We start from the raw sequence: 121,896 nt of genomic DNA, 5'->3' as shown, positions 1-121,896 counted from the left end.
ATCCTTTAAAGAAATATAAGGGAACTAAGTATTTCCCGAAGAGGTTTTCTCAAGACTCAAGTTTCAAGCTAAGTAAAGAGTAAAGAGTTAAGTTAAAGTACTTTTCTTCGAAAGTATAGGGGGACTAAGTATCCCAAAGAGATTTAAAAATGTTTTCATATTTAAACAAGTAAGGAAACTAAGTTTTCTAAAGAGCCTTCAGACTAATTTTCATAAAAGAGTTATAGTTTTATAAAATGAAGCAAGAAGGGAAACTAAAATTTCCAAGATAGTCTTTGAGCTAAGTTTTTGAGCACTAATCTCAAATCACAAGAAAAAATATTTTAAAAATATACAAGATAAATATATTTTTGAGAGTAGTATTGAGCACCGATATGAAAATGCGAGTTTAAGACACATAGCAGATGTGACATTCTCTTGAATAATCTTTGCGAAAATTTCAATAGGTACTTACGTATTCTTGTATTTATATAAAGTGTCACTCACACATATTAATCCTCTCATTATGTCTTTGTATTTTAATTCGTAGATACATTCTTAATGCAAGAGACAAAGCTATTATAACTCTATTGGAAATGATAAATAATAAGCTTATGAAGAGGTTGTATAAGAAGAAGGAATCGACTAGCAAGTATCAAGGTCTTATCTGTCCAAAAATTGAAAAAAAATTGAACGATATAAGACTTGAGGCTGCTGTGTTTAGACCAAATTTTTCCGGTGGACCTAAGGTGTCAATTGAGGGTCCAGGAAGGTCATTTATTATGGATATGCAAAAAGGAAGTTGTACATGTAGAAAATGGGATTTAACAGGTTTGCCTTGTCCTCATGCTTTGGTTAGTATTCATGAAAATGGTGATAGAGTTGAAGATAACGTGAGCGTATACTACAAAGTTGAAACTTTCAAAAATGTGTACTCACATTTCATTAATTCAACCAATCATGAGGATCGTTGGCCAGATGTTATGAATGGTGGTGAGGTTCTTCCTCCTAATATAGTAAGAAAGAAGAGAGGGAGGAAGCATAAATTAAGAGGAAAGAAAGCTGAAAAAAATACAAAAACAGAAACAATCTGAAGCTCAAAGACAATCGGAAAGTAGGTCAGAGAAATTGAGTGTAGAACTGGCTAAAAAAAAGGCACTATTCATATAAGATGTTCTATATGCAACAACAACAACAACAACAACAATAATAATATATGGACACAATGCAAGAGGACACTATAAGTATGTCAATATTGTTGCGCCAGAAACAAGACAATCTTTTGAAACTCAAGATTTGGTGTCTGATTACGTCTCGTGGGGATGCTCTAACCAATTTAATCATAAAATGTTGTACAATTCTCAACTGGAGGTCAATTTAGCAAATCAATCTATAATAACTCAGATTGTGATCTACACTTCTAATATTGTATTTCAGAAACTGTATATCATATTGCAAATTTCAAAGTTGTAATTTTTTTGTTAGGAATCAAGACAAGAATCAACTGGTGTTGAATGCATACAAGATGGAGTTGTTGTTCAAGTCACTGATGTGGTAAATGTGAGTGATAAAGGTGATGATTGTGTGCAAGGAGCTTGGTGTGCTCAAGATGAAATTGTATTGTGTGCGAGAAACTAGTCGGTGTACTCAAGAAGAAAGTGTTGACTGTGTGCGAGGAACTCAATGTGCTCAAGATGAAACTGTTGATTGTGTGCGAGGAGATAGGTGTACTCAAGATGAAAGTGTTGATTGTGTGCGAGGAGCTCGGTGTGCTCAAGATAAAAGTGATAATTATGTGGGAGGAGATCAATGTGCTCAAGATGAAAGTGCACATGTAGGCTTATCAAAAAGAGGCAAATTTACAAGAAAAATATCATGAAGGATTATGTTTGTGAAGCTTCGATGAAAAGGTCCAGGAAGTGTTAATATGACACTGTATATAAGTGTCTTATTTTGTTAGAACTTGTGGTCATGTGATCTTAACTCGTTCATTAGAAAGTGCTAATATGACACTGTATATAAAGTGTCTTTTTTTGTCAAAACTTGTGATCATATGACCTTAACTCATTCGTAAGAAAGTGTTATTATGAATTGTATATGAAATATTTTATTTTGTTAAAATTTGTTATCATATAATTATCGTATCGCACTTGTGGTCGGACGCTTCTTCAAACTCTATGTGTAGCGAAAGCTTTAGTTTATTGGGCGACTCTTTTTTTTGTCTTCATGTGACCTTAACTCATTTGTTATATGTATTATTTTATAAGTAGTATTTTTTTGTTTAAGGATGTTGCTTATTTAGTAACAATTGACAGTTAAATGGTGACTTATAGATAAATATTTTGTAAAGTGACGAATGAAGATGCAATACAACAGTTAATACTAAGCACACTAAAAGAATTCGCTTCTTGGAATTCAAGCTTTCTGTGATTGCAACAGTAGTAGCAATCTCATTTGCACACTAAAAGGCGATTAACTTATAGATAAATCAACTTTTGGAGTACATATCTGCTCAACTTTTCTATAGACCAATTTATAAACAAATGCATCAACAGTTTTTATATTTCTTTGAACTTGGCTTATGTTTCGATATTAAGGACTCTTTTAATCTTTCATAAGATATCAACATATCTCCAAAGTGTCATTGCATTTGCATCATCAAATGCAGTAATGATGTTTTTGCCTTGCTCATTTGAACCGCTCATGCTATCTAGATCAACTCTAAAGGCAACCCTGTATACGGAATTTATAGGCTGCATTTTTTCTAAAAATCACACTGCTAAAATTTCTTAAGACCCTTGTGGAGAACTCGTGACTCGACAACTTCTTCAACTCCTCAACCTATCACCATTAATTGTGAAAATTACATCCCCTAACAGGTCCTTTAGGAAGCTGTAACTATGCCATCCCTGCAGATTATTCAAAAAACTCGAGTTGGCAACCCGAAAATCTATTGGGAGTATCTTGTAGCCGTCTGCAACTAATTTGAGAGTTAAGGCATGGTAATTTATTGACAGACTTATAGGTTTTGCAATTTATTCAGATGCTGCAAAATAAGATAGTTGCACAAGTCCTCAGTTCAGGAGTATATTCCATCTTCAATGGTGAAATTTTGGAGATTTTGAAATCGAGAAATTAAACAAAGGTAGAAGAGGAACACTAACGAGAAAGGACAAAGAGAATGATATGGGAGAGCCAATCATAAAATAAAAATTAAATATCATATTTTTAGCAGGTCGGGTTAAATGGGTTTGGTCATTAAATGATTTAAATGGATATGTATTTGGTTTTTAAATTTTTGACTTACAAAAAGAATTCTATGTCAGCAAATTTTAGTGAAAAAAATAATAAAATAGGGTGAGTGACTTTCTATGCAAAAAAGTCATAGTTAAGTGACTTTTGAGTTGAAAATGAAAAGTTGAGTAGCTTTCTGTGAAAAGAATTGATAGTTGAGTGACCTCCAATGTTATTAACTCAATTGTTGATTCTAGAGCTAATTCTCTGGTAAGTACAATTTGAGGCCCATTGATGAAGGTCACGATTCTACAGACTGTCTGAACTACTTATTGCCATATAACTAAAATAATCATTCATTTTTAGTCTTACACCTGATTTTACAAAAAGTTCGTGCAAAAAAGTTAATCTTAGATTGCTATCTTTTTGCATATGCGCTACCTTTTCTAAAATCTACCAAAAAGACACTCGGAGTTAAAATAAGTTACATCAATCAGCCATACTAGCTATATTCTTACTAAATTATGCCTCCGCAACCTAAACACTTCTCTCTGCACTGCAGATATTAACTACAGAGGCATCAACATTTTTAACTATTCTTTACAAAGATGTAAATATGGATAAAAGTGTGAACAGACATAGGCAATGTAATAAGGAATTTAATACATAAACAATGTATGCTTTTATATATATGTTTATTGCCAATCTGTTATGATAATTACGGTTGTGTTGGGCCCGTGCGTGCACGGGCTTTGTCATCTAGTTATATAAGAAGAGACAATTGAGCTGTTGAGGTGCTTTACCTCTCCGGTCCATCGTCATGTTTCCTTATCATTACGAAGGCAATTTTAGAGCTAAAACAGGCCGCAACAAATTAATTGCTTTGATATTTTAAGGGTAGTTTTGTAATTTTCGTGGTTTATTGAAATTTGTTTGTCTTATTTTCTTTAAGAAAATTGTATATAATGACAAACTAATAAATTAAATTAACTTCTATAACCGTCCTTTGATTTAATTGTGCCCCGTAGCAAACTGTTTGTCAGTCACCTCTCTCCCTCAAACTCTCGCTCGCCACTCTCCTCTCTCTCTCGCTTCCTCTCACTTTTATACAAACACAAGTGTATAAAATTTGTCTCTATTTGTATAAAGCGAGAGGAAATTGTATTAATACATATATTCTGTTCCTCTCTTTCCCCTCTCCCAGATCTCGCTCGCCACTCTCCCTAATCTTGTTCGCCACCTCGCCTCTCTTGCTAATACAAACAGATTCGAAATGTAATAAATTGTGTTTCTGTTTGTATAAAGAGAGAGAGAATTGTATATACATATGCAAATACATATATTTTTGTCCTATACACTTATAATTATACAATAAAAATACTCCCCTCCCTAACTTCTTTTACCTTTCTCTCTTTCTCGTTTTATACAAATTCAAATTGTATATAATTTCTTTATCATTTTATACAATTTTTATACAATTCGATTCAATTGTATATTCACTGCTCAAGTCTCTTTTGTCTTTCTCTCTTTCTCATTTTATAAAAATTTAAATTGTATATAATCGTTCTATATACTTATGATTATACAATTCATTTTATATAATTCTCTAACCAAGTCTCTTTTTCTTTCTCGTTTGATACAATTCGCTTCAATTATATATATATATATATGTGTGTGTGTGTGTGTTTACTATGGAGTGCAATGATACAAACTTTCTTATAACGTACAAATATGAATTTTATGTTTGTTATATGTGAAAGTTGCTCTATTTTTTTTAGTTAAATACATATTTAAAAATTACATAAATATATTTAGATAATAACAATTACTGTGTAGCAACTTTGAATATCTAAAAGCCATTATAAATTGATTGACTTTTCAAGTCACATAAATTGAACCGATGTCAGCACAAACTTTTGAATCTAGTGCATATATATAAGCGGCCTGATTTGTTGGTCATATATCTATCTTTTTGTGAATTCGATTCGATTTTTCGATTTGAATGTATATATTTTTGTTTTGAACACCCTTAATTGCCAAAAATGTAAAATAGAATAAATAAAAAGGACCAATCTTATAAATTATGGAAGTTTAGTGAACCAGTAGAAATTCAGCTTTAGATCCGAAATCAGTAGCCACAACTTTAGATACGCTTATTAACACGTGTTAAAATCTGCGTCCATACAAATTAACCCACTCTCTGCAAGTGGACTTGGGTCCCACGCGCACTCTTATTCATCAAACACAACCACAAAATCACTCTCGTCTTGTACCCGAAAAAGCCTAAATTTACTATGTGAATCTCCGGCGAAGCTTCTCTTTGAATCTCCGGCGGAAGTTTCTCTGTGAATCTCCGGCGAAGTTCTCCGTGAGTATTGATTTTCAGTGGCGAGTGTTTTTGTTTTTAGGTTGAAATGTATGACCTGATCCAGTGAAGAAAAAATCTGCCATGTTTGGGCTAAATTTGAAGTTATTCGGAGTACTTAGACTTTGTCAGTTGTACAGATATGTTTAATTGGAACGACGAAGAGGTGCGTTATGTTTCCTTCCCTGAAATTTAACTTTAATTTGGTTTTAGGAGAAGAAAATACTGAATGTAGTGCTCATTGCTCTCCTGTTCCTTTGAAGTATTTCTCTTTAGCTCTAAACTGCTACCAGTAGGCTTGCATTGGATCCTTATTCAACTACTCCGTTCCATTTATGTGACACCATTTGACTTGGCACTGTCTTTTAAGAAAATTGAATTGAAACTTATGATATAAAATTATTGTTAGATATAAGTGTGGTTCTAAATCATTTTACTAATGTTAAAAGAGAAATTTTTAAAGTCAAATTACCAGGCTTGCATTGGATCTTATTCAACTACTACCTCGATCCATTTTAGGTGACACCGTTTGACTTGGTATGATCTTTAAGAAAAAAGAATCGAAACTTATTGTCTAACATAATTGTCAGATATTGGTGTGGTTGTAAATCTCTTTTTTTCTTTTATAACCGAGAAATCCGTATGTGACCCGCCCTTTGGACCAATCACAACCTTCTAAACTCGGTGGATAATGGGACCGCCCCTCTACCCTTCACTTAAATACCGGGCTTTTCTTTGCATGGTGTGGGGCTTGTACCTGCGACCTAAGCCACAGATTCTCCACCTTTTGCCACTTTTGCTAGGCCTTGGGAGTAAAAGAGAAATTTTTAAGTTAAATTGTTTCTAAATATTGTAAAGCAACTTTTTTTTTTGTGATAAACTAAAAAGAAAATGATGCCGCATGAAATGGACAGAGGAAGTATTTATTTTATCACAACCAAGTTTTTTTTTTGGATAACAATGTCCTGGATTTTCGATCTTTCCTACTTCTGTATTTCTGTATAATAAATTGCCATATTTGCTAGCATTCCACTCCATTAATTTAGCTTTCAAAAATCTTAGATTTGTTGCTAAAATAAAGTCTGGATGACCCTGAAATGACCCACCATGTTTTAATTATCTACCACCAACCCCCAATTAGCAAAATTGAAGTATGATTTCCTTTGTTCCCAATCACCACAAATAATCTGAATAAGACAGCAGTCTGATGTGATTCTGGTCACCAGAGATTGTTTGATCTTCCTGAAATATTCATCCCAATCAGTGGAGAAAAAGAACCTGTCAATTCTGGAGGCAATGCCTTGGTTGTTACCCTTGTTCCATTGAAAGAGCCCCCAGACAGTGGGGGATCAAAGGGCAGAAACAGAAAATTCACTGTGGGTGCACAGGAATACTTAAAGCCTATTTGGATTGGCCTTTTTTTTTTCTGGGCTCATTTTTCTCATTTTAGCTTTAAACCAAATACTTATAAGCACTTTTTTAATATACCCAAACACTCCAAAAGCTTAAAAGCTATTTTCTATCACCTTTCTTTTCATCCTTGTCATGGAGGAGCTCAGCAAGTTGATATACAGTGCAGCTCAGGAAACATTGGTCCACTTCCCACAAAGTACTTGGACTTATCACTGGAGGAGAAATACAAATCATTATCAATCTGGAACGAGGTTCTTGAAAAGATGGAGAAAAAGTTGACGAATGGGAAGCTACAATACCTCTCTCTTGGTGGTAGAATCACTATGATCAATGGTGTTCTTAGTGCATTGCCTACCTTAGCCTGTCGCTTTTCCTGGCACCGTCCTCTATCTTGAAGCGTATGGACAAATTATGGAGACTTTCTCTGGAATGGTGACAAACAAGGTCACTCCTCCGCACTTGTAAAATGGAATATAGTTACTAAATACAAAAGAATAGGGGGTCTGGGAATCAAGAACTTGAGCCGTCACTATGAAAGTTTATTATTGAAATGGCATTGGAGATTCAATAAGGTAGGTAAAGCACTATGGAGGAGAACCTTAGTTGAAAACTTCGCTGTGGAGAACCAATGGTGCACTCCTGTGTTACATAGCCACAACACCTCATGACACGGGAGTCTGGAGGCATATTAGAGGTTGCTGGAATAACTTTGAGGCACATATGGGCTGCATTCTTGGTAATGGAAGAAAAATATAGTTTTGGGAAGATGCATGGTTGGGCCACACTCCTGTTAAAGAACAATTCTTGGATATTTTTAGAATATCAGCTCTGCACAATGCAGTAATTGCAGAATTTTATTCAACACAATGGTGGAATCACTTTTTTAGAAGGAATGTAAATGTTTGGGATGTAGAATGAGTATATCTTTTGCTTCAGATGCTAGCAACAGAACTTTGCACTGTAACAAAGCTGATTCTACTAGATGGAAGGGGCAGCCCAAAGGTCTCTTACTGTCAAAAGCTGCAAAAGGAAGCTGGAATCAAGTAACAACAAGGTTTCTTGGCCTTGGGAAAAATTTGACTTAGCAAGGTACCTTTAAAAGTCTCATGCTTCTCTTGTATTGTGTCTAGAAAGGCTTGTCTCACTCATTCCAACCTTCAAAGGGGAAAATTCAGCTTCGTAGTAGGTGCCCCATGTGTGAAGAGCACTCTGAAGATGTTGGCCACCTCTTTTTGCATTGTAGAGTTACTACTCAGCTGTCAAGCATAGTTTTTGTTAACCTTACGCATGTCCTAGTCTATGTCAATATCCACTAGGGAGCTATATGTTGGAGCTAAGATGGGATACACAAGAAATCACAAAAGACTTAGAATACCATACCTCAAGCCATTCGGTGGACTATTTGGCTTGAAAGAAACGACAGAATTTTTTAAGGCCGTCGGAGAAATTTAAGTAGTCCAAAACAACAATGTCTTACTTTGCGAGCTCTTTGGTGCAATCTGGTTATTGTACATGATGTTGATGCAATTTCAGATAAATTAGGGATCTGCATAAACCCCTCACCTCTAGCTTGGGTCTCCAAATTGCTGCCTCTCTATATAACAGTTAACAAGAACCGGATAACTGCTCCTGTTATCTCCTGCTTACGAGAGCATGACTCTATCTAAACACTTGCATTATTTCATCAAAATCAATTACAACACACTGGACTGTGCGCTTTCTATTGCCGCTTTCCTGTTCCACCATTAGTTGGGCTATAATATATGACTTCCAATTATCTTTGGATGTTATGCAATACAAATGCTTCTTTCATCAAACAGTTTCATAATTTGATAATTGTTGCAAAGATGCGTTATATGCTTCATCTCTGCTTTGTAGTTCTACTCTATGATGTGTGAAAGACTGCATTCTTTTTGCTATTCTTCTCCCAGATTTGTAAATTCATTTGTCAAATTGCCCTTTACCATTAGCAGCCTGTCTAGATCAGGTTGATTCCTCAGCATCTATCCAAAATTGTACTTGAACTTAATTTAAAGTAATTTAGCTCAAATCCAAAGTTAGTGAAAGGCTTGTGCATGCACTACTTAGTTACTTATAGGAAAAAAGATCCTAGCAATCCCTTTTTCTGTCTCATGTTTCCCAGTGTGGTCTTGTTTAATAGAGACTCTATATTGAATTCAGTAGAATTATTCATTAACTTCAGAATGTTAATGTATTATCAGTTCCAAAGAACCCATGCAAGGTGGAACTAATCTTCGTGCGAATGGATTTAGAATGTAAATTATAGCTTTATCCTAGCAACAGCATTTTTTTTGTATGGTAACATATTTGTATTGAAATTAATAGGGCCTGTGAAGACCAAGTTACAATGAATCTGATCGAAGTAAAAGCTACGCACAAAATTGCTAGATAACTCTAGAGACTCTAGGAACTGTATGAGAGTCTCTGTGTCACTTATATATTCTTGTTTACACCAAAATGCAAAAGAAGAATACAATTAAGCCTTATCTTCTGGAGTAGGGTTGCTTTTGTTCTCAAAATATCTTGAATTCCTTTCCTTCCGGATACTCCTCCATATGCAGCCTGGATTATACTCCAACTGGTTTTTTGAGCGTTTGTTCCTCCTTTCCTACTCCAGCGAGATATCATATCTAGTGTATTCATTGGCATTGTCCAGCTCAAACTGATCATTGCTAGAAATATGTCCCAGAGTTGAGAAGTCACCTTACAATGCAAAAAAAAAAGATAGCTATTTGTTTCTGCATTTCTTCCACATAGATGGCAGATAGAGCAAAGGTGTATTCTCCTCTCTGCAGTCTGTGCTGTGTCACGCAAGCCCTCTTAACTACCAATCAAACAAAACATGCCACTTTGGATGGTATCTTGGCCTTTCATAATTGCTTCCAGGGTCACTACATATTAAGATTGTTCTTATGGTTCATCGTATGATATGCTGTCTTGGCTGAAAATGCTCTTGAACTGTCTCTCAAACACCGTAATCTATCTTGTTCTAGTGAGACTCCATTGAAGAGATTGAGAGTTGAGGAATCCTATGATTCTGTCCATTTTCCAATCATTTAAAAGCATTCTGAAACTGAGGTCCCAACCCTGATTATTCCATACTTCATCAATATGGGGATAGAAGCTACCAAGATGTAGCCCAGATCCTAACCAGTTGTCTTCCCAAACAGAAATTTTGTGACCATTCCCAACTTTTAAGCTAATATTGATACTGAATATCTGCAATAGATTTCTATAGTCTTCCAAACACTGACCCATATACAATGTTAACTGTTTTGGTTTTCCTTGCATCTTCTTCTCCATGCTTCTTTTTAATCAGCTTCTTCCAGAGTGATTAGTTTTCATTTGATGAAAAAAAATTAGTATTCATTTGAATAACTCTATAGCCGCTTCATGAGCAAACTTTGATTCTGCTTCCTTAGATTCTTTATACCAAGTCCCCTTGCTGTTTGTTGAACGTCAGGGTTTCCCATTTGACAAGATGGGCACCTCTTTTTTACTTGTTTCCTTGCCACTAAAATTTGCTTCTCAACATATCCATTCCCTTTTCAACTTAAGGGGGGATAGGGGAAAGAGATATCATGTAGGTAGGTAGAACATCTTGGACATTTTTTATGAAAATTAGCCTGCCACCTAAAGACATAATACTGGCTCTTTCATCTGGTAAGTTTCTTCTCACATTTATCTAAAATCCCATTCCAAATGTCATGGATTATCTATTTGCTCCAAGTACCATGCCAAGATAAGTTGTATGCAAAAATCCCACTTCTCCTCCTAATATTGAGGGTTATGAACCGTAAATATAGAATTCTTCATCCAGTTAACATGTCATGTAATCCTGCAACCCCTTCAAAGATTGTCACAATAATTCTGAAGATCTTCATAAGTTCCACTTCTACATTGGATAATTGCATCAGCAGCAGCATAAAATAGATGTGTAATTTCCATGCAATCACCTTGCCTGCTGTTGACTTGAATCCTTTGAGTCTACTATTCCTCTGAGCCGTAATTTACATGTTATTCAGGGTCTCCATGGTTAGCAGAAAGAGGAAAGGAGAGAGGATCTCCCTACAACTTATTGCTACATGCATTATAGAACTGATCTCAGCTTTGAAATGTGTCCTATACTCTCGATTACTCATCTTTATATAAGCTTTGAATTTACTTTAAATTATGAGGGTGAATAGCTGTGGGATTGCAGTACTAGTTTCCTTGTTCTTTCATATTCATCTATGGGAACAGAAGTCATCTGCAGCTCTTTGTGAACATATTCATCATTTTTCTGTTTCCCTGAATTGTCAGACCACCCCTTGTAGAGACAGAGACGAATCCAATAGACCGCACTGTAGCTCATCTGCTCTTCTACAATCCATCAGAGTTGCCGTCAAAACTTGCTGAATTTCCCAAGTCATCAATGTTTTCAATGCTCAATTGTGAAAGAGAAGCAATTGGTTCACCAAGCTTCCCAAGCAGATTTTCACAACAGAATTCTGAAACTAATTCAACCACAGCTCTCCAGGGACCAAAAGCTTCTACCTCTCATAATGAAGTGGATATAATGAGAAGTAGCCCCTGCACTGAGACTTCTGAGAATGCATCAAACAATGAAGGAGCAGATGGTAGTGTTATTGGGGTTGAAGCCACATCGTGAAACAAGATATATGTAAGGGTAACTTCTTCTTCCATTTATCTTATATGTTTATCACACTTAATTCATGACTAAACAAATTCACTGCTAATGAGGCTCCTCTCTTTCATTGTCAGTCAACTGGACACTGAGCAACAATGAGCTACAAGATTTGAAGTTTTAGGAGTCTCTGTTGTACCCTGGAAGAAGAAACCAAGATCTTTTATGCTGGTGTGGTATGTTTTTCACTTACCTTCTGTAAGAAAATTAACTACAACAAACTTCTGTAGGTAAATGATGTCAGCACATGTATGCTATGCTATTGTTTTTTGTTGTACTGAAGGTTCTAAGATAATGAACGTACATACTTCAACAATTCAACGAGAAGTTGCAATATTGTAATTTGATCATGCTCCATGTGTTCCCTATGTCTGTTCTTTGAGATTTTCAATTCAGAATTCCCACTTGTACTGTTTTATATGATTATAGATACACATTGGTAAGGTTGTTGGGGAAATGTGGATGCGCTTGATGAATTTATGTCTTTTTGAAGGGTGTCCCATCACTCTTTGAGTTCGAGTACTTTAGGCTTCACTAACATGCAGATGCAAAATTCACTTCAAAGGTAGAGCAGAACAATATAAATCTCATGCAACTTAACACTTAACAGACCAATTTTTTTCCTGAGAATTGTTTATGTTGAAATTGTGCGCTATTTATAGAACTAGAGTCATTGAGTGTTCGGTTTGGATACAAATGTGCATAAGATACAACATGGACGGTGGAACATCTCAGGATTAAGTTTGAGGTTAAATTTGTATTATATTTTTGGGTTGTGACTCCTCTTCTAGTCACAACAAAAGGGTCGTAGACCCTAATTATTCTATGGATCTGAATTAATTAGTCGAGTCTGTGGGTTTTGAATATAGAATAGTTAAACCAAACGGAAAAGATCATTATTACAGTGACAGTCCAAGATAGTATAACAAGAACATATAGATTAAAATGGAGCTTGTGAACCAAAATCATTACTAATAGAGTAAAGAAACATGCAAGCACTCTCAATCATCTCTCATTCAAGGGTAAATTTCAATAAGAGACCTTAAACCTAGAGCGGGAAATATTTTGTACTCAGTGAAACCAGCTTCACTGAAGAGCTTCTCCCACTCTTTCTCAGTTCTCTCTTTGGCAGCAAAAAGAACCATCATCAACATACCCATATTATGTTGTGCTCGAACAAACTCATTGCTCTGCTTCGGATCCTCCAGAACAGTATCTATGATTATTACTTTCCCTCCTTTTTCCCGGCTTGGAATTGACTCTTTGCATTTCTTCAGTACCTTCACACAATCTTCGTCATTCCAGTCGTGTAGAACACACTTTTCCATATCAATGATGAAATAAGTAAAGGATTGAAAGATCCAAGAAAATTTTTTTTGTAGCTAAAATTGTACGTACCTTGAGTAAGATGGCATTAGTATGAGGAATCATATCGAACATGTCTCCTCCAACGAAGTCCAAATTCCCACTTCCTTTTAGGTCACCTACAACCTGAGGGAGATCAAGTACTGTGCACTTTATGTTAGGAAAGGCTTTGGCTATGGCTATAGACACAGTACCAGTGCCACCCCCAACGTCTACCAACGATGTTAACCCCTCAAACACATGTTTACACTCTGCAATAAGCACATTAGTATTCAACCTGGAGTCACTAGCCAATGCATCGTTGAAAATATCACCTAGTACACTAGGTTGTTCTTCCCCAATAAAATCCCATAAAGATTTTCCATGAGCGGTATGAAAAGGAGTTGGAGAATCATTTTGGAACCAATCACTTAACTCAGGCCATGCTTTTGAAAAGGCTTGACCATGATTGAGAAGCAAGAGTGACCTAACATTGAAAGGATCATCTTTCGCAAGAAGGCAACTAGCTGGGGTAAGAGAATAGTGATCTTCATGTTGATTTAGGAAACCAGATTGCACAAGAAACTGCATTAAAATTGGTAAGAAGGAAACCTTTGAAGAATTGACCACAGACAGTTCAGCAGAAATATCAGATAGACACATGGGCTTATCATGTTTGTACAGAACATCAGGGATTCCTAGTTGAAATGCACATCTTACTGCTGAAGAACTTATGAAGTTGAAAATATAATTCCAAATTTGAGCTTGAGCATGAAGAAGCTCACTCGAAGTACTCTCACTCGATGACATTTTTATGGAACTTTTTTTTTCTTAGAATTGTCAACTAATTAGCTACCAAGGGCATGTATATTTATAGAAAGAACTATAAAATGAGATTATACAGTAGTAAATAGAAAGACTTTATCTCTCTATTTAAGTTTTTTATTTTAAAAATGACACACATATTAAGATAACAATAGCTAGCATAGTGAAGTTACAACTTTACTCATATTAATTATGTATCAAAAATGATGAATTAAAACTCAGAAAATTTTCAATAAGTTTAAGTGAGAGTATAATAGGAAATACTTTTTGTTTTTACTTGATTTGTCAAAATAAACAAAAAAAAATAGAAACAGCTAAAAGAGGAAATATGGACAAGTAAATTGGCGTGGCAGTAAGTAATTTTCAAAATATATTTAAGGAAGTTTCTGAAAAGATTTCTGTACATTATCACATTTCCAAAATATGTGTTCTTTTATTGTGAATCTCGAGTGTTAGTGGGGAAGTTCCAATATCAACTATAATGTGAAGGTTAAATGCAGTAATTTACATGGTTCTTTTTTTAAAAAAAAATTATATTATATTAAAATATTGTCATAACATAATTTTTTTTAAATATTATACGCTCTCCATAGTAAAAGGAATGATTTGTTTTTTTTTTTAGTTTGTTTTTTAAAAAAATAATCTCTTTCAAAATAATATTTTAATTTCATCATTTTAGGTGATATGTTTGATGCCACACTTAAAAAACATTATAGTAGATTGAATTGACTTTAATTTAGATCATAAGGTCGAAAAAAAAAGAAATTTCTTAAAATTTCACTCTAAATCAAATAAGACATTTTTTTTCTTATCGAAGATTGTAATGATTTAAAAAAATTATAACATGATCGAAAGAAATTTATAAAAAGTAAACTTCTACCATAACTTAATGAGTATAAATAAATGATATAAAATCTATAATGAGATGCAAATCAATTTTAATATCTACACTTTCGGATAATAAAAGAATTATTTTTAAAAAAATATATTAGTATCATAGCACTTTATTTCTCTAAAATTAATAAACTTCATTAATATTATAATAAAGAAAATAACTTTATCATGAGTAAAATAAAATTACTTTCAAATATGAAATAATAAAATATATTGATTTTGAGTCATATGATAAAAATACAAGGACGAATGATGATTCATGAGCACCTTTACAATATTCTTAAATAGTAAATATGTAATATTTAGTTCTCAATCTTCTTATTTTTATAGATTGACTTTTTAAAAAAAAATCAAGTATATCATTTATTTTAGACATACGAGAATCAATTATATTAGCTAATCAAATGTGGAGAGCACGATCAAAAAAAATAAAATAAAGCATGTGCTACGTAATTGTATATTAATTATATATAGATAGTCAATGTCATAATTTAATCTTATTAAATGAGTATCTCATCATACTAATTGATGTAAAATATATAAAAAAAGAATTCGGCTCCTCTTCATTTTCTTCAAGTTCCTATTTGGATTAATGACACGTGTCATAAGTTAAAATAAATGATTATGATTTAATTTTTTAAAGTTAACCTCTATCCATGATTTAGTTAATAAAAACATTATATATCAAATATTAAAATTATTATAATCTCATAACTTAGCAACATATAATCTTGTCCATAAATATAGAAAAGAAAAGTTTTCTTCCTTTTTTTTTCATAGGATCTTTTTTTTTTCATTTATATAATAGTTTTATTGTAATCTTTTGTTAAAAGCATATTGATCCGTGATTAATAAATTACCTAGAGATAATCAAATCATTTTAACAAACTAATTTCAATTTCATAATAAGATTATGAATACGGCGATACCAGTACATACAATAGTTAATTATAGTTTCTATACTTCTGTTCAGTTAATTAGATAAAAAGATTATTTGAAAGAAAATTTAAAAAAATCTTACGTATAAAAGAAATTTAGGAAGAGAATTTTTTTCTCTATATTTTAGGACAAGATAATATGTTGCTAAGATAGTTATATTATAATAATTTTTAATACTTAAATATATAATGTATTTATTAATTAAATCATGGTCAGGATTTATTTTAGAAATTAAATTTTAACCATTTATTTTAACCTATGTCATGTGTCACTAATCCAAATAGAAACTTGGAGAAAATAGAGAGAACAAAAATGGAGAGGAGCCGATTTTAAATACGTGTCAATATTTAAATTCATTCTTCATTCTAGACAATATAAAATTTCTTCTGTAAATAGAAAAAAGAAATATGTTAATTAAGGGGCATAATAAATAATAATTAGGATAAGATCCAATTTTAAATTATTATGATTCCAGTTGATCCCGTCAATGATTGATACTTGTAAATTGAAAATTGCCTAAATCTGAAAACGATTAATACGTGAGATAAGAAATGAATTATAATTTATAAGCAACTCAATATTTTATATGATGATAAATTAACTCATGATTAAGGATATTATTTTGTATGTCAATTTCACATAGTAATATAACTCTAGTATCATAAATTTAATCATATTGGATTGTTTTTCTTTATTTTAAGTTAATTTATTTATGAATACGGAAGGTTCATGTGATTATAACGATTTTTTTAATTTTAATTTTTGTTTAAAAATACTTTAACCATAATATTTAAGATTTATAACCTTATTCTTTTTCTATTCAAATTGTATATGATCAAGTTCACTTATTCCCTCCTCTAGTTTGTTTCATCGATCCCTTTTTACTCTTTCTTCTATCTTTTACTCTAATATTGTATCAATTATTCTATAATATATACACTATGAAATATATGGATTAGTCTTTCTTTTCACTAGGATTAGTTGAAACTTTTGCATGAAAATTTTTGGATCATGGTATGTATGGTTTAATGTAGATTCATTTTGTTGGTACATTAACTTATGTGCTTGTGTTAAACTTAGGGTCCAATCCTAACGAAAGTCTAACATTGAAAGTCCAATGCAATTTGGTGAAATATGTTCAGGTAAAACTTATCCACACATGATATTTTTATTAAATCATAATTTTTCTACTTAGTTAAATTCTCAAAGGTATTAACCAAGATCCGAAACAAAAGTAGCAATTTTTTTTCAATTTGTAATGTCAACATTACTAATACACTCTACTTCACACTATTCTTATGCACCATAGCAAACGATCCATAATTAAGTGATTATTTGATAGAGTGTATTTGAAATGATTCCTGTATTAATCTTGTGTATTACTAATATCTAGTCAGTACTCTTTACCAACTTATGTTACACACTTCATTGTGTATCGTTAATATCATAGGTTTCTAGATAGTAACAATGCAATGGTTTAATGCATGCATTGATTCAATTATAGACCCATACATTTTTTTATATCTTTTCCTATGGTGAAGGGTATCTTTGTAAATATATTTATTAATGCAATGTATTCTATTTTTAATGCATCAAATCAAAAAATGCATAAAAATAATATAAGGTATAATTAATGCAAGCATAATTAATACATGCATTACTAATGCAAACATTACTAAGACACTCTATTTAGGATTATTTTTATACACTCTACCAAGCATCTCGTTAGTCTACTAAGCATAGTCATTGGCTCCCCCACATTTTCATATAGATAAAAGTAGGGCTTTAACTAACGAGGACATTAGCAGCGACTTGAACAATATGAATGTCAAACCTTTTTATCATCAAAGTAACAAACTATTCTCCCTACAGAAAATTTACTATTTTTGGCCACTTTTTTCTACTTCACATGTCTATACACAACAGGCCTTATTGCAAAAACTCCAAATCAAGAAATTTGGTTCAGAACTCTGTTATACAGTTTGGGTTTGCTTACTGAAATTTGGGCTAACACAATGTGGCTTAGCAAGTTCGCATCACCGGGCGGAAAGCCAATGTCCTCCACATTCTATCTGGCATCCTCGTCATTGTCTGAATTATGGTTCTCATCATAATAATCATCATCGTCATCATCATTGAAACTGTTCATGGCGCGTGTCTGTAAATTTTGAAATTGGTTGATTGCATCTCTTGCTTCAGATATTAGAGCATTTTTCGCAGCTTTAATAACATCCGGCTTTATGACATTCTCATTCTTGTTTTGGTTGCCCTTTGCTGTCTTTGAAGTGGCTGCCTTTCTCTTTGCTTCCCTGCAATGTAGCTGATCAACATACTTGTCATGTAAGGCCTTATTCTTAATTGGCTTTAGAACTGGTGGGCTGGTAAGAGTTGCTCCAGATGAATCACTTAATCGAGAACGGTGCTTTTTCTGGGTTGAAGACGATCTCTCCAGGCACTTTCTAAGCAAACTTTCTTTGTTGCGCTCTGGGGTGACAAAAATTGCGTCCTGGCAAAACGCCCCATCAGTTGGATTTGTTGATGATTCAAGAGCATTGAAGAAGTCTCCTCGTTTATCTCTATCTGCATCACTTTGCTTTTCCAGTAGTTGTCTCACAGCCTTGCGTGAAAGATGGTTCTTTGGCTTGCTATGCCTCCGCTTGTTTGTGTTTTTCTCAGTGGACTGAAGCAATTTCGTTGCACACGGAGAAAGAGATAATGTATTCATCTTTTTAACCCTTGAACGTGGTTGAGGCTGAGGTGGGGTTACAAAATCCGAATGTATCTTGTCAAAACAATCCTTTGCTGATTTCCCAGGCACCTGCAATACAAGTCCAAAGTTTACTCAGATGATCATGTAGATCACAAGCAGAGGTTCAAAATTTTTACTATAAACTAAATTTATCATGTCAATATTGACAAGGACAACTACGAATAGCCCGAAGTGATATCTACCATAACTTTCTTCGATTTATATATTTGATTTACAGATATCAGAAAATCATAGCTTACAAACACCACTTGCTAACATATTGGTATTAATAAAGGATCTAGATTCATTTCTAGGTGGAGAACAATTCTGATAATTCCTAATTGAAAGCTGACGAGAAGTATATACTCCCAAGATTATTTGCTTAGCAGATAGTGTCCTAATGAGCTGTAGGTATGCAAAAATATTTTGATAAAAAATAAAAAACAGCACCATAAGCAATTTTAGATAATCCACTACCATGTTATTCTTAATTCATCTATGTATATTAATACTACGCAACAGTTCAGCATTTGGAACCTCTTTCCATCTTCCAGTCACAGCTGGGTAATGCTCAGGATCAACCACCCAAAACCCAGGAATAAACGAATGATCAAATGATCCTGCCAAACTTTCTATAAGTCTGACAGCCTCACTTTTGGCCTACATTCTTTCCATAAGTAAAATATAAAAAGAGACATCATCAGAAAGCAGCGACAAAGCAGGTCAAGGCAGATGGTATTAACCTATCAATGCTATGCTGAGCCTCAGGGACAAACTGAAGTCCTACATCCTAACTTATAAGCGAGAAATACTGCGGTGATTAATTTTTTCATCACCTGAAGTATTGTAATTCACCCTGTGGATTTGGAAACATCAACAAGCCTATACCGGACAAGCCCTTCGACCTCTTCCTAAAGCACAGGCTCTATGCAGAATCAACTTGCTACCTTGCTTTCATTTTGGACACGACCTCATTTTATTTTATTTCATTTTGATCAATAGACGCGCCGTCATACAAGCGTCAAGCAATAGATAAAACCAGTATGGCATTTGGCTGCCTGAAGATCAAATAGTGCTCCTCAGCACCATAATCATGCTGCTCACAGGTTTAAATGTTGTTAAAAGTTACTTTCACCAGATGAAGTAAGTCCACTAGTCAGTCTTCCCATGCAATCTGTAGCAATTCTCAATTAATTATGACCTAAGTTCCTTGGACTCGGGTGAGGCTGAGGGTGTCTGATACGGTGTGGATCTACAGGTCGGATCCTTCATGATCTAAATTTTAAGAATAGGGGGTATGAATCTAGGTACGTGTGCGAGGATTCGGTTAAAAATAATTCAAACATCAAAAAATAGAGTTATAAAAGACATGCCTAAATTATGATGGACTATTTGGAAGGAAAGGAATGCATAAATTTTGGGGGCAAGCTAGAATCTGCAATTATTATAGAGTACAAATGCATCTCTTTACTGTTAACTATTAAGTTGTATCCAGAATCAATGTATCTGTCAAAAATCTCTCTTTTGATTTTGGTAAAGTACCCAAAATTGTGACCATATCCGGTATGGATCCCACACCCACGTCGTGTCGACACAGGTGCGGCCCCCAAAGTGAAGAGTCCGCCAACTTAGATTCTGACAACTGAGGCTTTAACGGCATTGATGTTATTCTTTAGAGATCAATCTTGTTGTCCTTCAATCTCTGTGAACCACAAGTTATATCTAACTAGTGGAGGAGTTATTCTGGCAACATCACAAATTTTCGAAGTATAAGAGATCAACCTTGTGGTTTCTTCCTTTTTCCTCAATAATGCTTGTTGTCTCTTTTGGTTTCTCACTCCTGCAAGAATTTATCTTGCTATTTCGATATTTCATGGCATAAGAAGGAAAATAAAATCATCACACAAATAATTACAGTATCATTTTCCTTACTCCATTTATCTGAATAAAGATTATCTTAACTCCATTCATGCCACTCTAGCATGCCGTCTACTTCACTAAGAAACTTCTCCTTTCAGCATTAATGGAATTTCAGTTTTTGAATACCCTATTACAAGTAAATAGGACTCATTTTTACTTGGACAAAATCTCAAATTAGAAGAACTGTGTTTCTTCCACTAGGTGCAGGGGCGGACCCACAGGTAAGCCGGGGGTTCACCCGAATCCCCTCAGTAAAAAATTACACCATATATATAAGGTAAAATTTCTGTATTATGTGAATATATATATTTTGAACCCCCTCAATGACAGGAAAAATGAGATAGCCCAGTGGTAAGCTCCTCTAAAACTATGCATGACGTTCAGGGTTCGAATCCTCTCCATCTGTCTTTTTCTCTCCCTCTTCCAACGGCAAATAAATCCAATTTCCTCTTTAGCATTTCCATTAAGAATTGTTGAAGAATGAAAAAGTCTCACATCGGTGGTTAATGAGATGAGTGATCTCTTTATAAGGTTTGGACAATCTTTCTCATATCAGTGATTAATGAGATGAGTGATCTCTTGTAAGGCTAGCCCTATCCTTCCCTTTGAACTAACTATTGGGGCAGGTGAGATGGATCCTAACCTAACTCACACCCCAATAGTTAGCTCACAGAGAGGATAGAGCAAGCCTTAGAAAGAAATCACACATCTCATTAACCACGAAATCACACATCTCATTAACCACGATGTGGGATTTTTTCTTTCTTCAACAAGAACCAACCAAATAGCGGAGGGTTGAAAATTATGGAGCAATTTGGAAGGTGACAGAAGTTCATAGTGGACAAGATGACATTGACTGTCCAAGCAAAATGAAGCATAGCAAGAAGGCAAAAGAATGAAGTTGTAGACATGGTAGGGGAAGGAAGCCACTGAGAGAGCTGGAGAATTAGGTCTTATCAGTGTTGTGAAAGGCGATCGCCTCTTTGCCAATGGCGAGAGGTGAGGCGACCCTTCATCACCTTTTAGCTTTGTGGCGAGGGGTTCATCAAAATGTGACGCCGTGGCGACAAAGGCGAGAGGCAAGATGCGAGAAAGGTGTTGCCTTTTGTATTTTCTTTAAAAAAGGCGAACAATTTAGGGTTTTAAAAGTTAAAAGGTAATTTTAGGATTTTCGACTAGACTACTCAGACGACTAGCTAAACTTTTTCGGCAACTCCAAAGTCACCAATACGTATTTCTTCTTCCTCTATTTCTTTTTCCTTCTTTAGAGTGACTTCTACCTGTGTTTTTTCCTCACTGTTTTGACTTTTGTTCTGTTTTTTTCTCATTCAAGTTCTAAGTATGTACTATCTATTTTCAATTTTTGAATTGAAATATTTGTTTATATGCTATTGCTATTGAGATTTTGATTATTTATATATGCAATTAAATGTTGTAATTTTTTGGTATCGCACTTCAAAAAGGGGAGCGCCTCGCTGCTCGCCTTGCTTTGTGACAAGGCAAACCTTTGTCGCCTTTTATCGCCTTTCGCGGTCCAAAATATTGGGTCTTATTAACAAATGAAAAGGGCACGGAGGATAATAGAGAAGGGAATGAGACACGAGAAAATATAGTTGTAGACTTGTAGTTGATCTAAGATTGATATTGTGTATCTTTTACATAAGGATATCTTCTTCTTATGGGTGATTTTAGTAATGTTAAATATGGAAAGAGATTGTCTCTACCCATCAACTGTTTCTCTTCTGTAAAGAAATAAAATTCCCAGTTCACATTTGTAAAGAGCCAAGAGTTGGACAATTTGTCTGGTACTAAAGTTATACAGCAAATCTTTTGCAGCAAGAAGGCTATCAGGTTCATTTTGCTTGCCAAGAGGAGGGGAGGGAGGGGAAGCCGAACCCTTGAAAGAGGAGGAAAAAGTAAAAGCAGCTATTTGAAATTGGTTAAATTTTGAGCGATCTTGCATCTTAAGACCATACAAGACTATCTGAAACTCTCGTGTCATTCTTAGCTTCTCCTGAGCTAAATCCAACTTAACTAAGAGAGCTCACAATTCAGACTAAAATTGATTAGACCATTCCCAACCTATCAGCTTCTACATTTGCAAAAGTAGTTTCCTTCTTACATTGATACTGATGATGCTTAAACATATCCAACAATCTAAGAGACAAAGATCACAGTAGGTCGAATATAAGAACCAAAAGCATCCAACCAAACAATTTGTATCATACCTGAAATCCTAGATTATACCTGGTTTTGATACTTAGGACTCGTTTAGTTGGGAACAAGTTATCACGTGCATTTTATCCAAACGAAACACGTGATAAACTCATCCTAAAATGAACCCCGGAATTAGTTATTCCTTATCACTCCTACCAAAAAAGGCCTAATAGACATAAATGTAAAGGCAATTTTCCCTATATATCAAGTAACTAAATGCTCAATGCTCAGCTTGATTAGTTTGCCATGATAATAGAATTATAGAAAGGCGAAATAAAACACAATCCAATTTTAAAATCACAGGAAATAACTAGTAGCAAAAATTACCATCTTAGCAACTTTCTTCCAGAAGTTAGGTGTTGCCTTCGCCGCAAAATACGCACTTTGCAACGCCAACTCTTGTTCATTGGTCCACCCATTAACAACAACATTATTCTCCTCCATTCCTTGGGTTCTCTTCCTCTTCAAGCCTGCCTCTTTCTTTCCCAAGCCGCCATTGCCATCGTCCTCCCCACATCCCGCTACTTCAGACAATGGGACAGGACTCTCTATGATACCACCCAACACACATCTAGAAACACGAGCTTTTCCACTTCTAGTAACAACCCCATTTCTTTCCTCAACTGAATCGTCAATGGCGACACAAACCCAAGCAGAATCACGACTTACCCTTCTCTCTGAATTCTTAACCTCACCATTGTTCTGCGGAGTTCCAATACTCAATCTTGAAGATCTTCGCAACCTGGTAGTCGATTTTGTGGGGCTTTTTGAAACTTCAATCTGTTTCTTGATGACTTCTGCAGCAGCAGCAGCGGCATTAAGCCGCGGAGATCTTCTGAGAGTAGGTGTTGGCATTTCTTGATCTTTGGAGCTTCTTTGAGGCATTTTCACAAACAGATGGTACTAGGTTTTTCGTGATTGTTGCGGCACATTGAGTTTGAGAGGGAAAATTTGAGGATATGATCTTTCGAAATGTTGACAAAAGGGAAGAGACATAAAAGTAAATATTCCTAAAATTATTTTATACAATGACATTTTTAAATTATTATTACCTAAAATACAATTTTGCTAGTTGAATATGGAACATCGTAACAATGAATAGAAATGAAATAATTATATTTTCTACGTAAGTTATTAGATTAGACTAGTATATCAAAGGAGAATACTGCAAATGTTTGAAGTAGATGACCAAACTTAAAAGTAAGCAGATAATAGATAAGGTTTTTTTTTCGTAATTCGTTCAGAAATTATGATAATTTTTTAGTACGTTTGTCTTTCACAATTTTAATTTTAAGTACATATGTGTATGTATATTTTATATTAAATGTTTGGTTTTTGTTATTTGATATTTTCGTGGCTCTGTATAAGGTATTAATTTCTTCTTCTCTATTATTTCCGATTTGAATGCTGTGATTTTGTTATTTTACTTGGGAAATTCCTTTTTTTCTTTGATTTAATCTGAGTCTATATTTTTTTTACAAGATAAAAATTAATTTTATGATACGATTGTTGAAAAAAGTAGAGAAAAAAGATTGGAAAGAAAAAGATTGTAGGAGGAGATCTGGACAACATTTTCTCTCTTTTTTCAAGTGAGGGTGATTAAGGGAGGGGCGGAGGGGTCTAAAAAGAAAAATATTGTGAGAGGCGGAGAAAAGCGGGCAAAAATTTACTATAAAAATAGAAAAATGTTATTTTATTTTAAAATTTATTGAAAGTATCGCGGAATTGTAAAGATAGAATAGTTATGTTTGCTAAAATATGTAAGTTTTTTAAAAAAATTAATTAGCTTTTTAAAATATATCATTAATTGTTACAAAGGGTGACAAATTTAATATATATCGTACATTATATATATGAAATCTTATACATACGAAGTTTCAATCAAGTTCACTAGATGTCGTGACACCCCCTTTCTTACACATAGCTCCGTCCCCTGTCTTAACTTTTATATATATATATATATATATATAAATAAATAAATAAAAGTTGACCTATCCAAAATTTGGAATTTGGCTTTGGCAAGGCCACAATTTAGACAATGGTGCTCGAAATTTGCTAAATTTCAAACATAAAATTTTTTATACTTCGGTTTCTTATTTTTGAAGGAAATATCATTTTAATATTCCTAAGAAACAAATAACTCTTCAAAGGAGATAATAATAAAACAACAATTAATTAAAATATCATGATCTACAAAGTATTATCATTTTCATTAGTAACAAATAAAATAAAAAAATTGTTATCAAAAAGTTAAAATAAAGATGATAATCGTTATATTGCAAATATGAGGGAGGTAAGTGAAACAAATTAAAACGACAGAAAAAGTTTTAAACAATCAACTTTAGCTTAAACAACAATCCTATATTCGAGTGTTTATGCCCTACAACAATCCTATATTCGAGTGTTTATGCCCTTTCAACCATTTCGGGGAGGGGGATCATTTACACAGTTCTTCATATTTTGAGCCGATCTCTAATTTTTCTCTTTCAAATACCTACGATAAAAATTAAAAAAATTTCACGAAATAAAGAGAATTCGCGCAAAAATTTAATTAGGGAAACTTATATGAGTATACTATAATAAAAAAAATATTTACTATTTATAGCAATAATTTTTTTTTCACTTGATCACTTTTAATTCATTTAAAATACAAATTTAATACATATTACAAATAAAAATTTATTATTCACATATAATACAAACTTTAATGATGAATAATACATCTATCACAAATTTTAATACATTTATAGTATAATGTGACAATTTTTTACCAAACAAACCTGATATATTTCAAAAACAATTATAATTCATATATATTGCATACATAGTTCACTTTTAATACATATTACAGATTTAACAAAGCAATGCTATAAATGGTGATAAACAAAAATTATCGCTAAAATCAGTAATTATTTTTAAAAATGTATTAATTTATATAATTTTTCCTAATTTAATTTGTAAAAATTAGGCAAATGACATACTGTAAATGATAAATTACATTCTATCCCTATAAAATTAATATTTACCAAAAATCCCTTTTTTAAAAAATTCTAGATACTTTATAAAACAGAAATGATACTAAAATATAAATGACCGAATATTTTTTTTTATTTTTCTATAACTGTTATAGCTAAAATCAAGGGTAACTGATTTCCCTTCACTTGATTTATGTTAATCTTGTAACTAATTTACTGTGAAAATTGCTTCAGAAATTACTGCATTAAATCATCATTTAATTTAATGATTTTCCTTCCATTTATTTATGTCAATTTTGAAACCATTTTACCGTGAAAACTGTTTCCAAAGTACTACTTTAAATCATGTTGTATATTGGACCAAACTTTAATGCATTAGTTGGAATATGTTTAATGACGTAATTCATATTCTGCAATAAAACAAATAAAATTTTATTAAATTGTAAAATATATAAAAAGTTTATAAAGTATTGAGCGCATATAATAATATTAATGTTTTAAGTTGTACTAAAAATTGCCTAATGCTGATTCTAAATATAAATAAACAGGTTAACATGACACTTACAAATATTATTTGAAACTATATATAAACGAAATATTAAATTTAAATATATTTCTTTGATACATTAAATTTCATGTCCAACACATAAAAATATACTCAAAAATTCACAATTTAAATTAGATACTTAAATTTTTATATACTTATCAATAACTCATATAAATATGATACTTGAATAACAGATGTATGACAGTATGATACACATATACTATTATTTGATACCTTAATATATACGAAATATAAGTAAAAATAACACAAAGAATCATTCTATCATGAGCATCAAAAAAATGATACTTAATAAAATTAATTGAACATACTAACAAATTTATTCAAAAATCATGATAAGATTAAAAAGATACTTAATACAATTCATCTTATACTAAAATATAAATAAACAGTTTAACATGATACTTACAAAATACTAATTGAAACTATATATATAAACGAAATATTAAATTTAAAATCTATTTCTTTGATACATTAAATTTCATGTCCAACACATGAAAAGATACTCAAATTCACAATTTAAATTAGATACTTAAATTTTTATACACATATTCTATTATTTGATACCTTAATATATTCGAAATATAAGTAAAAATAAAACAAACAATCATTCTATCACGTGATACTTACAAAATACTATTTGAATCTATATATAAACGAAAAATTAAATTTAAATATGTTTCTTTGATACATTAAATTTCATGTCCAACAAATAAAAAGATACTCAAATTCACAATTTAAATTTGATACTTAAATTTTAGTTAAATTAAATTTAAATATGTTTATATTAAGGTTTTATTACCTTCCGTTTGTACTCTTTGTGTCAATTACAGGTCATTCACAAAATTTAGCTTAATGTTAAGTAATGGGTTGGGGGTTGCAAGATTATAATTGTGGCGATGATATGTTTTTGGCAGATTGAATGAGCACACTGTGTTGAAATTACTGAAGGGGAGGAGAGAAGCATTATGTGGACAATTAAGTGAAATACTCTTGGCCAAGATTTTCCTTGAGAAAATTTCTTTCTTGTTATGCACCTTAAGGTAAACTAACTTTTTAATATTTTAATGTATAAAATTTAATTAGTATCATTTGGAATTAAAAGGAATTTTTGTAATTTAATATATCAATAGGAAATTAATGAAATTAAATAAAATAAAGTAGTGTATTTTAGTAAATTTTCCATTTAAGTTCATGTTGTCTTTTTGGAGTTGGGCCAATAAAGTATTTCGTGGAAGCCCAAATTAAAAGGGCTTTCACAAGCCCAGATTTATTTTACTTCATAAACCCTAATCGCACTCTTCAGCCTCTCACTCTCCCGTTTTCGCTCTGAGAATCAGCAAAAATGCAGAAGCAAGAAGCAGCCGCAGCTACGGTGGAATCCGTCCAATGCTTCGGGAGGAAGAAGACGGCAGTGGCGGTGACTCACTGCAAGCGTGGGCGTGGTTTGATCAAGATTAACGGTGTCCCAATCGAGCTTGTTCAGCCGGAGATCCTCCGGTACAAGGCCTTTGAACCAATCCTTCTCTTAGGACGTCATCGTTTCGCCGGAGTTGACATGCGTATCCGTGTGAAGGGAGGTGGTCACACTTCTCAGATCTACGCTATCCGTCAGTCAATTGCAAAGGCACTTGTTGCGTTTTACCAGAAGTTTGTGGATGAGCAGCAGAAGAAGGAGATTAAGGATATTCTCATTCGCTATGATAGGACTCTCCTTGTTGCTGATCCTAGGCGTTGTGAGCCTAAGAAGTTTGGTGGTCGTGGTGCTCGTTCTAGGTTCCAGAAATCTTACCGTTGATTTCAATCTTCAATACTATGGATTACCATTTACGGTAATTGAATTAATGTTTTTGTTAGTGTCCTTTCGGTGTTTTGCTTAAAGACCATATTTGGTTTTGGGAGGTTTCTAGTTAATTTTTGCCATCTCTGTTTTTATTTTGCTAAAACTTTTACAGTGTTATGATATTGTTAGTTTCAAATTCCCAATTTGCTTTCTTGTTTGCAAGATTTACTTGCTTGCTGCTGATATTGTGCTCAATTTACAATTGCTTCATTGATATTGTTCTTGTGATAGTTAGTTGGTGATCACTGTAAATGTAGTAGACCAACCCTAATTTTTTGTTGGCTTAAACTAGAAATGGGTTTTCTAGTTTCCAACCTCCCTGCCATTGGGCTAGAAGATTGTCAATTAAGTTTTGTTCCAATTGCACACAGAGTATCCTAACTTCAGACACTGAGTTTGAAGTTAAGTTTGGCTTGCCACTTTCAGACCTTTGGTCTTGGAAGATTAACTTTGTTGAATGTATGAAGTTTGAACTGCACAAAAAGTGCCAAATTCAGACATTTGGGTTCATTGTATGAGGCTTGGCTTGTCTTTAACTTCATAACTTAGGGGTGGAAGATTGCAATGCCTGAAAATTAGACTCGATTGTTTGATCGGTACACACATTTGCTAACTTAAGATTATCGGTGTGTGAAGTTAGATTCAGTGATTCCTCAACTTCAAGCATGTCTGTTAGGTATGTATATTTGATATTTGGAACTATGAAATCATTATTTCACTCAAGTTTTGTAAATCTAAGTTGACTTCTATTCAATCAAACCTTGTAAGAATGTTGTGTTTTGGTTAGTTCTTGAATAAGTGTCCTAAATGTGTCTTTTTTCTAATTAGGGTTTTCAAATAAATTAGATTTCCCATGTTTATAATTATGATTCAGTTTGTTCAAAATATGCATGAAAGAATACACGGTTGATCATATCTCGTGTGTAAACTATATCGGACATATTCACATGATTTAGTAGTAGGCATTGCATTGTATCAACACAAATGACAATCAATGTATAGAGTTTGGAGAATATAATATGATACAATACATTGTCAAGAACACATAAAGATTAAGATGCCAAGGAAAAGCAAAAAAATAAAATGTGGTAGTGATCTATTGGGTACATAGGTAAATATAATGTGGTTGGAAGCTGCGAGATTAGTATTTAGTTGGATGGAGGAGGTGAATTTGTAGGAATAATATTTGGAATTGTGGGAATGTTTGGAAGGGATGGCGTGTTGGGTAGAGGAATGCTGGCAGGCATTGGTGGCAGAGTCATCTTAGGCACAGAGGGCAATGTTGGCAAAGAAGGTAAAGGTGTATTAGCTGTTGGAAGTGTTGGCAACGATGCAACACTTGGCAATGTGACTGCTGTTGGCAAGTTTGGTATAGTGGGCAATTTTTGCACTGTCGGCTGAGGCAATGAAGGGATTATAGGCAAGTTAGGAAGTTGCAGTAGGCTACGAGCAGCATGACTTGTAGTGATGCTTGATATGGCCAATAATGCCATCATCGATAAGAGGATTAATTTGTTAGATTGTTTTGATTAAAAGGAAGTTAAAGTGTGTTTTGATATGATTTGATGAGATTGTCTTCAGTGAAGGATATATATATATATATATGTATATATTTATATAGGGAAAGTTCTTGAGAGGGGTACTAGGATTTGGTGAGAAAGCTTAGACTTATAATTCTAATTACTGTGTTGTTAGTTGACCTTCCCAAATGTTGTTTTTAGGAATATTCATTTGATCTTTATTGATAGAGATGTTTTCTGAAAGTAGTTATGCACAGATGAAGTTTGGATCAACCATATTTGGTACTCACTCAAATTGATTAAATCATTTCTTTTTGGAAAAAACTAATACCATTCTCTGTCAGTGACATCATTTCCAGCGGAGACAAAAATATTAGGAGATTCTTTCCATCTGTTCTAGCATTGATGGACTGTGTTACTTGATATTTGTTGTTGGTTGGTAGATACGTGAAAACTGGTTCAGACATTATGATATAGAAAAACATCTAGGAAGTTGATCTGACAATTAAGTATCTATAGTCTATCAATAACTCTCTCTCTATATAGCCTTTTACTAAATGATCAATCTCCACTCAAATTAAAACACAACTTCAATTTCTTCATTTCCTTGAAGCAAAGTAATATTTGTCAAATTGACACAATGGCTGCTTTCAACAATGGATCAGTCCTCTTATTGATCATAGCATTGTTGTTCATATCAAGCATGACGACAAGTCATGCTGCTCGTAGCCTACTTCAACTTCCCAACTTGCCTACAATCCCCTCGTTGCCTCAGCCTACAGTGCCACAATTCCCTGCTATTCCAAACATGCCCACAGCAGTCACATTGCCACCATTGCCAAGTGTTGCATCGTTGCCTACGTTTCCCTCTGTTCCGAAAATGACTCTGCCTCCATTGCCTGCCAATATTCCTCTGCCCAACATGCCATCATTTCCAAACACTCCTAACGCTTTCACCTCCTCCATCCAACTGATCTCGCGGCTTCCAGAATTTTACTTGCCTTGCGCATATGGTCTTTACTGTTTGTGTTTTGCTCTTTCGTTGTCATCGATCAATGTATCCTATTGTTTGTACCTTCTTGAGTGTGCCGTATTGATTAAGGTAATGCAATATTCTAGATTTGATTTACCCATGTTCATTCGGCCAATTTAATTTCCAGATAACCAAACAAAAAGAATACTAATATTACTTTCAAAATTTTGACTGCGAGTTGCCTTGGTCCTCAAAGGAAGTGATAATGATAGATGAAGAATGGTTCAAATGAATGCAGAGAAACCTACTAGGTAAAAAAAGCAAGTCGCATATCAATAATATTGTTATAATGTCATGTGTTTGGATAGACATAAAAATTAAAAACACATCCATCACTAATTAACGTATAATTTTTACTCGTAAATTGTATTGATTTGGTATAAAATCTCAGAATGTTCACATATAAATAGATTAAATGTGTAACGTCTAACAGTTAATTATAATCTCCGAGCGTTCATATAAAAATAAATTAAATAGTTCAACCATCGTAAATTAAGTTGGTTTAATATAAACTCAATATATATATATATATATATATATATATATATATATATATATAATACTGAATTAAATAGGAATACATGACATGACCCTAGTATTTTTTTGGGTTCTCTTTCAATTTTTTGGATTCAATATTTTTTTCTTCATTGCATCATTTCACTTAATGAAACGTATGATTACATTTGAATAAGTTGTTAAAATCTCTGTCGTTCTATACGTCCTGTTAGACTTACATTTTAGTTCTCTTTTTTAATTCAAAATGATGACACAAAATTATGACATACGATATATGTTAAAAGGATGCAAGCTGAAGAATATTGGCATTATTATGAATTTGTTCACTGGTATATCATAAAGCTATTTAAAAAGGCTTAATACATAATCGATCTTTGAACTTATTAGAATATTTTATTTAGACATCCGAATTAAGTTTTTCATCGATTGAACTCCTTAAATTCTAATTAGAGTGCCTGTTAGGTTACTAAGCTGACCACCTAATTAAAGTGCCTGTTAGGTTACTAAGCTGACCACCTAAGATGTGTAATCTCTTTTAATTGTAAACATATAAACCATAAAATGTCACACGCTTACTATTTGAGTTCAATACATATAATTAAAAGAAACGACATATTTTATACTATTAACTTACTACTTGTGTAACTCTTGAGAATGCACATAAATACTTCTACAAAATTTGAACCAAAACTAGGACACTTTATTAGTTGTTGAGTGTTTGTTATATTGAAACATAAACTTAGGGTGTTTTAAGTAAACTATCCTGACAAATTTAAAAAATAAACTTGGATTGAAGTAAAGCTATGATTGATATAAACGTTCATGTGAACTAAAAAATGTGTTGAAAAACACCTACTATGATACGTATTGGAAAAACGATAAAAGAGAGAAAAACGAATCCGTTGTCCATCTGATTAAAAATAATCAAACAGAAAATTCTAAAATGGCCGCTTTAACGAGGATGACCGTTGTAGTGTAATTTATGTCTCTACTTTCAAGTCGTGTAATTTGACAAGTAGAAGTTGAGACAAACACTCCTAACAAAATATCAGAGTACGAGCAAACCTGGGAGGAAAAGAGAAAAGGAAGAAAGATGACGTGTTCTATGTTGGAGATAGAAATGGCTTCGTAGAACTCGTTCCTTCCATTCCGAGGTCCAAAGGCCGCAGACATGGAGGAGAATAAGCATCAAGAGCCTTCCGGACATTCTCCTCCTCCAATCTATCCTTCTTGTCAAGATCATCATTATTTTTGGCATCCTGATGACAAATACCATAACATCAGCTCATAACTTCCCACAAGCTCCAGCGAGAAATAGATGGAATAGGATACGCAGTGGTGTTCTTTATGTGAATTTCAGCGGCTTCCCTTGAGTTCTCCTTTGAGAGGGGGGGGGGGGGGTGTGTGTGTGTGTTTCTGGAAGGTATCAATGAAAAAGAGTAGTTACCTGAACTGAAACTTGGTTGAAAGTAGGAAGAAATCGAATCTTGCAATATTCGTTAAAGAGAATAGTGATGACCATGAGAGGGATAACGGAGAACGAAGCTGAAGGCTTGGCTTTCAATCCAAAAAGACCGATCATTGTGACTTGCATAAGTATGATTGCAACTATAATGTAGTGATGAATGTATGGCCAATACAGACCACATGTCTCGTATGTAGTTATATACACATCTTCAATCTGCACCACAAAGAACATTTCATTATACTTTTACCTCCATAATTATTCTAAAATATCTGAGCTAAACTGCAATACAGAAGCACCAGATAAAGTCCATAAAATATATACGTTATATCAGCAGGATACTTAAACCCTGGTGATAACAATGTAATTTAAGAGGTGTAAAGAGACGAATGTAATAACAGCTAATAAGAAAACTTAACTTGAAGCAATCCCCTTAAACAGAAGAAAACTAGTTACTGACAATAAGAACTACCACCGTTCCGCGAAATGAAAAAAAATGAAAAATGCAGACAGTGAAAATTTAGGGCTTGTAATAGTTTTGAAAAGGAAGTCCTATAAAACACAAAAAGTTGATCTGCTTCATGTATGTATGTATCAGTGGAGCAGGTATACTTTAGCAGGTAAAGCACAGAAATCTGCTACAAATCTGAAGAATTAGTACACATGAACACCTTAATTAATCTAAAATGTTATTTACATATTACAGTAGGTTTGCATCATGCGTAAATTCACCAACAGGTGTAGCACAACATATTATCGAAGACGACCTCGGACACAGGAAGATGTTACATAAGTTGTTCACAGTTTAATCCAAGCTTTTGACCAGTAAAAGAGATCTACCTCAGAGCAAAGAAAGTACAACTACACATACACATATGGACAAAGTCATATGGGTCAGGCTTATAAACAGATTGTCCTTTAACGCACAAATATTTCATGTAGAGAAACTTCACCTGGTTGATGAACACCGCATATCCAAGTAGGAAGTAGCCTACTAGAAATGGAAGAATCAAAGGTGAGACCACCGCATAAACAATCCCAATCAGCATGCAGAGAGCAACAAAAGGGACAATTCTATAATAAGGTAGTGAATAAACATAAGGACATTTCTTCTTTCCACGGTCCCATGTGTAAGATTTTAGAGTATCCCATAGGAGTAATCCTGGCTGAAGTATCTCCAATGAGAATCCTGACAGCCCATTTGTCAGGATGTACGTCACGAAGAAATCTGCCTGAAAGGACAGAAAGAAAAGTAAATGCAAAGATTAATCATCTACATGTAAAGTAAAATATAGAGACTATGATAGGCCCTATAGGTTCTTTATTAGGCTACAGTCAGGTAAAAATTAAAGCATCAACTGAAAACGTGTTCCCATCCCTCTTTTCCGATCAGATATTCAATATTCTGACACATGATAAAAAAAGATATTAGATGAAAAGAGAGAGAACATGTTTTGCACCTGAGCAGAGACGGCACTAGCAAGGCGGTTGGGAATATCCTTGGGATGGGAGAAAGATTCGCCAATTTGATCTAGTAAAGATCCTGACAACAAGCTTAAGAAAAATACATTCCCTACCAGGAAGTAGAACACCATGTTGCATGCATTTAAATCCTTCTTACTCCGTGAGATATAACCAGCTAATCTTGCCAGCCCAATCATGGCAAATGGAACAATGTATATGAAACCATTAAGAATGGCACTAGGAAGATATCCTGTGACGATGGATCTTAACCCCGGTCTGCCACAATATTTAAAAAGGATTGAAGATCAGCAACGTGCTACACAAGTTTTCAACTAAAAAACAACTGTACCTAGGAGGATTCAGTTACTAACCCGTACTCCACCTCAACTCTCCCTCCCCACAAAGAGAGAAAATAAAAACCAAAAGGCGGAAAGAAAAAACGATCTATCTGATTTGGAAAGAAAAAAGAATAAGATAAACAACAACGAATGAGCCACCAAAGAACAAAGACAATTTTTTCCAGAACTCCATTGCGTCTTCTGATCTGAGTCGATGCAAGGAAGAACTTTGATGTGACACAAGCTACTCCCCCCATCCCAAATGTACAGTGTTTTATCATCTATTTTTTTTAAAAAAATGTTGTTCCATAACTGTTCAGGGAATCAAACAACAACATTTGAAATATTCTTGATAACAGAAGTTATGAAAGTACTTTTTATGTAGTTCCCAATTAAGTGATTTTGGGACCTGATGCCAAATTCACAGAGAAAATTTAACAGCGCTGACCCTCATATTCTCTTCCCCACCACATTCTTTTCACGACAAGTTAAGACTTCAAATACTAATTGTGCTTGGAGTGTATGAGATATAACAACATGAAACATTTTATGTTCGAGAAATCAGAAGGCTGAAATGATTAAGAGAAGAAGTATGTACATCAAGTCCACAGCCATCGCTGGAGGAAACCATTTCTTCAGGCGTTCATATTTGGCAATTCCCTGAACAGCTGTGACTGGTAACACAAAGAAGATGGTAAGTAGTGATGCTGCAACAAGTATCACTATCCTGTACAGTGGCAAATGACGATATTGAATTGCCAAATTTTGCCAGATCACATCTCTCGGTTCTGGAGCCATTTCAGTGATCCAGAGGAGTGGATTTGTGTGCTGTTGAGATTGCGCAGCTAGAACTGCGCCCCATCGTGAACTGAATGTCACAAAAGCCACAGGCAATTCCTAAGCAATAAAAATATGGTCAAATTAAACCAATTGTTCAACTGTTAAAATAACATTAGGGAATCATTCCATGACATAAGATCACAAGCAATCCTCATGCACTACATTAGACCTCCATAATGATCTCAATAATTGCCGTCAATAGATAATATTTTCCTCATTCCTACTAAGAAGGCAAATACACCAAATGACATGGACATATACCTCAAAATGTTGGCACATCATGGTGGCTAATTCATATGAGATCAAAATTGTAACAGAAAAACTGGTGCATTCCTAATGTTTTCAGGCCCGTCTTCACAAGTGGCAAGCGATAATAATTTCCTGAACAAGCAAATCCCTTTTTATATTAACCAATCAATCTAACTATGCCTCGCCTCAAACTAGTTGGATGGGACATGAGCAAATCGTTATCCATTCCTTTCTATCCAAAACCATTTCATTGAGTAATTTGTCCTGTATGGCGATATAAGACTTCTCTAAAACCAGAAGTTCTCCAACTCTCACAGTTATGCCTTCAATCATATAACAAAGACTCCTCACAGCATTGGTGGAGCCAAGACTTTTATTAAGAGGTATCAAAGAGTGAAGTAGTAAATCAACAGAGAAGCCATACAGAGTCAATATATAATATATACATAAGATTTTTTTTTTACCTAGTTATACCATGTAATTTTCTGATGAAGGGGTGTCAATTGACGCCCCTTCAATACACGTGGCTCCGCCATGCCTCGGTGTACATCAGACCTAAATGTAAACATAATCACAACTAACCCTTAACCAAAAAGTTAGTATCACTATTTAGATCCTATATTGTGTTTTATATTAGCTTAGTTCGTATTGTTCATCTGATCTTGAGTGAAATTGAGATAGTGTTTTTAAATTGTGATCCAATCATTGACATCAATTTCTGATGAAAGCAAACAGCAAGAATTACCAGCAATTATGATACTCTTAGCTGAAACCTGGAAGCACAAGCTCAGGAAAGAAATCATACTTTATTTATCAGGGTCCCATCTCCTTTTCCCCCTCTCTGTTTTCATTTTTTATGCTCGATAAGACATGCAAAGTTAACCCTAGAATTTTCCTTATCTTCCATGGATGACATATTTTAACACAGTTTTCTTTTAGATATATCCACAGACTTAACATATTACCCCAGTTAATAAACTAACAACAAGGGCTAAGAGATCACTATGCTAGGCTGGACTTCTTTGGCAGCATATTATGAGGGTAGGAACCACCAGACTGAAGAAAAGAGCTTCCGGGAACCACAGAAAGTATATTTTAAAGGCAGAAAATAAAATAAGCTAGCAAAACGTTCTAAACTTTAGTACTGTCATTACCATCAGACTTTTGCAGTGAATACTAACCTTCTGCTCAATCGTAATTCTGCATTGTACACGTCTTATTTCACGACCAAGGGTTTGAAGCATGTCCTCCAGCTGCTCTATTTTAGCATCATATCTACTATGTTTCTTAAGAGAAGAAAGATGCCTCAGGTCCTCAATCTTTTTGGTGAGAGACTTTGCCTGGCACTAGGATCCATACCATCTGTCAGTATCATGATGAGGGTAAAAAGTATAAAGATTGAACCACGGGGGAAAGAAATTCTTAGAGGTACATATGATTTTCACATCTATCGCATGAAAGCAGCCACCTACTTTCTCTATCCTTACCCCTCATCTTCAAGGAATCTCATAGAATCCATGTAGTACTATTTATCTTTGCTAATCACTGAAGCACAGAGTTATATGACTATATCTGAATATAAATGATACTATGAGTGACATATCCTTAATAAGAGTTAACTTAATATTCTGAGTGACATTTTATTATTTATCAGTAATACAGTACAACTAAATTAATGCCAGCATTCCAAATTTGATGTTGCGACTAGACTTGACAAGATAATTGTGACAAATAACGTGAACTAGTTCATATTGGCTGGACAGGACATCAAACACAGATCCCGCTGCTCTACTTTGTATTCTTGCAGTACTGTGAAGTGTCAACTGTCTGAAGAGTGAAAAGAGGAGCATTTGACTGTTCAGTCATGCAGGACCAAGAAAGCTGGAAAAGAACAACAAACTTTTCCATTTTCAGAATAGCAGATATCATCTACACAAGTCATAAAAGAAATTACAACTAGTAAGAAATAAAGGCAATACTTCTGCCTGCAACTTATTTATAAAGAACCAATACACAACTATCTAATGGAATCGAATTTCAGGCTGTTAATCTGCTTTCATTAATAAAATAAATGACTTGAATGCACCAAAGTATAATTTGTCCTTACTAGAAGCTTATCCAGATGCTTCCCATCATATAAGATTTCGAATGACTGATATGAATATGGATGATGTTTGGAAAAAAAGTGGTCTACATTGCATCCACGAATTTTGTGCTCATTGCAAAATGGAATTTCTCGAACCAGAATGGTGAATTGTTCAGGCTCGCACCTTCTGTTACATATCTGCTGAATCCTTTTGATAAAAATGTCATTGTACTCCTGAAGAGGACATGATACAGAAAATTTTAATGTATACAACTTTATGAATTATATCCATGCGAAACTCCCAAGAAAAACATGAAGTTGTAACAGTAGTATTTTAGGACCCAGTAACTATTTTTCCATAAAGAAAGATTTCACCAAATCACAGATATAAACAATTCCAAGTAGGATAGGTTGCCAACTAGAAGCGTTTCTATACATCTGAAAAATCTATAGGAAAATATAAGAATTGACTTCAGAGACCTCCCCTCAAATTTACCTCCATAACATTAACCTCCCTTGTGGTTCACGATATTACGCTTTCCTCCCTAATTTTGAAATTTTTGCAGCTCTTTCAAGATAATTTTATTAATATAATATACTTTTTTGTTTAATTATTTTGTAAGAACCATTTTAAAAGTTCTTTTAAATGAATTGTTTCGTTATCACATAAATTTAATTACTTTGCACTTGGGGTACATTTATGCATCAAAATTTGATTTCTTGGTACATCTTTCCGATTTGCTGCTCCACATAACAAGGCAAACTTTTTATATGCCTAGTAATCATGAACTCTTTGGCTTAAAATGGTACATAGATCTTATTCAGTAATTTAAATAATAGAAAGGGAATCTTTACCATGAGGGTTTAACTTCCATAACAGAGATCTGGAGCTGCAATATTGACAAGTATAATTGGACTTTTTTAAGGATGTCTTCACAGGGAATAGATCAACCAGTGGCAAAGTTGAAAATGTGATCTGAGTTGAGCAAAGTGACGGAGAGATATTTCAGAGTGGCAGTGGTGGGATCGTTGGGGATGATATGGAACACGGTCAAATGAATGTTTGAAGTGTGTTTACAGAATTAATTGAACAAAATCATACTAGGAAGGGGAATTTAGTTCAATCATCAATTTTTATATTAATAATTATTGGGTTATAAGAATTGTTACAAAAAATTCAAAATAAAGGAGTACACATAATATTGTGAACCACGAGGTTAGTGTTATGTAGCCAAACCTGAGGGGAGGTCTCCAAAATTATCCCTAAGAACACGGATTGATATCAGTATATTACTGTAAAAGAGGATTTGAATTAAAAAAAGAAGGTTATGAAACCATTACATCTACGATGTTCTTTTTACATAACACTCTCGGCTGCACCAGAAATGACCGACTATCTTTCTCTTTCCACTCAATATCTTTTGAAGGCAACGCAATCACATTAAAGACAGCAAAAATTTTCAAATATCACAACTTATCAGCGATAAGAAGCATAGTGGTCAAATCAGTGTAAAGCATGACTTCAAGAGTACAAGCTAGCCATTACCTTGTAAAGTAGGTACATTCCATAACACGAGACGAAGCACAAGAAAGAAAAATGCACCCAAAGCCTGTGAATAACAGAATAAATGCTAAATGAGTCCATTTTGTAAGGAACTCAATAATTTAACCATGTAACAGAGTGCATTCAACCAAGAGACAAAAATGAAGATGGCTATTGGCTATAAAATTTGATGCTATCTAACCAACTAATTACAGAGCAAGAAAATTTATAGAACAACATTAAACTAAAGATAGTAACAAAAATTTTTACAGTCAATTCATGCTACAAAGGTTATTCACATGCTGGCACTCAGAACAACCAGTGACCATGGATTCAATTCTGAAAACGCGTGCTCCCTTCAAAGTGGCTTGTATCACAATCGGTGGCCAGAAAGGCATGTTCAACACAGGATAATCTTCAGTGAAGAAGCATCATTTTGGGCAGGAGGTGTCACTTCTGTGGAAATGAACAGAAAGTGTAATATTTTTTAATCCACTGCAACATGAATGTGCAGTTTCTGAACATATTGGGTCTTAGATAGGTGATGCCCAAAGCTACAGCTCAATTATCACAATGTTGTAATGGATTAGAGGGAAGACAGCGGAGTGAAACCATACCAGCATGTATTCGGTGGACTCTGCGGAAGGTACATCTTTTTTGGTGCAAAGAAAAATTTGTAAATGAAATAGAATTAATAATACATAGATTTTACAGTCCCAACAAGACTATGGAGGGGGGGGGGGGGGGTTGCGCTTCAACGTCTTGGATTCGAACTCCATTTTCCTTATCAAACAAAAAGACCAGAAAGGGGTTGGTTTTTCTTTTTCGTTTTTTCATTATTGATATCTCAGTACTTTCTTAATCCTGAAGCTTTACTATGATTAACAGCTTAACAAAAATTAATTATAGTTGATGAACACCACTCTTGGAGCTTCAAATAAGAGGCCACTGTATTCTAGTTTGTTAAAGACTTATTATTTCGAGTTCTTTAACAGTGATGATGTATTATGGCATAATCCTCATCTAACCATCTAACAAGCAATACACACAATTCATGGTCTAAAGCATTTTAACTACTTTTATACACATATAGCTTGAAAGCTGTGAGCAAGTTTAGAAATTGAGTTTTAGAAGATTCAAGAACCAAAGAAATTAGGAGAAAACATTTTCCTACTTGTAGAAACTATTGCTTACAAAGCATTTGAGACTCGAAAACATCAAAATGTACTAGGTAGCTGTTTCTTAATTTAAGGATTGGAGTCAACCTCGACTTGAATCCAATAATTCTGGTTTAGGCACTGGTAGAGGTGTCAATTCTAGCCCATGAGGATACAATACGTCCAACCTCCCGAATCGGCTATATTCATTGGCAGTTCATTTTAGGCATAGCTAAAGTTAACCCATCTAAAAGCATCCACTTCAATCTGCATATCCAGTCAGTTTTAATCCATTAAAAACAAAGTTTATTTTGTTCGATAGTCATAAGAAATAAAAGAAAAGGCTTTAGTAAGTTTAATTTGGTAGGTAAGCAAATACTAGAAGAACAAACAAACAAATGAAAAATGATTACAAGTTGCACGGGTTGGCTTATGAGACAATGTTTAGCCCAATGTAACCCACACATGTTTGACTCAAAGAAACTTCAGGTGGATTATGACTCAATTCGTTTATTAATTCAACCCATTTTAATCCCCACGTTTAGCCCAATCCATCTTCTTTGACACCCCTATAGGGTTAGGGCTGCAACTTTGGAGCTCGTCAAGCAAACATGAATTACAAGACTTATATTTGTTTCTACCTTAAAATAACTAGTATAAACTCCTTATCTAGACAGTCAAATGCTTCTCAATCTAAAATGAGAACAAAACTTAACTCCTGATTCCTTCCTTAAAACCATTTAAAAAAAGTCAAGTGAGTTGGTTCTTTAATAGCTTTGGTACACTTCATTCTCTTTCTCCAGGTCGCTTTGTGGTTGCTCTTCCAAACTTAAAAAATTTGTTTCGATTCCCAATAGCCAAAATGAACTTGAAATATGTTCACATTGCTGGACATTCAGACATCTTATGAGAAGGTACCTGGTATATGAGAGTCAAAAAGGGGTGTTTAAGATTACTGTGCAAGACATTCCCCACTGACAGGTATCTCCTTAAGGTTCTTGTTTGAAGTCTTTCAGACAAGACAACAACACAATAGGGAGCTCCCTACCTCAGTAATACCAACCTTACTGCTTCCCATTCTTGCATTAATTAAACTTCATAACTTTTAGGAATAAAAATTCAAACAGGACTCTTTCAAAGCACATCTGGATTGTAATGTCATTTCAGAATCTAAACAACAATATGCAACAGCTGTCCAGATTTTGTAACAAGAAATGAACTCAGCATTTGTATTAGCAACTTAGCATTCAAGACCTAAAAGTCTCTGTAAAATGTGAATTATTAACCGGTCATAGGACCGATAAACCAAGTTGTAGATAACACTTAGCATAGGTAAGTCATGTTATATGCATCAACTCAAGGAAATAAGTGTCGAGAACATAACCTGTCAGAACCTCTGCTGATATTAGATATTGTGAAAGCATCCATGGAATGAGAGCTCGTATTTGGTCCAGTACTCCCAGTATAATTTAGCGGGAGAAGTACCAGAAGCCCAACAATAGAACAAACAAGAAAGAATCTGATCCTGAAGAATGGTTTCAAGCAGAAATGTGAGTTTTTAATCCGTTTATAGTCTAGCTAGCTCAATTAAACTAGGACACATAAACTGAGTTGAGAACTATAAAATAAGGGCTGCTAATCACTGCATGATCTTCATTATCAATAAACCTCTAAATCAATACTTTTTTTCTCCTAATCACTAGTGTGTCTCTATTTTTTTTTCTCCTCGAGGATCAACTAAAACAAAACAGAAGGCTGTAATTAAGATATAAGGAAAACTGATACTGTAATTAAAACAATTCATATATAGCAAATTGGAACTAATTTTCCAGAAACAGAGAAATTCATATATAGCAATTTGGAACTAATTTTCCAGAAACAGAGAAACATATGTAGCAATTTGGAACTAATTTTCCAGAAACAGAAATTCATATGTAGCAATTTGGAACTAATTTTCCAGAAACAGAGAAATTCATATATAGCAATTTGGAACTAATTTTCGAGAAACAAGAGAAATTCATATATAGCAATTTGGAACTAATTTTCTAGAAAAAGAGAAACTCATAAAATTAGACTACGACTCCTCACCCAAATTTGAAGAGCCTAACGAAGACGAGAACATCAAGTCCACAATTCTGTAGAATCTCCTCCTCCGTAACTCGAACGGCACGAAAAATCCAGTCGATCTCCGGAAGCAATCGCCGGAAAGTAAAAACCGAGTGCTCGGAATCCGGAAGGTTCCGGTGGCCTAAGTAGAGTCGGCGAGCATAATATATGGAAGCATAGAAGGGTTGTTTTTTGAGTAAAGCAAAAAGAGAGAGAATGAAAATAGCTAAGCCAAAATTAATGGCTGCTGAAACCACAACACTCTCTAACTTCATTTTTGTTCTAATTTTTCGTTTTTCATTTTTGCAGAGAAGAGCAATATGTATAGCGTGAGTGTCATATATACACATGAAAACGTGGCGGATGTGGAGATATAGACGTAAACACCATGCATAAACTGCCTATAATTGGAGACTATTTTGGTGAAGTACAACTCGCAAACAATATAACAATATTTTTGAGATATTGGTGTTTTCGTCATCTAAAAATTAAAAAATATATATTTTTTATTCTAATGAAATATTAAATAGTGATACATGGCATAATTTTATTCATCAAAATAATATTTAATTAAATATTAAATATGTGAATAAGATTATCACTCGTGGATATCGTTAGTATAAAGAGTATATATGCTCTTATTATTTTAAATGGCAGAAGCACCACGATACTAATGTCTCAAAAGTACAACGAAAGATATTTGCATATCATTACGACTGTGCGAAGGTAATTCAACTTTGCACTTTAAACCTTTTCATTTTTGATAATCACTAATATATGAAGATTAGTGGAATTAAAAATACTAGTACTCTAATTACAAGAAGAGATTGTTCTTGCTAAAGTTATTTGTAGAATCATTTAAAATCAAACTAAAATCGATAATTTGAATGGAAAAAAAATTATTGGCTTATTCGCAGTGAATTATTAGGTTAGCGATTTTAATAATAATTTTGATTTTTCTATTATCAAATTATTGATTTTTAATTATTTTAATATTTTTTCTTAACACTCGATAGTAAATTAAATAATTATATTTATACAATTAAATAATACATGTTGCTTGCTCTTTTTTATCTCAGCTTCCCATTGTTATGAACTTCTATCTGTCTCTAAATTTAATTCATCAGTCACTAACACTATTTCAACCTCAGTCATTCATTGAGATTAACCATTGTGTAATTAATAAGAGATTGTTTTTTAAGTAGAGGTTTTGATTTCGAGTTTATATATAAAAAAATAATTTTTTTTTAATAAGTATATATGAATTAGTTAGGCTTTAATGCGGTATAATAGGACATTGATAAGAAACTAAAATGCTAAAATAATGTACTTTCTGAAGACAACAAGTTGCATTCATCTCTACTAACCCTTTTTTTTCCGTGTAATTTGTACAATGAGACCATAAAAAAGTTTATCTGTATACTATACAAATTTCAACATTTCAATCAATCAACAAATAATTGAGATAAAAAAAGAAGATTTTTTTTTTGTTTGTCTCAAAAGTAACTAGATTGTTGCTGCAAGAGCTCAAGTTGTGCTAATAATTTAGCCACCGTAGGTTTCAACAATGAATTCCCATTTTGTGCTAAATCAATTAGCACAACTTGTGCATATTCACCATACTCTACTCTATAAGCTTCCACTCTAAATATCCTTTCCAATATCCAAAGACATTTCTCTTGAGCTTTTAAGCTAATCCCTTCTTCAAGAATCTTCATAATTGGTTGTACACATGACATTTTCACTAACAAGTTGCTCCCATTTTCCCAAATCTCATCTTGTTGTAATGTTGCAAGGCAACGGAGAGCAGCTTCGTCAGCTGCTCTTTCGTTGCCTTGCAATAGTTGGACTAGCGGGGGCATTGCCCCCGCTTTTACCAAGCAGAATGTGGTTTTTATAGAGCAATCCCCATCATGTACTTGACAAAATGTGTCTGTAGGATGTGGAGGGGCACATGAAAACCATCTTGATTTTCTTGATTTTCGTAGAGTCAGTGAGTTTTGAGATAGTTGAGCTAGTGATGTTGCAGCTCTACTTTTGGCTACTATGGAGCCACATGTGAGGAGCTTTACTAAAACATTGATCACCCCGTTTTCGACAGACAAGTGTTGTAGTTTCTTGTCTGATGGAAGGGTGAATCGGATTAGTACTGCGGAGACATTCTCAGCTAGTAAATGTGGTGTTGTTGTTGGAGTAGTTGATGTCAATATGGAAACCAAAATGGGCAGTAGGTTTGCTTTCATAAACATGTCTGTGACATTCTTGTCACTCACTGGAAAGTTGCTTAGTATGCCAACAGCAGCAGCCTTTTCATCATCCGTCGTGGATGATGATGATATGATGTTGATCAATGTATTCAGATGTATTTGTTCTAGCTGCTCCATTAGCTCCCCACCTTGCATATCATTAGACAATACGTAAATCAAATTTAAAGCTCCATTTCTAATCTTTGTATTGCGGCTTTCTGTTAGGAATGGTAAGAGGAGGCGAACAGCGCCATTTTCCTTCATTTTTCTTCTGACCTTTGAAGCATTCGGACAAGCAGCGATGGCATTAAGTGCTTCTAACAAGTGACACTGAATTACTGGACTCGTCAGATGAAGGAGCGAAATCATCTGCTGTGCAACATCTTGTTTCACTAGTACTATGCCAACTTCCGATTGAGCAGCTATTTTTGCAAGAATTGCAGATGCTGGCTCTCTTAGAGTCATGAGCACCGATGTAACAGAGAAAAGAAGCTGTAGCAGAGTAGCAATTATGCCCGATTTTATCAGACGTTGAACGTTTGCTTTTGAGGCACACAAGTTGTGCAACGCGTTTAGAGACGATTGCTTAGCTTCTAGGTTCCCAGAGGTGAACATTTTGACTAGCGGTTCAACGGCTCCATCTTGTCCCAGGTTAGCTCTATTTTGATCTGTGAGTTCCATTCTTGAAAGTGCTGTTGCCATTAGAATCTTACTCATATCTGATCCTGCAATCGCTTACATATATTACGTAAACAGTTAATCAAATAGCTTATTGATGGAAGTGTCCTAAATATACCTTGGTTCAAATAGTGTACAAGAGGCTTGAAATAGCCAGCCTCAGCCATATGAAGAGCATATTGAGTATTGCCTGATAAAGCATTTAACAAGTTGGCAGCGTCATGTGACGACATTTGATCATCCCCATTAAGAATTGCAACCAACATGAGGATGCACCCTTGAATTCTCCCAACTCTTCTCCTAACTGCAGCAACATCTGATAGACTCACTAACAGCCCCACTGCTTCTTTTTGCTCTTCCAAATCATGACCCAACGACTTCACCAGTATCGATAAATTCCCCATTTCTGCCATCATTTCCTGCATAACAAAGTGAAAATTAACCAGTCAAAACATTCAGCTTCATGATTCTCAATATTTAGACTCAATTAATACTAAATGTACCTTATATTCATCATCTTGAGCGGCCAGGGCTTGTAGTATTCGGAGTATAATCAATCTGTGGTCTGTTTTACTTGAACTCAATCGACTAAACAGAACGGGGATCATATCTTCATGATGAACCCCTTCTTTAGTAATCATACCATCTAAAACCAATGACTTTAATCCATTAAGTGCACATTTAAGAAGTTCATCATCTCCATACTTGATTTGAACAACAACATCATCAACATCTAGAGTTATTTTATCGTCTTCTTCCACTATCTCATCGACATCTAAAGCTATCCTATCGTCTTCTTCCACTATCCCATCGACATCTATAGTTGTTCTATCGTCTTCTTCCACTACCCCTCGATCATACGATGAGAACTCGGATTCATCTGAACTCATAATCAAATTAGTCTTATTAACACCACTCATCTTCATCATATCTCTTCTCAGCACCTCAATCTCTGCCTTCTTACTACTTTCAACAACATCATGACTAGCAAAGAGCACAAGGCCTAAACCCCTTGCAAGAGTCTGAGTCACTTGTTCAATGTTCTCATCATGTGTAGATGAAATTCTGCTGCTTTTCACCACAGACTCGGCACGTCGAAAATCGACTTCAAGTGATTCAATTGCTTTCTGAATATGAGGATTACTGATCATAACTACCCTTTTATCATCTTTCAAATCAGTAAGAATTGAGCTTAGCTTCTCCATGAACTCGGAGAGATGTTCTTGAGGAGAATCCATACTGTCATCTGTGGTTGTAATTGATTGTTGCTCAGTACACACTTGTATGATTAATGTTTTTGTTTTCACACTCATCTCAAGTTCTTTTGTTTTGTTTTTGAAGTATGAAAGAAGAAAATGAAAATAAAGACCAAAGACTTGGTTTCAAGTCTTTAACAGTATTAGTTTGTTTGTTTTGTTCATCTTTTTAGTTCATTTGACGTGTATTACAAGGGCTAATTTTGCTTAATATATTGAATTTTGAAAGTGTTGTTTTGTTTTTTTTTGTATTACATGTGGTCATTTTAAAAATAAATAAATAAATAAATTCAATAATTATATTGAAATTTTTTTATAATATGTTTTTCATGTGAGAGGAAGATATGAAGGATAGTTTTGTATGGATGTGAAGTCATACATCACAATAATGATAATACTCTCTGTGTTCTTTTCGTTTTAATTTGTTTCTCTTATTTTAATACTCTCTGTGTTCTTTTTGTTTTAATTTGTTTCTCTTATTTTCTTTTCGTGTCTACTTAAAAATGAATGTTAATTTTTCACGTGACATGTCTAATATGTATGATCGAAAAATTCAAAAGAGTAACAAGACTTAAAAATTTTATTTTTAAAACTTCATTATATCAAAACAAAACACGATAAATAAATCAAAACGATAACATGAATGTTTGACTTAGTCCTAAATATTCTTGAATGACTTGTACAATGTGCAAATTACACACTCAACCTATTCTTTTTCTTTTTATCTTTTTCTTTTTTTATTTATTGTGTGGTCCTTCTTTTGGTTATATTTTCAACAGTCCTATAAATTAAATTATATTAGCTATAAGTAATACTATTTCTTATATAACTAATAATAAATATTTATTATGAAATTGATTGATGCTTCGAATTAAGTTAAATAAAATGTAACAGAGCATGTTTGAATGGAATTTTATTAAGTAGGAAAAAGAGGAAGTCTAAGTAAACACCAAACTTTCCACAAAATTTGATACTGATTTTTCCTCCACCTTTTCCTACTTTGTTGGAGTAATATAATGTAAATTACTTATTACTTTCATTTTAAAATAAGCAGTATTTTCATCTTTTCTTATTTTAAAATAAATGATGTTTTTTTTTTTTTTTTGTTTCAAAATAAATGGTCTTCTTACTTAAGTTTTTAAAAGATATGTTACTAAGAAAAATTTCAATAACTTAGGGCCGTTTGGATGAGCTTAATAAAAGCAGCTTTAAAAAAGTACTTTTGAAAGTGCTAAAACTTATTTTTAAAATAAGCAGTTATGTGTTTGGATAAAAGTGCTGAAATTGCTATGTCAAATGTGAAAAGGGAAAAATGGAAGAAAGAGATGTTAGGATTATGTTGTAATTTGGAAGAAAGTTGTTATGTCATATAACCCTATCTCTTTCTTCTATTTTTCCCTTTTCACGTTTGGCATAACAACTTCAGCACTTTTATCCAAACGCATAACTGCTTATTTTAAAAATAAGTTTCAGCACTTTCAAAAATACTTTTTTAAAGCTGCTTTTATTAAGCCCATCCAAACGGGCCGTTAGTTGGTTGGCTTACTGAACTTCACCTTATTGGTGAGGTTTCAATTCCGATACGTTTTCTTAAATATAAGTATACTAAGGGTGATTGGGGAAAATATATTTTACTTTATTAATATTTGTTTTTTTATAAAAAAAAAGAGGCATTTGTTTGAGGGCGGCGTTCAGACCATTTGACGTGGCCGGCCGGCCGTCGGCGGTGTGAAATGATGTGTACATAGGATAAGCAGTTGACCAGGATATTTGTTTACAAAGAAATTTAATAATAATTGGTTTTTCATGTAAAATCGTTATCTGACATGACACTTAAAACGTATGAAAATTGAAATGTTAACTGCTCTTCGTTTGATTTTAGTTTAATACTAAATTTTAAAAGATCAAAAAAAGTTTTTGATCTTCTGATTTTAAATTTAAGAAAATGATTAGTATAATTAAAATATTAATTAATCTTAAAAATTAAACATATTACGTGAAAAATTAAAATTAAAAAAAATCATCAAAATAAAATAAAAATTAAGGCAGACAGAAAAAACAACGAAATCGAAAGTGATAGAGTATTTTCCTATTTTATTTAATTTTTAATCGAGACACCTAGTCTTTGTATTGGAGGAAGATAAATAGAGAAAAGTTGGCTGTGTAACATTGGTACTGTATAACGTACTCCCTTCGTGGGTATTATTTGTCAGATTTCTATTTTTAGAGTCAAGCTAAAAAAATTTAACTAATATTTTAAAATGTATTTTTTCAACATATTAATATGTAAAAAATTGCAATTTATAGTATTTTTCAAATAATTTTAGAATATCTATTTTTTTAATTTAAAATATCAAATTGATATGATCTAATTTAACTTTAAAAATTAATCAAATTGACTTAAAATTAATCAAATTGACTTTTAAAAAACGCTGACAGATAATACCAGACGAATGATATTAATTTTATTATCATATGAACGCATTTAGACGTATCTTTCAAAGAAAAGATTACAAATTGTGAACTCAAAAAGTATCAATTTACTCTACTAAAAATTGCATCATACGATATTTTCTTAAATTTTATATACTACAATTCAGGTTGCCCCAACTAAATGTTTTATAAAGTGGGAAAATGAAAATATTTGTTTAGATGCTAAAAACTGGATTGAAATGAATGTGTCCAGAGTTTTTCAACAAAAACTTTAGAAACAAATACAGTTACAGAGGCAAGAGATCTAACAAGTAAAACAAAACTTAAACATCAAAATATGTAACCCTTGAAATCTAGTTTCAAGCGATTCGAACAGTTGTACATTTCAATTTACTTTACAACAAATTATGAGTTCTCCAAACAGACAACCGAGGAATGACGAACAAGTCTTGAGTTGGTGCAGCCTAGGCCCAATACAACCTCCAATCGTTACAAATAATCTATTACAGATTCACCGGTGATATGGGCTACTACACACCCATGACAGCACAATTTCGCTTCACATATTCGTCAACTAGGTCACAGCCTGTGTGTTCAAATTACTCGTAGATTTTAAACCATGTCGCTTCTGGAAGTCGATGGCAGGGAACATAGCATTGCATTTGCAGCTGTTCCACCATATCTGGTTTTCGACCAGGCAACCTTCCTAAAGATCAATACATCATAGGGCCGCTAACAAATCAAAGATCATAGTTTTACATTTCCCAGGCAACCAAGTTCCATGGTGGTCTAGAGAAGCAAACTTGGAGTGCAGTTCATATTACTCTTCCATCTTGCTTTCCACATTCGAGGAGTTCTCGAGGTCCGTTCCATCTCTATCAACTCTTTGGTCCTTCCCATCAGCCTCTCCATTTGACTGGCTCGCAACTAACATCTCTGCATCATCATGTGGAGCCTCTATGGACCCAGTTGATGTGCCCAGTTCACCACTATCAACTCTTTGGTTCTCACCATCAACCTCTCCATTTGAATGGCCCACAACTAACATCTCTCCAGCATCAGGTGGAACCTTCGTGGACTCCATTGATTCTGAAGGCCCAGTGTCTTTTGTGCCATCTTCCATAGCGGTCTTATCAGAATCCATACTATGGGATAGGGACATCACATTCTGCTCAACACTTGGCTCGGGGACAGATTCTGGATGAGCTGGATACTCAATATGGCTCATCATCCGTGCCTGTGAAGAAGATACAGATACAAGTCAAACAACAGATTATTAACAAAATAAATTAACATGATAATAAATTTGTGCATAAGCAGAGTACTTGCTAGAACCCTGCTTTGAAATATGATATACTCATAAAAGCTCTAATTTGAGAAGCATTTAGATAAACATTTAGAAGTGAAGGGCCTCTCAACTGTAGAGTTGAGCAGACGGTATTAAGCACAAAAAAAATGTCTTGACTACACAAAAAAGGGATGAAGGAACAGATCGTTAACATTTATCGCATTGCTACCATTTCATCCTAACGAGGGACACTACCACCGTGGACCATCTTCTCTAGGTTTCATAGAACATAGAAGGCATTCAAGCATGTCACAGTAGATTACACCAACCTACAGTGTATTATTATTTATTGCCTACTTGCGAAGGAACTCATGCAAAAAAAAAACCCAAAGTTGCAACTGTCCCCAGATATCAACGGCAAAGGAATCAGACTACTTCCATTAACCAAGGTTTTCAATCAAATCCACAAGACTAAGCTAGCAAATTGTTTAAGGCTTCCATGTCAACCAAATAAATTATCCATATATTGCACTCAGAGAAAAGTACCTGATAGACCTGATGCATCTTAAAATTCACAATAGCCTGCATTTCCTCAGGTCCACTAACAACACTGACTGGTCCAGTTTCTCCAACAGGACGATTTGTCAAAGATGTGGCCTCCTCAACATTTAGGGCAAGACAATCAGGTCTCTCTAAAAGAAGTCGAAACGTTGGTTGAAGTTCATAACATTGCTCAAAAAGAGAACGTCGACAAAAAACATAGAGACCCAGACGAGCACGGGACATTGCAACAATCAATCTTCTGACATCACGGAGGTGGCCAACAAAGCGCGTACGGACTAGAGACAATAAGATAAAATCATTCTGCTGACCTTGAAATTTATCGACAGTTGCAACCTGTCCCAAAAAATTAACAAATATTCGAAGTGAGAAACTATAAGTCATTTATTAACAACTTCCCCATTGTTCCTTCCTTGGGGAAGGAAAGTTGAAATGATAGAGGAAAGCATTCATTCCAAAATACAGACACTTCAAATTCTTGCATTATTTATGACATCTGAGGTTATTCAGCCTTAACAGACTCACATGTTATACTATTCATGACATTTGAGGTACTATCCACAGCTCTTAAAAGCATGTTTCAGGCTTTCAGCAGAACCACCCCTTCTCCCACGGCATACATATGCCAAAGAAAACTAAGCTAGAGAAATTTGTGCTTTCCATTTCAAATAAAGATGCTCACTGGAACAACCAGATACGGCTAAAAGTGATTAAAAAGTATATTTACCTTGTGTGGAGGACCAATAAAGTCATAAGGGACACATCTTCTGTTTATAACATCGCGGATCAAAAGTTTCTGACCATTATAAGTAGTCAAGATCGATATCTTATTCGCGGGATATCCAAGTAAGCGCATATACATATAGACACTGACTATGTACTCAGCCTCTCCCTCATTTTGATAAAACCAGGGTGAAGGGGCACTTTCACCTCTGCCATTGTAATCAGGCACATCTACCAACTGATAGTCATATGAGAATCCAGCATTTGCTTTATGAAAGACCGCATTCTCCTTCACATAAGGAAGATCCCCCAGTTCTCTGTATCTCCAATTGTAAAGGCGAGCTAAACTTGGCCGGGCCCTACCCTGGGCATTGAGCTCAATATATGGTATCCCTAGTCTGACAAATCTTGTGAAGAGACTCTGATCCATGTGGCTGTACTTCTGAAAAGCCATATTTTTCACGACAGGGGGCAATTGATGATGGTCGCCAATCAGTATACAGCGTTTAAGCCGAGCATAGCCATCTTCCTGCCTCTGAAGCAACATCGGGATGAAAGTTTCAATTTCCAAAATTTGGGCACTTTCTTCCATCAACAAGTTGTCATACTTAAAACCCACTTGAAGAAAATCCTTCCTTTTAAGTGCCGCGTGAGTGCAGGTCATTGCCACAATTTTTGCCTGTTTGGTCATCAGGTAATTAGATCGATCAACAGTGGACTTGAGCAATTCAAATGCCCTACATTCTTCGAGTTCTTGAAACATTGTTTTCAAATGACGAAAGCACCCCTCAGCTGAACGCATATCCTTTCCAAAAGACTGACCCGTGAAAACTGGCTGGGGAGTATCAGAAAAAAATTCCTTAAAGGGAAACTTATCCTGAACAATGGTTGGGTTATCTTGTTCTGCAGCGCAAGCAGCTAAAAATTGTTCCCACCGTGAGTATACATGAAGCAGCCAGAAGTATCCCGCAGTTTCACATGTATAACCAACATCTTCAGGAAGTTGAAGGGACCTTGCAAGGCGTTCGACTTCACTAAGCAGTTCCAGCCGCCGAACAAGCATGGCATTTACTCTCCCCTGACGACTGAAGTCAAGATCAGTTGCTAGTTCTTGCTCTCCCTGACCAAGCCGGAGAAGGTAGCGAGCTGGCACATCTCTCTATAGTAATTGCACAGTGGAACATCATTATTATTAGTTACAATAAGATTGAAAAATTGCAGCAAATATCACATTTTAAATGCATAAAACTCATATCAAAGATCCAGAAAATATCTTACTTGCATTATCTTCTCAAAAAGATCATTTAAAGCTTGATTCGAATGAGTGATTATCAGGGTCCGTTGAGAAGGGCAATTATGATAGAGAACATTCAAAACCTGCACAGCGGTATCAGTCTTTCCCGTACCAGGGGGTCCCACAACCATGGATAAACCCGGCTGAACGCCTGAGATGATTGCTCCAACCTACATATGTCAAAAAAAGAAAGAATTTCAGAGTAAACTTAGTGGGACAATCAGATTATTAAACCAAATTAAAGCAATCAGACTTGAATCTTAAAAGAGACAAGCTACAAGGAGAGTGAAAGAGAGCAATAACTTGAAGTCAAAGAAATTTGATTTGATCGCATGGAAGAAAGACAACAACAGCGCGAGAGGAGCACAGATTAGTTTTACTTTGCTTTACATCTGGCCTTTCAAACAGATACAATCTCATTAAATCAACCATTCCCTATGCCTCACTCCCTATCTAGTCAGAGCCGACTATATGAAACCTTTATGTTCATTATGCTCAATTTGGGATTCTCTACAACTTAAGGTGCCCTAATCTCACACTTAAACGCCCACCAACACAAAAGTCACAGGCCAAATAAAAAAATCCTGAGTGGAACAACTAACTGCTTAGTTTTGTTTCTTTTTTGGTGTAAACAGGAGTACATGGTAGATCTAGAATCAGTTAAAGATGTTTTAGGTTCCTTGTAAATTTTGCTATAGGATTAAAGATCTTCCCGGTACTCCCCACAATTGTAATTAGGAACATGTAATTTGTTGTGGTTCTGGTTTTTGTTTTGGAATAGAATACAAGTTGTTCTCGAAAAAAATTAAAACAGAATTTGCACATTTGGATTGTTACACCCAGTGTGTCTATTAGGATGACGTTATTGCACAATTAAGTGCACCTGCACTACATTTATATCATTGAAGTTGCATCACTGGTTTTGATATCTATAATCATTCTTTGACATTTTGCACAGGTTTCCTCCATTTATGAAAGCTATCATACTTGTAAAGTTGATATTTTGCACAGGTTCCCTTCATTTATTTGGTGTATAAAATTTGTAAGTTGTTCTTCTTGTTCATGCCGTTGGATCAAAACTACAGCAAAATTGCAGAAAAAATGGCGCCAAAACTAAACAAAAATTCCACCAAAAACTGGACAGCAGCATAAACTGCACTTAGACAACAACAAAAGCTGGACCAAAATAATTCAGGGGTTAAAATAATATGAAAATATTAATAAATTAATTCCAGGGATTTAAAGTTCATAATGCTGTGGAAAAATTAAGTTTAGGGAGTAATAGGACTCTCCCATAGTTTAGGTATGTAAATAGCAATTTCACTGTAGTTCAGGGGTTTTTACGTCTTATCTCTTATCCGAATTAAGTATATTTTACCTAATGAGGCACCATATAGTTGCTGAATTCCGCATAAGTATCACATGCTGGAGGTAAAATATATTTGCACTAAACCAAATTCAAGTTCCACATTGATATAATTTCATTACATGTCAAGCACTTGTCCACTTTGTAGGCATTTTAAAATTTGATCTGCAAATATGTCAGTCCCACTGTACTTGAAATCTGAGGGTTGTAGCACTGCATGCAATTAAATTGGCGAACTTTTTGACTAATGCAAGATTTATGAGCTCACAAGCACATATTAGATCCAGCCTTCTTCAGAAACAAGTGATTTTATGTTAGATGGAAGGAAACAACCTTATACCACAACCGCTTGTGTAATCCAACAAAAATAGAAGAAAGAAGAACCCATGACACATGTTCACTTCGATGTGAAAGTAGCAGGCTGGCTCAAGAATCCCATACAGCATTCATTATTACTATAACGTCATTTTGAACTTATAGTGAACTATAAAGCCAGTTCATATTTCACTTTGCTAAATGAGAAAACAGATGACAGCATTTAAGAATTTAGGGACCTATGATGTGATGTGATGCATACCTGCGTCGCGGTAAATCTAACCGAGTTCCGCTTTGGTTGATCCTGAGGATATGGACCTGGATCAGGAGGGATATATGCTTCGACAATGAGCTTGTCTCTTTCGGAATGAACTTCTGGCATGCCTGCAGCATCAACTGAAGCAGTAGTAGAATTCTCACTTCCAGGGATGGCATGAGCTTTCCCTTTGAGATTCCTAGGAAGCTTTATCTTAAAAGGGGGGCTTGGTTGCAAGTTTTCTAAGCCATCTTGGTCGACGAAGCAAACCTAGAACAAAGAAGATGAGGAAACAGAGAAAGATATAGAGAGTATAATGAACATACCAGCATTTTGGTGAAGAGAAAGAAAACAATATATACCTGATAATCAGGAAAACTCTCCCTAACATGATCAGCATCTAGGAAGGTATCTTTAAAATCTACTGTCTCAAGGAGGTCTGGCATATTAGTCCACTGTGCTGCAGAAGGATTTCCATAGCCCAAAAATATATCATGCAACCAATCAGGAACTATGCATGTTTCATTCATCAGATCCCTTATAGATTCTAAGATGGCTTTGAAATTATTCTCCTTCGGTTTCCTCCTCATCAATATATTAAATGTACCATAAATATCTTCTGCGCCTTTCTCTGCTATATCACCAACATCCATATGGTATTGTGCTGTGTCAATCGCAACAGTAACAGTTCTAAGGTCTCCTTTGGGGGGTTTCCACTCGTCCCGCTTGATTCTCCCAGTAAAATCGTTCATCAGGATTCCCTCCTCATCACGCATCTCAATTATTTCACAGCCGCGAACACACTGGAGACCAAGCCTCTGTGGTACGGTTGCATTAGCAGCTTCTTCAGCACTGAGAGGCTCGAATGAAGGACGAATAGACAGTAAAAAGAGAACATCGTGCTCTTTAAGTGCATTCCATTCTGACCTTATTTGTGATTTGTAGCTGGAGATACTGAAAGTAACTTCTGCTGTTACAGCAGCTGGCTTTACTTCGCCTATATTTGGTTGTTTAACTTCTGTAATCTTAAATTCTTTAACTGGCACAGCCATTCTCGACCAACCTCGAAAGGCTGGCTCTCCTTCATTATTGATATAAGCAAGGAGATGTGGCACAGCCTCTTGGATGTCCTCACGGATTTCATAAGTCGATTCAAGGCGAAAGAGGTTAAAGTTTCTAAGAAGATAGTCGTGAAGTGTCAAAAACTGTAGGTTGAGCTTTGGAAGTGCCAGGCATCCTTCCCCAGTGTAGTTGATGCTCGGTACAAGGCTTTCATCCCACATTATTTGTTCGTTAGGGTAAAGAGGAAGAGCATTTATGGCCTCTTTCTGTGACTGTTGTCTCTCAAAGAAAGATACCATTACTTCAATTAAGAAATCAACTCTATTTGAGCATGGATCATCAACTGATATCAGTTTTAGCTGCAATCAAGGCGGAGGTATAAGACAAATAACGACAATCTTGCAGGAGGTAATTACTCTTGTTATATCGTGGAGTTAGGCAAGTACAACTACCATAGAGAATAGAGAGCAAATGCAGGTATAATAAACAGGTAGCAATAATAACCAGAAAGCAAGTTTGAAGTAAAAAATGCATTTTCTAGGCCACCAACAACGAACCACTGACTTAGCAGTTTAAGATTGCACCATGCAACATGATATCTCTCAAAGCATACAGCAACAGAAATGTGTCTACTTCTTTGTAAAAGGAACAGTTATCTATATTCTTTGCAAATATAACAAGGTCTGCTTGAGAGGGAGACAGGGAGTGCACAGATCAACGACCACATCAAACAGCAATGATCGGAAATCCACTTCAATGAAAAAAAATATGTTCTAACAAACATGTTTTAGCTTTTGTCATACAGAGATATATAAGGTGTCCAGAAGTTCCTAGTCATGTGCCTTAAATATCTTCTTTTCTTTCTTTTGGTCCTTATAGACCTCAATGCCCTGAAACAAACATCCATCATTTCAAAACTAACCAAGTTCATCATTATTAGAAACCCTGGGCAACAATCTAAATGAAATGTATAATCATCTGGGAAAAAAAACTATTTAGCAAGAACAATCTGGAGATGCATTGATGCCAATATGGAAATAGACGAGGAGGAGTTGGCATCTTTAATAGAACCCAATAAATCAAATCAATTTCACCAGAGAGAACATGTAAAGACAAGTAAGAATAGTTGTAAACTTATAGTCCCACTAGCCATTAAATCAGCGGTTTACAGAGATAATTAGTCAATCTATCTTTGAAAAGTACATCTCCATAAGAAAGTGATATGCATTTTGGTTGTTTCAACATTGAATGCTGTGCTGAGTCATTAACAGTCAGATAGTTGATTTAGCCACTGTCTAGGTGTCACAACTTCTGCTGAAATTTAATTCTCACACAATTTGAGGAACGATGTACAACAAAAGAAGCCATACAAACATTACTCAACACCGTTGAAGAATATCACTGTAGGGTTTATGTTCCCTTCACCAACAGCTTTAGCACCCAACAACAAACTTTTACAATACAAGTAGTGCACCTTAGTCTCTCAGTAGATTCCGAGTATACACAAATTTTTCCTCATGGAAAAATCCAAACGGGTGAATGAACTTGCACCCTTTACAATTTCTATATAGAAGAACTTTACATGGTAAATAATGCACCGTCATATATCAGAGATAGTAAACAGTCATTCACAAACCTTCCGGCACACTAAATCTCTCAGCTCCTCAGGAGTAAGCCCAGAAAGTTTCTTAGATAGATCAGCGCGCCTGTGTATTGCCCCAACATTTGCCAATGCAAGTTCCCGTAGCTACAGAAACAGAAGAGAGCGAGAGATGTAAACAAATTGGATGTGATACAGTTAGATTGTCCACAAAGAATGGCATTATCTTAAGAGAAACAATATACAGAGCTGCTCATCATCATCATCAAAAGAAAAAGAAATCAGAACGGACCTTCGGTATCTTCTTAAATGCAAGAAGTTGGAATGACTGGAAACGATCATAATGAGCCTGAATCACCTCATCATCAGTCATTTGTCTCCCTAAATGGTCATCAATTTCAAACCCTTCATAGAACTGAAGTAAGTCAACCAGCTGGGCAAAAAGCTTTCCTTTTTCATGCCTATAAAGAGCACTTAAATGACATTTTGCAACCACAGCAACATCAGCAACAACAGGCCTTATATATCTGCAACCACATAGAAAAGGCGATAATGAGAAAATAGTTCCTAGTTTAAATAAATCTGGTGTTGCTATATACTAGCAAATACAACTATGGTAGTGATGTCAGTCAAACTTAGAACTCACCAAGCTTTGGAAAAAGGAGCACAACAAAAAACTAAATAAAAGAAAATAATGTCATAAATTGTTTTTATGTGCTCTAGAAGACTTCTAACATATCTAAACTAAAATGCCTTATCGGTATATCACTACACAAAACTAAAAATTGTAATGGACTGGTATCATGTTCCTAATTTTCAAGCACTTGGCATTTTGAATCTGACTGTTTTACTACAGAGAGCATTATTACCTTCTAGTTGGCAGTTGGCTCAATAGATCAATGAGAAACTCCATAAACCGTTCACAATATAGGACAGAGGCATCGTTTACACCTTCAAAATCACTTGTGAAATTTAAGTCACTATCGACCTCATCGTCTGGCTGAGGAAAAATTTTGCAATCAAGAACCTGATCATGGAGAATGAAACATCAGCATTTTTCTGCTAAAACAAGCTGGAAAGAATGGTGGACAGACAAGTCCCTTATCTGATACCTCAAGAAACTCCTCAATTAAATGTCTCAGGAAATTCACTTCTAGCATGGTTGAGGTATCAAAAGATTCACCTCTCTTAGCTGCCTCCTTGGCTCTTTTTGCAATTTTCTTCCATTTCTTGATAAGATCAGGGTTAACACAGAGCTCCATCTATTCTCAATAATAATAATGACAATAAAAAAATTAGAAACATGGATGAGGAAGATTATACTCCATTTAATAACATAGTAAGAGTTACCTGAAATCGACCATATGACAAGCAATGCCAACACTGCAGACCGGCTAACCTCAAAACCTTTTTACTCACTATCTCGTCTTCTAAACTCTAAATGAACAAAAAGTATAAATAGTTAATCAAACCAAAAAACAAGGAACACCAATAACATTCTCAGAAAACAAAATAGGAATGTAATTGTATAAGCTATGGAAAAAAAACACAAGAAAGCAATTCAGACCCTAACAACACTTGCAGGTAAAAAGATATTTGTTTTTCTTTATCGGTGAAGATAAAAAGAAAATTATGCTTTACCAACATTCATGATGGATTTGGGCTATACGCTTGTACCGTGTTGAGAAATGAACCTCGGGAAGCATTGTCCGACACCAGATAAGGAGATAAACAAATACAACCATGCTATTAACTGTGCATTTCTTACGGTGAGGAATTTGATTATATGACTCAGAGATACATTCAACGTTGACATAGGTTAAGAATAATTTCGTAAAACTAAGGAAGAAGAAATATGGATGCAGCATTCTCATATGCTTAGTAAAACAGGGACCATATGTTTATTCATAATACATTAACATTCAAAATCTAAAATTAGAGAAATAAAAGCATAAAATAGGAAAAAAGTCAGTCACAAAGTGTTGGGAAATAGATCAGAAAATTAGAGTAAGTACGGTAATAAGGATGTAGATGTACCTGGAAAGCATTGATCATGAAAAGTAGATAATTAATTTTCTCAGGAATTGTCAAGCTTCTACCCTGCAGTAAGGTCTTAAACTGTTAGGTAAAGCAGTGAATAGAATAGTAACATAGCACTAATAAACAACCAATCAATTTTTCACAATCTATCAAAGCACAATTGTTCAAACAAATGAAACAGACACAATCAGAAAGTTATCTTAGATAAAGAACAGTTCATGTCTGTTCACCTTGAGAAAAGAAAAACAATGTGACAATCACATTCTAGCATGATGTGAGACGCATGAATGTGTCACATGTTGACGATCAATTAAGAGAAAGAAACAGCAACCTGGAGACCAAGCTGATCGGAAACAACAGTTTTCTGGCATTCCAGTTGTTCATTAAACAAGCTCCCGTGAAATTTTACAACACTATATATGCATGATAGACTGAATATACCAAGCAAAATCACGCCATCTATCAAGATAAAAAGTAGTAGGTGATGCTGACCATTATATATTCTTCTTTATCCTAAGCAAGAGATCTCAACAATTGCTTAAAGTTTTTGACAGATACTAATTACCAGTAAAGTTACATACAGCAGGAAAGTCTCTGTTTCTTACTGAACTATGCACTAGTAGTTGTTGTCATTTTTTTTTCCTGCGTAAACTACACTTGCACAACTTAAACGAAAATGTGATTATGTACATATATTTTATATGCGACTATATGTGAAATAAGAAACAAACGAATTAGCAACATCTGTGGGGAGCACCTAAAATAGACAATAATTCCCTGAAGGTGACACACCCTTAACATAAGCTACCTTATTTCAAAATGTTTTGTGATAACTCATACCAAAAATAAAAATATTTAATTTTAAAAAAAGTAAAAAGATTGAAAAAAAAGATATTATTATATAGTAAGAATTGCTCATATTATTGAGTTTAAGAAATTTTTAAAAATTAAACCAATAAAATTTGTTAGCCCAAGACAAAAACAAACCTCTTTCAGCCGAAGAACCCTATCAAGAAATGCCTTGAACATATCCTTTCTATCATAGAAGCAGATCCATGCAGCCACATTCTCCCGAAACTACAAGTTGCAAAAGAAATCCGGTAAACAGTGACTCGTAAGTATTTGCAGGACTCAAAACATGTTTATTTATAAACATTGCACATGACAGAAGCTAAATTTTCTGGTAGTGAATCCAGAACCCACGACCACCTGACTACCAAAACTCAACTTGTTCCTTCTTTGATCTTCTTGTAAGTCAAACACAACTCCCCTTCTATTGAAATGAAAGAAAGTGAACAGAGACACCAATTTCCATTTTGAAAATAACATAACAGATGCACAATGCAACAAAATTACCCATAGATGTGCAGAGTAAAAGAAGACTTCCAAGTATTCTGTTCTTATGAATTGTTGTTTCATTGTGTTCTTTAAACTCTTCATTCCATGTTGTCCTTTTTTTTGGCTTTGGGGGACAGAATTTATTCTCACCAAACATTTCCACTATTAAGCTTCAATTGGATTTTGACAAACTGCGCTTTTATTCAAAGCTAACAATGTCTTGTAAGATTCTTTTGACAATTTAAATGATGGGAGTTAGGACAGGGTTAAACCTCCAACCAGCGTGGGCATGTTGGGTATTCTTATATTGGAAATTTATATAACTGAGCAGTGGTGGAAGAGTGGATGTGAGATAGGCATGTGAATAAACAATTACACAGGATCTATCGGCCAGGAGCTAAAAATGAAAAAAGCCCTAACGGGGTTGTACCTTGCCTGCTGAAAGCTGATTTCCTAAATTTATTTGTTGTTACGAATTACTACAAGAATGTCTCAAGCTTAACTGATTAATTAGGCGGAACAAAGGTGACCCTGGATGTTTCTTTTAGGAGACCCTAATAGGACAGGAAGGTTGAAAAGTGGAAGCTTCTTTAGGAGGTCATATACACACACAAACTTTTTTAAGGATTGATTAGGTTGCTTGAGAAACCCCAAACACGGAGGAAACTACAGTGAAATCATACCATTGTCTCTTGTGCATGGGGTGACAATAGGGCTCTATGAAAATCAATGTAGAATTCAAAGTTAGGAGAAAAGTGGTGTTCTATACGTGTTGCGGAGCAAAGGATGCTATGAGAAGGAAGACAATTTTAGTAGAAGATATATATATTATAAGTTGTTTTTTGCAAAATAATGGACAGGACACCCACTACTTGTGTACGTAACAGCTTTGCTTAAATATCTTTTTTTTTTTGAAATAGGAAACTTGCTTTGCTTTAATATCTACATACATATAACTTCTATATATGCTGTATGTGTATGTGTGTATATATAGAGAGACACACACACACATAACAGTTTTAGATGGGATCAAGCATTCAATCTGTCATGTAAACAGTTTACTGCTGTCAACCTTACACATTTGGTCAAAACAGTAAAGACACTAAGTTACAATATTTGGAGGGCTAAAGCAGATTTTCCTGCATTACGATTGCAAAAGACAACACCAACTTAGTAAGGTACTAATAAACACTTTGATCTATACCTAAAAAGGGAAAAAACAAAGAAAGAGATTCTATCAACAATTGTTGATGGGTTGAGCCTCATGAGGTTCAAATCCCAGCAGATACAAGAACAATAGGTGATTTTTCTTGTTTGTTCGAGCCCTGATGAACAAAATTACCCGTACTTGTATTGGTAGGAGGTATCTCGTGGAACTAATTAAGGTGGGCACAAGCTGGCCCGGAACACGATCATAAAAGAAAACATCGATGATTCTGATAAGCAGAGCTGCAAGCAGAATCTTGACTATGTAATAACCAAGTAAGAAGAAAAAATCACTTCCTATCTCTGAGCACACCCTAACAGACAACCAGAAACACCAAGTAACCCAAATGAGAGCAGTAGTACAACAACAGCATACCTTCTCGTTGACCATCAGTATCATTGACATCACATGCTCGAAGGAAGAAGCCTCTGGATCAAAATTGGGCCAAAGATAATTCTCCAAATACTGACTAACCTCCAATATCATCACCCTCTGCAATGGCACCGGCTTTCTCCCCCCTTCACACAAACCATTACAGAAGATGATCAATCAAAAATTTACACATTTGCACGTGCATAATTACCATACGCAACATAGAACCTCATATATATCCAATTATATTATTTATCAGTACAAAATTTTAAGTCCTGTCTTGACTGACTTTTAGACTTAAATGGAATTCATGATACTTCACTTTTTTTTTAGAAAATAAATCACAAGTGAGTATTTCACATTCAAATATTTTTTTCCTATTTAAAACAGGACATAATACATTCACAGTCAAAATTCACTGTGCTAACATTCTGATAAGCAAAAAGGCTTAAATTACGGGAAACGCAAACAAACCTTTTACAGTAAGCTCCGTGTCATAAATTTCTTTAACAAGCTCAGAACTAAAGGCTTTCTTCTCTCCAGTTTTCGCCCAATTGGAAGCTGCAATTTTAGTCAAGCGGTCACGTTGGATCTCAGCAAGGGTTATAGAGCTAGGTATGTTCGACCCGGGCTTCGACTCCGGCGGCTTCTCAGTCATAGAAGGCAGCATTTTCTGTGGAGCCTCCGCCGTCTGCGGCAATGCTTCCACCGGGTACTCAGCTACCCGGTGGCGCCGGAAATCGTAGGTGCCAGTTCCGTATACCTTGGTCATAATTGCTGTAATTACACTTCCGATGAGAAAAAGTTAAGGGTGCTTGTTTCTCTATGAGATTTGAGAATCTCGTAGAGGAGAACGAAGAACAGGGTTTATGGTAAAAGAGAGTTTTGGGGTTTTGAAGATATTGGCAGTCACTTCAGAAGAAGTGAAGGCGGTGAAGAAGAAAATGCAGAGCTAACTTGAAATTTGTAGTTCGACCCGAACCGGCCTGACCCAGCCCAAATTTACAAGGATGCAAAGAGATAAATAAGCTACCGTTAGATAACTATAGTTTCGTTTGCTATGGCCTATTACTATTTTTGTTTGCATGTTTCGCTTGTCAGTATAAAAATGAGAAAATTGTATATAACACGAAATTTTAATTCAAATTAAATGCTATAACCATAGTTTGATTTAATTGTATTTCATAGCAAACTGTTGTTGTTCGTCTCTCCCTGTGAATCTCGCTCGTCATTCTCATTCTCTCCCTCACCTCTCTCGCTTTTATAAAATGTGTTTGTATTTATATAAAGCGAGAGAAAATTGTATATATACATATATTTTTGTTCCTCTCTCCCCTATCGTAGATCTCACTCGCCTCTATCACTTAATACAAAAACGCAAATATATAAATGCGTTTATATTTATGTAAAGAAAGAGAAAATTGTATATATACATATATTTTCATTTCCTTCTATCACATCTCCCGAATCTCGCTCGCCACTCTCTCGGTTTCGCTCACTCACTCGTCTCTCTCACTTTGTACAAGAACACAAATATATACATTGTGTTTGTGTTTGTATAAAACGAGATAAAACTGTATATACAAATACAAATGCATATAATTTCATCCTACACACCTATGATTATAGAAATACAATCTTCCCCTGCCCAGTTTTCTTTCTCGCTTTTTACAAACACAGATTATACAATCGATCTTTTGTATATGCATATCAAAGCAGATTGTGCCACTGTTTTCTTTTGTATATATATAGCAAAATTATACAATTGCTTTCTTTTGTATATGTATAGCGAAATATACATATTTATGTTTGTTATGGAGCACAATTATGCAAATTTTAGTTATAACATACAAATATGATTTTTATGTTTGCTATATGTAAAAGTTACTCTATATAAATATATACAAATTCTATATTTATACGTTTAGAAATATTCAGAACTTATACAAGGTAAATGTATCAATAAATCATACAAACAAGATAAATAATTCGTATGCAAATAGTAAAGATAAGCATATATAAATTCTGAATTTATACAATTAAAAATAGAATTATACAAATTATGTTCGATCACGTAATATGATTATATATTAATGGTGAAAAGTAATTCTTATAAGTTGTACCTATTTTAAATAATTAACTTGTATAAATTAATTTAATCACATAATTTTTCTTAATATTACTAGTGGGACATGGCCCGTGGTAAGCTATAGTCTGTACTCATTTGATAGACTATAATAATACAGTTAGGGGATGTTTGGTTACTAGTTATAGTTATGCAGGTATTAGCTAAGCAGGATGTAGTTATGCAGGTATTAGTTATGCAAGGTTTAGTTATGCATGAATTAACTATGCAAGGTTTAGTTACGCATGTATTAGTTATGCAGGGTTTAGAGATTACAATATATGAACTATTAACTATTGAATATTAAACTTGTTGTAAATTATTAATATATATCATTTACAAAATAATAATACATATTAATAAAAAGTGAAATACATTGAATAATATATTAAGCTAATATTTGATAAGCATATGTATCGTTAAAAATATACAATCAATTTCTAATATAAAAAAATCATTTATATTTGCATAAATCAATCAAAACATAAGTATATAAAGAGAAATGAAAATAATTTATATATAATAAGAAACAAAAAACAACACACGTTGATAGGAAAAAATAAAGTTTTTAATTAAAAAAAAGAGAAATTTACATAAATATATTATAATAAAAAAATATTTATCATTGATAGCAATAATTTTTTTTTCACTAGACCACTTTTAATTCATTTATAATACAAGTTCAATACATATTACAAAGAATAATTTATTATTCACTTATAATACAAGTTTTAATGGTGGATAATACATTTATCACACATATTAATATACTTATAATACAATGTGACAATTTTTTTACCAAACAAACATAATATATTTCAAAAAAATATATAATTCAAATACATTGCATACATAATTCACTTTTAATACACATTACGGATTTATCACAATATTGCTATAAATGATAATAAACAAAAAGTATCGCCAAAATCAGTAATTATTTTTTTAAATGTATTAATTTATATAATTTTTCCTTGATTTTTTTTAAAAAAATAAAACAATCTAAATATAAAATAGAAATAAAACAACAAACTTATATATAGTCCTCCTACTACAAGACATTTTCAAGAGCTTTCAAAAGCTTTTCGTATGAAGTTTACCTGGTCAATAAGAGGGGGGTACTTTCAATGAGAAGAATATCAGAGTATAGGAAAACAATAAAGTTTTCAATTAAAAACAATAAAATAAATTAATAGGATAAACATTTAATATATCACTTAAATGCATGTATAACTAATATCGACATAACTCCACCTTCTATCCTACATATTTTTATACATAAATTCCCTTATAAGTTATGTTAGAATTAATTATGACTACAAAAATATAACCAAAAATGGTATAAGTTATGTTGACTTTTTTACCTAAATAAATTTTTTTACCAAACACTATATAACTTAATACATTGTTTTATACATGAATAAAACACAAGTTATATCATACCAAACAGCCCTTTAGAGCTGACACAAACACTAGGGAGCCGTTTGATTACGGTATAACTAACATTTTATTCATGTATAAAATAATATATTAAGTTATACTATATTTACAAGCGTTTGAAAGGATCTATACTGCCTATAATAATATAATTAATGTCTAGGTCACATATTTACTTAAAATTTATTCTTATTTGTATTCTTCATGCATACTATCAATCAAACTTGATGAGTATGTAAACATTTGATTCTATGTTTCTTAGGAATTACTGACTTTGACATCTTTTTTTTTTGACTTTGTTTCTTTTTTCTTCTCAATGTAGTATACCATTTTGTGTGGTTGATGGATGATACATTTTTTCTTTTGGTGTTTTTATTCGTGATTTAGTTATTATTTTTGTGAAATTTCATTATTTGATGAACTGCCTCTTGTGAAAGTTTTCTATGCAAGTTCTATGAAACTAAGATGCGTGATACTATGCCTAAAATAACTATAGTAAATTTTGTTTATTTTTTCATAAAAGAGTATCATGACTTGCACGTCATTGAATAACCCACGAATTATTTTATTATTACGAGACAACATTAATATGCAATATGTTGTTACGATAAATAATTGAAATAAATTGTCATTTTCTTGATATGTCCCGTGTTTATAATGACACTAATGATATTCTAATCGCATTAATTCTGTTTTCAAAGGTAAAATTACTACTAGATTATTCATGTAATGAAGTACAAGCTTTAGCTATCGGATAATAGTACACGACGAACACAACTTAAGGCTTTTCTACAGGTTTCAAGCCAGAGGAGAAACTATATATATATATATATATATATATATGATACAATTTCTATTGAAAATAATGACATGAATTGATACTTTATTGGACGATTACAACACAAATAAGTTAATTTTTTAACTGATAACATAAAAGTTGGATAACATATTTGAACATTTTCTCTAGCCCCGTTTGATCATACAATATGAAATCATGAGATGAACTTGAAATTTTGTGATTTGAAGCTTTGTGTCGTATATTTTTTTTTATGGACACAAGAATTCATAAGTTGTAATAGTATTAAAATAATCTTAATTATTTATTCAATCTAATCAAATAAACAAAAAAAATTATAAAATCGCATAATAGATTATTACAAAGCTATTGTGGTCAATCTCGTTCACTCAATATAGGTATAAATTATTTTTCTAATTTAAAATTAAAATAGTAGTAATAAATAAATTTGGTTGATAAAATAATAATAAATTTGATGAATATAAATAATTAAGCAGGAATTGATTTAAAGTAATAATTAATTTTATGTTGATAAAAATAATAAATTTTTAAAAAATAGTGATATAATTATAAATTACTTATATACGAAATAAATAACAATATAAATGTGAAACTGTTTTAGCAAAATATTAATTCATGAATAAAATTATAAACTTTTAAAACATGATATCAAATTTCCAAATTAAAAATATATTCAATATATGAAATTACATACTCAAATATTAATTTTATGTAATAATTTCATATCATATTATCATATCGTATAAACAAGTTGTGCTAATTAAAATGACCATAAAAAATAAGAAAGAAAGAATGAACCAAAATCTGCTCTTATCTAAGCCAGCAAAGTATAAACCAGCATGGCAGCTTCCATGGCCAATTCTCCATCTTTTACAAAATAGAGAAGAAATGGCCTTAATCCCTCATTCCCAAGTTTTCTCTTCTTTCTCAGCCATCAATTCTTTAACAAACCCATTTCCCAAAATCTTCAGGACTATCAAAATCTCAGCTTCTTCTTCTTCATCACCTAATAACTCAAAAGATGAACAGATTGTTGAGACTGACCCTGTGAAGCTCGCATTTGCAAAAGCCAAGGCGTATAAGAAAGAAATTAAGCCAGCTGATTCGATTGCCCAAAATGGTGTGTCAGTGTCGGAAGCAGATGACAGTGATGAAAAAATTGCATTGAACAGTAACACTGTAATAGAAGGTGAGACAGATATCTTCTTCTTTAAGTTTCCACTCTCTGGTTATTATTCAATATTTCAATTTGAATGATGAATTTAGTCGGTGTCAAATTGCATTTTAGGTAAAGCTAGAACTTGAAAGCCATTGTGATGTTGAAGCAATTTTACTTTTTCGAGTTTAAAGCAACAGGGTTTATCGGAAACAACCTCTATATCTCCTGGGTAGGGTAAGGTCAACCTACAACTACCCTCCCCGGATTCCACTTTGTGGGGTTAAGTTTAAAGCAACATGGATGTGCTTGACATTTGTATAGATGGATGGTGAGGATCCCTGCATATAGCTAATGCAGTGTGTGGTTGGTGTTATAGTAAAGATTTACCTTTGCATAAGCATAACTAATGCAGCGTTTAGAATAAGAACATGCGTATTGGGAATATGAGAGTCAAATGTCTAAACACAAAGATTTCTTTAAAGTAGGTAATCTCTACACGTATAATAATCCCTTTATTATTATTTTTACTGCATAAAGAACTTGTGGATTATAATCTCAGGATGACTAGCATGTGAACCAAACGAGCTTAGTCTTTTGTTATGCAAAGGAGAAGGGCTTTATTATCCTTCATTTGGTACTGCAATGTTATCCTGCAGCATTCTTGAAGATGAAATTAGACAGAATAATGAATTTTGCTGTCTGAAATAATAAGTTGTATTGAGCTGAAGGCTGTGAATTTTTGGTATCGATGGTTCTACTTTGTCAAATATTTATTCTGATATTTGAAACTGATTCTTTGTGTAATACTAATTGATAGGACCTCACTGGTAAGTGATATAAGATCATGTGCATTGAGTTCCATGTTTTCAGACCCGTATGTGGTGGTTGGAAAATAAAATGGTGTAATTGAAAAATGAGATTATTTAGGAATACACATTGAATATATTTTATGCTGAAATCATTTCTGGCAGTAGATCCATGGTCAAATTCAAAGTTGTTCGAATTGTATAATCATCAATTACTGACTTGTGTAGGATCTAATAAAGAGAATGGGGAAAATGACTTCATCAAAAAAGAGAATGAGAAAAGTGACATAAATGCTTTACCCAAAGAGAGTGTTAGAAAGAAGGAAAAGTTGTCGATCTCAAGTATTGATTTTGTGGGGCTTGGTTTTTCTGATAATAAGAAGAGCAGGGGACTGCCTGCTGGATTGGTTCCAATAGTCGACTCGTTCCCTGGAGGAGACTTGCCTGACGTAGAAATACTTGTTGGGGACACAAGTAAGTTTGTAGATACCGAGACTTCAAAGTCAAGCCGCATCCAAGAAGATGACATGGATACCTATAAGCCAAAGGTTTCCACCTGGGGAGTTTTCCCCAGACCGAATGACATCTCTAAAACTGTAGGTTGCCTATTATGACTTGTGTTTTAGCTTTTTCTATTATGGATTGTCTTCTTACTCAGTATGCTTCATTTCTAGTTGTCCATTATGATGTCACGGAAGTAGCAGCTTTTAATGCTTTTGCAGAAGTTTATGCTTTCTTTAATATGCCTGAATTCAATTTTTTATGGAGTGGCAGTAGGTTAGTTTCAGCTATAACTCCCAATTACAGAACCTCACTAATTTGACCAAGATTCTTCCTAATTCCTAAAGCAGAAAAGTATTAGTAGCAAAATATGCTTGTGCTAAAGGAAAGATAAACGTAGAAAGCTATGCAAAACTGGATAAATGACATCATATTTCTATCCTCTCTTCATTGAATTAACAGGATTATTGTTTGGAAAATTAAGTTCCTTCGGGTTCTTGCATTATGTTTAACACCATTTATGAACACTTGTCTGTCCCTTTGATGCTATATAGGGTACACTGTACAGAATGAAATTATTTCTTGTTATTATGTTGTGCTTTGTCTCTGTTTATCAAAATTTAGTTGGCGAATTCCATGATCTCTTGAACTAATGAATATAGTCATTTAAGCAAAACACTATCAATAAACTTATTGCTTGTCTGGAGATCAGTTTGGCGGTGGAAGAACTATACGTCCAGGAGAGGTACTTGAATCAGCAGAAGAGAAGGCATCCAAACAAGCACGTACGAGAGAGCTACTTGCTGCCTACAAGAGCAGAGTAGGCCTAACTATTGACCCAAACCTAAAACTTGAATGTGAGCAGGTATGCTTTAACTGCTATTGTTTTTATATCATGTTTATGGATGCATCAAATTTCGTTCATTATGGAAAATGCATTTAATTCGGTTCTTATATTGATCTTGAGAAACGATACAGAAATCTCATCATTTATTCATAACTTTACACTTTCAGCACATATATAAAGTTGTTATATGCCATGCTCAGTTCTATGAATTGCCATGCTGTTAACAATTTGATCGGTCACGTCACACCAAAACTTGTTTCTTCATATAGTGGAATTAATTGTTTCTGTCAATCATTTCTACTTTGAATACACATAAAGCAGTCTCATTTTGAAATAAAGAGGGATATCTGGTCGCGTTGTCTGTCACTTAAATGAATGAGCAAAGAATTAAATGTCTTCGGAGGCTTGGAAGTTGGAACTGATGTGCTCTTTTTTCTCACAAATCCATTCAAATGAACGAAGTTAAAGGTTTTAAGACTTGGAAATTATATCATGGACATGGCCCTTGAGGAGTGAAATAAATTCACGCTACCATCGGACATGAAGCTAAAGATCTTCACAAATATTGTCCTTCAGAGCTCATAAAAACTTAAGCGCACCTTCCGAGCTGTGTAACTTTATCTTCGATTGGATAATCTTGTGGTCTTCACTTTCCAGTGGTTAATTAAATATATTTGCACACTCAGCCATTGTAGATTATAGTAAACTTGGAAATAAACCAGAAGTACAAGAGCTAAATTCTAGATGTGGCCAATTGTGACTTTAATTCCTATGAAATATGCTTTACCTCTGAAATTCCTACAAGTGACAGCTGCTATGATATGCACGGCAGGTGCATATAAGATTGATTTTACAGAAGAGGCATGTCATTACTGGCAAAACTATGGTTAGAAAGACCCAAAAGGTTTGGAAATGTACATGTGAAGAAAATAGAGTGATATTGGTCTTGCATTCTCATTTGCATTTCAAGGAATGAAAACAAGGCGGAGAGGGGGAGAGAATGTAATACTAGGGGAGAATCCCAAGACTTCAAGAAAGTCAGGTGAATGGACCTAAAATACATAAGTTCATATTCCAAGACTTTAAATGCAAACTAAACCAAATAATGCATTTAAGGGGCTAGATGTGGGTGCTTTTCCTGAATTCACAAGTTGTAAAATAAACTAACGATTTATCAACATGGTTGAAATCGATTGAACATACCATTTAGAAATAAATTTCCTGTAAATTTCCATCCTTACAAGCAGTGGTGGAGCCATAAACTCAAACAAGGGGATTTTTAAAAACAATCTCCTGCCAAGGAGATTCAACTTATATATATGCAAAAAAAAAAAAGAAGATCATTTTAGGCCCTATGTATGTATATTTTTTCAACGAAGGGGTTACCCCTATGCCTCCACCAAAGTTTATAAGCAAGGTACACTGGAATTGATCTAGTTCAGATACTTGTGTTTATGGTTGATTCAGATAAGATAATTGACATATCTTGAAGGAGTCCTTTGAAAGGGAAGAGTGTTTCAATTATTAAGACATTCTTAATGTGGGTTTATATCCTTTCTTGTTTAAGAATCATGAAGTATGACTTACTTCTTAATTTTAGTGCTGTCATACTTAGGCACTGAAGGATGGCGACTCTTTCATGGACCTTGGCAACCTCAAGGAAGCACTACCATTTTATGAGAAAGTTATGAATAAGTTGCCGTTTCAGGTGATTTCTTGTACTAGATGGACTTCAACACTTAAAATTAACGCATGTATCTGTTTTTTTCCCTTTTCACATCTTAAACCAGAAAAAAAGAAAGAATTGTTTAGATGCATCTTTTCCAACTTCATTTTATGTTTTTTGAGTAAAGGTGCCAACTTGCTCAGCACTCTGTTGTAAATGACCCGCGTCCTTCCACCATAAAAGAAGGAAAAGATCCAACTTCACACTCAAATATCTTTTGGGGATAAGGATTGCATATGTTAATATTATTATGATAAAAGAGGCCTTAAACAAATTGATATGCTTTGCACATAACTAATAAGGACTGAGGTTGTTACTTACACATTTTTGATTCTCTTTCATATGATGTAAAAACTTTAGATTTACTTTCTTACAGAATGAATGCTGTGGTTCATGAGAGACTAGATTACATTTGTCTTACTTTTATACTTCTTAACTTTGTGTTATCCCATTCTTAAAAAAAAGTGAAAATTAATATAAGAAAACCTGAAGGCAATTGAAACTTCTCGTTTTCAGTACATTTGACATTGAAATCTATGGCATAATATTTGTGCAGACTCAGCTTCATGGATTAGCTGCACTGCAGTGGTCTATTTGTCAAGACTCGCTTCGTAGGTATGTCTTTTTTTATTTTTCTAATGTCCTAGGTTTTAAACTTCTTAAAAATGCCTGCCCTTTGCTCTAATAAGAGTAGTTGAAGCATTTATGCTTAAGAATTCCTGCTCACCTAGAGAAATTAAAAAGGAAAGAGAGAATTTCACTGAGCATCTGTCTAATTGATAAAACTTAAAAGAGAGGCCAGCTTAGAATACTGGACCCCTACAAAACTGTGGATTCAAGTGGTAAATTTGCCATTTTCTTAACGTAATATTCATGGTGTTCTTAATGATTTTTATGTTCTGCTCATATGCTTTTTTAAGGCCAATGACATAGAGGTGCGCCTAAGCGACCCGGACACCATGGTTATTAGAAAAAGGGCAGCAACAGAGTGATTCCTAATATGTTAATCACCTTATGTGGCCATGCCCATATTCCTTACTGAGCCATTTTCTACTCATTCTGACTACTATAAATAAGATGGAACAAAAATTTAGGGTATTAAGTTAGATTAGTATAGATCTAACAAGATCAAAAACTTAACTCATCCGTTAGTATAGAGATGAAGATCTCTTGTTACCTCAATGTGTTTGGTCCCTCGTGAAAGGGCACACCAGCACAGCCTGTTAATCGCCTTTACACATTGTTTGGGAATTGAAATTGCAGAAAAGAGACCTCATAAAGTCCCTTTTCTGCATTTGTGAATAATTTAACTGCAGAAAAATGACCTCATGAGGTCTCTTTTCTGAAAAAAAAAACAACTGGTAGCAGATTGTTGCTTTTGCGGCTGCACAACATCCATTTTAATTCAATTAAATAATATGTACATTCTATTAGCTAAAATCAAGCTCAAAGAGCTGCCAACAATCAACCAAACTACAATAAATACATGTGCTAATATTCTCCAATCAAGACTACTCGAAAATCAACTTTAAAGTACTTCGAAATTGAATGGAAAAAGCAAAAAAGTCGTAAGCTGTACTAGATTTCAAACTACTTCAATGTTCTCATTCATTCAGAAAACACAAAATAAGTCTTAAACACCACCATAAAGTACATAGTTTAGATTATCTAATACAACTCTAAAATTCAATAATGAGGAGGTATGTTTGCCACATGATCCTCATCACTGCTGTGCTCATCGGTCAAACCTCTGTACTGACCATATATTTGATGTTGGATTAGTCGAGACTGGAAAAGACGAGGAGGGCAAACTACATCACTGCGACAAGGGGGAATCCACCCCGAAGCAACCAAAGCAAGTAGTGCATCTAATTGGGCCTTCAGCCCTGCATGCTCTATGTCCCTCTGCCTTTCCCTTGCCCGCGAGACTTCGACTTGGCTACATAGCTTAGCTATCTTCTGTTCCAAAATCTTCTCCTTGACCAAGCATACTGGAACTACCTGGGCCTTCTACCTCCGAATGAAATTCATGAAAGGGTCGCTGGGGTATGTCATAAGAATGCCCACCAACCGAGTCTAGCCACATTCTCTCAGTTTTCTCTTGGCTCAGTGGCATACCTCTTCTATCATCTAGTTGAATCTGACGGTAATCCTCAACGGATTGCATGTAGTGATTCTGAATATAACGGTAATAGTATTAGAATATAAATTTAGGAAGTAAAGTCATTATAACTTTAAATTATTGGCTTACGTAGGTCAGTTGAGGAACCCAAACGTCTGGATCTCCGGGGTTTTTCTTCTTCCTTTTGCGTGTAGTCTTCAATGCCTTTGCCTGAGTTACCGGCCTCCCCAGCTTCTTTTCCTACAAATGAAATTGATTTAGTTATTCATCAAGAATATTAAATGTTAATAAGCTACAATATATATAACTTAAGAAAATGAACTTACCAATTTCCTCTTCACATTCCCTTGGCTCTGAACCCCAATTGGGTGTAGAGAGCCACCCTTAGTAGTTGCTTGGACCTTCTTGCCAACCTCGTTTATCTGCTTGAACCTCGAATCGATCTCCCGATGTGGACTCCCCTCATATAAAGGCCGACTAGCAACTTCCAATTTTTCAAAGAAAATTCCAGATTCATCATTGGGAGCTTCTTCAACATGGTCGCGAAATTCAAAATCAGAATGCATCCCGTACGCATCCTTAACCATGTAGTGCATTCTAGAATTTTGGACATTAGGTTTCATTGCCTTACTACTTTCACCAACAACATAGTGTTGAAATCTATCAAAACTATTATCGATTTCTCCATGACTAGTCCACACTGTATAGTCTGCTTTAAACCCATTTCGATAGAGATGAAACTTAACAATCTCTGGTTTTTCATAATTCATACATTTACATTTCTTACAAGGACACTTGACCAAGCTACTAAGTTGAAAAGTTTCTAGTGTCATTGCATACTCCACAAAACCATCAACACCTTCTACAAATTCAGGCTTCATTCCCATTCGACCAAAATTAGTCCTTTCATACATCCAACTACGATCGATCTACACAAAGATCACAAAAATTTAAATTTGGTAAACACTAAATTAAGTAATAATTCAACATTATGACCATTTTCTCCAATTGACCATTGAAGGTATTTAAATTTGGAATGAGTGAAATTTGTTTCCTTCATTCTTCTCCTTTGAGAGAAAAGGAAAAAAAATCGAGAGTGACCAGCATGCAAATCTTGTACGGTTCAATTTTTGGAAATTGGAATCTCTTTTCAGGGAAACTAAGTACATATTTCTCAATCAAACAAGAGACAAAATGAGGAAGATAATTGAGTCTCCCTCTTTCTTCATTCCTGATATTTTTTCACTTCCTAATTTCAACAAGAAAGAATAAAATTAAGCATAATGGACAACTTGCAAAACTCACCTAAATCCTAAAAGAAGACAAATCACATAGAATTCATAGGTTTGAAGAACGCATTCATTTACCTGGACAGATTTGAGGGGCATTGCCAGTGGAGGTGCTGTGGGCTGCAATGACAGAGGTGCTTGGGCGTGGGGGGGGGGGGGACTTCCAGTGGGGGCTGACAATCGGTTGTGAGGATGAGGGTTTTGAGAGTGAGAATGGGGTTGACAACTGTTTTACACAAATGAGAGTTGGGTTTGTATTTTTATTAATATAGAGACACCTAGTGAGGTCGCTATTTTAGAATTTTTGTTTGACCAATAAAATCAACCTCATGAGGTCGCCAACCTTTGTTATATCATCATTTAACCAACTCATGAAGTCTCTTTCTTTTAAAATTTTTGAGGGGTAAAACGACATCATGAGGTCTCTTTTTTGCGACCTATTTTTTAGGTGTCTTTACTGCTTTTTTTTACAACAAGGGAAACCCGCAGCCGCTACCCTTTGGGTGCGCATGGGGTAAACCCTGCTCCTATACAATAGCTCGCAAACCACATAGGAGAGGTAACCCGCATTAGGCAAGCCTGGTGCGACGAGCTCGACCCAGAAGGCAAACCCCTTGCTTTTGCTGGCAAGGGGTTTCGAACTTGAGACCTCCAACATGGAAGTTTCAAGCTCAAATCACTGGTGCCACCCCGAAGGGTTAGTGTCTTTACTGTTTTTCTAGCAGTTAAGCAAGAAGGGTCAATCAAGCATATGGTTTGATAATTTATATGTGATGAGCATCTATCTCTAGACGTCAATTAACCAACTTTCTAATATATCAATCCCTTGTAGTTACTTCTAAAAAGAGGTCCTTAGTACATCTTTCGTGTTTGTACTTAATTGACTTACTGGCTAATCAATTGTTCTGTCTTTGAAATGCATAGTAAACCACTCCCAAAACCAACATTTGCCGACTTCCTTCCCAGAACCAACACTCATGAAAAATACATAAAAGATAAGTGTTTATCCCATGCAATTATGTCAGAATCCTGAGGGAATTGCATCTCTAGAACTTCAGCGTGGAATGGCCGTTTTTGCAACAAACCTTCTGTCATTTCATGATTTTTGTGATGCTTGAATGTTCAAATCATTAAGTGTGAACTTGCACATGGACCTTGTACCTGCTTCTAAGACTGATCATTCATTTCCTCACCATATATGGACAGGTCCAATGAAGCTCGTTCAATGTACGAGAAGCTTCAGTCTCATCCTAATCCTGGAGTTAGCAAGAAAGCAAGACAATTCATGTTCAGCTTTCAGGTAATCATTAGCTATTCAGGCAGCTCATGTTGTGCATCTACCTAGAGTGTAAAGACATGTTGAAAGGTTGAAGTTTAATTACAAACTTGATTTGGGACAGCCGATTGAAAGTTTAGGTTTCTTTTAGGGCTTTGATTGCCTGTTGCTCTTAGATTAGATATTGCACACCCTCAAATGACAGTGTTGGGCTGTTGGCTATTGAAATGACAGAGACAGGAATTTATACAAGGGGATTTTTTAAAAGAAATGCTAGACGACTATCATAGCTAGAATTTGAACGTGTGACCTTAAGTAACTTCCGACCATGTTTACCACACCACACTAGAATCTTCCCTAGATCCAATGGTTTATATTGTAATACTAAGAATTATATATATACTACACAACATACTCCGGATAAGACAGAAATTCTGTAAACTTATGTTGAGCGAAATTAGGTCATCTTGTTGCTACTGAGTACTCGATTTGTTTGTCTTGATTGGTGGCAGGCCATGGAAATGATGAAGGTAACTAGCTCAACATTCTCTTCCATGAATACTGGTTATCAGAATTATTTCGACGCATTTATAAGGGATAAAGTAAATTATTCCCTGAAAGAGGATGAAGCAGAAGATGGTGCAATCCAACAAGCAATCCCTTACATTATATTTCTTCTTTTCCCTATTTTTATTGTGCTATTAATTGCTCTTAGAAAGGGTATATAATATAGGTTTTGTATAGCATTTAACATCTTGAAACTCGATCAGCAAATAACATTGCAACTGAAATGCATGTTTTCCCTAGTATATATATATATATATATATATATATATTGTAATAAAGTTGTGGGCTTAGTTATGTGGAGATCGAGTTTGGGATATACTTGAATTTTATTGTTACTTGGGATCAAGAAGGAAGAGTAACTCAAAAGTCATGTATACATTTGACTAAAGACTTGACAGCACTTGTCGCAAGAGGAGCGGAGCTAGATGAGGTTCATAGGTTTTCCGTGGAACCTGTATTTGTATTAAAAATTATATAAATATACATATGTATATTTAACTTGTGATCCCGTAAAAAAAATTGATTGAAAGTTTACTAGCATGTAATGGTGATAAAAAATATTTTTCACACATTTTTTTTGGATTTAAACACTACTATCAATAAAAATTTCTCTCATTTTAAATTTTAAACTTTCAACTCTCGTAATTCTAATTACACCTCTGCTTGTAGTAGGAAATGATTTTCATTTATATCCACAATTTTAAAGCACAGGCGGTGCAGAGAAAGTATAGTTAGGGACCCCAAAAAAAGAAGTAATCAAAAGATAAATCTATGTTATATTTATATCAAATCAAATAATTTATTTTTAATGGTTAAAAATTAGAATAATAATGCTTAAATGATAACTTAATATATGCATAATCAACAAGTCTTTCGTTTAATTTCATTTTTTATGTTTAAATAAACTAATTAAACTACATATTTTAGTGTAAGTACAATAAGTTCAAATCTGTTACGTATATATAACCACTTAATTAAATATTAAAGAATAAATCTATGATCAAAAGAAAAAAAAATGTAATTTATACTTGTACTTTTAAAATTGCTCAATTCATCTTTCATTTAACTTTTAATTCATTCATTCATTGCACAACAAGGGTAAATTCTTCGCAAAAATGTCATAATTTACTATAGTTTAAATAAATCAAATAAAAGTTCCCTCAAATTACTCTATTTTAAATTTAAATAACATAGGAGAAAATTTGACCTTTTGTTTTTCAAATTAAAAATCAAACATGCTTACTGTTAAAGAAAAATATATAGGCAGTCATTTTTATTTTTCTTCCTTAAAGACAAAGCAAAGAGAAAAAACATACCGCTGAAAGTTATGGTACAGTGATAAATAATTTTCATTCTCGTAAAAAAGCTTTTAATTTGAATTCTAAATATAAAAGGAGAAAAAGACAATATACCTCAGAACTATCGTCGATAACACGTAAATACCCTCCGTCATATTTTTGAGACGTTGGTGCATCTGTCGTTAAAAAACCAGAGCAAATACATCCTTTATACTAAACGGATATACACGTGTCATAATCTTACCGTCGATCCAACAATTATTACATATCAAATCGACGAATAATATTGTGCCACGTGCCCCTATTTAGTTTTGCGCATATATGCTCTAGTTTTTTAACGACAGGGACATCAACGTCTCAAAAGTATCATAGAGGATATCAACATACTATTTACAATAATTCGAGATATATTCCTCCTTTTTTTTCTATATAAAATTATATTCAATACAAAGTATTTTAATAATAATTTTAACACAAATTTAAATTAATTAAATTTTAATACGAATATCGAAACCGAAAACTAATAAAAAGAGGTGTGGAGCGTCTGAAAATATCTGGTGTACAAAGACGCTCCTCCTGGTAGGGTGGTGGGGTCTAATAAAGATAATCCCAACTTTTATTTGCCGACCATTTGCTCAAAATTCATTTTTCTGCCAAATTTGTGGCCATTTCCACTAACTCTTTTTTTTTTGGAAAAGTAAAATAAATAAATAAATAAATAAATAAAAGAAGTCCATTAATATTTTTTAATGGTCAACTAAATCACCCTAGAATACAAGATTTGTCTTAATCCCATTATTTTACTTTTCTTTTTTATTTTAATAAAGTTAAAAAAAGAATATAATATTGCTCCACCATCAACATCATCTCTAATATTTTGTAAAATAGTTGATATAAATGTTTTAGCTTTTTTTAATTTAGAAATATGATTAATTAAATAAGGTTTTATTACTTGAAAAGAAATGGGTTTGGGCATACTAAAGATCTATATAATCAGTTAAACCATATGTTATGCTCCCATAATTTATGCCAATATGGTTTGTCCAACTAAGTTCATCATTGTCATTTTTTCAAAAAATAATAATAATATAATACTTCGGGTTCTTCACGAATAAAAAAAAATTGCAATCGATATGATAATGATCGAGTGAGAACAATAATATTATATTCATTCTGATTTTATGGTAGGATATGAAAGGATGGGATATACATAATTATGTCTTTACCTGGTATGTTCGACTCAAAAAATACATTATATAAGACAAATTAAAAAGTAAAAAATATGATTAAAATATTGTAAAAATTGAAAATAATTTGGACCAAATAATCCATAAGTTATTTAATTGAGACAGTGCCATAGGTTGATTTGTCACATATATCACAATAATTCAAACAAGAATTAGCATAAAATTAAAGAATACAAAAGGACCCCATGAACTCCCAATTAGTGCAGGTCAGCATCTAATTCTTATCTTAATCTTATTATTATTTTTTGTTATTAATTAACATGTTTTCTCCATTGTCGTATTCCCCTTTTTCATAACTACTTTTATTTGTTATAGTGAACTAAAGATTTTTCGAAAATAATTTTTCTACCTCTTCAAAATATGAATAAATTTTACATATGCTCTATCTTCACCATATCCCATTTGCGGAGTTACACTGAAAATGTTATTTCATCTTTTCATAAACACTTTGATTTGTTGCAGTAGACCAACTTTCTACCTCCTCGAGATATGAATGCACTCTATCCTCACCAGACCTCGTTTATGAAATTACACTGAATATGTCACTTTTATAATGTTAAAAAATTTCCCACATGACAAATCTAACACCAAAAAGGAAGAAGACCCCTACCCCACCCACACCTACACCCTAGATATGTTATTCCCTCTTTTTTGTAAATACTTTGATTTGCTGCACTTGATCAATTATCTTTCGAGAACAGTCTTTTTATCTGTTTGAAATATGAATAAGTTCTACGTACGTTCTACACTTACCAGATCTTATTTGTGAGATTACATAGAGTATGTCGGTATTGTAACATTAAAAATTTCCCACATGACAAAGCGAACACCAAAAAGCAAGAAGACCCCTACCCCTACACACACAAAAGAAAGCAAGACAAGAACATAAAAAAAGAAGGCTGCTTACAAACCAAAGGCAAATGCACCATTTGGAATCTCTGGTAGTTGAGATTTCAAAAACTGCCTTTCTTCATGAAGTAAAACTCTCCATCTCAAGAAGAAGAAACACTACCTCATATCCATAAACCCTTGAAAAGAATATATCTTTCTTTACCCAAAACCAAATTAAGATGGTGCAAAAAAAAGTCCTCAACAAACTTAGTATCAAAACTGATCATATTATAAAAGCCAACAACCAAATAATGAACCACAAACCATCTTTCCCTATGTTACAAAACCATGAAACCATCAAGAATAGAAAAGCTGAACTCAAGAAAAAGATGATGAAGAAATCAGGCAAAACCAAACTCTTAGAATATGAAATCTCCAACTCACCAAAAAATTTCAGAAAATATGTACCTCAACCAGGCAAACCACCCCCTAGTACTACTAACTCATCAACGACACCAACGAAGCGTCAGCATCAGCAACAGCAACAGCAACAACAGCAATCAACATGTACTCCAAATTATATGAAGTCCACAAGCAGTTCTGTTGCAAGAAAAGAGCAATCTCAGGTAAGTTCAAGGAGCCCTCAAACTTATTCACAAAGTTGTAGTAGAAAGAATTCAAGTAACTCAAAATTAGGCTCAGCTAGTTCTGTTAATAAACCAATAAGGAGTTTATTAGCTAGAACTCCTAGTTTTAAACCAACAAGAGTTTCATCATGTTCCCCTATTGTTATGTATGATGATTTCCAAGTAGAAAGGGCTACATGTTCATCAACTTTGAAAGAAGTTAAGTTTCCTGCATACCTTGAACTTAGTCCTGGAGGAACAGAATCAGATGGAACTTCTGTTTTCAAGGTTTGTCCATATACATATTGCTCTCTTAATGGTCATCATCACCCTCCTTTGCCTCCATTGAAGTCTTTCTTGTCAGCAAGAAGGCGTACGTTGAAGAATCAGAGGAGTTTCAAGTTGGGATGTGTCTCTCCTCGTCGAGCTAATCATCGTGGATTAAGCTTGAGTGATTATGTGCCAAAACAAATAGAGAGTAGTACTACAGAGAAGGTAGCTCCTCTGACAAATGAAGATGAGAAGGAGTTTTTTGTCGAAATTTATAGCAAGGAAAAGGAAGAGACCAACTCGATAGATGATTATTACATCATCGATTCTTCTGTCACTGATCTTGTACCTTCAAATGAAGGCATTGAAGTGGCAGCAGATGATTCTGAGGACAATCTTGATCAAAAGAGAGAAGCCTTGTGTCCGAACGAAGGTGCTAGTGACATGGTTCAAGAAGAAGTGGAGTTTAAATCCTTGAGTATGCATACTGAAATAGAGATAGAACCAACAGCAGAAGAGCTGGAATCTGAAGCTTCTGATATGGACTGGGATGTTGAGAAGTACTATGCATATAGCGAAGACGAAACTGGTTCAATCTCAGATGATATAGATCCCATCACATTCGTTGATGATTCAGTTATCAGCGAGGAGTTCACGGAAAAATCATCTAATCCTGAACTTCTATCTGACAACACTCTGGAAGAGTTCTTTGATAAAGAAAGTATCATCTCTGGAACAAGTTATGCTTATGACGACTCCGAATCTATCTGTTCGCATACAGAATTTGACATCGATGAGTGTGTTGAAGTGTCTGAGGGCACTACACTTATCTCTCTAGATGTCAATTTCATTCTGGATGGTATAGATAGTGAGACAGCAACAATGGATTATCAGGCTGCTGTTAAGGCTGAAGAAACCTTCTGTCTAGAAGATGAAATTTCAACTCCTCACGAGGATTCTGTAACTCCTCAAGATGATGATGCAGCTGCACTCACAGGCTATCAAGAGCTCAATGTTTGCTATCTCCATGAAGTGCTAGATGAAACATGTAAGGATAATGAAAAACATTTGGATGAAAACATTGTCGTCAAGATGGAAGAGACGGAAACAAAAACAGATTGCTGTGAACAAGGAAGTGAAAATAGTCATGGCGATGATGCTCAACAGTTGGTAGTAGAGTCTGATCTCAAAGATGAGAGTGATAAAAGCCATCAAGCTGAAGATGGAAGTGAAAACTCCTCTGGTGTCGAAGCAGATAAAACAGGTGAGGCATGTGTGGAAAAGCAGAACCAAATCAAAGATAATAAGACACATGCAAAATATGATTCGAGTGAAGAAATGTCTGAGAGGTACAAAAACCTGAGAGGCATAGCCAGGCGCAACGACTCTAAGGAGCCAGAGGAGTCAAGAGACTTCAATCCACGACTACCGAATTTCCTGCCACTGGAGCCAGATCCAGATGCAGAGAAAGTTGATCTCAAACATCAGATGATAGATGACAGGAAAAATGCAGAGGACTGGATGCTTGATTTTGCACTCCGACGAGCAGTGGACAAACTTGCACCAGCTCGTAAGAGAAAGGTTGCATTGCTCGTGGAGGCTTTTGAAACAGTCTTGCCAACATCTAAATGGGAACCTCACCTCAGGCGCAGCGCATCAGGATTCACACATCCTAGACCAATTCAAGCTTGCAACTGATGCAAGTTCAAGGTCAGTGCAAAACTCATACCATTTAATACAATTCTGTCCTTATATTTCATAACCAAGCTACTAGATGAAATCTTGAAATACACAGAATATTTTTCATAGATAAGTTACAATAAGCACATGTTCTCATTGTGGCACAGGTGGACATCAGCGCGGAGCTAGTAAGACAATCTTTCGTCCAGGAACAACTGTCTTGTTGCTCACAATTCACAACCCTCCAACATGTGCAAGGATTTCAGCTTAAAGGCATTAAAGGAATCGATTGGGATTAGATGGTGGAAAACATCATCATGGAATCTCAAGTAATTTATATTTGTGTGCTTCTCTTCTGAGGATTATGCCTACACATACTCGAGTACTGTTGTGAAAGATTTTATGTACTTCAATCTATGGCTTTATCTATAGTTGGCTAATATTTCTTATATGTATCCTGACATGTTATGGTACCATTATCTTCAACTATCATCTCTACTACTACTATATCTGAAGTATGCCAATAAATTGCTTTTGACATGCATTTAACCAGTAATCATTAAGAGCAAAATGAATTTAACAGCTCGAATAATGGTTAGAAGAGAATAGAGTTCATCAAAGAGTAGAAACAATTGAAACACTAACTGCTCAATGTATATGGAAGAAACAACTGCATCTTAGCTAAAGTTATTTACTATCACAAACTTTTAGCTTTCTCTTCAAAACACTTCAACTAATGATTCCAAACAAACTGGAATTAACAAAAATAAACTACTGAGAAAAATGAAACCCTTGGGAGTTTTATCACTCTTAACCACATAAAAATGGAAGTCAACCAAACTATCACCTGAAAAGGTAAGAAACAACATAAAATACAAATTTAGACCCTCATTCCTACTAATACACAACCATAAGCTTAGGATAAAAGACAGGAAAAAGGCACAAAAAGTAATTTCTCTTCAGAGTACAATACATGTTTAATTAAAACCACTCATAAAATGTTGGAAAATAGAAACATATTATTTAAAAACTATGCATTCAAGTGTAATTGTTTTTTTTTCTTGGATTGTGATGAAAACTAGAAGTGACTTCAACGAGTAAAGCAAGAAAACAAAAAGCTACTCTTTTGTATCTAAGTGCAATTTAAGCCCTGATTCATTAATAAGTGATTGTAGCTCTTTCTGGTAATTCTCAAGAAGACTGTCATTGGAGCTGAGGTCTCTGGAATCCGCCAAGCAGGTGCTAGAGTTGTCATTTTTAGCACTCTCTTCCGATTTCCTTGTAAGATCATCATAAAACACCTTAAGCATTTCCACTGTTGAACGAGATTGCACAGAGTCATGTAACTGCTGGAACTTATTCTGGATTTCCTTTGTATCAACCATTCTTTCTATTAAGCCGTTGGGAAGTGAGGCCAAAGCGCTTCAAAGAGGGAAAAAAAAGGAGAGAACATCAAATTTAAATCCAAAATGTCATGAAGAAAATTTCTAGTTGGTACACAAACTCAACTCTCTATGAGTTCCAATTTCCATGTATGCAATGCATATACTTACCTAGTTATACCTCTGACAAGACCCCAGTTGTAACCAACATATACAGAGTCCGTAAAGCCAACATTAAACCCCTCTTGAACTGAAGCTTCTTTCCCTGCCATAAGACCCTCACGGTATCCGACCTAACAATTCATCAGGAATTCCAAATACAAATTGAATTTGCAACCAAAAGAGACACATCTAGTTTTGTTTTCTGGATGCTATCAATCAGATTAAACTTGTAAGGATACAGTGTGGAATCGGTCATGCCGCCTCTGCCATTCCCTGTCCATTTCAGATGTTTTATCCGGTTTATCAGTAGAATCATCGCACGAATCTCCATTATCACTCCACACGTCGCACCACTCGCTCTCTGGCATTAGATGTTAATTGCAGTCAACACTAATAACAAAACTATGTACAGGAGAGATCCTAACCAAGAAAACTATACATAGATAAGAGAACATCTCCACTTAGCAGCATTTAACCAACATATTTATTCACAATCACGATCAGAGGTTTAATAAAGTTTGAAACGAGTAAATAAGGAAGGATAGGAGAGATAATATAGTTCTTTAAGTTTTGATTGATCTTTGGCAAACAAAGGAAGGCGACGGAGACGGGAAAGAACAATGGTTAATCAATCCAGACTTTACTTTCAGCAATTTGATATTCAAATGTTAATAGAAAAATGCATTTCTAATTTTCATTATCAGCTTGAAGCAATCAGCTGACGTTCATACCATGTGGATCATCGTTTCCCAAATTGGTAGTCGGCCTAAGACTTGATTGAAGATTTGACATATCGAAAATGTCAGAGTATAGTTCATCCTTTATACTGCTTTCCATCTTTAAGCCTAGGACAATCAAATGAAATAAATGCAAATAAGAAAACCATGTAAGTTCAAATATCATAAGCCAAAAGCAAAAAAAAGAAGAAAAGAGATTTGAGGCACAAAAGTAGTTCATCCTTTATACTGCTTTCCATCTTTGAGCCTAGGACAATCAAATGAAATAAATGCAAATAAGAAAACCATGTAAGTTCAAATATCATAAGCCAAAAGCAAAAAAAAGAAGAAAAGAGATTTGAGGCACAAAAACACTAACATCTAATTTGGGTGAAGGAATATTATTTTGATCTGAAGATGGACACAACCTAGAGAACATGCAGTAGTCCGAATCTTTTTTTTTTTTGACAAGGGAAACCCACAACCACTAATTTTTGGGTGCGCATAGGGTAAAACCCCTGTTCATGTGCAATAGCTAGCAAACCACACAGGAGAATGTGGGGTACTTATAGGGTTAGTACTTTTGATGGTCATAGATACTTCTTAACTGTGGTGGATGATTTTACAAGAATGACATGGGTATTTTTGCTGAAAGTAAAGTCTGATGTGTGTGTAGTGATTCAACAATTTCTTACTCAAGTACATATTCAGTTTGATAAGTTAGTTAAAATAGTAAGGTCAGACAATGGAATTGAGGTAGTTAACTCAGTATGCGGTAACATATTCAACCAACTTGGCATAATTCATCAAACAAGTTGTGCGAGTACCCCTCAGCAGAATGGAGCGGCTGTAAGGAAAGCATAGGCACTTTCTTGAAATGACTAGAGCCATTAAGTTTCAGGCTCAAATACCTATCAAGTTCTCGGGACTATGAGTGTTAGCAGTTGTTTATTTAATCAATAGACTTCCTAGTTCAGTCCTGCAAAACAAGTCTTCAAATGAAGTTTTATACGATAAAAGACCTTATCTGACTCATCTAAAGGTTCTCGGATGCTTGTGTTATGCATAAGTTCTCAAAGAGAAGTTACAACCTAGATATAGAATGGAAATCCATATGGGATATTCTACAACTCAGAAAGGATATCTTCTGTATGATATAGACACCAAAAATCTGTTTGTTAGCAGGGATGTCATATTTAGGGAAGACACCTTTCCTTTCAAAAGTCAATCTCCTACTGCTCACATCTTGTTTTTTTCCATCATATCCTTACAATCATATCTATGAGACACCCTGCTCCAACTCAGACAGTCTTCAGAATAACAGGTTGTACCTTAGATGTGGAGCCAGTGGTCACTGCTCAACCTCCATCCATAGGAAAATCTCAATCTGAACCTAGAAAGTCAGGTAGAAAGGAACCCAACGATATGGTTAATGGACTTTGTGTCCATGACTTTACATAAGGAGGCTCCCTATCCTATGTCCAACTATATTACCTATGATCATCTATCTCCTAGATATCAAGCTTTCATAGCCAAATTTTCTTCCACAATAGAACTACAAGTTATAGTGAGGCGGTTAAAGATCCAAGATGGGTGGATGCAACGAAACTAGAAATTGAGGCATTAGAGAGCAATCATAGTTGGGATATAGTTCCTCTACCTGAAGGGAAGAAATCTGTAGGTTGTGAATGGATCTACAAAGTTAAGTACAGAGGCGTTTGGAGAGGTTGAAAGGTTTAAGGCAAGGTTGGTTGCCAAATTCTATAGTCAAAAGGAAGTAATTGGCTACCAAGACACATTTTCACCAATAGTGAAAATGAAATTTGTCAGGTCTGTTCTAGCTATGGCTGCAGAAAAACATTGGCATGTACATCATATGTATGTATACAATGCATTCTCACAAGGTGACCTTCATGATGAAATATACATGGAACTACCCCAAGGTTTTAAGAGTCAGGGGGGAGTCTAAGACAGCATGCAGACTCATAAAATCCTTGTATAGATGGGAACAAAATCCAAGATAATGGAATGTCAAGCTCACTGAGGCACTTGCAAGGTTCAAATTTCAGCAAAGTCAGCATGACCACTCATTGTACATTAAGAGAAGTACAAAAGTTACAACCATAGTATTAGTTTATGTTGATGATATGCTTATAACCACTAACAAGAGATCGTTTAAAGCTCATTGAAGACACAAAACTTACACTGCGAAGGTGCATTCAAGATGAAAGATTTAGAGTTTGCTAGATCTAAAAAGAGATTCTAATGCATCAAGGAAATATGCATTAGAACTAATCTCTGAAACTAGACTAGGGGCATCTAAACCTATCATGACACCTATTGATACAAATGTTAAGCTCACCATTAAGGAGTCTGATCATCTTAACCAAGCAGAAAATAAAAAATCAGGAACTCTTGCTGACCAAATTACCTACCAAAGGTTAATAGGTAAGCTTCTTTATATTACTACGACGAGGCCTAGTGAAATATTGAAGGAGGACGCACCTAGCGAAGCAGGGGCATTTTAGTTCTGCCTAAAAGAATTAACTACTACTAATCCTCCTCCTAAAAGTAGTTTAGCTAATATTCATCAAGAAATTTACTTCTTTCAAAATGATTGGAAAGAATACAAATACCAATTACTCTCTCTATATAATCTCTTCTCTAATAGTCTTTTTCTTCTTCATCATCTACTAATTGGGATCAGTCTCTGGATACTTCTAAATCTCAATATAACGTAAATACAAGCAAATAAACTCGACTAGGCATTTTCAAAGAGGAATTCCAAAAACAAAATCACAAACAAAAGCAAATAAGTGATAGGCATCTCACAAGTAAATTAAACAGTTAATTCATGCATTTTATCAAACAGGTAATAGGCAATTTCACAATACTTCTCCATTCTGAGATAAAAATTGATTCGTCTCCAGTAAAGCATAGCGAAAAACATATAAATACTCACCGGAGAATTTGGGGGAAAATCACCGGCGTGGTAGAAGAAACGAGACTTTTATGCCGCCGGTTTATTTTTCAATTGTTAAAAGTTTGAATAGAAACGGGTTGTTTCAAATATATAATTTCTTTTATATAATAAAAAAAATAAGTCAAAAAAGTTACAAAAATATATATAAATTGACTATATAATATAGGGAAATTTTCACATATAGCAACTTAAAAATAATTAATTACTCTCCATAGTTATAGTTTGATAATTACAATTTATAACTATATGTTATTTGGAGGAGAGAGGTGAGCGAGACTGGGAGAGAGAGGAGAAAGGAGAGAGGAGAGAGGCGAGAGGCGAGAGTCGAGAGAGAGGAGAAAGGAGAGAGGAGAGAGGCGAGAGTCGAGAGAGAGGGTGAAAAGAGTGGAGAAAGGTGAATTGTAAAAGTATATTGGTTAGATAATTGTATATTATACATATGTAATTGTATATATGACAAGTGAGATTGGAAAAGGGAGGAGAGAGGCGAGCGAGACTGGGAGAGAGAGGAGAGAAGTGCGAGAGATCGAGAAAGGAAGGAGAGAGGCGAGCGAGAGAGGGCAGAGAGTGGGAGAGAGGTGAATTGTATATGTATATAATTGAATATAACTGTATATTATACATATACATTTGTATAAATGGCAAGCGAGATTGGGAGAGGGAGGAGAGAGGTGAGCGAGATTGAGAGAGGGAGGAGAGAGGTGAGCGAGAGAGGGCTGATAGTGCGAGAGAGGTGAATTGTATATGTATATAGGATAAAAAATTGTATATTATACATATTTATTTGTATATCCTGACGAATTATACATATACAAACATGACTAATTATATAAACTCGAAGTCAGCCCACATAATTAATGTATAATGTTAGTCGCGAGTGGTAATTACAACAAATTATAGCTATGATGAGTAATTAAATGGTACTCCCTCTGTCATATTTAGTTGTCTACTTTTGAAGTGACACACATATTACGATACCAATAATTATCATAGGTTAGTTACAATTTTACCCTTAACTTAAAAGATTATGCGCAACTCTCCAAGTATAATAAATGTATTTTTTGGTTTCAAAAAGCATGCATTACAATTTAGTAGTACTAGAAATTTTCTAGAATTAAATAAGGGCATATTAGGAAAAAATTTATTGTACTTTTTTGATTTGTTAAAATGGACAAATAAATATGGACAGATATAAAAGGAAATATGGACAAATAAATAGGGACAGAGGGAGTATAAGTTTGCTTATCTACGTAAATTTCCCTATAATATAATAGTTTGTTAATAGTATATAATACATACTATACTTATACATGATTTATATACTATACTTATACATGATTTATATACTAACGATATATAAACTTGAAAAAATTAAATATAGTTTAACTATGCATGAAGTATACATCAACAAATTCAATCTTGATCAACTTAAAATCACATCTAATAGTCTCATAATTTAGATATGAAATTCTTTTAATATTTCAAATTTTGACATATAATTTGTTTGAAGCGATAATTCACGAAGAAGATTAAATAGCAAAGTTGAAAGGGAAAAAAAAGGTAGCAAACACCCATTAATGTCGGAACTGAAAGGAAGAAGAATAAACATAAGTGTCACTTATGCAATTTGTTTTCTAAGTCACTTTCCTATTCTAAAGGAGTTTGTTTTTTGAGAAAAAAGTTTTCCATTATAGAGGTGATCCGAGGATTATGAATTTGTGAGTTTTAAATTTTTGGACAAAAAAATAAAAAATAGTACAAAACATTCTTTTTTAGTTTTTTTTTTTCAAAAAAGGGAAACTTTTGTTGATGGTGGAGATTGAAACCACAACTCTAGCATGGAATCGTTTCCACGATCACGGTCCATTTCTTACCATTGAGTGATCAACTAGTTTGTTAGGACATTCACAAGTTAATTTATATATATGTTTGTTTAATTTTCTAATACAAATATAAGATCTCCGAAAAAGTTGATGGATTCGTCTAAACCGCCACATAGCTACACCCCATTTCCAAACAATTTTAATCAAGTTGCTTGGAAAATATTTTCTCCCCCGTAACAAACACACATTAAATTATCCAAGATCGAACTAGTCATGGTGTAATTAGTTTAAGTATATGAGCAAATACATACAATTATTTTAGTGTTACGAATATTCGGTGTAGTTTTTCGGTAAATTTTCATCATTTAAGTGGAAAAAAAGAAGAAGTTTCAAACTTATATTTATCTTACACTTTGCTATTTCCTCCATTTCAATCTGAGTGACACCTTTTAAATTACAAAATTTAAATAAGTTTATTTTTGACGTAATATTCTTATATATCTTTTAATTGTCAATTGTTATGAGTTACAACAATACTCTTTATATTGTTTATAAATTTTATTTTAAAAAATTAAGAATTTCATATTCAAATTCAAAATCAAACTTAAATAGTTTATTACCTCTTAAAATTCAAACTATACCACATAGTAAATTGAAACGGAACGAATAGTATTGATGCAACTCCGAATAAAGCCCTTTTGAGTTTCAATACATAGAGAGTAAAGAAGCATAAAATAGTTGGTTCCAAGTATCAGGAACTCCAGAAAGGCAAAAATGTGTACAATCAATGCCTTTATAGCCATTATGATTGGCTGGATGTCCATCTTTTCTTAAATGTGAAAGAATTGTAATATCCAATAGGAATATTATTGACTCTTTTTTTCTCAACAATTTCTTCACTATTTGGGCAGCTAAAGGCAAACCACCTGGATAAATTGATCCCATAACTGGTCTTGTTTCATTTGAGCAACCTTTCACTCCTGGATCACCCCAATCTTCTCCACTGAAACAAATAAGGAATAGTTATCGGTTTATATACATCTCGATTATTATATTGAATGCTTGTTGTTTATCATTAATATATGTTTTAGGTAGTGGCTTAGACACACATAGCTTAGATAAAAAAAAAATATATAACATATGTAGGCCAAAAGTTATTTCTCATACATATATATTAAATTTTGGATATTTTTAATGAAATTTCTGATTTCGTCACTAAACTCACTCCTAGGTAACTTTATCCACCTACCAATCAACCATCAAAAACATGCATATCCCGTTGAATGCTACCAGTGAAGTCTAAGAAGGATGATGAAGTGTGCGCAAATCGAATCACTTGGAGATAGTAAAACTGTTTTAGAAAGATTATCGACTATAGTACAACAAATACAAGTAAAATAAGAAAGAAAACAGTGTAACAATCATAGCAACTAGTTAGGAAATTAACAGAGTCAACAAAGGAGCAATAACAATAACAAAATTATGTGATGAACGAATTATATATAAAAAAGGGAAAAAACATAATTATCTCCCTAGACTATGATCGAAATTTCAGAGACATACCTTAACTAAACTAAGGTTCTAGTATCTCCATGAACTTTTTTTTTTTTAATTTTTACACCTTTTGTCTTACGAGGCACACTCCGTGACACCACGCAATTGAGGTGCGCGGGAGATATTTGGATGTTACGTAAGCCAAAAAAGTGCACAAAATTACAAAAAAAATGGGTTCGAGGGGGGAGGGGGTAATAGGAACTTAGTTTAGTTAAGGTGTGTCTCTGGAATTTCAATCATATTTTAGGTTCTAGGGAGGTAGTTGTATATTTTCCCTATAATAAGCATCATATGATGATAAATACCAAAAGCAAGAACTATAAATATGCGACTAGTACTACGACATACTCGAGCAAATCTAAACCTAAACTGGACTTCTAGGTAACTTTATCCACCAACGAACAACATATCCAGTGGAATCTCATAAGTAACGTCTAAGGAGAATAAAATGTACACAAACCTGATCGCTTGGAGATAGTAAAACCGTTTTCAAAAGATCATCAACTCAAGTGCAACAAATACAAGTAAAAGACGAAGAAAAGTAGAAACCAATGAAGTAATCTTAGCAACAAGAAAGAGGCAACAACAAAAACAAAGTAATGTGATAATCGAACACAATAAACAAAATAAAATGATATATATCAAAAACAAAATCAACTTTAGAAATACGACTAATATTATAACACAAACAAGCCTAAACCTTCAAAACAACAAGAATTAAAATCAAGATTATCTTACTGGTGATGAGAAGCAGCTTCTCCTTGGTAGAAAACTTTGGTTTTAGTAGGATCCACTTGTGTCTCAACCCATTTGACCCATGTATTTAATCCTCTTTTAAATGCAGCTATACGATTCATATCCTTCACCAATTTTCCACCATTCTCAATATAATCCCACCTATAAAAAAACATTATAAGGAAATTAAATCAATTTATTCAAATTTTTGTCATAACAATTGTTAAATAAGTGCACAAAGTTATTTTTTATTTTTGTATCTTGCTCTAGTAATTAATTCTTGAGTTTGTTTATATATTGATTGTGTAAATTTTTTTATATAGTTAGACAATCATTCAATAATTACTATAGTCATTAATTTATACTAATTACTTAAAATTTAAGTTCTATACATTAACGTCTTACATCGAATGTCTATAGTATATATATTAATTGATAATCTCATGAAAAATCTATACTTACTTATTATTACTAATTAAACTATATTGATAACTTTTATTTTCTTACTGTCGATATATATAACTTAAAAAAGCGAATAAATAGAGAGTACGTACGGTTGCTTTGGTTTTCCTCTTGTCCACCAAAGCCAAGTATTAAAGATCAAAACATCAGCTTGTTTCCAAATTTCTCCATTTTTAATGGAGTTTAGTTTTAGTACTCTTCCAATATTAGGTTCCACTTCAACATCTACTAGGAATAATGAGTTGAATAATGTCACTAAAACCTTATAATCCTGCAAAAATCCAAAAAATAGTTATTTTTCCAAAATGTCAAAAGTGTCCTACAAATTATGTTTGCAACAACTCGTAGAGATACGATAGCGAACAGGGGCGGACCTACAGTGGTGCAAGTGGGTTCATATGAATCCACTTTGTTGAAAAATAACATCGTACATACATGTATATTTAATTAGTTTTTAAAACTTTACATAGATATATATAATTTTGACCCCACTAACACAAGTTTAAAGCTTGGCCGAATGGTTAAGGGGGTTCAAGTTCTCCCAACCAACCTTGTATTGAATCCCAGTATGCCTTTTTATTTTTAAATCATTTTTTATATTTTTATTTATTTATTTTTTATATTTTAAACCCACTAGTGATAGCGAAGATCAATTCATCTCAATCTAAAAAAAATATTGTGTTGGACATACAATCCAAAATGATAGAAAGACCGTTCGCTCGAAGAAAACTTTTTTAGAGTGATTTCAGCCAAGCCTCTCTCTCCTTAGAGTCAAGTAGTTGAACGCCCCCCCGCCCCCCTCCGACAGCAAGAGTCCATTATGAAATAACCTTTTAGTCTGCTTTCTCGTTCTTAAGGATTAAGTTTTTTTTCCTCACAAATAATGTTTTCGTTTAACCAAAAATAGCCTATAACATGTTTTTTTTTTTGTTAATTAAAATAAATGAAAATTTACTTACCTCAAAAATTACAGTAATACTTTGGTTGGTTAATTTGATCTTGTAGTTCATTTCAGGTACTGAAACATAAAGCAAGCATAAAAATGATTCATAACTATTTAGACTTAGTGAATCCCCAACAAACATTATTTGCTTCCCCTTGTATTTCCTCAACAATTCTCTACCATCAAACCTACCAAAAAAAAATTAAAATTAATCTATATATATATACCAAATAAAAAAATAAACAGCTGAATCTGACTGACTATTTGAATAAAGATACATATGGCTCCATAATCGTGTTATATATCGGATGATGGATAAAATAAGAGTAATTAGTTGAACATCATTCATCAGAAAATCATATTATGTGTAGTAAATCTTCAACATTCTGACGTACCTTGGTAAATTGCAAGAACTAGGTTGCCATTTATACTTGAGATATTGACGATCAGATCGATTGGTACAATCAAATATATTTCGAATAAATGGACAAGTAGTTGTGTTATATAAAGGATCGATAACATCATCGTCAATCACCCAACTTCCTTCGAACAAGTTGCAATAACTTGTAATTATTTTTGCTTCTTCTTGTTGCTTTGATATTGTTCTTGTTGTATTATTTCTTTCTATATGAACTAATTTCTTGGCAATTTCATCTGAATAAAATCTTGAAAATAATGTCAACATGGCTTCAAAAACAAACACAAAACTCAACATAAACATTGCACCAAGAATATACACAAAAGTACTACTCACACCCTTACCCATCTTTTAAATTAGTATCACTTTCTAAGCAAAATCAAAATTTTAAAAAAGAGAGGCACAATATTATAACAATTTCGGGATTTTATAGTGTCTATTAAAACCAAAACAAATCAATTTACTCAGTGCACATAAAGTGTTCATCAGGTTGAAACAAAGATAATTATATGACAAGTGGGTTGCTATAACTAGTAATTAAGTACTAATTAATGTGATAGCTCTTTTGGTTGCTTATGGACAAGTTAATTTTAATTTACCATTTTCAGATGCTTAATTAACTAAAGAGGAAATTTAAATATACAAGAAGCATTGAACTTTATACAAAATGAAAAAATGAGATGGAATAATAATAATAATAATGTGGATAAAAATGGAAATTTTATTTATGTACATGCATGAGCTAGACAATTTGTCATGGTATATTTTTTTTACATTAAAAGCCAATAGGAAATTAATGAGTACATGAATGAGGGGCACAAATTTGTAATTATACGATAGAATGAACATATGATCATTAATTTCTTTTACATTAATTAAAGATTCATTTATTATTTTGACTCTTAAAGTTTATGTTGTATCCCTCTTTTAGCCTTGTAGCTGAAAAAAGGAGCACCATAAAATATCAACCTTTTTTTATTCGTTTGACAAGAAAAGATCATAAATACTAAATCAATGAAATTACATCAATATCGTGAAAAAAACTGCTATAACTTTAGCACACACCCTTTCTTACTCTTCTTGATTTACGTCTGACCCTTCTTGGGCTTGGATCATAGTTATTATTGTTGGGTATGTAGCAAGAATTGATGGGAAATAGAGGGAATGAGAGCAATTTGAAAGGTTTAGAACTTGAAAAGTCCTCTAATGCTTTATTGAAAAAGGCAATAGTCCATCGTCTGTAATGGAAAGGAAAATAGGAGAGTTTAAATAAATAAACACTCCTATTAATTGTTAAAAGGGTTGGAAGATAATTTTTTGGACAAAATTTATTTTAATTATTTATTAATTAATTTAAATGGCCAAAAATTATTTTCAATAAATTAGTTGAATTTTTTAGTTAAAACCCGACCCGACGCGAGTGACCCGTTTTAAATTCCGTTATATTCAAAATTTCCCGCCATGACTGTTCTGAAAGGTTGCAACTTTCAGGAACAGTCAATACCATTTGAAAGTTTGCAACCTTTCATTAATGGTCGTGTTAATTCTGAAAGGGTTGCAACCTTTCAGAATATATTCTTCTTGCCTATAAATACCATTCAGTCTTCAGAATATTATCTACGAATTTTTCTGATATTCCTTCTTCTTCAAATCACATATTTCTTCGTGTACTTTCCTGCTGTGGATTGATTCGCTGACAGTAGAGTTTTTGGTATCTATACTCTACTGATTAAAATCATTTTACCTTGGGAGGTTATATTCCAAATCAAACCTCGGATACTAGAGGGGAATAATTTCCTTAAGGGGACACTGTGAATTCAGTGGACTTGATTTTCTTCCTAAATTTTCAATAAGAGGATTCCAGATTCTGGTACGTTTTTACAGATTAAATTATTTTTTACAAATAAATTTCTGTTCATCTTATTTACTGGTTAAAAAAATTCTCAGTTACTTCGTGTTTCTGAATAATTTATTAGAACCAGTAATTTCTGATTTTATAACACAGATTGGCAACAATCTTAAGGAAATTATTAAATCTGTGTTTCTGGTGGAGACAAAAATCTTTGTGATTTTATACTCCTTTAAGTCTGCAATTATATTTTTATTGCTTACTTATATTGTATTAATTTTGTTTATCAGAAATGGAAAACACTGGTGTTACAGTGGCTGTTGCTGCACCAACCCGACCTCTTGTATCACAAGCAGAGAAACCGAGAAAATTCACAGGTGTGAATTTTAAAGGATGACAACAACGAGTATTTTTCTAGCTTACCACTCTTGGTCTGCAGAAATTTACAAGTGAAGATACTCCAGTTCCTGCTGATGATATGCCAGACAGGGAAAAATTTATGATTGTTGAAGCATGGAAACAGTCAGACTTCCTATGTAAAGGTTACATTTTGAGTGCTTTAGAGGATGACTTATATAATGTCTATAGTGCAATAACAACTTCAAAAGAGTTGTGGAATGCATTTGAGAAGAAATATAAGACAGAAGATGCATGCTTGAAAAAGTTTGTGGTCGCAAAGTTTTTAGACTATAAAATGACAGATAGTAAAACTGTTGGATCACAAGTGCAGGAACTTCAACTTATTCTCCATGATCTGATTGCTGAAGATATGGTAGTAAATGAAGCTTTTCAAGTGGCTGCAATGATCGAGAAGTTGCCTCCTTCGTGGAATGATTTCAAGAATTATCTAAAGCACAAGCGTAAAGAAATGAAGCTTGAAGATCTTGTGATTCGGCTCAAGATTGAGGAAGATAACAGAAATGCCGAAAAGAAGTCGCGTAAGAGTTCAAGAATCATTGGAGTTAATATTGTTGAAGAAGCTCCTACCAAAGACAAAAAGAGAAAAGAAGTCCAACGGGCAGAAGTCAAAATAGGCCAAGAAGAAATTCAAAGACAACTGTTATAATTGTGGCAAGGCTGGTCATAGATCTTCTGATTGTCATGCTCCAAGAAAGGACAAAAACAAAGGCAAAGGCAAAAATCAAGCAAACATCGTGGAAAAAATGGAAGATGCAGATGGCTTGTGTGCAATGATATCGGGGTGTAACTTAGTTGGAAATCCCAAGGAGTGGTTTCTCGACTAAGGTGCCACTAGACATATTTGCTCTGCAAAAGAAGCCTTTGCAACATACACTCCTGCTGAGTACGATGAAGATTTATTCATGGGAAACACAGCAACAGCAAGGATTGCAGGAACTGGCAAAGTAATGTTGAAAATGACATCCGGCAAAGTGTTAACTTTAAACAATGTTCTGCATGTCCCTACTATTAGGAAGAATTTAGTTTCTGCTGCACTACTCGTTAAGAACGGGTTTAAGTGTGTCCTAGTTAGTGATAAAGCTGTAATAAGTAAGAATGAAATGTTCATAGGAAAGGGCTATCTAAATGAGGGTCTTTTCAAACTAAATGTAATGGTTATTGACAGTATCAATAAAAATTATGCTTCTGTTTACTTATTGGAGTTAAGTGATTTATGGCATGCCCGTTTGGGACATGTTAATTACAAAGCCTTGCGAAAATTGGTTAATTTAGAAGTATTGCCTGATTTTAAATGCGATAAGTCGAAATGTGAAATTTGTGTGGAAAGTAAGTTTGTTAAACATCCTTACAAGTCTGTTGAAAGAAATTCTAAAACTTTAGACTTAATTCACACAGATATATGCGATATGAATTCAACACCATCTCGTGGTGGAAAAAAGTACTTTATAACTTTTATTGATGACTGCACTCGATTTTGTTATGTATACTTGCTTAGTAGTAAGGATGAAGCAATTGATGCATTTAAGCAATACAAAAATGAAGTGGAAAACCAATTGAATCTAAAGATAAAAATGATTCGGAGTGATAGGGGTGGAGAATATGAATCTCCTTTTGCAGAAATATGTTTGGAATATGGTATTATTCATCAAACTACTGCACCTTATACACCACAGTCAAATGGTTTGGCAGAACCGAAGAACAGAACATTAAAGGAAATGATGAATGCCTTAATGATCAATTCTGGTTCACCGCGAAATCTTTGGGGGGAAGCCATTCTTACAGCTAATAAAATACTCAATAGAGTACCCCATCGAAAAACACAATCAATTCCATATGAGTTGTGGAAAGGAAGAAAACCCAACTTGAAATATTTTAAAGTGTGGGGGTGTTTAGCCAAGGTAGAGGTTCCTTTACCGAAGAGGGTTAAAATTGGACCCAACACAATAGATTGTGTCTTTATTGGATATGCTGCGAATAGTAAAGCCTGTAGATTTTTGATTCACAAATCTGATAATCCTGAGATTCATGTTAATACGATAATTGAATCAGATAATACAGAGTTTTTTGAAAATATTTATCCGTATAAAACTGAAAGTGAGTCAACAAGTGAAAGATCTAAACGACCACGAGAAGAATCAATGGAAAATATTCTAACTAGTGAGGAACCTAGGCGAAGTACTCGACAACGAAAATCTGTTTCTTTCGGACCAGATTTTGTAGCACTATTGCTTGAAAATGAGCCTCAAACATTTAAAGCAGCTATGTCTTCGTCAGAGTCAACTTATTGGAAAGAAGCAGTCAATAGTGAGATTGAATCAATTTTAAGCAATCACACTTGGGAATTGACTGATCTTCCTCCAGGAAATAAACCTTTAGGATTAAAATGGATCTTTAAAAGAAAAATGAAACCTGATGGGACTATAGACAAATATAAGGCTAGATTGGTAGTCAAAGGGTACAGACAAAAGGAAGGTCTGGACTACTTTGACACATATTCTCCAGTAACAAGGATAACATCAATTAGGATGTTAATAGCACTTGCAGCAGTGCATGATCTTAAAATCCACCAAATGGATGTAAAGACAGCCTTCTTAAATGGAAAGTTAGAGGAAGAAATTTACATGGAACAACCTGAAGGGTTTATAGTTCCTGGTAAAGAAAAGAAAGTGTGCAGACTTGTGAAGTCACTTTATGGACTCAAGCAAGCACCCAAACAATGACATGCTAAATTTGATCAAGTAATGTTGGCAAATGGATTCAAGATTAACGAATGTGATAAATGTGTTTACATCAAAAATGTTATGAATCATGAAGTCATTGTTTGTTTGTATGTTGATGACATGTTAATAATGAGTAAAGAAATTGATGATATAAATGCTACTAAGCGCATGTTGTCCAATAAGTTCGATATGAAAGACTTAGGAGTCGCTGATTTGATCTTAGGGGTCAGGATTATCAAAACTACCCAGGGACTAGCATTATCTCAATCTCATTATATTGAAAAAGTATTGGATAAGTTCAATTACTTGAATTTCAATGTAGTCAAAACTCCAATTTATTTAAGTTGTACATTTAAAAAGAATGAAGGTCAAAGTGGCTCTCAATTGGAATATGCCAGAGTGTTGGGAAGTTTGATGTATATTATGAATTGCACACGACCAGATATAGCATGTGCTATTAGTAAACTGAGTCGGTACACTAGTAATCCGAATCAAACTCACTGGATGGCTATGAAACGTGTGTTGGGTTATCTAAAATGGACACAACATTATGCTTTGCATTATAATAAATATCCTGCTGTGATTGAAGGATATAGTGATGCAAATTAGATCACCGGGTCAAATGATGTAAAATCCACGAGTGGTTATGTATTCATACTTGGTGGAGGAGCTGTCTCTTGGAAATCTTCCAAACAGACATGTATTGCTCGCTCCACAATGGAATCTGAATTCATTGCTTTGGATAAGGCTGGTGAAGAAGCAGAATGGATCCGGAATTTCCTAGAGGATATTCCATTCTGGCCCAAACCTGTCGGACCAATTTGCATACATTGCGATAGTCAAGCAGCAATAGGTAGGGCAGGGAGCGTTATGTACAATGGAAAGTCTCGTTATATACGACGTAGACATAACACCATAAGACAACTGCTCTCTAGTGGAATTATCACAATTGACTATGTAAAGTCAAGCGATAATGTGTCAGATCCACTAACGAAAGGCCTAGTGAGAGAGGCAGTTGAAAGATCATCTAAGGGAATGGGTTTACGGCTTAGGACAAGTCAGCATGACGGTAACTCTATCTAGCAGACTGGAGATCCCAAGAGCTAGATTCAAGGAGAAAAACAAAGTTGTGGCTGACGGTTCGACATTGTCAAATAACTCAATCCATTCTCATGATGAAGACAATGTTCAGGAAAAGGTTAAGACTTTAAGGCTTGTTAATGAGGCAATAAAGCTTAAAGTTTTTAATGATTTGCTAAGTTTGGTAGATTTGACCAAATAGTGTATCTACGGGATGACACGGTTAGAAATCACCTATGTGAGTGTGAAGTGGAAGCCGCTTCAAAGAGAATTTATGTCAAAAGCCTATTCTCTATACACTCATGAAACCAGGAGGTGTTCATGGCTGAAACGAACACAACCGTAAGAATCATAAACAGTAAAGGGTTAATTGTGTGACATATGGTTGTCTAGGTATACACCAAAGTTCGACGGTTCAAAGATATCACATCTACCGATTGACCGAGTATATCCGACATATGTTCACTACGGAAAGTCCAAGGGGAAACCTACTTATCCAGATGCAATTAATCCTTACTTGTAAAGTACACAATTGTCCGTGCATTCCTATGTTATAACTATTCCCCATCAATGTGGGGGATTGTTGGGTATGTAGCAAGAATTGATGGGAAATAGAGGGAAGGAGAGGAATTTGAAAGGTTTAGAACTTGAAAGGTTGGGAACTTGAAAAGTCCTCTAATGCTTTATTGAAAAAGGCAATAGTCCCTCATCGATAATGGAAAGGAAAATAGGAGAGTTTAAATAAATAAACACTCCTATTAATTGTTAAAAGGGTTGGAAAGAGGGACCCCCTCGCGTCGTCGTCGCTCGCTCGCTTCGGCTTCGGCTTTGGCAAATGATCGATCGAGAGATAATTTTTTGGACAAAATTTATTTTAATTATTTATTAATTAATTTAAATGGCCAAAAATTATTTTCAATAAATTAGTTGAATTTTTTAGTTAAAACCCGACCCGACGCGAGTGACCCGTTTTAAATTCTGTTATATTCAAAATTTCCCGCCATGACTGTTCTGAAAGGTTGCAACTTTCAGGAACGGTCAATACCATTTGAAAGTTTGCAACCTTTCATTAATGGTCGTGTTAATTCTGAAAGGGTTGCAACCTTTCAGAATATATTCTTCTTGCCTATAAATACCATTCAGTCTTCAGAATATTATCTACGAATTTTTCTGATCTTCCTTCTTCTTCAAATCACATATTTCTTCGTGTACTTTCCTGCTGTGGATTGATTCGCTGACAGTAGAGTTTTTGGTATCTATACTCTACTGATTAAAATCATTTTACCCTGGGAGGTTATATTCCAAATCAAACCTCGGATACTAGAGGGGAATAATTTCCTTAAGGGACTTGATTTTCTTCCTAAATTTTCAATAAGAGGATTCCAGATTCTGGTACGTTTTTACAGATTAAATTATTTTTTACAAATAAATTTCTGTTCATCTTATTTACTAGTTAAAAAAATTCTCAGTTACTTCGTGTTTCTGAATAATTTATTAGAACCAGTAATTTCTGATTTTATAACACAGATTGGCAACAATTATATATATATGTTTTATATTCATTGACTTGACGTAAACTTTTTCCTACTTAATCTATAGACAAAAGTTTCTTCTTTCGTTTCTAAGATCTAAAAATAAACAACCTCAAGCAAGTTAACTATACCAAATAACAAGAAATTCCAATATCTATATCTATATATATACACAAACGGTTCATTATATTGTTGAGTGACATGAAGTTTTATATTGATTCAATGATATGGCCGAGTAGCTATTTATGTTAAAACATTGTGTAGTTTTCTATTTCAAATCTGAATAAAGGAAGAGAAAATAGAGATATTATCTTGACACAAATAAATACGTATAACTATTTTTCGTTTATCATTTAACACGAAAAAGAGGAATGTGTACCTCTAGCACCCAAACACATAATCATCATATGTAAGTTAAGAATAATTGCATATAATTATTCCACTATATGTTAACAAAATGATAGTAACATTTTAAATTAGAGAAGCATAAAGAATTTGATTCCAAGTATCAGGAACTCCACCAATGCACCAATGTGTACAATCCATGCCATGGTTGCCATTGTATTTACTTGGGTGTCCATCTTTTCTTAGTTGTGACAATTTTGTTATGTCAAGTAAATTTACTATTTGCTTTGACATGTTTTGTAACTCTTGTTTCACTATGTTTACTGGAATTGGTAATCCACTTGGGTATGTTGATCCCTTCACTGGAGTTGTTTCATTCAAACAATTGTTCACTGTTGGTTCACCCCATTCTGATCCACTAGTCATGTACAAAATAATACAAAAAAAAAAACAATTAGTAGTAATTAATTAAAGTTTGAGGAAGAGAAAAAGAATAAATTTGTCCCATCATAATTACTTTTTCATTCTTTTAGCACCTGACCTCACGTTCAGTATTAGACATCAACATCATATATTATTTTGATTTGAAGGCTAAATCATCATAATTACAAACCGAAAAATTAGTTGAAAAGAGTTAATTTTGCCTAATAAGGACATCACTTGTCTATTTAACCACGGAGGTGGGACTTTTTTTTTATTATTTTGCAACTGTCATTAAACTACGACATTTTCTTACGATTTTGTGAGGAGTCATAGAACTAATGTAATGAACTCATATATACTATATTGAAATGGATAATTGTAATTATACGTAAAAATGTAAGAGTTCGTGATTATATGATTACTCCAAACTAGTAACAAATTCAGATGGAAGAACTAGAGATTAAAAAAGTGAGAAGGGAGGGATGTTGTAAATTAATCCAGAGCAACTAAGAAATAAAAATACAACGTCGTAGCATCGTCCTCTTTTATATATAGACATCTTCACAGGATCTCAAAAATAATTTAACTTGTTCTCACATGAGTCCCCCGTCTTAGTTATATTTGCAAAAACTATATCATTCAAGTTCGTTTATTTTATTAAGGTGACACTCAACTTAATGAACTTCTATCCAAATTTAGCAAATAAACACAAGCAATTTAAGGTCAGTAAACTTAGTGAAATTAATGAAAATAAATCAATTATGTTCTCTTAAATCAAATTAGAAATTAAAAAAAACTAAAGAATTTGTTCAATCTCAAAGTTTTATTTCAATTTTAATCTTTAAAGAGATTTGTAGCATAAAATAGAAGAAAAGCTCAAAATTAAAAATAAATAAATTATGAACAAAAAAAATCTTACTGGTAATGGGCCGGAGATGCTCCCTGAAAGAAAACTTTGGTTTTTGTTGTATCCACATCTGTTTCAACCCAATTGGCCCATGTTTTTAGCCCAGCCCGGAAAGCTTCGACCCGATCCATATCTTTCAATATTTTGCCATTAAATTCAACATAATCCCACCTATGATCAATATTCGCACATCGTAAAATTCATTTCTATCAAAAGACAAAACATATGATGTGATGCATGCACTAATTCACGGTCACGAGGTTTTGAAAACGTTTGGACTATGCTAGGTCTATTATCTATATTTTATCTTATATTTCTGCAAGAGACTGTTTTTACGTACAGAATAAGATTGAAAATAAAAGAAACAACATACTGTTGTCCTGGTGGTCTTCTTGTATACCAAAGCCAAGTATTGAATATCAAAAGGTCAAAATTCTTCCAAATTTGTCCATCTTTAATTGAATCAAGTTTCAACACACGTCCTATTTTTTCAACTTCAATGTCCACTAAAAGATTCGAATGAAATAATACTATTTCAACTCCATAATCCTGTAAAATTAGAAAAATTAAAAAGAATATTTTAGGTTTTTCTATAACTAGAACACGTACACACATATCTAGAGCTAATAATGTAAAACATATACGTTCTTTGTTTCAATTTGTTTGACTTGATTTAAAATATAATAAAGGAGTTAATTTTTTTTTTTTTTTACATATGTAAAAACTATATAAGAAGCATTAGCATAAATCACAAGATATAACTAATAATTCAAAATATTTAGAAAGTATTTTAAGAAAATACGTATAGCCAGAGAAGAAACTTCATTTGAATGTCTTATCCAAAATACACAGGATAAACAAATTGAAACGAACATATAATACTTTATCATCGATTAGACATGTCTCGTAAATACAAAAAAAACTACCATACAACTATAAAATCAATTATAATAGGTCTTTTATAGTATTTCAAATTGTTACATAAAAGTACCATCTTAATAAAGGATTGTGTATATTGCAATATATACAATAATATAAATCCATAAGTAAAGTATTTCATAATTATTATTTTTTAGAAAAAAAATAATAAAAACTTACCAGAAATGTGACAGTGACATTTTCTCTAAGTATTACTTGATTATATTTAGCTTGTGGGACAGCAGCATGAAGCAAGCACAAAAGGGATTCATAAATATTAAGACTCAAAGAATCCCCAATATACATTATCTTCTTTCCTCTGAATTTTTCCAAAAATCCTTTGCCATCAAATCTACAAATTATAACCAAAAAACAAACAAAATTAATAAATTGTTTAAATAGTAAAGAAAAAAAATATGTTCATAACATTTATTAAAATCACAATTGCTTCCTTCAACATATTCATTGATCAATTGAACACAAGTTCAAAGGAGAACCACATGTTATAAAATCACAATCCCTTTGATTTTTACTATTTCAATTATTTTTTTAGTTGAGTTTTCATTATTGATAGAAAAAAATATAGTTATGTGACTTTAGTGAAAAAAAGTCCCTTTTCATAAATATTTTAATTTACTATATTTATATTGTCGAGATAGAGATAAAATTTGTATATGTACAGACAATGTACTCTCTTCAAATTACTTATGTTTGTTGATTTTTTTGAAAATAAGTACTCTGTCTATTTGATCATCTGCGATATTTACTTACTTCGATATTATTAATATAAATAACTTAAAGAAAAACAAGTCACGTAGAACGAAACAGAGAGACAGAGATGAACCTGGGCAAGACACAACCATTACTTGGTTGCCATCTATATTTGAGATAATCAAGATTTGTTCTTCCAAATTTGATGCAATCAAATTCACTTCTTATGAATGGACAAGCTTTTGAATCATACATTGGATATGAATTATCAATAATCCAATTTCCTTCAAATAAATCACAACCATTTGCTTCTGATGACCCAATTAATACTGCTAAAATAATAACAAGAATATATTTAAACTCATCAATAAACATTTTCACCATTTTTTATTTTCAAGAGGAAAAAAAAAAGAGAGAGAGAGAGAATAATTATGTGTAAAGGGGTTGAAATAATTAATATACATGTGTGTATATAAAGGGAGGGATTACAAATAAGGAGGTTTATTTTTTTAAGGTCTTTTTATTTTCAGTAAAGAATTTAGTTTTGAAAAATTAAATAAGTTCAAGTTTAGTAATTAAGGATATAAAATTCCGTAATTTCCCAATTAAGAAAACAAATTACTCTATTTACTACCTTGTTGCTTTCGATCAATAATGTTATTTTTTTCCTATTTTAACTTGTTCGTGTTTGATTTGACACATTTATTTAAAAGTATTTAATAAAATAATTTATTTATTATATTATCATTTTATTATAATAAATTTTAAATTATTGAAAATGATCATAATTAAGAATAAGGATAATTAGAAATTCAGTGATAAAATATCTCTTCATTTTCTTTTTCAAACTGAACATGTATTAAATAGAGTAGTTAGTTCCTTTTAAGAGACTAAAATGTTAGAACACGCTATTAGTATATATAATTTAAACTCTTAATAATTTTAGGCTTATATTAATTCATAGATTACGACTCTTATTCTTATAAAATATGATTAAATTTGATTTTAAAAAATTGATTCCCCTAATTTATGGAGATCATTTTGTTACATGATTTTGATCTAATTATAATTCTCGCGTTTAAAGTCATTTCCTTTTTAGTTGCTTAATTTGAGTTTCTTTTATAATGATTTATCAATTAAACTTATTATTTATAGAGCAATATTCTAAACTTATTAGTTTCTTGAATTAAATCTATTAATATCCTAATTTATAATCAAGTTATTGACGATTGCTTGCAACTTTCTTGTTCCAAAAGAAGGTAAAAATAATTTATATTTAGTAATTGTGTGTATGCTTCAATTAGAAGGGAAAAAGGCATTTATTTTATAAATATTCACAAAATTATACAAAATTTATTAATCCTTAGCAATTACAAAATTAATCACGACTCTCCCTCTATATAAATTATATATTGTTAGTTTAATGTAAATATAACATTATAAGAAGTACCAAAATAAATAAAACTTTTGATTAGAAGTTTTTTTGATATTTCATATTTATATTATTATTCGACAAGTTTATATCTGCTCCACGTAGAATTACATTTAATGAAAAGTACTCTCTATAAAAAATAAATTATATTCAAAATTAAAACCTGATCGCACACCGATTTTGATGATAAATTTTGGTAAGTTGATAGTTGTGTCAACTCGTTTTTGTGTGTGAATGAGATGGTTTAGAAAAATGCAAAACAAAAAAGTGACTTTTTTTTAATTTATTATTATAGAAATATATATTGAGGAAAATAGTTTGTTAAAGGCAATAAAAGGTTGGATCTTTGATGAGCATTTGCAATTTTCACATGGCTAACACACCTCATGTATGCCTCTATTTATTTATTATTTCTTGCTTTACCATATATGTCTCTCTTATAACAATTTAAAATATAATAAATAAAACCCTTCTCTCATGTAGGGTGTCTTTGGTACTTAGAAAATATTTTCTCAAAAATAAGTGATTCTTTTATATTTAATAATATATATAAATAACAAGTTGTTATCTTAATAGAATTTGTATTGACCCATTTAATTATTTTAATTTAATTCATTTTAATCCATTAATTATTGGGTTGATATGTAACCCAAAATTGATTCATTAAGAAATCTCGTAATTTTTTTTAATTATTTAACATGTTGTATATAGTCATATTAAAATAATTTTATTAGAGACTAAACTAATTTTAAAGAACAAATGAATTTGAAACTTAGTGAAAATGAATTGTGTTGCGCTTAATCCCTTTTATAACTTATTACCGAACTTGTTTTAACCCAAGTAAATCTGGATTTGATTGCGTCTTGATCCGTTTAATGCTTTGATCCATTATAACTCACTCAAATTAAATTTAATCCGTCCAATTATCATCCCTAAATTGTATCACTTTTATTTGAATATTAGTTCACACCTAAAAACATTTCTTAGCATTTAATATTTATCCATTACTTTTATTATTGTCGTTTGTAATGGCTTACATATTTTAATGCATAGACATTGGTTGCGTAAAGCTAGATAAATACTTTATAAAGTTTAGTTTTATTTTTCAAAACCATTTAAATTTTATTCATTTACTAAGCAAAACAATTTCTTCAAGCAAAACTAATACTACTAATAATATAATAAAATATAAAATAATAAGAAAGACATTGATTATGAATATAAGTTGTTTTTTCCCTTCAAATACTACACTAAAATGAGAGTATGTCCATTTATATAGAGGTCCTTCTAACTTCACTTATCAAACTATATTAAATTTGTATCGAGGTTCTATTAAAAAAAAATTCTCTAATTTTACAAGTTAAGAATACTCAATAATTATACTTTATTTTTTTAAAATTTTACTTATAAAATTCTACTGTATATATTATTATTGTTGTTGTCTATTTGATCAATAAATCATAAGACCAAATTGCCATTTTATGACAAGAAATCGAAAATTGAATTGCAAAACTAAGTTTTAAAGACAAATAGTCGTCGGATGGGTGGCCTTTTTGAGAAGTTCTCGCGTTGCATTTCTCCTGTCAACAAGAGTTGTGGTGGGATGATTTTAAATTCGAATTTTTGATATAATTTTTTTTATTAAGAAGCATTTTTTTCTTTAAGTAATGCGTTTTAAGTTTTTCTTGTGATTTATATTAGAAAGTATTTAAGAGATTCAATACTACTACTTGTTCTTGTATATATATATATTTTTTCAAATTACAAATATAATTATGATTGTTATTAATTATTGAAATAACCGAATAACCAAACTGTAAAAAAATAAATCAAACTAGATTTATTTAAGTTCAGATTGAATACACTTTTTCAAAATAAAAAATAAAAAAACTCAAACTGAACAACACAAAATCAAATTAAAAAAATAGAATATACACCCCTACTTTAATCAACCACATCAAATTAGTTAAAACTCTAATGCAGATTTCGAACACTAAATAAAAATTAAAAGAAAAACTTATAAGATGAACACAATGAGTCAGGATTGTCTTGTATATTAAAAATAATTTATTTTTTTTACTTTCACTATAAAAATCTTTTTCCATTTTTTTCTTTAAAAAAGATATTTTTTTATACAAAAAACATTTTTAATAATTGAGACTTATCAAACAAATGGAACATTCAAAAAATATTTCCTTCGTACCAAACACACCCCTAATCTTGATTTTATTGTCATGAAACCTAAATTTGATGAATGCTAGAGACATAAGTGTAAATCCTTAGCTTTGGTTATTATGTTAATTACATCGGACATTGTTTGTCTCGTACTTGTACAGTTTGATACCCACAAGTTATATTTTTTTTGCTCGTTTGTCTAATATATTCATATTTATACAATTTGATGCCTATAAATTGTATCTTTTTTGCACGTTTATATAATGTATTCATATTATTCCTTAACGATAGTGTTTAAATGTTTACATATTTATATACACAGATACTTGTATTGTTATATAAGCACAAGTTAAAATGTTGATTTACGAATACAGTTATATATCTAGATATATAAGTACTATTTCCAAGATAAAAGGTTTCTTAGGGAATATAAGATAGTTGTATCCAACGTATTCATTTTTGTGTTTAACAACAATGTATTCATTGTATTCTATATTGGTGTATTCATTTTTTTTTAACAACTACTGTATCTATTGTCATGTAGTTCACCTATTCAAAATCTGGATACTAAACCTTCATTCACAAATTCAACAGTTTGCTTACAACAATAACTTGAATTAATCAAAGAAAAATTATTAAAACCTTTACGACGCCATAAATAAGAAATATGGCGACAACAAGAAAATTGTGTATGATGTATCACAATTTTTGTTAAACTGATAAAGAATATAATCTGATATGTCTTTAAATAAGTAATTTTTATTTATAAAGTTAATTATGGGAAGTTGCTCATTGTATGACGTAATGTAAGGATAGTGAGTTATATCTAGAGTCAATTCCTTATTTAGTTTATTGTACTTAAAACATATTAATGTATAAATAAAAAAAATTATACAAAAAAATACAACAAAAAAGTGATAGAAATTGTAGTCATTTATTGTAAATAACACGCTTATAACTATTGATATTCATTAACCCTATAAATATAGTTATTTTTGCGAGTTGCTCTTAATTAAATGGAATGTTTGGGAGAAATGGGAAAGAGAAGTGCATAAAGAATTTGATTCCAAGTATCAGGAACTCCACCAATACACCAATGTGTACAATCAAAGCCATGTATACCATTGTATATACTTGGATGTCCATCTTTTCTTAGTTGTGTTAGTTTTGTTATGTCAAGTAAATTTACTATTGGCTTTGACATGTTTTGTAATACTTGTTTCACTATGTTTACTGGAATTGGTAATCCACTTGGGTATGTTGATCCTCTTACTGGTCTTGTTTCATTAAAACAATTCTTCACTTCTGGCTTACCCCATTCAGATCCACTGAAAAAAAACGTCGTTGTAAAATATTAGGTAAATAGAATGATATATATATATACGAATCATTTAATATTCAGGATTTATACGTTAAAAATGTAATTTAAAATTGAACAGATTGAGTTATGACTTTAGATGTTTACTTGACCCGTTGTTGAACTCTAAATGACCCATTAAATTGGTAAGCGTAACTTGTATAAATGACCAACATGTCCAAAATATACACTACTATATAGTTCAACGGTATATTATGTATATAGATATGTGTGAGTTTAAGAAAAAAATAGAAAATTTTTTAATCTTGTGGTTCTAAATTAAGATTATGTTAAATGTACCAAAATGTCATTTAATCTTGCGGTCTTAAACATGCCACGTGGAAAGTTAAAGTTTAAGTGTTGCTAAAAAAAGGAAATGGGTCATTTCTTTTTTAAACAGACTAAAAAGGAAATAGAGTCATTCTTTTTTTAATAGATTATATACACATAAAAATCACAAAAATATTCATCAAAATTACTTTTGTAAAAGCAGAAAAAGAACACAAAATTTTATAATAATTAGAAGGATGAAAGTTGTTACTGGTAATGTGTGGCTGATGCTCCTTGATAAAACACTTTGGTTTTCTTTGTATCAATATCTCTTTCAACCCATTTAGCCCATGTATTTAATCCTATACGAAAAGCTTCAATACGGTTCATGTCCTTGAATATCGTGCCATTATTTTCAACAAAATCCCATCTACAACACATACAAAAAAAATATATATATACTTCAATTAATCATAATCACAACTCTACTAAGTTTCCCAATTTTTAATTATGGGCTTCGAATAGCATTAAGGAGGTTCGATATCTGTTATATTTATCTAAAAAATTATTTTAATTTTTAATTATAAAAATAATATATTTTTTCGTCGAAGATGATTCGAATGAACCCCTAAAGATATAGTGACTCCGCCAACACAAGCTAGCGCTTGATCGTAGATTTAATTGAAAAATCTACTAGTAAAATCTATGATCAGACGGGGTCGTAAGTATACATACTGTTGCTTAGAATCAGCTCGTAGATACCAAAGCCAAGTGTTAAAGATCAAAACATCAGCTTGCTTCCAAATTTCTCCATTTTTAATGGAGTTTAGTTTTAATACTCTTCCAACATTTGGTACCACTTCAATGTCTACCAGATAATTTGAATGAAATAGCATCACTTCAACTCCATAATCCTGAAATTTAAAATTTTATTCGAAAAGTTAGAAGCTGATTCATGATTTGAGCTATAGGTTAAATTTCAAAATTCTATCGTATTCTATTAATTTTTTTTTTATAGTTTTTCTATAGTAAATTAAAATTTTAACACGTATGCAAAATTTGAGTCTAAGCTATTAAGATCGTAAGAAAAAAGACGAAATTAACCTTAAACGTGACGGAAACAAAATCTTTATTTATTTGTTGCTTGAATTTGGATTTGGGGAGAGCAGCATGAAGCAAACACAAAAGGGATTCAAAGTTGTTTAGACTTAAAGAATCCCCAATATACATTATTTTTTTTCCTTTGTATCTTTTCATGAACTTTTTCCCATCAAATCTGCAAAATTATAATAATCAATATGAATTTGATACATTGCATTATACAATTAATTACATTAATCATATATATATTTATTAGTAGACGATAATAAAGTAAACATCTATTAAACATCAATATAAAAAAGATTCATACATCTATTAAACATCAATATAAAAAAAGATTCATACATCTATTAAATATCAATATAAAAAAGATTCATACATCTGTTAAACATCAATATAAAAAAGAAAAAAAAAACGAACCTCGATAAGACACAACCCTTGGGTTGCCATCTATATTTAAGATAATCGAGATTGGGTTTGCCATATTTGATGCAATCAAATTCCTTCCTTATGAATGGACAAGTTGTTGAATTATACAACGGATATGAATTATCAAAAATCCAACTTCCTTCGAATAAATCACAACTCTTTCGACTAATATTAGTTACTACCTCGTGAGCATTTGCTTCTAATAAGCAAAAACTTACTAACATAACCACAAAAATAGGAGTAATATTTAGACAATGGCCAAATCTTTCAACTACTTTAGCCATTGAAAAAAATAAGATGGAGAAATATATTTGAATGCTAATTTTTGGCTCTATATATAATGAAAAGGTTCTATTTGAAAGTTATTGGATGATATTTTCTCATAAAATAAAAAATAATTATCTTTAAGACGTGATATAACATGCATATAGTATTAATTTAAAATTAGGATAAAACCATTTTTAAATATTTTTTCAACATTTTCACATGGTAAACTCACGTAAAGGAATCAGGCATCTCCTCCTCATTCTCAATTTCCACTTGCCTAAGTTTAAATTTACGTCATATTTTTTAGATTTTAAGATTTAAGAAATTTTATTTGATTTTAAAAATATTTTTAAATTATTAATTATTGTGATTTATGATAATTTTTATATAGTTTTTAAATATATAAATTTTATTTCAAAAAGTTTAAAAATTTCTACCTAAATTCACAGTCTAAATTAGACTATTTAACTTTTAAAATTCGAATTGTGCTATATGAATTAAAATTTTGTGCGTAGTATTTATATTATTCCTTATTCTTGCATGTCTGCAATCTTAAATTGACATAAAATGAAGTCAAAACATTCTATAAATCATATAATTAAAAAGAAATCAATATTATTACTTTTTAATTATGAATAAAGGGATTAAGAAAAAGACAAAATAAAATAAAATAAAAAAGAAGAATTCATCATAACAAGTTAAGTGCACAAATAGTCGATTTTTATGACCAATATCGTTTAAGTTATATCTAATTTTAGCCACATTTTAGATATTTTAGATCAGTATTTCAAAAGTTTTTGGGGGCGAGTCTCAGGGAGGGGCGTACCAAAAACGTTTTGGGACGTAAATTAAAAACGTAAATTTCATAAGGCGTAAGTCCTAAAATTTGAGGCGTAAGTACTGAACATAAAAACGTACACTCAAACGTTTTTAATTTATTTTTTGAACTTTTTTTTTTTGCTTTAAACCATATTTTATATTATTAATGTAATGATTTTTCTCAAATAATAATTATAATACTTTTTTTCTTTATTATTGATAATTAATAATCATCTCAGATAAAAATCATAAATTATTGAAAAGTTTACTTTTACTTATTTTATTAGTAATAAACTATAAAATTGAATATATACGAGACTATACCCATTTCTCCAGACTTACACATCACTCGTACGATATAAAACGCATCGCCTTACATTCCGCTTTTTAAAACACTACTTGAGAAATTTGAGTTTGAAGTAGCAAAAATCTTGTTTGAAATTGAGAGGTCACTTACTTGACTTTAAATCCATGTATATAATCGAAGGTGACATGTTTATCCTAAATAGATAACAAAAATTGTTACAAATTTTCAATTACAAGCAAAGTTGTACCCACTTAGTAACATTTCCACTACCTTAGCTATATCGTTCTAATTTTATCAGATGTCTTCGATGAACACTTACTAGCGTCTAGCTAGTTAATTAATGGCCGGATCTTAAGGGATAATATCCAAAACTGCATAGTATGCTATCAATAGAGGTAACGAAATTATTGTTCCAACAATCACCCTGAAATTAAGAAAAATAAAATGTCATTAATAACTTTGATTCAATTTGTAGTAAAACAGCTATATATATACCTTGCATAATCTAATTAATTTTTTTTTTATATAAAAATGGATTAATAAGTTAAATATGACTTACGCAGTGCTAAGTACATCAGCATGAAGTCCATATTCTTGAGCATATACAAAAGATGTCACTGCTTGGGGTAATGCAGCCTGCAATAAAAATAAAAATAAAAATAAATATACAAAACTTTTAATAATTTCATTATATTAATTTTAAGAACCATAACAATTTTATGGTTAAAAATTTTCTTAAATCAATATGAAATATATAACTATAGTCTAATATGTTCGAGTTTTTTATTACATACATCATAATTACGTTCGAGCCTTTTTGTTACACACATTAACTATGAGGATAACAAATTACTCGTACTATCGTATCATTTATAAGATAATTATAAATAAATAATACTTAAAAATCGAGAGATTAATTTAGTAGTTAATTACTTGAATAATAGCGACGCGCAAAACATTTCCTCTCAAGCCCAATACAACACAACCAAGTGCCATTGTTGCTGGACCAACAATAAACCTCAAAATCATTGAATAAATTGTCAATGCAGCTCCACATGCAATTATTTTCCCACGCAAAGCCATGAATAATCCTAAAAATAAAAATTAAAAAAGAGAAACATTCTTGTTTAGTGAAAATAATGGCATTAATTAACCTTAAGAGAAGTCAAAATTGTATGTCTTTTTTGTGACTTGAGATGTTTGATTAATCTTTTAGAAGAGGTTTGGTTTATGAAATAAGATGGAATATATCACGATTAAGTTTGAAATTAAATTTTAACGTTGTTTGATTGAAGGTATAAATAATCTCTTTGATAAATATAGTTTCGGGATAATTTTTCTCCGCGAATCAAATAGAAAATAAATGTTTTTAATTAAGTATTACTAATTGAACGGTTTAGAATTATTTTTTGAAGCAGAAAAAGTACGAAAAAATCCTTTTGACCAGAAAGGTAAAATAACAACTTCAATACTATATTATTTTACTTTTTAAAATATTTTTAAATTAATAAATAAATAAATATGAATAAAAAGAATCTTATAAAATTTTGACCAAATTTCCTGATCATTTATTATCAAAAAGTACTCTAGTTTCTTTTCCTAAATAAACACTTTTTGGATGTTTGTATTTTAAAATTTTGACAAATAACTTACATAATTTGATAATTTTAGTGAAGAGTCATTTTTGGTCAAAATCAGTTCATAAATAGAACAAAAGTGGTAGTTTGATAAACAAAAAAAATCAGATGTTATTTAATGCTAGTGGCAATTTCATTAAATAAAATAAAGGATCGAAAGTTATTAATTGCTATTTTTACATTAATTAAAAAAGACACTTACCCATACTAAACATTGAAACTCCACTACCAGCCTTTGACATTATCAAAATTGATCCCTCTATTATGCTTGGCATTTCAAAATGCCACCTGATTTTTAAAAAAAAAACTAAAATAAGTTAAAACAACAATTATTTGAATACAAAAAGAATTAGAGTGGAAAAAAGAAAAAACACTTTAATATAACCAAAGATGAAAAAGTAAAAAAATATATCTTTTAAATAAAAGTATTTATAAATGAAATTTACTAAAAACTAGTATAGTTAGTTTTAAAAATTTGATAACAGAATACATTAATGTCACACCTGTTATTTCTCTAATGTCAAGGCTAATAAATTTCTTATATATGTCTAAAAAATAATTATTTTTCCTTATTTGCATGTCTTTCACTACACGTGGCTGGCCTAGCCTTATAATCGATCATTTTATCTTGTTGTCAAATTTTATTTTTTTTATATATTTAACTCATCAGAACATCAAATTAACACGTAAAGAACTGAATTAAATAAATAAAAATATGTTCATACGTACCTGCTAGCTACGAGAGCCCAGAAGAGACCAAGAAAACAAGCATAAGAATTTGGATTCTTAGCAAGTTTTGTAGAAACAGCTTTCATCAAAGGCCAAAATGCCAGCTCAATGTTATTAATGTTCCTCATTTGTGTATTAGTACTACTAATATTTCCCAATTCAAGAGAATTATTATTATTATCATCAATTAAATTACTATTATTAGTCATTTTTGTTTTCCAAAATTCAAGTGCAAATAACAATGAAGTTAACCACAACAAAGCTTGAATCACAGCTGCTTGAACAACAAGATCAACACCTAAATCCCCATACATAGCCTTCATTAGTGGGACACCAACAACAAGTGTGTTATTCAAAGTGGACAAAGAAAAAGTTGTTATACCCCAACAAAAACTCCCCTTTTTATAAAAGTTAGCCCACAGGACCAGGATCAGAATCACTAACGCTTTAGCAATTACGTCTCCCGACAGAAAAAGGTAGTTGAGATTGTAAGGGTTGATTTTAGCTATGAATTGGAAATTGAAAAATGGGAGGATGAAAAAACAATTGAATCTATTAATTGTGTCACATTGTTCTGGCTTAAACATGTGCCACCATTTTACTGAACCATAGCCTAAAATTAGTGCTACATAAAGTGGCATCATCCCAACCACCACCTTGTATATATCATCCCAACCTATCATGTTTAATTTCAATTTGTAAATTTTGAAGGTTTTTTTTTTTGTTGTGAATTTGGGGTTTTTGTATGGAGATTGTGATTTCATTGATGTGTGTATTATATATAGAGAAAAGTTTGGAGTTTTGTTACACAAATGGTCCTGAAAGTTTGATGTTAGGTTTGTTTTGGTCCCTATTGTATTACTTAAAGCAATTATGGACCTTTAAGTTTGTAAAACTAAGCACTTTTGGTCCAACTCACGGAATATTAATTCAAATGGGATATTAAAAGGGCAAAAATGTCATTTTATCTTAATAGAAAGTAATGTTCGATTAATATTTTTAATAAGAGAATCATCGCATTTTTTTTTTTTTGTAATTGAAACATTTTCTTTTTATTTAATTTACTTCCATGATTTTAAACTATTAAAATAGGGCCTAAATTCGAACCAAGCACTCTTCTGGTTATTTAATTTGTTTGACTTGATGTTTTCTTATGTTTTTAATTTATTTAAAACAATTTTGAACAGATTTATAAGTCGATCAAATCAATTTATAATTATATTTGTTTTATCAATATGTACAAGTCAAGTATTTATAAATATGAGAAAATCAATTAAAAGTCTTAAATTTTTCACCTGGCTTATAATTTAATAGTTTTTATACAAGTGACCGAATTCTAATTAACTCTAGTATGTTTTATAATCACAAATACTATTCTCATTTTTGTTTATAATTTTATATCATTTGTCTTTTTTAAAATGAAAATAATATAGTGAAATTCGAAAAAGAGTCGATGTCTATATTGTATAAAGAAAAATTATCATCTTTTTTTTTCAATGTATTAATTGATTAATACGAATTTCCTCACTTCTATTAAAAAAAAATTTTAACACCTAAAATTATTTTTAAAATATTTAATATTTATCAACAACTTTTAATCGATCAGTTAAATTTCGATATCATTGGTTGCGTAAACCTAGATACTTACTTTATATACTTAAACTTTAATTGGTAGCTTATTGACTATATTTTTCAAAACCTTTTAATTTCTAAACACATTTGCAGAGCAAAACAATTTCTTCAAGTAAAACAAATACTTCCTAATAATATATAATTAGAAATTGATTGTGAATATAGTTTTCCTTTTTCTTCAAATATTCCATTAAAATGAGGGTATGCTTTTTGTTTTTGTTTTATAGATACGTGGTTTTTAACTTTACTTTGTGAGATTATATTAAATTTGTTAAGGATGTATTAGAGTAAATTTCTCCATTTTTAGAAGGTAGGAATAAAATGTTTACATTTCACTCTATCCATACACCACGTGTGATATCACGCTGAATATGTTATTGTTATTATTATCTTTGTCCTCCTCCTTGGTCAATAGATCGTAACATAAAAATTGACATTTTATGACATAGAGTAATAAAGTGAATCACAAAACTTAGCCGAAAAAGCAAAAAGTAGACATAAAACCGTAAAACGAGTGACCCTTTGAGAAGTCATCACGTTGCATTTGTCCAATAACAAAATTGTGGTAAGATGGATAACATTCACTCTTACTTATAAATTTCAGTTCGAATTTAGGATATAAAAAATATTCTACTATATTTAATCCTCTTTAATAGGCCTTACGTAGACACAAATTCAAATCAAATTAGAATCTAATGCAGATCTTAAACACCGAAAAAAAAAAACTTAGATGAAAAAAAAAAATTCCCCACAAGAAATGAGAGAACAAGGAATTTATTCAAATCATATTTTATTCACAAAAATATTCATCTACTGTGGCATCATAAGATACAATTAATTCAAATTCATAATTTTATTTGGAAGTCATTTTAATTAGAATTTATACTAGCCGTTCTTTTATTGAAATAAAAATATAAAATTGTATTTCTTCAAATTGATGGATGAAATGTAAATGTTGTGTTCTCCACTAATGTTGTTGCTAATGATGAATTTAAAAACAAAGATTAACACATCATAGTGCATTAAGTGGTCAAAAATAGGTAACAATTAGTGGATGGCTAAACATAATTAAAAGTTCATAATTAATTTATTCCATCAAAAATAATTTTTGAGAGAATCCAAGTGCGGAAAATGGTATTAATTCTGGTTTTGATTCCAATTAAATGCAACCACCATCACTAGTAATAGTATAATCCAAGTGTTTTAAAAAATCACTTTTCTTTATTTTTTTATTTTTTAATAGTCATCATAATATAATATCTTTGAAATTTTATTTCTAAAATTTAAAACTTTATGATAATGATAAAATAAGGAACATATGCTTAAGTTGAAACATGTATTCATATAGAGTGTCGTTATTTAATTTGGACTTAAATTTAATTAACATACGAACAATTTATTAGCTATATTCCATTACAAAATATCAAATAAATACTATATTCCATTAAAAAAAATATCAAGATGATAGTAATTTTTTTGACGTAATATGTAAATATGGTTTTTAACTTAATTTTAATTGATATTTAAGTCTTTTAATTTTAGGTATGCTCAATAAATATTTATATTTGTAAAAGATTGAACAGATAAATACATACATACTACACGACAATTCGCATGAGATACACCTAGATCGATATATAAAACGCCACGTATAACGTTTTTATCTACTTATTTAATTTTGTACAAATTTAAAAATCTACTTTAACATATTTGAAATTAAAAGATTTAAATATCAATTAAAAACTAAAAAACACGTTTATATATTATTCATATATTCTTTGAGAAACTCTCAACAAATCCCTGTACACTAAAAATGCATCTTACAGATATATGAATTTTTTATGGTTGGATCAAAATAATTGGAAAAGACACAATTAGGACAAGCATAATTTACGTACGCAGAATCAAAAATATTATTATTATTAATTATAATTGAAGAGAAGAAGGATAAATCAATGAATTTTAATGAACATGCATTCATTGATATTTGAATCTTTTTAAGTAGAAAATATTATTATTTATATATGATTAAAATTATTTATATATTAAAATTTTAAACCTTGTTCGTGGGTTTTTTTCTCTCTAGATTTTGAATTCTTATTTTTAAAAAATTTAACTTTGTCACAGTTGATGTATATTATTATTGCACGTTTTAGCCTAAAATATAAGGGGTTATTATTTGGGTTTATATTCTTGCATGATTTTTCGAACGCACTATTAAAAGTATTTAACGCACCTAATTATAATTTTTTTACTTTTATTATTATTTAGTAGAGTTTTATTTACGATTTTACTTGTTATTCACTCAATTACAATAAGAACAATAATATATAAAATTATGCTTCATCTTGCTTTCGAAGAGAGTTTATAATCTTTCTCTCTCTATTCATTTTTATTTGATTTCTCATTTTCTATCTTCTCTTTTTTTTTTAAAAAAAGAAGAAAATAGTATTGATATAATAAATAGATACATATAATTTTAATATCAAATATATTCTGAAATATCGATACAATATAGGGAGAGAGGCGATCGAGATAAGTAGGATTCAAACGAGAGATGTCAATGTATCTCTGATACATGTAAATCAAACTAGATACATGTATCAGGGATATCAGATGCATTAGAATACATTATGATACATAGATACATAGGGAGAGATGGGGAGATAGAGAGAGAGATATGAGAGAGGGAGAGACGGGGAGAGAGACATGAGAGAGGTGAGCCAGAGAGTCATTATATCCAAATACAAGTGAATTCACTTGGGTATATTGTATCTGGGATAATTTACACTTAATAAAGTTTGACTCCATGTATCCGAGATACATATATCTGAGGACCAAAATCTCACACGGATGGTAATTCTAAAAACTCATGGGAAGACGGGCGATTAGACCCTAAACAAGTGAAATTTGTGTTGTTTGTCCTGATTATATTTAAAATAGATGTTCATTTTTACTTGTTCTGTTTAAAAAATTCATACACAATTTGTTAGTTGAAGACCTAATTTACCTTTTGTAAACAACTAAATATTCATTCCCGAAAAACAATAATCAAGATGAGAAAAATAGCGATAAGTAAAAATATTGATTTCAATAATTTATGTAAGGATTACAATTTTTACAAAAAAGTTATAAAAAGAAAACGTAATTCTCTGGTTCTTCTTCTAACGATCGTCAACTTAACAGTTCTGTTTTATTCTTAAATGATGAATCAATGAAAAAGTTATTGAAATATCACCACAAATATGGAGCCAAGCATTGATTACAATTATGGGAGGTATGAAAACTTATATGCGACACACAACTTAAAGATGAAGTATTTGTCTCTTTTTTTTTCATGGTCTTATGAAGATGTCACGATCCAAAACGAGCCGCGAGTGGCACCCACACTCATCCTACTATGTGAGCGAACCAACAAATCTGAACCCCAACATTTCAACCATAATAAACAGAAAATAATGCGGGAGACTTAAAACTCATTAACGAAATCAATTAATAACTTCTAAAATTTATCAATTACTATCCCCAAAATCTGGAAGTCATCACCACAAGAACATTCTATCCTCAAATTACTAATTCTAAGAGTGTCTAGGAAGCTAAAGTAAGAAAACAGATGGTCCATGTCCGAACTTCAAGGACATCAAGACATGAATGAGAGAGAATCCAGTCCGAGCTAGGAACAATATCTCACCCTGAAACCTGATTATGCTGAAGTCTGGCTAGAGTTGCGGTTGAGTCAAAGTCGATGGCACGTTTGCTGCACTCCATAAATAACAAAGAAGAAAATTACAAGTAGGGGTCAGTACAAGGCACAAGTACTGAGTAGGTATCATCGGCCAACTCAGAATAGAAAGCAATATATATCAAATAATAACATAAAACCAACCAAATACTCAACAGGTGACAACAACAAGTACCATAACCATTGGCCACAACACCAAGCACATCTATGAGGACTCAAGCCTCCACACCATACTCATTTGGGAAACAGGTTCTTTAAATATGAGTATATTAGCATAATTCAAGATTCATTCTCTTTACTATCGTGGTGCCGGAACGTGACACTCTGATCCCCTCAACATTCATTCATCTTAATATCCTAGTGTCAGAACGTGACACTCCGATCCCCTACTATCCTGGTGTCGGAACGTGACACTCCGATCCTCTACTATCCTGGTGTCGGAACGTGACACTCCGATCCTCTACTATCCTGGTGTCGGAACGTGACACTCCGATCCTCTACTATCCTGGTGTCGGAACATGACACTCCGATCCTCTACTATCCTGGTGTCGAAACGTGACACTCCGATCCCCTACTATCCTGTGTCGGAACGTGACACTCTGATCCCCTAATCTCATTCTTTCAGTTCATCAAGCCTTCTTTTATACCAAGGCATCATCATTAATAAGGAGGTTTTAAAGTTTAAGATTCAACAGCCTCATCATGCTTATTTTATCACAATTATATAATCACATCATGCAAACACACAATTAAGCATATAGAAGACTTTACGAAATTACCCAATACATATCAATCGCTATTTAGAGTTTACTACGGAATAGCATAAACCATAACCTACCTCCACCGAAGAATCGTGATCTAGCAATCTACTTCTCCAATGCTTTGCTTTCCTCTTCGTTTCTCCCTCTCTCATTCGTTCTCCCCTCTTCTCTCTGTTCTTTCTATTTTTCCTTATTCAAACTCTTTTTCT

At 32.9% G+C, this 121,896-nt stretch overlaps 16 protein-coding genes across 24 annotated transcripts; 4 read left to right on the top strand and 12 right to left on the bottom strand.

Moving 5' to 3' along the window:
• The first annotated feature begins 5,318 nt into the window (after positions 1-5,318).
• LOC101268608 (protein LNK2) lies at positions 5,319-12,049 on the top strand. 5 transcript variants are annotated; one of them, XM_026030820.2, is made up of 4 exons: positions 5,478-5,744; positions 7,158-8,080; positions 11,315-11,675; positions 11,777-12,049. In XM_026030820.2, the coding sequence occupies exons 2-3, from the start codon at positions 7,974-7,976 to the stop codon at positions 11,661-11,663; spliced, it is 456 nt and encodes a 151-aa protein (XP_025886605.1). In that variant the 5' UTR covers positions 5,478-5,744; positions 7,158-7,973; the 3' UTR covers positions 11,664-11,675; positions 11,777-12,049. The 5 variants fall into 5 exon arrangements, 2 of the variants coding, with proteins under 2 accessions (XP_025886605.1, XP_069155132.1); XR_741334.3 differs by lacking the exon at positions 7,158-8,080 and having other exon boundaries at positions 5,319-5,744; XR_741335.4 differs by lacking the exon at positions 7,158-8,080 and having other exon boundaries at positions 5,428-5,744; positions 11,315-11,681.
• A 507-nt stretch (positions 12,050-12,556) lies between these two features.
• Positions 12,557-13,902, bottom strand: LOC101253019 (myricetin 7/4'-O-methyltransferase 2). 3 transcript variants are annotated; one of them, XM_010322371.4, is made up of 2 exons: positions 13,098-13,902; positions 12,557-12,979 (listed from the first exon to the last, which is right to left on the bottom strand). In XM_010322371.4, the coding sequence occupies exons 1-2, from the start codon at positions 13,851-13,853 to the stop codon at positions 12,716-12,718; spliced, it is 1,020 nt and encodes a 339-aa protein (XP_010320673.1). In that variant the 5' UTR covers positions 13,854-13,902; the 3' UTR covers positions 12,557-12,715. The 3 variants fall into 3 exon arrangements, with proteins under 3 accessions (XP_010320673.1, XP_004229155.1, XP_010320677.1); XM_004229107.5 differs by having other exon boundaries at positions 12,557-13,018; positions 13,098-13,892; XM_010322375.4 differs by having other exon boundaries at positions 12,557-12,970; positions 13,098-13,892.
• A 3,611-nt stretch (positions 13,903-17,513) lies between these two features.
• On the bottom strand, positions 17,514-23,756 carry LOC101243635 (uncharacterized). The gene is made up of 2 exons (XM_004229237.5): positions 22,915-23,756; positions 17,514-18,519 (listed from the first exon to the last, which is right to left on the bottom strand). The coding sequence occupies exons 1-2, from the start codon at positions 23,470-23,472 to the stop codon at positions 17,770-17,772; spliced, it is 1,308 nt and encodes a 435-aa protein (XP_004229285.1). The 5' UTR covers positions 23,473-23,756; the 3' UTR covers positions 17,514-17,769.
• Positions 23,757-27,331: 3,575 nt separating this feature from the next.
• LOC101253316 (small ribosomal subunit protein uS9) lies at positions 27,332-28,113 on the top strand. Its single transcript, XM_004229108.4, has one exon. It carries the CDS (start codon positions 27,473-27,475, stop codon positions 27,923-27,925), a length of 453 nt encoding a protein of 150 aa, XP_004229156.1. The 5' UTR covers positions 27,332-27,472; the 3' UTR covers positions 27,926-28,113.
• Positions 28,114-29,118: 1,005 nt separating this feature from the next.
• Positions 29,119-29,463, bottom strand: LOC112940685 (protein PELPK2-like). Its single transcript, XM_026028946.1, has one exon. The coding sequence runs from the start codon at positions 29,461-29,463 to the stop codon at positions 29,119-29,121; it is 345 nt and encodes a 114-aa protein (XP_025884731.1).
• A 2,457-nt stretch (positions 29,464-31,920) lies between these two features.
• LOC101253620 (CSC1-like protein At3g54510) lies at positions 31,921-42,734 on the bottom strand. Of its 2 annotated transcripts, XM_069299110.1 has the most exons (11): positions 42,270-42,579; positions 41,566-41,706; positions 40,290-40,448; positions 39,028-39,091; positions 37,503-37,715; positions 36,577-36,741; positions 34,905-35,203; positions 33,965-34,244; positions 33,458-33,736; positions 32,487-32,720; positions 31,921-32,298 (listed from the first exon to the last, which is right to left on the bottom strand). In XM_069299110.1, exons 4-11 carry the CDS (start codon positions 39,043-39,045, stop codon positions 32,143-32,145), a joined length of 1,644 nt encoding a protein of 547 aa, XP_069155211.1. In that variant the 5' UTR covers positions 39,046-39,091; positions 40,290-40,448; positions 41,566-41,706; positions 42,270-42,579; the 3' UTR covers positions 31,921-32,142. The 2 variants fall into 2 exon arrangements, with proteins under 2 accessions (XP_069155211.1, XP_004229157.2); XM_004229109.5 differs by lacking the exon at positions 40,290-40,448 and having other exon boundaries at positions 42,270-42,734.
• An 880-nt stretch (positions 42,735-43,614) lies between these two features.
• Positions 43,615-46,676, bottom strand: LOC101243926 (U-box domain-containing protein 44-like). The gene is made up of 3 exons (XM_004229238.5): positions 45,715-46,676; positions 45,330-45,630; positions 43,615-45,258 (listed from the first exon to the last, which is right to left on the bottom strand). The coding sequence occupies exons 1-3, from the start codon at positions 46,522-46,524 to the stop codon at positions 43,784-43,786; spliced, it is 2,586 nt and encodes an 861-aa protein (XP_004229286.2). The 5' UTR covers positions 46,525-46,676; the 3' UTR covers positions 43,615-43,783.
• Positions 46,677-49,205: 2,529 nt separating this feature from the next.
• LOC101244224 (uncharacterized) lies at positions 49,206-63,493 on the bottom strand. The gene is made up of 15 exons (XM_010322394.4): positions 62,797-63,493; positions 62,326-62,468; positions 60,393-60,482; positions 59,403-59,465; positions 58,716-58,802; positions 58,478-58,627; positions 58,235-58,392; positions 57,658-57,892; positions 57,402-57,512; positions 55,066-56,124; positions 54,710-54,973; positions 52,751-52,936; positions 51,477-52,631; positions 50,735-51,085; positions 49,206-50,137 (listed from the first exon to the last, which is right to left on the bottom strand). Exons 1-15 carry the CDS (start codon positions 63,092-63,094, stop codon positions 49,721-49,723), a joined length of 4,767 nt encoding a protein of 1,588 aa, XP_010320696.1. The 5' UTR covers positions 63,095-63,493; the 3' UTR covers positions 49,206-49,720.
• Positions 63,494-67,473: 3,980 nt separating this feature from the next.
• On the top strand, positions 67,474-77,294 carry LOC101254233 (uncharacterized). Its single transcript, XM_010322404.4, has 7 exons — positions 67,474-67,890; positions 68,895-69,262; positions 69,880-70,032; positions 71,630-71,722; positions 72,297-72,355; positions 76,358-76,451; positions 76,940-77,294. Exons 1-7 carry the CDS (start codon positions 67,494-67,496, stop codon positions 77,153-77,155), a joined length of 1,380 nt encoding a protein of 459 aa, XP_010320706.1. The 5' UTR covers positions 67,474-67,493; the 3' UTR covers positions 77,156-77,294.
• LOC104647273 (uncharacterized) lies at positions 73,335-74,891 on the bottom strand. Its single transcript, XM_019214994.3, has 3 exons — positions 74,189-74,891; positions 73,992-74,102; positions 73,335-73,916 (listed from the first exon to the last, which is right to left on the bottom strand). Exons 1-3 carry the CDS (start codon positions 74,774-74,776, stop codon positions 73,689-73,691), a joined length of 927 nt encoding a protein of 308 aa, XP_019070539.1. The 5' UTR covers positions 74,777-74,891; the 3' UTR covers positions 73,335-73,688.
• A 2,674-nt stretch (positions 77,295-79,968) lies between the features above and the next one.
• LOC101253931 (uncharacterized) lies at positions 79,969-83,435 on the top strand. Its single transcript, XM_004229110.5, has 2 exons — positions 79,969-82,976; positions 83,114-83,435. The coding sequence occupies exon 1, from the start codon at positions 80,610-80,612 to the stop codon at positions 82,962-82,964; it is 2,355 nt and encodes a 784-aa protein (XP_004229158.1). The 5' UTR covers positions 79,969-80,609; the 3' UTR covers positions 82,965-82,976; positions 83,114-83,435.
• A 447-nt stretch (positions 83,436-83,882) lies between these two features.
• Positions 83,883-88,304, bottom strand: LOC104647277 (uncharacterized). Of its 2 annotated transcripts, none has more exons than XM_010322410.4 (5): positions 88,169-88,304; positions 85,222-85,335; positions 84,730-84,851; positions 84,500-84,621; positions 83,883-84,368 (listed from the first exon to the last, which is right to left on the bottom strand). In XM_010322410.4, the coding sequence occupies exons 2-5, from the start codon at positions 85,325-85,327 to the stop codon at positions 84,065-84,067; spliced, it is 654 nt and encodes a 217-aa protein (XP_010320712.1). In that variant the 5' UTR covers positions 85,328-85,335; positions 88,169-88,304; the 3' UTR covers positions 83,883-84,064. The 2 variants fall into 2 exon arrangements, with proteins under 2 accessions (XP_010320712.1, XP_069155183.1); XM_069299082.1 differs by having other exon boundaries at positions 85,222-85,474; positions 88,169-88,276.
• Positions 88,305-90,660: 2,356 nt separating this feature from the next.
• Positions 90,661-94,657, bottom strand: LOC104647278 (protein trichome birefringence-like 40). Its single transcript, XM_010322411.4, has 5 exons — positions 94,102-94,657; positions 93,723-93,894; positions 92,856-93,034; positions 92,305-92,463; positions 90,661-91,015 (listed from the first exon to the last, which is right to left on the bottom strand). The coding sequence occupies exons 1-5, from the start codon at positions 94,470-94,472 to the stop codon at positions 90,718-90,720; spliced, it is 1,179 nt and encodes a 392-aa protein (XP_010320713.1). The 5' UTR covers positions 94,473-94,657; the 3' UTR covers positions 90,661-90,717.
• A 7,394-nt stretch (positions 94,658-102,051) lies between these two features.
• On the bottom strand, positions 102,052-105,483 carry LOC101254524 (protein trichome birefringence-like 38). Its single transcript, XM_004229112.4, has 5 exons — positions 105,163-105,483; positions 104,499-104,670; positions 103,774-103,949; positions 103,413-103,571; positions 102,052-102,488 (listed from the first exon to the last, which is right to left on the bottom strand). The coding sequence occupies exons 1-5, from the start codon at positions 105,411-105,413 to the stop codon at positions 102,197-102,199; spliced, it is 1,050 nt and encodes a 349-aa protein (XP_004229160.1). The 5' UTR covers positions 105,414-105,483; the 3' UTR covers positions 102,052-102,196.
• A 4,068-nt stretch (positions 105,484-109,551) lies between these two features.
• On the bottom strand, positions 109,552-112,104 carry LOC101244522 (protein trichome birefringence-like 41). Its single transcript, XM_004229240.5, has 5 exons — positions 111,785-112,104; positions 111,368-111,539; positions 110,999-111,177; positions 110,535-110,693; positions 109,552-109,964 (listed from the first exon to the last, which is right to left on the bottom strand). The coding sequence occupies exons 1-5, from the start codon at positions 112,075-112,077 to the stop codon at positions 109,649-109,651; spliced, it is 1,119 nt and encodes a 372-aa protein (XP_004229288.2). The 5' UTR covers positions 112,078-112,104; the 3' UTR covers positions 109,552-109,648.
• A 1,329-nt stretch (positions 112,105-113,433) lies between these two features.
• On the bottom strand, positions 113,434-116,301 carry PIN5 (auxin efflux carrier component 5). The gene is made up of 5 exons (NM_001247263.2): positions 115,553-116,301; positions 115,026-115,111; positions 114,120-114,277; positions 113,746-113,822; positions 113,434-113,610 (listed from the first exon to the last, which is right to left on the bottom strand). Exons 1-5 carry the CDS (start codon positions 116,233-116,235, stop codon positions 113,538-113,540), a joined length of 1,077 nt encoding a protein of 358 aa, NP_001234192.1. The 5' UTR covers positions 116,236-116,301; the 3' UTR covers positions 113,434-113,537.
• Positions 116,302-121,896: the final 5,595 nt, after the last annotated feature.

Source organism: Solanum lycopersicum, chromosome 1 (assembly GCF_036512215.1).
Source record: "Solanum lycopersicum chromosome 1, SLM_r2.1".
NCBI lineage: Eukaryota > Viridiplantae > Streptophyta > Magnoliopsida > Solanales > Solanaceae > Solanum > Solanum lycopersicum.
Note: the sequence above shows the minus strand (reverse complement) of the source record. Positions and strands in the feature narration are given on the sequence as shown.

Excerpts from the sequence above, each read along its gene's own strand:
- LOC101268608 (XM_026030820.2), top strand. The coding sequence starts at position 7,974 with ATGGAAGGGGCAGCCCAAAGGTCTCTTACTGTCAAAAGCTGCAAAAGG. Across the intron at positions 8,081-11,314 it reads GAAAAATTTGACTTAGCAAG|ACCACCCCTTGTAGAGACAG; the intron begins GTACCTTTAAAA and ends CTGAATTGTCAG.
- LOC101253019 (XM_004229107.5), bottom strand. The coding sequence starts at position 13,853 with ATGTCATCGAGTGAGAGTACTTCGAGTGAGCTTCTTCATGCTCAAGCT. Across the intron at positions 13,019-13,097 it reads CTAATGCCATCTTACTCAAG|TGTGTTCTACACGACTGGAA; the intron begins GTACGTACAATT and ends GATATGGAAAAG.
- LOC101243635 (XM_004229237.5), bottom strand. The coding sequence starts at position 23,472 with ATGCCTCAAAGAAGCTCCAAAGATCAAGAAATGCCAACACCTACTCTC. Across the intron at positions 18,520-22,914 it reads GGAAGAAAGTTGCTAAGATG|GTGCCTGGGAAATCAGCAAA; the intron begins GTAATTTTTGCT and ends CTTGTATTGCAG.
- LOC101253316 (XM_004229108.4), top strand. The coding sequence starts at position 27,473 with ATGCAGAAGCAAGAAGCAGCCGCAGCTACGGTGGAATCCGTCCAATGC.
- LOC112940685 (XM_026028946.1), bottom strand. The coding sequence starts at position 29,463 with ATGGCATTATTGGCCATATCAAGCATCACTACAAGTCATGCTGCTCGT.
- LOC101253620 (XM_004229109.5), bottom strand. The coding sequence starts at position 42,637 with ATGTGTATATATGACACTCACGCTATACATATTGCTCTTCTCTGCAAA. Across the intron at positions 41,707-42,269 it reads GTTAGGCTCTTCAAATTTGG|GATCAGATTCTTTCTTGTTT; the intron begins GTGAGGAGTCGT and ends ACCATTCTTCAG. Across the intron at positions 32,721-33,457 it reads ATGCGGTGTTCATCAACCAG|ATTGAAGATGTGTATATAAC; the intron begins GTGAAGTTTCTC and ends TTTGTGGTGCAG.
- LOC101243926 (XM_004229238.5), bottom strand. The coding sequence starts at position 46,524 with ATGAGTGTGAAAACAAAAACATTAATCATACAAGTGTGTACTGAGCAA. Across the intron at positions 45,631-45,714 it reads CTCAAGATGATGAATATAAG|GAAATGATGGCAGAAATGGG; the intron begins GTACATTTAGTA and ends TTTGTTATGCAG. Across the intron at positions 45,259-45,329 it reads TGTACACTATTTGAACCAAG|GATCAGATATGAGTAAGATT; the intron begins GTATATTTAGGA and ends AAGCGATTGCAG.
- LOC101244224 (XM_010322394.4), bottom strand. The coding sequence starts at position 63,094 with ATGACCAAGGTATACGGAACTGGCACCTACGATTTCCGGCGCCACCGG. Across the intron at positions 58,803-59,402 it reads TCATGATCAATGCTTTCCAG|AGTTTAGAAGACGAGATAGT; the intron begins GTACATCTACAT and ends TTGTTCATTTAG. Across the intron at positions 52,937-54,709 it reads TTAGATTTACCGCGACGCAG|GTTGGAGCAATCATCTCAGG; the intron begins GTATGCATCACA and ends TGACATATGTAG.
- LOC101254233 (XM_010322404.4), top strand. The coding sequence starts at position 67,494 with ATGAACCAAAATCTGCTCTTATCTAAGCCAGCAAAGTATAAACCAGCA. Across the intron at positions 67,891-68,894 it reads CAGTAACACTGTAATAGAAG|GATCTAATAAAGAGAATGGG; the intron begins GTGAGACAGATA and ends TGACTTGTGTAG. Across the intron at positions 71,723-72,296 it reads TGAATAAGTTGCCGTTTCAG|ACTCAGCTTCATGGATTAGC; the intron begins GTGATTTCTTGT and ends ATATTTGTGCAG.
- LOC104647273 (XM_019214994.3), bottom strand. The coding sequence starts at position 74,776 with ATGTATGAAAGGACTAATTTTGGTCGAATGGGAATGAAGCCTGAATTT. Across the intron at positions 74,103-74,188 it reads GGAATGTGAAGAGGAAATTG|GAAAAGAAGCTGGGGAGGCC; the intron begins GTAAGTTCATTT and ends TTTCATTTGTAG. Across the intron at positions 73,917-73,991 it reads GGGTTCCTCAACTGACCTAC|AATCACTACATGCAATCCGT; the intron begins GTAAGCCAATAA and ends CGTTATATTCAG.
- LOC101253931 (XM_004229110.5), top strand. The coding sequence starts at position 80,610 with ATGGTGCAAAAAAAAGTCCTCAACAAACTTAGTATCAAAACTGATCAT.
- LOC104647277 (XM_069299082.1), bottom strand. The coding sequence starts at position 85,447 with ATGAACTACTTTTGTGCCTCAAATCTCTTTTCTTCTTTTTTTTGCTTT. Across the intron at positions 84,852-85,221 it reads GGGAAACGATGATCCACATG|AGAGCGAGTGGTGCGACGTG; the intron begins GTATGAACGTCA and ends ATCTAATGCCAG. Across the intron at positions 84,622-84,729 it reads GGCATGACCGATTCCACACT|GTCGGATACCGTGAGGGTCT; the intron begins GTATCCTTACAA and ends ATGAATTGTTAG.
- LOC104647278 (XM_010322411.4), bottom strand. The coding sequence starts at position 94,472 with ATGGGTAAGGGTGTGAGTAGTACTTTTGTGTATATTCTTGGTGCAATG. Across the intron at positions 93,895-94,101 it reads AGTTCTTGCAATTTACCAAG|GTTTGATGGTAGAGAATTGT; the intron begins GTACGTCAGAAT and ends TTTTTTTGGTAG. Across the intron at positions 93,035-93,722 it reads GTATTACTGTAATTTTTGAG|GATTATAAGGTTTTAGTGAC; the intron begins GTAAGTAAATTT and ends GGATTTTTGCAG.
- LOC101254524 (XM_004229112.4), bottom strand. The coding sequence starts at position 105,413 with ATGGTGAAAATGTTTATTGATGAGTTTAAATATATTCTTGTTATTATT. Across the intron at positions 103,572-103,773 it reads AGAAGACCACCAGGACAACA|GTGGGATTATGTTGAATTTA; the intron begins GTATGTTGTTTC and ends TATTGATCATAG. Across the intron at positions 102,489-103,412 it reads GCATCTCCGGCCCATTACCA|TGGATCAGAATGGGGTGAAC; the intron begins GTAAGATTTTTT and ends GTACATGACTAG.
- LOC101244522 (XM_004229240.5), bottom strand. The coding sequence starts at position 112,077 with ATGGCTAAAGTAGTTGAAAGATTTGGCCATTGTCTAAATATTACTCCT. Across the intron at positions 111,178-111,367 it reads TTGTTTCCGTCACGTTTAAG|GATTATGGAGTTGAAGTGAT; the intron begins GTTAATTTCGTC and ends TTTAAATTTCAG. Across the intron at positions 109,965-110,534 it reads GCATCAGCCACACATTACCA|TGGATCTGAATGGGGTAAGC; the intron begins GTAACAACTTTC and ends GTTTTTTTTCAG.
- PIN5 (NM_001247263.2), bottom strand. The coding sequence starts at position 116,235 with ATGATAGGTTGGGATGATATATACAAGGTGGTGGTTGGGATGATGCCA. Across the intron at positions 115,112-115,552 it reads TGGGCTCTCGTAGCTAGCAG|GTGGCATTTTGAAATGCCAA; the intron begins GTACGTATGAAC and ends TTTAAAAATCAG. Across the intron at positions 113,611-113,745 it reads GCTGATGTACTTAGCACTGC|GGTGATTGTTGGAACAATAA; the intron begins GTAAGTCATATT and ends TCTTAATTTCAG.